Below are 144,179 nucleotides of genomic sequence, written 5' to 3' on the forward strand. Positions count from 1 at the left end.
ACGACGATATCCTCGAGTTTTCAAGTAAATTTCGCAGAGTGACGAGGCATTTGGCTACCTTAAGAGAGTCATAGTTACTCCTGCCGGCTGCTCCCATTTCTTTAGGCCTTTAACATTCTTGCTATGGCCAGTCCTACAGAATCGATATGCCACTGTATGTCCACCTTAACGACGTCACAGTTACTCACAGTACTTCGCCGGATGACGAGGCATTTGGCTACCTTAAGAGAGTCATAGTTCCTGCTTCCAGCTGCTCCCTTTTCTTTGAATCTATCCTCTCTTTATTTCGTACTGCGGCCTGTCCATGCAGAAGCGAAATGCTGCAACAAGTCCACCTTCACGTTGCCTGAGTTACTCCAACGACGATATCCTCGAGTTTTCAAGTAAATTTCGCTGAGTGACGAGGCATTTGGCTACCTTAAGAGACTCATAGTTACTCCTGCCGGCTGCTCCCATTTCTTTAGGCCTTTAAAATTCTTGCTATGGCTAGTCCTACAGAACCGATATGCCACTGTATGTCCACCTTAACGACGTCACAGTTACTCACACTACGAGTCTCTCGAGTTTGCAAATGTACTTCGCCGGATGACGAGGCATTTGGCTACCTTAAGAGAGTCATAGGTAATGCTGCCTGCTGCTCCCTTTTCTTTGAATCTATCCTCTCTTTATTTCGTACTGCGGCCTGTCCATGCAGAAGCGAAATCCTGCAACAAGTCCACCTTCACGTTGCCTGAGTTACTCCAACGACGATATCCTCGAGTTTTCAAGTAAATTTCGCTGACTGACGAGGCATTTGGCTACCTTAAGAGACTCATAGTTACTCCTGCCGGCTGCTCCCATTTCTTTAGGCCTTTAAAATTCTTGCTATGGCCAGTCCTACAGAACCGATATGCCACTGTATGTCCACCTTAACGACGTCACAGTTACTCACACTACGACTCTCTCGAGTTTGCAAATGTACTTCGCCGGATGACGAGGCATTTGGCTACCTTAAGGGAGTCATAGTTCCTGCTGCCAGCTACTCCCTTTTCTTTGAATCTATCCTCTCTTTATTTCGTACTGCGGCCTGTCCATGCAGAAGCAAAATCCTGCAACAAGTCCACCTTCACGTTGCCTGAGTTACTCCAACGACGATATCCTCGAGTTTTCAAGTAAATTTCGCAGAGTGACGAGGCATTTGGCTACCTTAAGAGAGTCATAGTTACTCCTGCCGGCTGCTCCCATTTCTTTAGGCCTTTAACATTCTTGCTATGGCCAGTCCTACAGAACCGATATGCCACTGTATGTCCACCTTAACGTCGTCACAGTTACTCACACTACGAGTCTCTCGAGTTTGCAAATGTACTTCGCCGGATGACGAGGCATTTGGCTACCTTAAGGGAGTCATAGTTCCTGCTGCCAGCTACTCCCTTTTCTTTGAATCTATCCTCTCTTTATTTCGTACTGCGGCCTGTCCATGCAGAAGCGAAATCCTGCAACAAGTCCACCTTCACGTTGCCTGAGTTACTCCAACGACGATATCCTCGAGTTTTCAAGTAAATTTCGCTGAGTGACGAGGCATTTGGCTACCTTAAGAGAGTCATAGTTACTCCTGCCGGCTGCTCCCATTTCTTTACGCCTTTAACATTCTTGCTATGGCCAGTCCTACAGAATCGATATGCCACTGTATGTCCACCTTAACGACGTCACAGTTACTCACAGTACTTCGCCGGATGACGAGGCATTTGGCTACCTTAAGAGAGTCATAGTTCCTGCTTCCAGCTGCTCCCTTTTCTTTGAATCTATCCTCTCTTTATTTCGTACTGCGGCCTGTCCATGCAGAAGCGAAATGCTGCAACAAGTCCACCTTCACGTTGCCTGAGTTACACCAACGACGATATCCTCGAGTTTTCAAGTAAATTTCGCTGAGTGACGAGGCATTTGGCTACCTTAAGAGACTCATAGTTACTCCTGCCGGCAGCTCCCATTTCTTTAGGCCTTTAAAATTCTTGCTATGGCTAGTCCTACAGAACCGATATGCCACTGTATGTCCACCTTAACGACGTCACAGTTACTCACACTACGACTCTCTCGAGTTTGCAAATGTACTTCGCCGGATGACGAGGCATTTGGCTACCTTAAGGGAGTAATAGTTCCTGCTGCCAGCTACTCCCTTTTCTTTGAATCTATCCTCTCTTTATTTCGTACTGCGGCCTGTCCATGCAGAAGCAAAATCCTGCAACAAGTCCACCTTCACGTTGCCTGAGTTACTCCAACGACGATATCCTCGAGTTTTCAAGTAAATTTCGCTGAGTGACGAGGCATTTGGCTACCTTAAGAGAGTCATAGTTACTCCTGCCGGCTGCTCCCATTTCTTTACGCCTTTAACATTCTTGCTATGGCCAGTCCTACAGAATCGATATGCCACTGTATGTCCACCTTAACGACGTCACAGTTACTCACAGTACTTCGCCGGATGACGAGGCATTTGGCTACCTTAAGAGAGTCATAGTTCCTGCTTCCAGCTGCTCCCTTTTCTTTGAATCTATCCTCTCTTTATTTCGTACTGCGGCCTGTCCATGCAGAAGCGAAATGCTGCAACAAGTCCACCTTCACGTTGCCTGAGTTACTCCAACGACGATATCCTCGAGTTTTCAAGTAAATTTCGCTGAGTGACGAGGCATTTGGCTACCTTAAGAGACTCATAGTTACTCCTGCCGGCTGCTCCCATTTCTTTAGGCCTTTAAAATTCTTGCTATGGCTAGTCCTACAGAACCGATATGCCACTGTATGTCCACCTTAACGACGTCACAGTTACTCACACTACGAGTCTCTCGAGTTTGCAAATGTACTTCGCCGGATGACGAGGCATTTGGCTACCTTAAGAGAGTCATAGGTAATGCTGCCTGCTGCTCCCTTTTCTTTGAATCTATCCTCTCTTTATTTCGTACTGCGGCCTGTCCATGCAGAAGCGAAATCCTGCAACAAGTCCACCTTCACGTTGCCTGAGTTACTCCAACGACGATATCCTCGAGTTTTCAAGTAAATTTCGCTGAGTGACGAGGCATTTGGCTACCTTAAGAGACTCATAGTTACTCCTGCCGGCTGCTCCCATTTCTTTAGGCCTTTAAAATTCTTGCTATGGCCAGTCCTACAGAACCGATATGCCACTGTATGTCCACCTTAACGACGTCACAGTTACTCACACTACGACTCTCTCGAGTTTGCAAATGTACTTCGCCGGATGACGAGGCATTTGGCTACCTTAAGGGAGTCATAGTTCCTGCTGCCAGCTACTCCCTTTTCTTTGAATCTATCCTCTCTTTATTTCGTACTGCGGCCTGTCCATGCAGAAGCAAAATCCTGCAACAAGTCCACCTTCACGTTGCCTGAGTTACTCCAACGACGATATCCTCGAGTTTTCAAGTAAATTTCGCAGAGTGACGAGGCATTTGGCTACCTTAAGAGAGTCATAGTTACTCCTGCCGGCTGCTCCCATTTCTTTAGGCCTTAAACATTCTTGCTATGGCCAGTCCTACAGAACCGATATGCCACTGTATGTCCACCTTAACGTCGTCACAGTTACTCACACTACGAGTCTCTCGAGTTTGCAAATGTACTTCGCCGGATGACGAGGCATTTGGCTACCTTAAGGGAGTCATAGTTCCTGCTGCCAGCTACTCCCTTTTCTTTGAATCTATCCTCTCTTTATTTCGTACTGCGGCCTGTCCATGCAGAAGCGAAATCCTGCAACAAGTCCACCTTCACGTTGCCTGAGTTACTCCAACGACGATATCCTCGAGTTTTCAAGTAAATTTCGCTGAGTGACGAGGCATTTGGCTACCTTAAGAGAGTCATAGTTACTCCTGCCGGCTGCTCCCATTTCTTTAGGCCTTTAACATTCTTGCTATGGCCAGTCCTACAGAACCGATATGCCACTGTATGTCCACCTTAACGTCGTCACAGTTACTCACACTACGAGTCTCTCGAGTTTGCAAATGTACTTCGCCGGATGACGAGGCATTTGGCTACCTTAAGAGAGTCATAGTTCCTGCTGCCTGCTGCTCCCTTTTCTTTGAATCTATCCTCTCTTTATTTCGTACTGCGGCCTGTCCATGCAGAAGCGAAATCCTGCAACAAGTCCACCTTCACGTTGCCTGAGTTACTCCAACGACGATATCCTCGAGTTTTCAAGTAAATTTCGCTGACTGACGAGGCATTTGGCTACCTTAAGAGACTCATAGTTACTCCTGCCGGCTGCTCCCATTTCTTTAGGCCTTTAAAATTCTTGCTATGGCCAGTCCTACAGAACCGATATGCCACTGTATGTCCACCTTAACGACGTCACAGTTACTCACACTACGACTCTCTCGAGTTTGCAAATGTACTTCGCCGGATGACGAGGCATTTGGCTACCTTAAGGGAGTCATAGTTCCTGCTGCCAGCTACTCCCTTTTCTTTGAATCTATCCTCTCTTTATTTCGTACTGCGGCCTGTCCATGCAGAAGCAAAATCCTGCAACAAGTCCACCTTCACGTTGCCTGAGTTACTCCAACGACGATATCCTCGAGTTTTCAAGTAAATTTCGCAGAGTGACGAGGCATTTGGCTACCTTAAGAGAGTCATAGTTACTCCTGCCGGCTGCTCCCATTTCTTTAGGCCTTTAACATTCTTGCTATGGCCAGTCCTACAGAACCGATATGCCACTGTATGTCCACCTTAACGTCGTCACAGTTACTCACACTACGAGTCTCTCGAGTTTGCAAATGTACTTCGCCGGATGACGAGGCATTTGGCTACCTTAAGGGAGTCATAGTTCCTGCTGCCAGCTACTCCCTTTTCTTTGAATCTATCCTCTCTTTATTTCGTACTGCGGCCTGTCCATGCAGAAGCGAAATCCTGCAACAAGTCCACCTTCACGTTGCCTGAGTTACTCCAACGACGATATCCTCGAGTTTTCAAGTAAATTTCGCTGAGTGACGAGGCATTTGGCTACCTTAAGAGAGTCATAGTTACTCCTGCCGGCTGCTCCCATTTCTTTACGCCTTTAACATTCTTGCTATGGCCAGTCCTACAGAATCGATATGCCACTGTATGTCCACCTTAACGACGTCACAGTTACTCACAGTACTTCGCCGGATGACGAGGCATTTGGCTACCTTAAGAGAGTCATAGTTCCTGCTTCCAGCTGCTCCCTTTTCTTTGAATCTATCCTCTCTTTATTTCGTACTGCGGCCTGTCCATGCAGAAGCGAAATGCTGCAACAAGTCCACCTTCACGTTGCCTGAGTTACACCAACGACGATATCCTCGAGTTTTCAAGTAAATTTCGCTGAGTGACGAGGCATTTGGCTACCTTAAGAGACTCATAGTTACTCCTGCCGGCAGCTCCCATTTCTTTAGGCCTTTAAAATTCTTGCTATGGCTAGTCCTACAGAACCGATATGCCACTGTATGTCCACCTTAACGACGTCACAGTTACTCACACTACGACTCTCTCGAGTTTGCAAATGTACTTCGCCGGATGACGAGGCATTTGGCTACCTTAAGGGAGTAATAGTTCCTGCTGCCAGCTACTCCCTTTTCTTTGAATCTATCCTCTCTTTATTTCGTACTGCGGCCTGTCCATGCAGAAGCAAAATCCTGCAACAAGTCCACCTTCACGTTGCCTGAGTTACTCCAACGACGATATCCTCGAGTTTTCAAGTAAATTTCGCAGAGTGACGAGGCATTTGGCTACCTTAAGAGAGTCATAGTTACTCCTGCCGGCTGCTCCCATTTCTTTAGGCCTTTAACATTCTTGCTATGGCCAGTCCTACAGAATCGATATGCCACTGTATGTCCACCTTAACGACGTCACAGTTACTCACAGTACTTCGCCGGATGACGAGGCATTTGGCTACCTTAAGAGAGTCATAGTTCCTGCTTCCAGCTGCTCCCTTTTCTTTGAATCTATCCTCTCTTTATTTCGTACTGCGGCCTGTCCATGCAGAAGCGAAATGCTGCAACAAGTCCACCTTCACGTTGCCTGAGTTACTCCAACGACGATATCCTCGAGTTTTCTAGTAAATTTCGCTGAGTGACGAGGCATTTGGCTACCTTAAGAGACTCATAGTTACTCCTGCCGGCTGCTCCCATTTCTTTAGGCCTTTAAAATTCTTGCTATGGCTAGTCCTACAGAACCGATATGCCACTGTATGTCCACCTTAACGACGTCACAGTTACTCACACTACGACTCTCTCGAGTTTGCAAATGTACTTCGCCGGATGACGAGGCATTTGGCTACCTTAAGGGAGTCATAGTTCCTGCTGCCAGCTACTCCCTTTTCTTTGAATCTATCCTCTCTTTATTTCGTACTGCGGCCTGTCCATGCAGAAGCAAAATCCTGCAACAAGTCCACCTTCACGTTGCCTGAGTTACTCCAACGACGATATCCTCGAGTTTTCAAGTAAATTTCGCAGAGTGACGAGGCATTTGGCTACCTTAAGAGAGTCATAGTTACTCCTGCCGGCTGCTCCCATTTCTTTAGGCCTTTAACATTCTTGCTATGGCCAGTCCTACAGAATCGATATGCCACTGTATGTCCACCTTAACGACGTCACAGTTACTCACAGTACTTCGCCGGATGACGAGGCATTTGGCTACCTTAAGAGAGTCATAGTTCCTGCTTCCAGCTGCTCCCTTTTCTTTGAATCTATCCTCTCTTTATTTCGTACTGCGGCCTGTCCATGCAGAAGCGAAATGCTGCAACAAGTCCACCTTCACGTTGCCTGAGTTACTCCAACGACGATATCCTCGAGTTTTCAAGTAAATTTCGCTGAGTGACGAGGCATTTGGCTACCTTAAGAGACTCATAGTTACTCCTGCCGGCTGCTCCCATTTCTTTAGGCCTTTAAAATTCTTGCTATGGCTAGTCCTACAGAACCGATATGCCACTGTATGTCCACCTTAACGACGTCACAGTTACTCACACTACGACTCTCTCGAGTTTGCAAATGTACTTCGCCGGATGACGAGGCATTTGGCTACCTTAAGGGAGTCATAGTTCCTGCTGCCAGCTACTCCCTTTTCTTTGAATCTATCCTCTCTTTATTTCGTACTGCGGCCTGTCCATGCAGAAGCGAAATCCTGCAACAAGTCCACCTTCACGTTGCCTGAGTTACTCCAACGACGATATCCTCGAGTTTTCAAGTAAATTTCGCTGAGTGACGAGGCATTTGGCTACCTTAAGAGAGTCATAGTTACTCCTGCCGGCTGCTCCCATTTCTTTAGGCCTTTAACATTCTTGCTATGGCCAGTCCTACAGAACCGATATGCCACTGTATGTCCACCTTAACGTCGTCACAGTTACTCACACTACGAGTCTCTCGAGTTTGCAAATGTACTTCGCCGGATGACGAGGCATTTGGCTACCTTAAGAGAGTCATAGTTCCTGCTGCCTGCTGCTCCCTTTTCTTTGAATCTATCCTCTCTTTATTTCGTACTGCGGCCTGTCCATGCAGAAGCGAAATCCTGCAACAAGTCCACCTTCACGTTGCCTGAGTTACTCCAACGACGATATCCTCGAGTTTTCAAGTAAATTTCGCTGACTGACGAGGCATTTGGCTACCTTAAGAGACTCATAGTTACTCCTGCCGGCTGCTCCCATTTCTTTAGGCCTTTAAAATTCTTGCTATGGCCAGTCCTACAGAACCGATATGCCACTGTATGTCCACCTTAACGACGTCACAGTTACTCACACTACGACTCTCTCGAGTTTGCAAATGTACTTCGCCGGATGACGAGGCATTTGGCTACCTTAAGGGAGTCATAGTTCCTGCTGCCAGCTACTCCCTTTTCTTTGAATCTATCCTCTCTTTATTTCGTACTGCGGCCTGTCCATGCAGAAGCAAAATCCTGCAACAAGTCCACCTTCACGTTGCCTGAGTTACTCCAACGACGATATCCTCGAGTTTTCAAGTAAATTTCGCAGAGTGACGAGGCATTTGGCTACCTTAAGAGAGTCATAGTTACTCCTGCCGGCTGCTCCCATTTCTTTAGGCCTTTAACATTCTTGCTATGGCCAGTCCTACAGAACCGATATGCCACTGTATGTCCACCTTAACGTCGTCACAGTTACTCACACTACGAGTCTCTCGAGTTTGCAAATGTACTTCGCCGGATGACGAGGCATTTGACTACCTTAAGGGAGTCATAGTTCCTGCTGCCAGCTACTCCCTTTTCTTTGAATCTATCCTCTCTTTATTTCGTACTGCGGCCTGTCCATGCAGAAGCGAAATCCTGCAACAAGTCCACCTTCACGTTGCCTGAGTTACTCCAACGACGATATCCTCGAGTTTTCAAGTAAATTTCGCTGAGTGACGAGGCATTTGGCTACCTTAAGAGAGTCATAGTTACTCCTGCCGGCTGCTCCCATTTCTTTACGCCTTTAACATTCTTGCTATGGCCAGTCCTACAGAATCGATATGCCACTGTATGTCCACCTTAACGACGTCACAGTTACTCACAGTACTTCGCCGGATGACGAGGCATTTGGCTACCTTAAGAGAGTCATAGTTCCTGCTTCCAGCTGCTCCCTTTTCTTTGAATCTATCCTCTCTTTATTTCGTACTGCGGCCTGTCCATGCAGAAGCGAAATGCTGCAACAAGTCCACCTTCACGTTGCCTGAGTTACACCAACGACGATATCCTCGAGTTTTCAAGTAAATTTCGCTGAGTGACGAGGCATTTGGCTACCTTAAGTGACTCATAGTTACTCCTGCCGGCAGCTCCCATTTCTTTAGGCCTTTAAAATTCTTGCTATGGCTAGTCCTACAGAACCGATATGCCACTGTATGTCCACCTTAACGACGTCACAGTTACTCACACTACGACTCTCTCGAGTTTGCAAATGTACTTCGCCAGATGACGAGGCATTTGGCTACCTTAAGGGAGTCATAGTTCCTGCTGCCAGCTACTCCCTTTTCTTTGAATCTATCCTCTCTTTATTTCGTACTGCAGCCTGTCCATGCAGAAGCAAAATCCTGCAACAAGTCCACCTTCACGTTGCCTGAGTTACTCCAACGACGATATCCTCGAGTTTTCAAGTAAATTTCGCTGAGTGACGAGGCATTTGGCTACCTTAAGAGACTCATAGTTACTCCTGCCGGCTGCTCCCATTTCTTTAGGCCTTTAAAATTCTTGCTATGGCTAGTCCTACAGAACCGATATGCCACTGTATGTCCACCTTAACGTCGTCACAGTTACTCACACTACGAGTCTCTCGAGTTTGCAAATGTACTTCGCCGGATGACGAGGCATTTGGCTACCTTAAGGGAGTCATAGTTCCTGCTGCCAGCTACTCCCTTTTCTTTGAATCTATCCTCTCTTTATTTCGTACTGCGGCCTGTCCATGCAGAAGCGAAATCCTGCAACAAGTCCACCTTCACGTTGCCTGAGTTACTCCAACGACGATATCCTCGAGTTTTCAAGTAAATTTCGCTGAGTGACGAGGCATTTGGCTACCTTAAGAGAGTCATAGTTACTCCTGCCGGCTGCTCCCATTTCTTTACGCCTTTAACATTCTTGCTATGGCCAGTCCTACAGAATCGATATGCCACTGTATGTCCACCTTAACGACGTCACAGTTACTCACAGTACTTCGCCGGATGACGAGGCATTTGGCTACCTTAAGAGAGTCATAGTTCCTGCTTCCAGCTGCTCCCTTTTCTTTGAATCTATCCTCTCTTTATTTCGTACTGCGGCCTGTCCATGCAGAAGCGAAATGCTGCAACAAGTCCACCTTCACGTTGCCTGAGTTACTCCAACGACGATATCCTCGAGTTTTCAAGTAAATTTCGCAGAGTGACGAGGCATTTGGCTACCTTAAGAGAGTCATAGTTACTCCTGCCGGCTGCTCCCATTTCTTTAGGCCTTTAACATTCTTGCTATGGCCAGTCCTACAGAACCGATATGCCACTGTATGTCCACCTTAACGTCGTCACAGTTACTCACACTACGAGTCTCTCGAGTTTGCAAATGTACTTCGCCGGATGACGAGGCATTTAGCTACGTTAAGAGAGTCGTAGTTCCTGCTGCCAGCTGCTCCCTTTTCTTTGAATCTATCCTCTCTTTAGTTCGTACTGCGGCCTGTCCATGCAGAAGCGAAATGCTGCAACAAGTCCACCTTCACGTTGCCTGAGTTACTCCAACGACGATATCCTCGAGTTTTCAAGTAAATTTCGCTGAGTGACGAGGCATTTGGCTACCTTAAGAGACTCTTAGTTACTCCTGCCGGCTGCTCCCATTTCTTTAGGCCTTTAACATTCTTGCTATGGCCAGTCCTGCAGAACCGATATGCCACTGTATGTCCACCTTAACGTCGTCACAGTTACTCACACTACGAGTCTCTCGAGTTTGCAAATGTACTTCGCCGGATGACGAGGCATTTGGCTACCTTAAGAGAGTCATAGGTAATGCTGCCTGCTGCTCCCTTTTCTTTGAATCTATCCTCTCTTTATTTCGTACTGCGGCCTGTCCATGCAGAAGCGAAATCCTGCAACAAGTCCACCTTCACGTTGCCTGAGTTACTCCAACGACGATATCCTCGAGTTTTCAAGTAAATTTCGCTGAGTGACGAGGCATTTGGCTACCTTAAGAGACTCATAGTTACTCCTGCCGGCTGCTCCCATTTCTTTAGGCCTTTAAAATTCTTGCTATGGCCAGTCCTACAGAACCGACATGCCACTGTATGTCCACCTTAACGACGTCACAGTTACTCACACTACGACTCTCTCGAGTTTGCAAATGTACTTCGCCGGATGACGAGGCATTTGGCTACCTTAAGGGAGTCATAGTTCCTGCTGCCAGCTACTCCCTTTTCTTTGAATCTATCCTCTCTTTATTTCGTACTGCGGCCTGTCCATGCAGAAGCAAAATCCTGCAACAAGTCCACCTTCACGTTGCCTGAGTTACTCCAACGACGATATCCTCGAGTTTTCAAGTAAATTTCGCAGAGTGACGAGGCATTTGGCTACCTTAAGAGAGTCATAGTTACTCCTGCCGGCTGCTCCCATTTCTTTAGGCCTTTAACATTCTTGCTATGGCAAGTCCTACAGAACCGATATGCCACTGTATGTCCACCTTAACGTCGTCACAGTTACTCACACTACGAGTCTCTCGAGTTTGCAAATGTACTTCGCCGGATGACGAGGCATTTGGCTACCTTAAGGGAGTCATAGTTCCTGCTGCCAGCTACTCCCTTTTCTTTGAATCTATCCTCTCTTTATTTCGTACTGCGGCCTGTCCATGCAGAAGCGAAATCCTGCAACAAGTCCACCTTCACGTTGCCTGAGTTACTCCAACGACGATATCCTCGAGTTTTCAAGTAAATTTCGCTGAGTGACGAGGCATTTGGCTACCTTCAGAGAGTCATAGTTACTCCTGCCGGCTGCTCCCATTTCTTTAGGCCTTTAACATTCTTGCTATGGCCAGTCCTACAGAACCGATATGCCACTGTATGTCCACCTTAACGTCGTCACAGTTACTCACACTACGAGTCTCTCGAGTTTGCAAATGTACTTCGCCGGATGACGAGGCATTTGGCTACCTTAAGAGAGTCATAGTTCCTGCTGCCTGCTGCTCCCTTTTCTTTGAATCTATCCTCTCTTTATTTCGTACTGCGGCCTGTCCATGCAGAAGCGAAATCCTGCAACAAGTCCACCTTCACGTTGCCTGAGTTACTCCAACGACGATATCCTCGAGTTTTCAAGTAAATTTCGCTGAGTGACGAGGCATTTGGCTACCTTAAGAGACTCATAGTTACTCCTGCCGGCTGCTCCCATTTCTTTAGGCCTTTAAAATTCTTGCTATGGCCAGTCCTACAGAACCGATATGCCACTGTATGTCCACCTTAACGACGTCACAGTTACTCACACTACGACTCTCTCGAGTTTGCAAATGTACTTCGCCGGATGACGAGGCATTTGGCTACCTTAAGGGAGTCATAGTTCCTGCTGCCAGCTACTCCCTTTTCTTTGAATCTATCCTCTCTTTATTTCGTACTGCGGCCTGTCCATGCAGAAGCAAAATCCTGCAACAAGTCCACCTTCACGTTGCCTGAGTTACTCCAACGACGATATCCTCGAGTTTTCAAGTAAATTTCGCAGAGTGACGAGGCATTTGGCTACCTTAAGAGAGTCATAGTTACTCCTGCCGGCTGCTCCCATTTCTTTAGGCCTTTAACATTCTTGCTATGGCCAGTCCTGCAGAACCGATATGCCACTGTATGTCCACCTTAACGTCGTCACAGTTACTCACACTACGAGTCTCTCGAGTTTGCAAATGTACTTCGCCGGATGACGAGGCATTTGGCTACCTTAAGGGAGTCATAGTTCCTGCTGCCAGCTACTCCCTTTTCTTTGAATCTATCCTCTCTTTATTTCGTACTGCGGCCTGTCCATGCAGAAGCGAAATCCTGCAACAAGTCCACCTTCACGTTGCCTGAGTTACTCCAACGACGATATCCTCGAGTTTTCAAGTAAATTTCGCTGAGTGACGAGGCATTTGGCTACCTTAAGAGAGTCATAGTTACTCCTGCCGGCTGCTCCCATTTCTTTACGCCTTTAACATTCTTGCTATGGCCAGTCCTACAGAATCGATATGCCACTGTATGTCCACCTTAACGACGTCACAGTTACTCACAGTACTTCGCCGGATGACGAGGCATTTGGCTACCTTAAGAGAGTCATAGTTCCTGCTTCCAGCTGCTCCCTTTTCTTTGAATCTATCCTCTCTTTATTTCGTACTGCGGCCTGTCCATGCAGAAGCGAAATGCTGCAACAAGTCCACCTTCACGTTGCCTGAGTTACTCCAACGACGATATCCTCGAGTTTTCAAGTAAATTTCGCAGAGTGACGAGGCATTTGGCTACCTTAAGAGAGTCATAGTTACTCCTGCCGGCTGCTCCCATTTCTTTAGGCCTTTAACATTCTTGCTATGGCCAGTCCTACAGAACCGATATGCCACTGTATGTCCACCTTAACGTCGTCACAGTTACTCACACTACGAGTCTCTCGAGTTTGCAAATGTACTTCGCCGGATGACGAGGCATTTAGCTACGTTAAGAGAGTCGTAGTTCCTGCTGCCAGCTGCTCCCTTTTCTTTGAATCTATCCTCTCTTTAGTTCGTACTGCGGCCTGTCCATGCAGAAGCGAAATGCTGCAACAAGTCCACCTTCACGTTGCCTGAGTTACTCCAACGACGATATCCTCGAGTTTTCAAGTAAATTTCGCTGAGTGACGAGGCATTTGGCTACCTTAAGAGACTCTTAGTTACTCCTGCCGGCTGCTCCCATTTCTTTAGGCCTTTAACATTCTTGCTATGGCCAGTCCTGCAGAACCGATATGCCACTGTATGTCCACCTTAACGTCGTCACAGTTACTCACACTACGAGTCTCTCGAGTTTGCAAATGTACTTCGCCGGATGACGAGGCATTTGGCTACCTTAAGAGAGTCATAGGTAATGCTGCCTGCTGCTCCCTTTTCTTTGAATCTATCCTCTCTTTATTTCGTACTGCGGCCTGTCCATGCAGAAGCGAAATCCTGCAACAAGTCCACCTTCACGTTGCCTGAGTTACTCCAACGACGATATCCTCGAGTTTTCAAGTAAATTTCGCTGAGTGACGAGGCATTTGGCTACCTTAAGAGACTCATAGTTACTCCTGCCGGCTGCTCCCATTTCTTTAGGCCTTTAAAATTCTTGCTATGGCCAGTCCTACAGAACCGACATGCCACTGTATGTCCACCTTAACGACGTCACAGTTACTCACACTACGACTCTCTCGAGTTTGCAAATGTACTTCGCCGGATGACGAGGCATTTGGCTACCTTAAGGGAGTCATAGTTCCTGCTGCCAGCTACTCCCTTTTCTTTGAATCTATCCTCTCTTTATTTCGTACTGCGGCCTGTCCATGCAGAAGTAAAATCCTGCAACAAGTCCACCTTCACGTTGCCTGAGTTACTCCAACGACGATATCCTCGAGTTTTCAAGTAAATTTCGCAGAGTGACGAGGCATTTGGCTACCTTAAGAGAGTCATAGTTACTCCTGCCGGCTGCTCCCATTTCTTTAGGCCTTTAACATTCTTGCTATGGCAAGTCCTACAGAACCGATATGCCACTGTATGTCCACCTTAACGTCGTCACAGTTACTCACACTACGAGTCTCTCGAGTTTGCAAATGTACTTCGCCGGATGACGAGGCATTTGGCTACCTTAAGGGAGTCATAGTTCCTGCTGCCAGCTACTCCCTTTTCTTTGAATCTATCCTCTCTTTATTTCGTACTGCGGCCTGTCCATGCAGAAGCGAAATCCTGCAACAAGTCCACCTTCACGTTGCCTGAGTTACTCCAACGACGATATCCTCGAGTTTTCAAGTAAATTTCGCTGAGTGACGAGGCATTTGGCTACCTTCAGAGAGTCATAGTTACTCCTGCCGGCTGCTCCCATTTCTTTAGGCCTTTAACATTCTTGCTATGGCCAGTCCTACAGAACCGATATGCCACTGTATGTCCACCTTAACGTCGTCACAGTTACTCACACTACGAGTCTCTCGAGTTTGCAAATGTACTTCGCCGGATGACGAGGCATTTGGCTACCTTAAGAGAGTCATAGTTCCTGCTGCCTGCTGCTCCCTTTTCTTTGAATCTATCCTCTCTTTATTTCGTACTGCGGCCTGTCCATGCAGAAGCGAAATCCTGCAACAAGTCCACCTTCACGTTGCCTGAGTTACTCCAACGACGATATCCTCGAGTTTTCAAGTAAATTTCGCTGAGTGACGAGGCATTTGGCTACCTTAAGAGAGTCATAGTTACTCCTGCCGGCTGCTCCCATTTCTTTACGCCTTTAACATTCTTGCTATGGCCAGTCCTACAGAATCGATATGCCACTGTATGTCCACCTTAACGACGTCACAGTTACTCACAGTACTTCGCCGGATGACGAGGCATTTGGCTACCTTAAGAGAGTCATAGTTCCTGCTTCCAGCTGCTCCCTTTTCTTTGAATCTATCCTCTCTTTATTTCGTACTGCGGCCTGTCCATGCAGAAGCGAAATGCTGCAACAAGTCCACCTTCACGTTGCCTGAGTTACTCCAACGACGATATCCTCGAGTTTTCAAGTAAATTTCGCAGAGTGACGAGGCATTTGGCTACCTTAAGAGAGTCATAGTTACTCCTGCCGGCTGCTCCCATTTCTTTAGGCCTTTAACATTCTTGCTATGGCCAGTCCTACAGAACCGATATGCCACTGTATGTCCACCTTAACGTCGTCACAGTTACTCACACTACGAGTCTCTCGAGTTTGCAAATGTACTTCGCCGGATGACGAGGCATTTAGCTACGTTAAGAGAGTCGTAGTTCCTGCTGCCAGCTGCTCCCTTTTCTTTGAATCTATCCTCTCTTTAGTTCGTACTGCGGCCTGTCCATGCAGAAGCGAAATGCTGCAACAAGTCCACCTTCACGTTGCCTGAGTTACTCCAACGACGATATCCTCGAGTTTTCAAGTAAATTTCGCTGAGTGACGAGGCATTTGGCTACCTTAAGAGACTCTTAGTTACTCCTGCCGGCTGCTCCCATTTCTTTAGGCCTTTAACATTCTTGCTATGGCCAGTCCTGCAGAACCGATATGCCACTGTATGTCCACCTTAACGTCGTCACAGTTACTCACACTACGAGTCTCTCGAGTTTGCAAATGTACTTCGCCGGATGACGAGGCATTTGGCTACCTTAAGAGAGTCATAGGTAATGCTGCCTGCTGCTCCCTTTTCTTTGAATCTATCCTCTCTTTATTTCGTACTGCGGCCTGTCCATGCAGAAGCGAAATCCTGCAACAAGTCCACCTTCACGTTGCCTGAGTTACTCCAACGACGATATCCTCGAGTTTTCAAGTAAATTTCGCTGAGTGACGAGGCATTTGGCTACCTTAAGAGACTCATAGTTACTCCTGCCGGCTGCTCCCATTTCTTTAGGCCTTTAAAATTCTTGCTATGGCCAGTCCTACAGAACCGACATGCCACTGTATGTCCACCTTAACGACGTCACAGTTACTCACACTACGACTCTCTCGAGTTTGCAAATGTACTTCGCCGGATGACGAGGCATTTGGCTACCTTAAGGGAGTCATAGTTCCTGCTGCCAGCTACTCCCTTTTCTTTGAATCTATCCTCTCTTTATTTCGTACTGCGGCCTGTCCATGCAGAAGTAAAATCCTGCAACAAGTCCACCTTCACGTTGCCTGAGTTACTCCAACGACGATATCCTCGAGTTTTCAAGTAAATTTCGCAGAGTGACGAGGCATTTGGCTACCTTAAGAGAGTCATAGTTACTCCTGCCGGCTGCTCCCATTTCTTTAGGCCTTTAACATTCTTGCTATGGCAAGTCCTACAGAACCGATATGCCACTGTATGTCCACCTTAACGTCGTCACAGTTACTCACACTACGAGTCTCTCGAGTTTGCAAATGTACTTCGCCGGATGACGAGGCATTTGGCTACCTTAAGGGAGTCATAGTTCCTGCTGCCAGCTACTCCCTTTTCTTTGAATCTATCCTCTCTTTATTTCGTACTGCGGCCTGTCCATGCAGAAGCGAAATCCTGCAACAAGTCCACCTTCACGTTGCCTGAGTTACTCCAACGACGATATCCTCGAGTTTTCAAGTAAATTTCGCTGAGTGACGAGGCATTTGGCTACCTTCAGAGAGTCATAGTTACTCCTGCCGGCTGCTCCCATTTCTTTAGGCCTTTAACATTCTTGCTATGGCCAGTCCTACAGAACCGATATGCCACTGTATGTCCACCTTAACGTCGTCACAGTTACTCACACTACGAGTCTCTCGAGTTTGCAAATGTACTTCGCCGGATGACGAGGCATTTGGCTACCTTAAGAGAGTCATAGTTCCTGCTGCCTGCTGCTCCCTTTTCTTTGAATCTATCCTCTCTTTATTTCGTACTGCGGCCTGTCCATGCAGAAGCGAAATCCTGCAACAAGTCCACCTTCACGTTGCCTGAGTTACTCCAACGACGATATCCTCGAGTTTTCAAGTAAATTTCGCTGAGTGACGAGGCATTTGGCTACCTTAAGAGACTCATAGTTACTCCTGCCGGCTGCTCCCATTTCTTTAGGCCTTTAAAATTCTTGCTATGGCCAGTCCTACAGAACCGATATGCCACTGTATGTCCACCTTAACGACGTCACAGTTACTCACACTACGACTCTCTCGAGTTTGCAAATGTACTTCGCCGGATGACGAGGCATTTGGCTACCTTAAGAGAGTCATAGTTCCTGCTGCCAGCTACTCCCTTTTCTTTGAATCTATCCTCTCTTTATTTCGTACTGCGGCCTGTCCATGCAGAAGCAAAATCCTGCAACAAGTCCACCTTCACGTTGCCTGAGTTACTCCAACGACGATATCCTCGAGTTTTCAAGTAAATTTCGCAGAGTGACGAGGCATTTGGCTACCTTAAGAGAGTCATAGTTACTCCTGCCGGCTGCTCCCATTTCTTTAGGCCTTTAACATTCTTGCTATGGCCAGTCCTGCAGAACCGATATGCCACTGTATGTCCACCTTAACGTCGTCACAGTTACTCACACTACGAGTCTCTCGAGTTTGCAAATGTACTTCGCCGGATGACGAGGCATTTGGCTACCTTAAGGGAGTCATAGTTCCTGCTGCCAGCTACTCCCTTTTCTTTGAATCTATCCTCTCTTTATTTCGTACTGCGGCCTGTCCATGCAGAAGCGAAATCCTGCAACAAGTCCACCTTCACGTTGCCTGAGTTACTCCAACGACGATATCCTCGAGTTTTCAAGTAAATTTCGCTGAGTGACGAGGCATTTGGCTACCTTAAGAGAGTCATAGTTACTCCTGCCGGCTGCTCCCATTTCTTTACGCCTTTAACATTCTTGCTATGGCCAGTCCTACAGAATCGATATGCCACTGTATGTCCACCTTAACGACGTCACAGTTACTCACAGTACTTCGCCGGATGACGAGGCATTTGGCTACCTTAAGAGAGTCATAGTTCCTGCTTCCAGCTGCTCCCTTTTCTTTGAATCTATCCTCTCTTTATTTCGTACTGCGGCCTGTCCATGCAGAAGCGAAATGCTGCAACAAGTCCACCTTCACGTTGCCTGAGTTACACCAACGACGATATCCTCGAGTTTTCAAGTAAATTTCGCTGAGTGACGAGGCATTTGGCTACCTTAAGAGACTCATAGTTACTCCTGCCGGCAGCTCCCATTTCTTTAGGCCTTTAAAATTCTTGCTATGGCTAGTCCTACAGAACCGATATGCCACTGTATGTCCACCTTAACGACGTCACAGTTACTCACACTACGACTCTCTCGAGTTTGCAAATGTACTTCGCAGGATGACGAGGCATTTGGCTACCTTAAGGGAGTCATAGTTCCTGCTGCCAGCTACTCCCTTTTCTTTGAATCTATCCTCTCTTTATTTCGTACTGCGGCCTGTCCATGCAGAAGCAAAATCCTGCAACAAGTCCACCTTCACGTTGCCTGAGTTACTCCAACGACGATATCCTCGAGTTTTCAAGTAAATTTCGCAGAGTGACGAGGCATTTGGCTACCTTAAGAGAGTCATAGTTACTCCTGCCGGCTGCTCCCATTTCTTTAGGCCTTTAACATTCTTGCTATGGCCAGTCCTACAGAATCGATATGCCACTGTATGTCCACCTTAACGACGTCACAGTTACTCACAGTACTTCGCCGGATGACGAGGCATTTGGCTACCTTAAGAGAGTCATAGTTCCTGCTTCCAGCTGCTCCCTTTTCTTTGAATCTATCCTCTCTTTATTTCGTACTGCGGCCTGTCCATGCAGAAGCGAAATGCTGCAACAAGTCCACCTTCACGTTGCCTGAGTTACTCCAACGACGATATCCTCGAGTTTTCAAGTAAATTTCGCTGAGTGACGAGGCATTTGGCTACCTTAAGAGACTCATAGTTACTCCTGCCGGCTGCTCCCATTTCTTTAGGCCTTTAAAATTCTTGCTATGGCTAGTCCTACAGAACCGATATGCCACTGTATGTCCACCTTAACGACGTCACAGTTACTCACACTACGACTCTCTCGAGTTTGCAAATGTACTTCGCCGGATGACGAGGCATTTGGCTACCTTAAGGGAGTCATAGTTCCTGCTGCCAGCTACTCCCTTTTCTTTGAATCTATCCTCTCTTTATTTCGTACTGCGGCCTGTCCATGCAGAAGCGAAATCCTGCAACAAGTCCACCTTCACGTTGCCTGAGTTACTCCAACGACGATATCCTCGAGTTTTCAAGTAAATTTCGCTGAGTGACGAGGCATTTGGCTACCTTAAGAGAGTCATAGTTACTCCTGCCGGCTGCTCCCATTTCTTTAGGCCTTTAACATTCTTGCTATGGCCAGTCCTACAGAACCGATATGCCACTGTATGTCCACCTTAACGTCGTCACAGTTACTCACACTACGAGTCTCTCGAGTTTGCAAATGTACTTCGCCGGATGACGAGGCATTTGGCTACCTTAAGAGAGTCATAGTTCCTGCTGCCTGCTGCTCCCTTTTCTTTGAATCTATCCTCTCTTTATTTCGTACTGCGGCCTGTCCATGCAGAAGCGAAATCCTGCAACAAGTCCACCTTCACGTTGCCTGAGTTACTCCAACGACGATATCCTCGAGTTTTCAAGTAAATTTCGCTGAGTGACGAGGCATTTGGCTACCTTAAGAGACTCATAGTTACTCCTGCCGGCTGCTCCCATTTCTTTAGGCCTTTAAAATTCTTGCTATGGCCAGTCCTACAGAACCGATATGCCACTGTATGTCCACCTTAACGACGTCACAGTTACTCACACTACGACTCTCTCGAGTTTGCAAATGTACTTCGCCGGATGACGAGGCATTTGGCTACCTTAAGGGAGTCATAGTTCCTGCTGCCAGCTACTCCCTTTTCTTTGAATCTATCCTCTCTTTATTTCGTACTGCGGCCTGTCCATGCAGAAGCAAAATCCTGCAACAAGTCCACCTTCACGTTGCCTGAGTTACTCCAACGACGATATCCTCGAGTTTTCAAGTAAATTTCGCAGAGTGACGAGGCATTTGGCTACCTTAAGAGAGTCATAGTTACTCCTGCCGGCTGCTCCCATTTCTTTAGGCCTTTAACATTCTTGCTATGGCCAGTCCTACAGAACCGATATGCCACTGTATGTCCACCTTAACGTCGTCACAGTTACTCACACTACGAGTCTCTCGAGTTTGCAAATGTACTTCGCCGGATGACGAGGCATTTGGCTACCTTAAGGGAGTCATAGTTCCTGCTGCCAGCTACTCCCTTTTCTATCCTCTCTTTATTTCGTACTGCGGCCTGTCCATGCAGAAGCGAAATCCTGCAACAAGTCCACCTTCACGTTGCCTGAGTTACTCCAACGACGATATCCTCGAGTTTTCAAGTAAATTTCGCTGAGTGACGAGGCATTTGGCTACCTTAAGAGAGTCATAGTTACTCCTGCCGGCTGCTCCCATTTCTTTACGCCTTTAACATTCTTGCTATGGCCAGTCCTACAGAATCGATATGCCACTGTATGTCCACCTTAACGACGTCACAGTTACTCACAGTACTTCGCCGGATGACGAGGCATTTGGCTACCTTAAGAGAGTCATAGTTCCTGCTTCCAGCTGCTCCCTTTTCTTTGAATCTATCCTCTCTTTATTTCGTACTGCGGCCTGTCCATGCAGAAGCGAAATGCTGCAACAAGTCCACCTTCACGTTGCCTGAGTTACTCCAACGACGATATCCTCGAGTTTTCAAGTAAATTTCGCTGAGTGACGAGGCATTTGGCTACCTTAAGAGACTCATAGTTACTCCTGCCGGCTGCTCCCATTTCTTTAGGCCTTTAAAATTCTTGCTATGGCTAGTCCTACAGAACCGATATGCCACTGTATGTCCACCTTAACGTCGTCACAGTTAGTCACACTACGAGTCTCTCGAGTTTGTAAATGTACTTCGCCGGATGACGAGGCATTTGGCTACCTTAAGGGAGTCATAGTTCCTGCTGCCAGCTACTCCCTTTTCTTTGAATCTATCCTCTCTTTATTTCGTACTGCGGCCTGTCCATGCAGAAGCGAAATCCTGCAACAAGTCCACCTTCACGTTGCCTGAGTTACTCCAACGACGATATCCTCGAGTTTTCAAGTAAATTTCGCTGAGTGACGAGGCATTTGGCTACCTTAAGAGAGTCATAGTTACTCCTGCCGGCTGCTCCCATTTCTTTACGCCTTTAACATTCTTGCTATGGCCAGTCCTACAGAATCGATATGCCACTGTATGTCCACCTTAACGACGTCACAGTTACTCACAGTACTTCGCCGGATGACGAGGCATTTGGCTACCTTAAGAGAGTCATAGTTCCTGCTTCCAGCTGCTCCCTTTTCTTTGAATCTATCCTCTCTTTATTTCGTACTGCGGCCTGTCCATGCAGAAGCGAAATGCTGCAACAAGTCCACCTTCACGTTGCCTGAGTTACTCCAACGACGATATCCTCGAGTTTTCAAGTAAATTTCGCAGAGTGACGAGGCATTTGGCTACCTTAAGAGAGTCATAGTTACTCCTGCCGGCTGCTCCCATTTCTTTAGGCCTTTAACATTCTTGCTATGGCCAGTCCTACAGAACCGATATGCCACTGTATGTCCACCTTAACGTCGTCACAGTTACTCACACTACGAGTCTCTCGAGTTTGCAAATGTACTTCGCCGGATGACGAGGCATTTAGCTACGTTAAGAGAGTCGTAGTTCCTGCTGCCAGCTGCTCCCTTTTCTTTGAATCTATCCTCTCTTTAGTTCGTACTGCGGCCTGTCCATGCAGAAGCGAAATGCTGCAACAAGTCCACCTTCACGTTGCCTGAGTTACTCCAACGACGATATCCTCGAGTTTTCAAGTAAATTTCGCTGAGTGACGAGGCATTTGGCTACCTTAAGAGACTCTTAGTTACTCCTGCCGGCTGCTCCCATTTCTTTAGGCCTTTAACATTCTTGCTATGGCCAGTCCTGCAGAACCGATATGCCACTGTATGTCCACCTTAACGTCGTCACAGTTACTCACACTACGAGTCTCTCGAGTTTGCAAATGTACTTCGCCGGATGACGAGGCATTTGGCTACCTTAAGAGAGTCATAGGTAATGCTGCCTGCTGCTCCCTTTTCTTTGAATCTATCCTCTCTTTATTTCGTACTGCGGCCTGTCCATGCAGAAGCGAAATCCTGCAACAAGTCCACCTTCACGTTGCCTGAGTTACTCCAACGACGATATCCTCGAGTTTTCAAGTAAATTTCGCTGAGTGACGAGGCATTTGGCTACCTTAAGAGACTCATAGTTACTCCTGCCGGCTGCTCCCATTTCTTTAGGCCTTTAAAATTCTTGCTATGGCCAGTCCTACAGAACCGACATGCCACTGTATGTCCACCTTAACGACGTCACAGTTACTCACACTACGACTCTCTCGAGTTTGCAAATGTACTTCGCCGGATGACGAGGCATTTGGCTACCTTAAGGGAGTCATAGTTCCTGCTGCCAGCTACTCCCTTTTCTTTGAATCTATCCTCTCTTTATTTCGTACTGCGGCCTGTCCATGCAGAAGCAAAATCCTGCAACAAGTCCACCTTCACGTTGCCTGAGTTACTCCAACGACGATATCCTCGAGTTTTCAAGTAAATTTCGCAGAGTGACGAGGCATTTGGCTACCTTAAGAGAGTCATAGTTACTCCTGCCGGCTGCTCCCATTTCTTTAGGCCTTTAACATTCTTGCTATGGCAAGTCCTACAGAACCGATATGCCACTGTATGTCCACCTTAACGTCGTCACAGTTACTCACACTACGAGTCTCTCGAGTTTGCAAATGTACTTCGCCGGATGACGAGGCATTTGGCTACCTTAAGGGAGTCATAGTTCCTGCTGCCAGCTACTCCCTTTTCTTTGAATCTATCCTCTCTTTATTTCGTACTGCGGCCTGTCCATGCAGAAGCGAAATCCTGCAACAAGTCCACCTTCACGTTGCCTGAGTTACTCCAACGACGATATCCTCGAGTTTTCAAGTAAATTTCGCTGAGTGACGAGGCATTTGGCTACCTTAAGAGAGTCATAGTTACTCCTGCCGGCTGCTCCCATTTCTTTAGGCCTTTAACATTCTTGCTATGGCCAGTCCTACAGAACCGATATGCCACTGTATGTCCACCTTAACGTCGTCACAGTTACTCACACTACGAGTCTCTCGAGTTTGCAAATGTACTTCGCCGGATGACGAGGCATTTGGCTACCTTAAGAGAGTCATAGTTCCCGCTGCCTGCTGCTCCCTTTTCTTTGAATCTATCCTCTCTTTATTTCGTACTGCGGCCTGTCCATGCAGAAGCGAAATCCTGCAACAAGTCCACCTTCACGTTGCCTGAGTTACTCCAACGACGATATCCTCGAGTTTTCAAGTAAATTTCGCTGAGTGACGAGGCATTTGGCTACCTTAAGAGACTCATAGTTACTCCTGCCGGCTGCTCCCATTTCTTTAGGCCTTTAAAATTCTTGCTATGGCCAGTCCTACAGAACCGATATGCCACTGTATGTCCACCTTAACGACGTCACAGTTACTCACACTACGACTCTCTCGAGTTTGCAAATGTACTTCGCCGGATGACGAGGCATTTGGCTACCTTAAGGGAGTCATAGTTCCTGCTGCCAGCTACTCCCTTTTCTTTGAATCTATCCTCTCTTTATTTCGTACTGCGGCCTGTCCATGCAGAAGCAAAATCCTGCAACAAGTCCACCTTCACGTTGCCTGAGTTACTCCAACGACGATATCCTCGAGTTTTCAAGTAAATTTCGCTGAGTGACGAGGCATTTGGCTACCTTAAGAGAGTCATAGTTACTCCTGCCGGCTGCTCCCATTTCTTTAGGCCTTTAACATTCTTGCTATGGCCAGTCCTACAGAACCGATATGCCACTGTATGTCCACCTTAACGTCGTCACAGTTACTCACACTACGAGTCTCTCGAGTTTGCAAATGTACTTCGCCGGATGACGAGGCATTTGGCTACCTTAAGAGAGTCATAGTTCCTGCTGCCTGCTGCTCCCTTTTCTTTGAATCTATCCTCTCTTTATTTCGTACTGCGGCCTGTCCATGCAGAAGCGAAATCCTGCAACAAGTCCACCTTCACGTTGCCTGAGTTACTCCAACGACGATATCCTCGAGTTTTCAAGTAAATTTCGCTGAGTGACGAGGCATTTGGCTACCTTAAGAGACTCATAGTTACTCCTGCCGGCTGCTCCCATTTCTTTAGGCCTTTAAAATTCTTGCTATGGCCAGTCCTACAGAACCGATATGCCACTGTATGTCCACCTTAACGACGTCACAGTTACTCACACTACGACTCTCTCGAGTTTGCAAATGTACTTCGCCGGATGACGAGGCATTTGGCTACCTTAAGGGAGTCATAGTTCCTGCTGCCAGCTACTCCCTTTTCTTTGAATCTATCCTCTCTTTATTTCGTACTGCGGCCTGTCCATGCAGAAGCGAAATCCTGCAACAAGTCCACCTTCACGTTGCCTGAGTTACTCCAACGACGATATCCTCGAGTTTTCAAGTAAATTTCGCAGAGTGACGAGGCATTTGGCTACCTTAAGAGAGTCATAGTTACTCCTGCCGGCTGCTCCCATTTCTTTAGGCCTTTAACATTCTTGCTATGGCCAGTCCTACAGAACCGATATGCCACTGTATGTCCACCTTAACGTCGTCACAGTTACTCACACTACGAGTCTCTCGAGTTTGCAAATGTACTTCGCCGGATGACGAGGCATTTGGCTACCTTAAGGGAGTCATAGTTCCTGCTGCCAGCTACTCCCTTTTCTTTGAATCTATCCTCTCTTTATTTCGTACTGCGGCCTGTCCATGCAGAAGCGAAATCCTGCAACAAGTCCACCTTCACGTTGCCTGAGTTACTCCAACGACGATATCCTCGAGTTTTCAAGTAAATTTCGCTGAGTGACGAGGCATTTGGCTACCTTAAGAGAGTCATAGTTACTCCTGCCGGCTGCTCCCATTTCTTTACGCCTTTAACATTCTTGCTATGGCCAGTCCTACAGAATCGATATGCCACTGTATGTCCACCTTAACGACGTCACAGTTACTCACAGTACTTCGCCGGATGACGAGGCATTTGGCTACCTTAAGAGAGTCATAGTTCCTGCTTCCAGCTGCTCCCTTTTCTTTGAATCTATCCTCTCTTTATTTCGTACTGCGGCCTGTCCATGCAGAAGCGAAATGCTGCAACAAGTCCACCTTCACGTTGCCTGAGTTACTCCAACGACGATATCCTCGAGTTTTCAAGTAAATTTCGCTGAGTGACGAGGCATTTGGCTACCTTAAGAGACTCATAGTTACTCCTGCCGGCTGCTCCCATTTCTTTAGGCCTTTAAAATTCTTGCTATGGCTAGTCCTACAGAACCGATATGCCACTGTATGTCCACCTTAACGTCGTCACAGTTACTCACACTACGAGTCTCTCGAGTTTGCAAATGTACTTCGCCGGATGACGAGGCATTTGGCTACCTTAAGGGAGTCATAGTTCCTGCTGCCAGCTACTCCCTTTTCTTTGAATCTATCCTCTCTTTATTTCGTACTGCGGCCTGTCCATGCAGAAGCGAAATCCTGCAACAAGTCCACCTTCACGTTGCCTGAGTTACTCCAACGACGATATCCTCGAGTTTTCAAGTAAATTTCGCTGAGTGACGAGGCATTTGGCTACCTTAAGAGAGTCATAGTTACTCCTGCCGGCTGCTCCCATTTCTTTACGCCTTTAACATTCTTGCTATGGCCAGTCCTACAGAATCGATATGCCACTGTATGTCCACCTTAACGACGTCACAGTTACTCACAGTACTTCGCCGGATGACGAGGCATTTGGCTACCTTAAGAGAGTCATAGTTCCTGCTTCCAGCTGCTCCCTTTTCTTTGAATCTATCCTCTCTTTATTTCGTACTGCGGCCTGTCCATGCAGAAGCGAAATGCTGCAACAAGTCCACCTTCACGTTGCCTGAGTTACTCCAACGACGATATCCTCGAGTTTTCAAGTAAATTTCGCAGAGTGACGAGGCATTTGGCTACCTTAAGAGAGTCATAGTTACTCCTGCCGGCTGCTCCCATTTCTTTAGGCCTTTAACATTCTTGCTATGGCCAGTCCTACAGAACCGATATGCCACTGTATGTCCACCTTAACGTCGTCACAGTTACTCACACTACGAGTCTCTCGAGTTTGCAAATGTACTTCGCCGGATGACGAGGCATTTAGCTACGTTAAGAGAGTCGTAGTTCCTGCTGCCAGCTGCTCCCTTTTCTTTGAATCTATCCTCTCTTTAGTTCGTACTGCGGCCTGTCCATGCAGAAGCGAAATGCTGCAACAAGTCCACCTTCACGTTGCCTGAGTTACTCCAACGACGATATCCTCGAGTTTTCAAGTAAATTTCGCTGAGTGACGAGGCATTTGGCTACCTTAAGAGACTCTTAGTTACTCCTGCCGGCTGCTCCCATTTCTTTAGGCCTTTAACATTCTTGCTATGGCCAGTCCTGCAGAACCGATATGCCACTGTATGTCCACCTTAACGTCGTCACAGTTACTCACACTACGAGTCTCTCGAGTTTGCAAATGTACTTCGCCGGATGACGAGGCATTTGGCTACCTTAAGAGAGTCATAGTTCCCGCTGCCTGCTGCTCCCTTTTCTTTGAATCTATCCTCTCTTTATTTCGTACTGCGGCCTGTCCATGCAGAAGCGAAATCCTGCAACAAGTCCACCTTCACGTTGCCTGAGTTACTCCAACGACGATATCCTCGAGTTTTCAAGTAAATTTCGCTGAGTGACGAGGCATTTGGCTACCTTAAGAGACTCATAGTTACTCCTGCCGGCTGCTCCCATTTCTTTAGGCCTTTAAAATTCTTGCTATGGCCAGTCCTACAGAACCGATATGCCACTGTATGTCCACCTTAACGACGTCACAGTTACTCACACTACGACTCTCTCGAGTTTGCAAATGTACTTCGCCGGATGACGAGGCATTTGGCTACCTTAAGGGAGTCATAGTTCCTGCTGCCAGCTACTCCCTTTTCTTTGAATCTATCCTCTCTTTATTTCGTACTGCGGCCTGTCCATGCAGAAGCAAAATCCTGCAACAAGTCCACCTTCACGTTGCCTGAGTTACTCCAACGACGATATCCTCGAGTTTTCAAGTAAATTTCGCTGAGTGACGAGGCATTTGGCTACCTTAAGAGAGTCATAGTTACTCCTGCCGGCTGCTCCCATTTCTTTAGGCCTTTAACATTCTTGCTATGGCCAGTCCTACAGAACCGATATGCCACTGTATGTCCACCTTAACGTCGTCACAGTTACTCACACTACGAGTCTCTCGAGTTTGCAAATGTACTTCGCCGGATGACGAGGCATTTGGCTACCTTAAGAGAGTCATAGTTCCTGCTGCCTGCTGCTCCCTTTTCTTTGAATCTATCCTCTCTTTATTTCGTACTGCGGCCTGTCCATGCAGAAGCGAAATCCTGCAACAAGTCCACCTTCACGTTGCCTGAGTTACTCCAACGACGATATCCTCGAGTTTTCAAGTAAATTTCGCTGAGTGACGAGGCATTTGGCTACCTTAAGAGACTCATAGTTACTCCTGCCGGCTGCTCCCATTTCTTTAGGCCTTTAAAATTCTTGCTATGGCCAGTCCTACAGAACCGATATGCCACTGTATGTCCACCTTAACGACGTCACAGTTACTCACACTACGACTCTCTCGAGTTTGCAAATGTACTTCGCCGGATGACGAGGCATTTGGCTACCTTAAGGGAGTCATAGTTCCTGCTGCCAGCTACTCCCTTTTCTTTGAATCTATCCTCTCTTTATTTCGTACTGCGGCCTGTCCATGCAGAAGCGAAATCCTGCAACAAGTCCACCTTCACGTTGCCTGAGTTACTCCAACGACGATATCCTCGAGTTTTCAAGTAAATTTCGCAGAGTGACGAGGCATTTGGCTACCTTAAGAGAGTCATAGTTACTCCTGCCGGCTGCTCCCATTTCTTTAGGCCTTTAACATTCTTGCTATGGCCAGTCCTACAGAACCGATATGCCACTGTATGTCCACCTTAACGTCGTCACAGTTACTCACACTACGAGTCTCTCGAGTTTGCAAATGTACTTCGCCGGATGACGAGGCATTTGGCTACCTTAAGGGAGTCATAGTTCCTGCTGCCAGCTACTCCCTTTTCTTTGAATCTATCCTCTCTTTATTTCGTACTGCGGCCTGTCCATGCAGAAGCGAAATCCTGCAACAAGTCCACCTTCACGTTGCCTGAGTTACTCCAACGACGATATCCTCGAGTTTTCAAGTAAATTTCGCTGAGTGACGAGGCATTTGGCTACCTTAAGAGAGTCATAGTTACTCCTGCCGGCTGCTCCCATTTCTTTACGCCTTTAACATTCTTGCTATGGCCAGTCCTACAGAATCGATATGCCACTGTATGTCCACCTTAACGACGTCACAGTTACTCACAGTACTTCGCCGGATGACGAGGCATTTGGCTACCTTAAGAGAGTCATAGTTCCTGCTTCCAGCTGCTCCCTTTTCTTTGAATCTATCCTCTCTTTATTTCGTACTGCGGCCTGTCCATGCAGAAGCGAAATGCTGCAACAAGTCCACCTTCACGTTGCCTGAGTTACTCCAACGACGATATCCTCGAGTTTTCAAGTAAATTTCGCTGAGTGACGAGGCATTTGGCTACCTTAAGAGACTCATAGTTACTCCTGCCGGCTGCTCCCATTTCTTTAGGCCTTTAAAATTCTTGCTATGGCTAGTCCTACAGAACCGATATGCCACTGTATGTCCACCTTAACGTCGTCACAGTTACTCACACTACGAGTCTCTCGAGTTTGCAAATGTACTTCGCCGGATGACGAGGCATTTGGCTACCTTAAGGGAGTCATAGTTCCTGCTGCCAGCTACTCCCTTTTCTTTGAATCTATCCTCTCTTTATTTCGTACTGCGGCCTGTCCATGCAGAAGCGAAATCCTGCAACAAGTCCACCTTCACGTTGCCTGAGTTACTCCAACGACGATATCCTCGAGTTTTCAAGTAAATTTCGCTGAGTGACGAGGCATTTGGCTACCTTAAGAGAGTCATAGTTACTCCTGCCGGCTGCTCCCATTTCTTTACGCCTTTAACATTCTTGCTATGGCCAGTCCTACAGAATCGATATGCCACTGTATGTCCACCTTAACGACGTCACAGTTACTCACAGTACTTCGCCGGATGACGAGGCATTTGGCTACCTTAAGAGAGTCATAGTTCCTGCTTCCAGCTGCTCCCTTTTCTTTGAATCTATCCTCTCTTTATTTCGTACTGCGGCCTGTCCATGCAGAAGCGAAATGCTGCAACAAGTCCACCTTCACGTTGCCTGAGTTACTCCAACGACGATATCCTCGAGTTTTCAAGTAAATTTCGCAGAGTGACGAGGCATTTGGCTACCTTAAGAGAGTCATAGTTACTCCTGCCGGCTGCTCCCATTTCTTTAGGCCTTTAACATTCTTGCTATGGCCAGTCCTACAGAACCGATATGCCACTGTATGTCCACCTTAACGTCGTCACAGTTACTCACACTACGAGTCTCTCGAGTTTGCAAATGTACTTCGCCGGATGACGAGGCATTTAGCTACGTTAAGAGAGTCGTAGTTCCTGCTGCCAGCTGCTCCCTTTTCTTTGAATCTATCCTCTCTTTAGTTCGTACTGCGGCCTGTCCATGCAGAAGCGAAATGCTGCAACAAGTCCACCTTCACGTTGCCTGAGTTACTCCAACGACGATATCCTCGAGTTTTCAAGTAAATTTCGCTGAGTGACGAGGCATTTGGCTACCTTAAGAGACTCTTAGTTACTCCTGCCGGCTGCTCCCATTTCTTTAGGCCTTTAACATTCTTGCTATGGCCAGTCCTGCAGAACCGATATGCCACTGTATGTCCACCTTAACGTCGTCACAGTTACTCACACTACGAGTCTCTCGAGTTTGCAAATGTACTTCGCCGGATGACGAGGCATTTGGCTACCTTAAGAGAGTCATAGGTAATGCTGCCTGCTGCTCCCTTTTCTTTGAATCTATCCTCTCTTTATTTCGTACTGCGGCCTGTCCATGCAGAAGCGAAATCCTGCAACAAGTCCACCTTCACGTTGCCTGAGTTACTCCAACGACGATATCCTCGAGTTTTCAAGTAAATTTCGCTGAGTGACGAGGCATTTGGCTACCTTAAGAGACTCATAGTTACTCCTGCCGGCTGCTCCCATTTCTTTAGGCCTTTAAAATTCTTGCTATGGCCAGTCCTACAGAACCGACATGCCACTGTATGTCCACCTTAACGACGTCACAGTTACTCACACTACGACTCTCTCGAGTTTGCAAATGTACTTCGCCGGATGACGAGGCATTTGGCTACCTTAAGGGAGTCATAGTTCCTGCTGCCAGCTACTCCCTTTTCTTTGAATCTATCCTCTCTTTATTTCGTACTGCGGCCTGTCCATGCAGAAGCAAAATCCTGCAACAAGTCCACCTTCACGTTGCCTGAGTTACTCCAACGACGATATCCTCGAGTTTTCAAGTAAATTTCGCAGAGTGACGAGGCATTTGGCTACCTTAAGAGAGTCATAGTTACTCCTGCCGGCTGCTCCCATTTCTTTAGGCCTTTAACATTCTTGCTATGGCAAGTCCTACAGAACCGATATGCCACTGTATGTCCACCTTAACGTCGTCACAGTTACTCACACTACGAGTCTCTCGAGTTTGCAAATGTACTTCGCCGGATGACGAGGCATTTGGCTACCTTAAGGGAGTCATAGTTCCTGCTGCCAGCTACTCCCTTTTCTTTGAATCTATCCTCTCTTTATTTCGTACTGCGGCCTGTCCATGCAGAAGCGAAATCCTGCAACAAGTCCACCTTCACGTTGCCTGAGTTACTCCAACGACGATATCCTCGAGTTTTCAAGTAAATTTCGCTGAGTGACGAGGCATTTGGCTACCTTCAGAGAGTCATAGTTACTCCTGCCGGCTGCTCCCATTTCTTTAGGCCTTTAACATTCTTGCTATGGCCAGTCCTACAGAACCGATATGCCACTGTATGTCCACCTTAACGTCGTCACAGTTACTCACACTACGAGTCTCTCGAGTTTGCAAATGTACTTCGCCGGATGACGAGGCATTTGGCTACCTTAAGAGAGTCATAGTTCCTGCTGCCTGCTGCTCCCTTTTCTTTGAATCTATCCTCTCTTTATTTCGTACTGCGGCCTGTCCATGCAGAAGCGAAATCCTGCAACAAGTCCACCTTCACGTTGCCTGAGTTACTCCAACGACGATATCCTCGAGTTTTCAAGTAAATTTCGCTGAGTGACGAGGCATTTGGCTACCTTAAGAGACTCATAGTTACTCCTGCCGGCTGCTCCCATTTCTTTAGGCCTTTAAAATTCTTGCTATGGCCAGTCCTACAGAACCGATATGCCACTGTATGTCCACCTTAACGTCGTCACAGTTACTCACACTACGAGTCTCTCGAGTTTGCAAATGTACTTCGCCGGATGACGAGGCATTTAGCTACGTTAAGAGAGTCGTAGTTCCTGCTGCCAGCTGCTCCCTTTTCTTTGAATCTATCCTCTCTTTAGTTCGTACTGCGGCCTGTCCATGCAGAAGCGAAATGCTGCAACAAGTCCACCTTCACGTTGCCTGAGTTACTCCAACGACGATATCCTCGAGTTTTCAAGTAAATTTCGCTGAGTGACGAGGCATTTGGCTACCTTAAGAGACTCTTAGTTACTCCTGCCGGCTGCTCCCATTTCTTTAGGCCTTTAACATTCTTGCTATGGCCAGTCCTGCAGAACCGATATGCCACTGTATGTCCACCTTAACGTCGTCACAGTTACTCACACTACGAGTCTCTCGAGTTTGCAAATGTACTTCGCCGGATGACGAGGCATTTGGCTACCTTAAGAGAGTCATAGGTAATGCTGCCTGCTGCTCCCTTTTCTTTGAATCTATCCTCTCTTTATTTCGTACTGCGGCCTGTCCATGCAGAAGCGAAATCCTGCAACAAGTCCACCTTCACGTTGCCTGAGTTACTCCAACGACGATATCCTCGAGTTTTCAAGTAAATTTCGCTGAGTGACGAGGCATTTGGCTACCTTAAGAGAGTCATAGTTACTCCTGCCGGCTGCTCCCATTTCTTTAGGCCTTTAAAATTCTTGCTATGGCCAGTCCTACAGAACCGACATGCCACTGTATGTCCACCTTAACGACGTCACAGTTACTCACACTACGACTCTCTCGAGTTTGCAAATGTACTTCGCCGGATGACGAGGCATTTGGCTACCTTAAGGGAGTCATAGTTCCTGCTGCCAGCTACTCCCTTTTCTTTGAATCTATCCTCTCTTTATTTCGTACTGCGGCCTGTCCATGCAGAAGCAAAATCCTGCAACAAGTCCACCTTCACGTTGCCTGAGTTACTCCAACGACGATATCCTCGAGTTTTCAAGTAAATTTCGCAGAGTGACGAGGCATTTGGCTACCTTAAGAGAGTCATAGTTACTCCTGCCGGCTGCTCCCATTTCTTTAGGCCTTTAACATTCTTGCTATGGCAAGTCCTACAGAACCGATATGCCACTGTATGTCCACCTTAACGTCGTCACAGTTACTCACACTACGAGTCTCTCGAGTTTGCAAATGTACTTCGCCGGATGACGAGGCATTTGGCTACCTTAAGGGAGTCATAGTTCCTGCTGCCAGCTACTCCCTTTTCTTTGAATCTATCCTCTCTTTATTTCGTACTGCGGCCTGTCCATGCAGAAGCGAAATCCTGCAACAAGTCCACCTTCACGTTGCCTGAGTTACTCCAACGACGATATCCTCGAGTTTTCAAGTAAATTTCGCTGAGTGACGAGGCATTTGGCTACCTTCAGAGAGTCATAGTTACTCCTGCCGGCTGCTCCCATTTCTTTAGGCCTTTAACATTCTTGCTATGGCCAGTCCTACAGAACCGATATGCCACTGTATGTCCACCTTAACGTCGTCACAGTTACTCACACTACGAGTCTCTCGAGTTTGCAAATGTACTTCGCCGGATGACGAGGCATTTGGCTACCTTAAGAGAGTCATAGTTCCTGCTGCCTGCTGCTCCCTTTTCTTTGAATCTATCCTCTCTTTATTTCGTACTGCGGCCTGTCCATGCAGAAGCGAAATCCTGCAACAAGTCCACCTTCACGTTGCCTGAGTTACTCCAACGACGATATCCTCGAGTTTTCAAGTAAATTTCGCTGAGTGACGAGGCATTTGGCTACCTTAAGAGACTCATAGTTACTCCTGCCGGCTGCTCCCATTTCTTTAGGCCTTTAAAATTCTTGCTATGGCCAGTCCTACAGAACCGATATGCCACTGTATGTCCTCCTTAACGACGTCACAGTTACTCACACTACGACTCTCTCGAGTTTGCAAATGTACTTCGCCGGATGACGAGGCATTTGGCTACCTTAAGGGAGTCATAGTTCCTGCTGCCAGCTACTCCCTTTTCTTTGAATCTATCCTCTCTTTATTTCGTACTGCGGCCTGTCCATGCAGAAGCAAAATCCTGCAACAAGTCCACCTTCACGTTGCCTGAGTTACTCCAACGACGATATCCTCGAGTTTTCAAGTAAATTTCGCAGAGTGACGAGGCATTTGGCTACCTTAAGAGAGTCATAGTTACTCCTGCCGGCTGCTCCCATTTCTTTAGGCCTTTAACATTCTTGCTATGGCCAGTCCTGCAGAACCGATATGCCACTGTATGTCCACCTTAACGTCGTCACAGTTACTCACACTACGAGTCTCTCGAGTTTGCAAATGTACTTCGCCGGATGACGAGGCATTTGGCTACCTTAAGGGAGTCATAGTTCCTGCTGCCAGCTACTCCCTTTTCTTTGAATCTATCCTCTCTTTATTTCGTACTGCGGCCTGTCCATGCAGAAGCGAAATCCTGCAACAAGTCCACCTTCACGTTGCCTGAGTTACTCCAACGACGATATCCTCGAGTTTTCAAGTAAATTTCGCTGAGTGACGAGGCATTTGGCTACCTTAAGAGAGTCATAGTTACTCCTGCCGGCTGCTCCCATTTCTTTACGCCTTTAACATTCTTGCTATGGCCAGTCCTACAGAATCGATATGCCACTGTATGTCCACCTTAACGACGTCTCAGTTACTCACAGTACTTCGCCGGATGACGAGGCATTTGGCTACCTTAAGAGAGTCATAGTTCCTGCTGCCTGCTGCTCCCTTTTCTTTGAATCTATCCTCTCTTTATTTCGTACTGCGGCCTGTCCATGCAGAAGCGAAATCCTGCAACAAGTCCACCTTCACGTTGCCTGAGTTACTCCAACGACGATATCCTCGAGTTTTCAAGTAAATTTCGCTGAGTGACGAGGCATTTGGCTACCTTAAGAGACTCATAGTTACTCCTGCCGGCTGCTCCCATTTCTTTAGGCCTTTAAAATTCTTGCTATGGCCAGTCCTACAGAACCGATATGCCACTGTATGTCCACCTTAACGTCGTCACAGTTACTCACACTACGAGTCTCTCGAGTTTGCAAATGTACTTCGCCGGATGACGAGGCATTTAGCTACGTTAAGAGAGTCGTAGTTCCTGCTGCCAGCTGCTCCCTTTTCTTTGAATCTATCCTCTCTTTAGTTCGTACTGCGGCCTGTCCATGCAGAAGCGAAATGCTGCAACAAGTCCACCTTCACGTTGCCTGAGTTACTCCAACGACGATATCCTCGAGTTTTCAAGTAAATTTCGCTGAGTGACGAGGCATTTGGCTACCTTAAGAGACTCTTAGTTACTCCTGCCGGCTGCTCCCATTTCTTTAGGCCTTTAACATTCTTGCTATGGCCAGTCCTGCAGAACCGATATGCCACTGTATGTCCACCTTAACGTCGTCACAGTTACTCACACTACGAGTCTCTCGAGTTTGCAAATGTACTTCGCCGGATGACGAGGCATTTGGCTACCTTAAGAGAGTCATAGGTAATGCTGCCTGCTGCTCCCTTTTCTTTGAATCTATCCTCTCTTTATTTCGTACTGCGGCCTGTCCATGCAGAAGCGAAATCCTGCAACAAGTCCACCTTCACGTTGCCTGAGTTACTCCAACGACGATATCCTCGAGTTTTCAAGTAAATTTCGCTGAGTGACGAGGCATTTGGCTACCTTAAGAGAGTCATAGTTACTCCTGCCGGCTGCTCCCATTTCTTTAGGCCTTTAAAATTCTTGCTATGGCCAGTCCTACAGAACCGACATGCCACTGTATGTCCACCTTAACGACGTCACAGTTACTCACACTACGACTCTCTCGAGTTTGCAAATGTACTTCGCCGGATGACGAGGCATTTGGCTACCTTAAGGGAGTCATAGTTCCTGCTGCCAGCTACTCCCTTTTCTTTGAATCTATCCTCTCTTTATTTCGTACTGCGGCCTGTCCATGCAGAAGCGAAATCCTGCAACAAGTCCACCTTCACGTTGCCTGAGTTACTCCAACGACGATATCCTCGAGTTTTCAAGTAAATTTCGCTGAGTGACGAGGCATTTGGCTACCTTCAGAGAGTCATAGTTACTCCTGCCGGCTGCTCCCATTTCTTTAGGCCTTTAACATTCTTGCTATGGCCAGTCCTACAGAACCGATATGCCACTGTATGTCCACCTTAACGTCGTCACAGTTACTCACACTACGAGTCTCTCGAGTTTGCAAATGTACTTCGCCGGATGACGAGGCATTTGGCTACCTTAAGAGAGTCATAGTTCCTGCTGCCTGCTGCTCCCTTTTCTTTGAATCTATCCTCTCTTTATTTCGTACTGCGGCCTGTCCATGCAGAAGCGAAATCCTGCAACAAGTCCACCTTCACGTTGCCTGAGTTACTCCAACGACGATATCCTCGAGTTTTCAAGTAAATTTCGCTGAGTGACGAGGCATTTGGCTACCTTAAGAGACTCATAGTTACTCCTGCCGGCTGCTCCCATTTCTTTAGGCCTTTAAAATTCTTGCTATGGCCAGTCCTACAGAACCGATATGCCACTGTATGTCCTCCTTAACGACGTCACAGTTACTCACACTACGACTCTCTCGAGTTTGCAAATGTACTTCGCCGGATGACGAGGCATTTGGCTACCTTAAGGGAGTCATAGTTCCTGCTGCCAGCTACTCCCTTTTCTTTGAATCTATCCTCTCTTTATTTCGTACTGCGGCCTGTCCATGCAGAAGCAAAATCCTGCAACAAGTCCACCTTCACGTTGCCTGAGTTACTCCAACGACGATATCCTCGAGTTTTCAAGTAAATTTCGCAGAGTGACGAGGCATTTGGCTACCTTAAGAGAGTCATAGTTACTCCTGCCGGCTGCTCCCATTTCTTTAGGCCTTTAACATTCTTGCTATGGCCAGTCCTGCAGAACCGATATGCCACTGTATGTCCACCTTAACGTCGTCACAGTTACTCACACTACGAGTCTCTCGAGTTTGCAAATGTACTTCGCCGGATGACGAGGCATTTGGCTACCTTAAGGGAGTCATAGTTCCTGCTGCCAGCTACTCCCTTTTCTTTGAATCTATCCTCTCTTTATTTCGTACTGCGGCCTGTCCATGCAGAAGCGAAATCCTGCAACAAGTCCACCTTCACGTTGCCTGAGTTACTCCAACGACGATATCCTCGAGTTTTCAAGTAAATTTCGCTGAGTGACGAGGCATTTGGCTACCTTAAGAGAGTCATAGTTACTCCTGCCGGCTGCTCCCATTTCTTTACGCCTTTAACATTCTTGCTATGGCCAGTCCTACAGAATCGATATGCCACTGTATGTCCACCTTAACGACGTCTCAGTTACTCACAGTACTTCGCCGGATGACGAGGCATTTGGCTACCTTAAGAGAGTCATAGTTCCTGCTTCCAGCTGCTCCCTTTTCTTTGAATCTATCCTCTCTTTATTTCGTACTGCGGCCTGTCCATGCAGAAGCGAAATGCTGCAACAAGTCCACCTTCACGTTGCCTGAGTTACTCCAACGACGATATCCTCGAGTTTTCAAGTAAATTTCGCAGAGTGACGAGGCATTTGGCTACCTTAAGAGAGTCATAGTTACTCCTGCCGGCTGCTCCCATTTCTTTAGGCCTTTAACATTCTTGCTATGGCCAGTCCTACAGAACCGATATGCCACTGTATGTCCACCTTAACGTCGTCACAGTTACTCACACTACGAGTCTCTCGAGTTTGCAAATGTACTTCGCCGGATGACGAGGCATTTAGCTACGTTAAGAGAGTCGTAGTTCCTGCTGCCAGCTGCTCCCTTTTCTTTGAATCTATCCTCTCTTTAGTTCGTACTGCGGCCTGTCCATGCAGAAGCGAAATGCTGCAACAAGTCCACCTTCACGTTGCCTGAGTTACTCCAACGACGATATCCTCGAGTTTTCAAGTAAATTTCGCTGAGTGACGAGGCATTTGGCTACCTTAAGAGACTCTTAGTTACTCCTGCCGGCTGCTCCCATTTCTTTAGGCCTTTAACATTCTTGCTATGGCCAGTCCTGCAGAACCGATATGCCACTGTATGTCCACTTTAACGTCGTCACAGTTACTCACACTACGAGTCTCTCGAGTTTGCAAATGTACACTGCCGGATGACGAGGCATTTGGCTACCTTAAGAGAGTCATAGGTAATGCTGCCTGCTGCTCCCTTTTCTTTGAATCTATCCTCTCTTTATTTCGTACTGCGGCCTGTCCATGCAGAAGCGAAATCCTGCAACAAGTCCACCTTCACGTTGCCTGAGTTACTCCAACGACGATATCCTCGAGTTTTCAAGTAAATTTCGCTGAGTGACGAGGCATTTGGCTACCTTAAGAGACTCATAGTTACTCCTGCCGGCTGCTCCCATTTCTTTAGGCCTTTAAAATTCTTGCTATGGCCAGTCCTACAGAACCGATATGCCACTGTATGTCCACCTTAACGACGTCACAGTTACTCACACTACGACTCTCTCGAGTTTGCAAATGTACTTCGCCGGATGACGAGGCATTTGGCTACCTTAAGGGAGTCATAGTTCCTGCTGCCAGCTACTCCCTTTTCTTTGAATCTATCCTCTCTTTATTTCGTACTGCGGCCTGTCCATGCAGAAGCAAAATCCTGCAACAAGTCCACCTTCACGTTGCCTGAGTTACTCCAACGACGATATCCTCGAGTTTTCAAGTAAATTTCGCAGAGTGACGAGGCATTTGGCTACCTTAAGAGAGTCATAGTTACTCCTGACGGCTGCTCCCATTTCTTTAGGCCTTTAACATTCTTGCTATGGCCAGTCCTACAGAACCGATATGCCACTGTATGTCCACCTTAACGTCGTCACAGTTACTCACACTACGAGTCTCTCGAGTTTGCAAATGTACTTCGCCGGATGACGAGGCATTTGGCTACCTTAAGGGAGTCATAGTTCCTGCTGCCAGCTACTCCCTTTTCTTTGAATCTATCCTCTCTTTATTTCGTACTGCGGCCTGTCCATGCAGAAGCGAAATCCTGCAACAAGTCCACCTTCACGTTGCCTGAGTTACTCCAACGACGATATCCTCGAGTTTTCAAGTAAATTTCGCTGAGTGACGAGGCATTTGGCTACCTTCAGAGAGTCATAGTTACTCCTGCCGGCTGCTCCCATTTCTTTAGGCCTTTAACATTCTTGCTATGGCCAGTCCTACAGAACCGATATGCCACTGTATGTCCACCTTAACGTCGTCACAGTTACTCACACTACGAGTCTCTCGAGTTTGCAAATGTACTTCGCCGGATGACGAGGCATTTGGCTACCTTAAGAGAGTCATAGTTCCTGCTGCCTGCTGCTCCCTTTTCTTTGAATCTATCCTCTCTTTATTTCGTACTGCGGCCTGTCCATGCAGAAGCGAAATCCTGCAACAAGTCCACCTTCACGTTGCCTGAGTTACTCCAACGACGATATCCTCGAGTTTTCAAGTAAATTTCGCTGAGTGACGAGGCATTTGGCTACCTTAAGAGACTCATAGTTACTCCTGCCGGCTGCTCCCATTTCTTTAGGCCTTTAAAATTCTTGCTATGGCCAGTCCTACAGAACCGATATGCCACTGTATGTCCACCTTAACGACGTCACAGTTACTCACACTACGACTCTCTCGAGTTTGCAAATGTACTTCGCCGGATGACGAGGCATTTGGCTACCTTAAGGGAGTCATAGTTCCTGCTGCCAGCTACTCCCTTTTCTTTGAATCTATCCTCTCTTTATTTCGTACTGCGGCCTGTCCATGCAGAAGCGAAATCCTGCAACAAGTCCACCTTCACGTTGCCTGAGTTACTCCAACGACGATATCCTCGAGTTTTCAAGTAAATTTCGCTGAGTGACGAGGCATTTGGCTACCTTCAGAGAGTCATAGTTACTCCTGCCGGCTGCTCCCATTTCTTTAGGCCTTTAACATTCTTGCTATGGCCAGTCCTACAGAACCGATATGCCACTGTATGTCCACCTTAACGTCGTCACAGTTACTCACACTACGAGTCTCTCGAGTTTGCAAATGTACTTCGCCGGATGACGAGGCATTTGGCTACCTTAAGAGAGTCATAGTTCCTGCTGCCTGCTGCTCCCTTTTCTTTGAATCTATCCTCTCTTTATTTCGTACTGCGGCCTGTCCATGCAGAAGCGAAATCCTGCAACAAGTCCACCTTCACGTTGCCTGAGTTACTCCAACGACGATATCCTCGAGTTTTCAAGTAAATTTCGCTGAGTGACGAGGCATTTGGCTACCTTAAGAGAGTCATAGTTACTCCTGCCGGCTGCTCCCATTTCTTTACGCCTTTAACATTCTTGCTATGGCCAGTCCTACAGAATCGATATGCCACTGTATGTCCACCTTAACGACGTCTCAGTTACTCACAGTACTTCGCCGGATGACGAGGCATTTGGCTACCTTAAGAGAGTCATAGTTCCTGCTTCCAGCTGCTCCCTTTTCTTTGAATCTATCCTCTCTTTATTTCGTACTGCGGCCTGTCCATGCAGAAGCGAAATGCTGCAACAAGTCCACCTTCACGTTGCCTGAGTTACTCCAACGACGATATCCTCGAGTTTTCAAGTAAATTTCGCTGAGTGACGAGGCATTTGGCTACCTTCAGAGAGTCATAGTTACTCCTGCCGGCTGCTCCCATTTCTTTAGGCCTTTAACATTCTTGCTATGGCCAGTCCTACAGAACCGATATGCCACTGTATGTCCACCTTAACGTCGTCACAGTTACTCACACTACGAGTCTCTCGAGTTTGCAAATGTACTTCGCCGGATGACGAGGCATTTGGCTACCTTAAGAGAGTCATAGTTCCTGCTGCCTGCTGCTCCCTTTTCTTTGAATCTATCCTCTCTTTATTTCGTACTGCGGCCTGTCCATGCAGAAGCGAAATCCTGCAACAAGTCCACCTTCACGTTGCCTGAGTTACTCCAACGACGATATCCTCGAGTTTTCAAGTAAATTTCGCTGAGTGACGAGGCATTTGGCTACCTTAAGAGACTCATAGTTACTCCTGCCGGCTGCTCCCATTTCTTTAGGCCTTTAAAATTCTTGCTATGGCCAGTCCTACAGAACCGATATGCCACTGTATGTCCACCTTAACGACGTCACAGTTACTCACACTACGACTCTCTCGAGTTTGCAAATGTACTTCGCCGGATGACGAGGCATTTGGCTACCTTAAGGGAGTCATAGTTCCTGCTGCCAGCTACTCCCTTTTCTTTGAATCTATCCTCTCTTTATTTCGTACTGCGGCCTGTCCATGCAGAAGCAAAATCCTGCAACAAGTCCACCTTCACGTTGCCTGAGTTACTCCAACGACGATATCCTCGAGTTTTCAAGTAAATTTCGCAGAGTGACGAGGCATTTGGCTACCTTAAGAGAGTCATAGTTACTCCTGCCGGCTGCTCCCATTTCTTTAGGCCTTTAACATTCTTGCTATGGCCAGTCCTACAGAACCGATATGCCACTGTATGTCCACCTTAACGTCGTCACAGTTACTCACACTACGAGTCTCTCGAGTTTGCAAATGTACTTCGCCGGATGACGAGGCATTTGGCTACCTTAAGGGAGTCACAGTTCCTGCTGCCAGCTACTCCCTTTTCTTTGAATCTATCCTCTCTTTATTTCGTACTGCGGCCTGTCCATGCAGAAGCGAAATCCTGCAACAAGTCCACCTTCACGTTGCCTGAGTTACTCCAACGACGATATCCTCGAGTTTTCAAGTAAATTTCGCTGAGTGACGAGGCATTTGGCTACCTTAAGAGACTCATAGTTACTCCTGCCGGCTGCTCCCATTTCTTTAGGCCTTTAAAATTCTTGCTATGGCCAGTCCTACAGAACCGACATGCCACTGTATGTCCACCTTAACGACGTCACAGTTACTCACACTACGACTCTCTCGAGTTTGCAAATGTACTTCGCCGGATGACGAGGCATTTGGCTACCTTAAGGGAGTCATAGTTCCTGCTGCCAGCTACTCCCTTTTCTTTGAATCTATCCTCTCTTTATTTCGTACTGCGGCCTGTCCATGCAGAAGCAAAATCCTGCAACAAGTCCACCTTCACGTTGCCTGAGTTACTCCAACGACGATATCCTCGAGTTTTCAAGTAAATTTCGCAGAGTGACGAGGCATTTGGCTACCTTAAGAGAGTCATAGTTACTCCTGCCGGCTGCTCCCATTTCTTTAGGCCTTTAACATTCTTGCTATGGCAAGTCCTACAGAACCGATATGCCACTGTATGTCCACCTTAACGTCGTCACAGTTACTCACACTACGAGTCTCTCGAGTTTGCAAATGTACTTCGCCGGATGACGAGGCATTTGGCTACCTTAAGGGAGTCATAGTTCCTGCTGCCAGCTACTCCCTTTTCTTTGAATCTATCCTCTCTTTATTTCGTACTGCGGCCTGTCCATGCAGAAGCGAAATCCTGCAACAAGTCCACCTTCACGTTGCCTGAGTTACTCCAACGACGATATCCTCGAGTTTTCAAGTAAATTTCGCTGAGTGACGAGGCATTTGGCTACCTTCAGAGAGTCATAGTTACTCCTGCCGGCTGCTCCCATTTCTTTAGGCCTTTAACATTCTTGCTATGGCCAGTCCTACAGAACCGATATGCCACTGTATGTCCACCTTAACGTCGTCACAGTTACTCACACTACGAGTCTCTCGAGTTTGCAAATGTACTTCGCCGGATGACGAGGCATTTGGCTACCTTAAGAGAGTCATAGTTCCTGCTGCCTGCTGCTCCCTTTTCTTTGAATCTATCCTCTCTTTATTTCGTACTGCGGCCTGTCCATGCAGAAGCGAAATCCTGCAACAAGTCCACCTTCACGTTGCCTGAGTTACTCCAACGACGATATCCTCGAGTTTTCAAGTAAATTTCGCTGAGTGACGAGGCATTTGGCTACCTTAAGAGACTCATAGTTACTCCTGCCGGCTGCTCCCATTTCTTTAGGCCTTTAAAATTCTTGCTATGGCCAGTCCTACAGAACCGATATGCCACTGTATGTCCACCTTAACGACGTCACAGTTACTCACACTACGACTCTCTCGAGTTTGCAAATGTACTTCGCCGGATGACGAGGCATTTGGCTACCTTAAGGGAGTCATAGTTCCTGCTGCCAGCTACTCCCTTTTCTTTGAATCTATCCTCTCTTTATTTCGTACTGCGGCCTGTCCATGCAGAAGCAAAATCCTGCAACAAGTCCACCTTCACGTTGCCTGAGTTACTCCAACGACGATATCCTCGAGTTTTCAAGTAAATTTCGCAGAGTGACGAGGCATTTGGCTACCTTAAGAGAGTCATAGTTACTCCTGCCGGCTGCTCCCATTTCTTTAGGCCTTTAACATTCTTGCTATGGTCAGTCCTGCAGAACCGATATGCCACTGTATGTCCACCTTAACGTCGTCACAGTTACTCACACTACGAGTCTCTCGAGTTTGCAAATGTACTTCGCCGGATGACGAGGCATTTGGCTACCTTAAGGGAGTCATAGTTCCTGCTGCCAGCTACTCCCTTTTCTTTGAATCTATCCTCTCTTTATTTCGTACTGCGGCCTGTCCATGCAGAAGCGAAATCCTGCAACAAGTCCACCTTCACGTTGCCTGAGTTACTCCAACGACGATATCCTCGAGTTTTCAAGTAAATTTCGCTGAGTGACGAGGCATTTGGCTACCTTAAGAGAGTCATAGTTACTCCTGCCGGCTGCTCCCATTTCTTTACGCCTTTAACATTCTTGCTATGGCCAGTCCTACAGAATCGATATGCCACTGTATGTCCACCTTAACGACGTCTCAGTTACTCACAGTACTTCGCCGGATGACGAGGCATTTGGCTACCTTAAGAGAGTCATAGTTCCTGCTTCCAGCTGCTCCCTTTTCTTTGAATCTATCCTCTCTTTATTTCGTACTGCGGCCTGTCCATGCAGAAGCGAAATGCTGCAACAAGTCCACCTTCACGTTGCCTGAGTTACTCCAACGACGATATCCTCGAGTTTTCAAGTAAATTTCGCAGAGTGACGAGGCATTTGGCTACCTTAAGAGAGTCATAGTTACTCCTGCCGGCTGCTCCCATTTCTTTAGGCCTTTAACATTCTTGCTATGGCCAGTCCTACAGAACCGATATGCCACTGTATGTCCACCTTAACGTCGTCACAGTTACTCACACTACGAGTCTCTCGAGTTTGCAAATGTACTTCGCCGGATGACGAGGCATTTAGCTACGTTAAGAGAGTCGTAGTTCCTGCTGCCAGCTGCTCCCTTTTCTTTGAATCTATCCTCTCTTTAGTTCGTACTGCGGCCTGTCCATGCAGAAGCGAAATGCTGCAACAAGTCCACCTTCACGTTGCCTGAGTTACTCCAACGACGATATCCTCGAGTTTTCAAGTAAATTTCGCTGAGTGACGAGGCATTTGGCTACCTTAAGAGACTCTTAGTTACTCCTGCCGGCTGCTCCCATTTCTTTAGGCCTTTAACATTCTTGCTATGGCCAGTCCTGCAGAACCGATATGCCACTGTATGTCCACTTTAACGTCGTCACAGTTACTCACACTACGAGTCTCTCGAGTTTGCAAATGTACACTGCCGGATGACGAGGCATTTGGCTACCTTAAGAGAGTCATAGGTAATGCTGCCTGCTGCTCCCTTTTCTTTGAATCTATCCTCTCTTTATTTCGTACTGCGGCCTGTCCATGCAGAAGCGAAATCCTGCAACAAGTCCACCTTCACGTTGCCTGAGTTACTCCAACGACGATATCCTCGAGTTTTCAAGTAAATTTCGCTGAGTGACGAGGCATTTGGCTACCTTAAGAGACTCATAGTTACTCCTGCCGGCTGCTCCCATTTCTTTAGGCCTTTAAAATTCTTGCTATGGCCAGTCCTACAGAACCGATATGCCACTGTATGTCCACCTTAACGACGTCACAGTTACTCACACTACGACTCTCTCGAGTTTGCAAATGTACTTCGCCGGATGACGAGGCATTTGGCTACCTTAAGGGAGTCATAGTTCCTGCTGCCAGCTACTCCCTTTTCTTTGAATCTATCCTCTCTTTATTTCGTACTGCGGCCTGTCCATGCAGAAGCAAAATCCTGCAACAAGTCCACCTTCACGTTGCCTGAGTTACTCCAACGACGATATCCTCGAGTTTTCAAGTAAATTTCGCAGAGTGACGAGGCATTTGGCTACCTTAAGAGAGTCATAGTTACTCCTGCCGGCTGCTCCCATTTCTTTAGGCCTTTAACATTCTTGCTATGGCCAGTCCTACAGAACCGATATGCCACTGTATGTCCACCTTAACGTCGTCACAGTTACTCACACTACGAGTCTCTCGAGTTTGCAAATGTACTTCGCCGGATGACGAGGCATTTGGCTACCTTAAGGGAGTCATAGTTCCTGCTGCCAGCTACTCCCTTTTCTTTGAATCTATCCTCTCTTTATTTCGTACTGCGGCCTGTCCATGCAGAAGCGAAATCCTGCAACAAGTCCACCTTCACGTTGCCTGAGTTACTCCAACGACGATATCCTCGAGTTTTCAAGTAAATTTCGCTGAGTGACGAGGCATTTGGCTACCTTAAGAGAGTCATAGTTACTCCTGCCGGCTGCTCCCATTTCTTTAGGCCTTTAACATTCTTGCTATGGCCAGTCCTACAGAACCGATATGCCACTGTATGTCCACCTTAACGTCGTCACAGTTACTCACACTACGAGTCTCTCGAGTTTGCAAATGTACTTCGCCGGATGACGAGGCATTTGGCTACCTTAAGAGAGTCATAGTTCCTGCTGCCTGCTGCTCCCTTTTCTTTGAATCTATCCTCTCTTTATTTCGTACTGCGGCCTGTCCATGCAGAAGCGAAATCCTGCAACAAGTCCACCTTCACGTTGCCTGAGTTACTCCAACGACGATATCCTCGAGTTTTCAAGTAAATTTCGCTGAGTGACGAGGCATTTGGCTACCTTAAGAGACTCATAGTTACTCCTGCCGGCTGCTCCCATTTCTTTAGGCCTTTAAAATTCTTGCTATGGCCAGTCCTACAGAACCGATATGCCACTGTATGTCCACCTTAACGACGTCACAGTTACTCACACTACGACTCTCTCGAGTTTGCAAATGTACTTCGCCGGATGACGAGGCATTTGGCTACCTTAAGGGAGTCATAGTTCCTGCTGCCAGCTACTCCCTTTTCTTTGAATCTATCCTCTCTTTATTTCGTACTGCGGCCTGTCCATGCAGAAGCAAAATCCTGCAACAAGTCCACCTTCACGTTGCCTGAGTTACTCCAACGACGATATCCTCGAGTTTTCAAGTAAATTTCGCTGAGTGACGAGATATTTGGCTACCTTAAGAGACTCATAGTTACTCCTGCCGGCTGCTCCCATTTCTTTAGGCCTTTAAAATTCTTGCTATGGCCAGTCCTACAGAACCGATATGCCACTGTATGTCCACCTTAACGACGTCACAGTTACTCACACTACGACTCTCTCGAGTTTGCAAATGTACTTCGCCGGATGACGAGGCATTTGGCTACCTTAAGGGAGTCATAGTTCCTGCTGCCAGCTACTCCCTTTTCTTTGAATCTATCCTCTCTTTATTTCGTACTGCGGCCTGTCCATGCAGAAGCAAAATCCTGCAACAAGTCCACCTTCACGTTGCCTGAGTTACTCCAACGACGATATCCTCGAGTTTTCAAGTAAATTTCGCAGAGTGACGAGGCATTTGGCTACCTTAAGAGAGTCATAGTTACTCCTGCCGGCTGCTCCCATTTCTTTAGGCCTTTAACATTCTTGCTATGGTCAGTCCTGCAGAACCGATATGCCACTGTATGTCCACCTTAACGTCGTCACAGTTACTCACACTACGAGTCTCTCGAGTTTGCAAATGTACTTCGCCGGATGACGAGGCATTTGGCTACCTTAAGGGAGTCATAGTTCCTGCTGCCAGCTACTCCCTTTTCTTTGAATCTATCCTCTCTTTATTTCGTACTGCGGCCTGTCCATGCAGAAGCGAAATCCTGCAACAAGTCCACCTTCACGTTGCCTGAGTTACTCCAACGACGATATCCTCGAGTTTTCAAGTAAATTTCGCTGAGTGACGAGGCATTTGGCTACCTTAAGAGAGTCATAGTTACTCCTGCCGGCTGCTCCCATTTCTTTACGCCTTTAACATTCTTGCTATGGCCAGTCCTACAGAATCGATATGCCACTGTATGTCCACCTTAACGACGTCTCAGTTACTCACAGTACTTCGCCGGATGACGAGGCATTTGGCTACCTTAAGAGAGTCATAGTTCCTGCTTCCAGCTGCTCCCTTTTCTTTGAATCTATCCTCTCTTTATTTCGTACTGCGGCCTGTCCATGCAGAAGCGAAATGCTGCAACAAGTCCACCTTCACGTTGCCTGAGTTACTCCAACGACGATATCCTCGAGTTTTCAAGTAAATTTCGCAGAGTGACGAGGCATTTGGCTACCTTAAGAGAGTCATAGTTACTCCTGCCGGCTGCTCCCATTTCTTTAGGCCTTTAACATTCTTGCTATGGCCAGTCCTACAGAACCGATATGCCACTGTATGTCCACCTTAACGTCGTCACAGTTACTCACACTACGAGTCTCTCGAGTTTGCAAATGTACTTCGCCGGATGACGAGGCATTTAGCTACGTTAAGAGAGTCGTAGTTCCTGCTGCCAGCTGCTCCCTTTTCTTTGAATCTATCCTCTCTTTAGTTCGTACTGCGGCCTGTCCATGCAGAAGCGAAATGCTGCAACAAGTCCACCTTCACGTTGCCTGAGTTACTCCAACGACGATATCCTCGAGTTTTCAAGTAAATTTCGCTGAGTGACGAGGCATTTGGCTACCTTAAGAGACTCTTAGTTACTCCTGCCGGCTGCTCCCATTTCTTTAGGCCTTTAACATTCTTGCTATGGCCAGTCCTGCAGAACCGATATGCCACTGTATGTCCACTTTAACGTCGTCACAGTTACTCACACTACGAGTCTCTCGAGTTTGCAAATGTACACTGCCGGATGACGAGGCATTTGGCTACCTTAAGAGAGTCATAGGTAATGCTGCCTGCTGCTCCCTTTTCTTTGAATCTATCCTCTCTTTATTTCGTACTGCGGCCTGTCCATGCAGAAGCGAAATCCTGCAACAAGTCCACCTTCACGTTGCCTGAGTTACTCCAACGACGATATCCTCGAGTTTTCAAGTAAATTTCGCTGAGTGACGAGGCATTTGGCTACCTTAAGAGACTCATAGTTACTCCTGCCGGCTGCTCCCATTTCTTTAGGCCTTTAAAATTCTTGCTATGGCCAGTCCTACAGAACCGATATGCCACTGTATGTCCACCTTAACGACGTCACAGTTACTCACACTACGACTCTCTCGAGTTTGGAAATGTACTTCGCCGGATGACGAGGCATTTGGCTACCTTAAGGGAGTCATAGTTCCTGCTGCCAGCTACTCCCTTTTCTTTGAATCTATCCTCTCTTTATTTCGTACTGCGGCCTGTCCATGCAGAAGCAAAATCCTGCAACAAGTCCACCTTCACGTTGCCTGAGTTACTCCAACGACGATATCCTCGAGTTTTCAAGTAAATTTCGCAGAGTGACGAGGCATTTGGCTACCTTAAGAGAGTCATAGTTACTCCTGCCGGCTGCTCCCATTTCTTTAGGCCTTTAACATTCTTGCTATGGCCAGTCCTACAGAACCGATATGCCACTGTATGTCCACCTTAACGTCGTCACAGTTACTCACACTACGAGTCTCTCGAGTTTGCAAATGTACTTCGCCGGATGACGAGGCATTTGGCTACCTTAAGGGAGTCATAGTTCCTGCTGCCAGCTACTCCCTTTTCTTTGAATCTATCCTCTCTTTATTTCGTACTGCGGCCTGTCCATGCAGAAGCGAAATCCTGCAACAAGTCCACCTTCACGTTGCCTGAGTTACTCCAACGACGATATCCTCGAGTTTTCAAGTAAATTTCGCTGAGTGACGAGGCATTTGGCTACCTTAAGAGAGTCATAGTTACTCCTGCCGGCTGCTCCCATTTCTTTACGCCTTTAACATTCTTGCTATGGCCAGTCCTACAGAATCGATATGCCACTGTATGTCCACCTTAACGACGTCTCAGTTACTCACAGTACTTCGCCGGATGACGAGGCATTTGGCTACCTTAAGAGAGTCATAGTTCCTGCTTCCAGCTGCTCCCTTTTCTTTGAATCTATCCTCTCTTTATTTCGTACTGCGGCCTGTCCATGCAGAAGCGAAATGCTGCAACAAGTCCACCTTCACGTTGCCTGAGTTACTCCAACGACGATATCCTCGAGTTTTCAAGTAAATTTCGCAGAGTGACGAGGCATTTGGCTACCTTAAGAGAGTCATAGTTACTCCTGCCGGCTGCTCCCATTTCTTTAGGCCTTTAACATTCTTGCTATGGCCAGTCCTACAGAACCGATATGCCACTGTATGTCCACCTTAACGTCGTCACAGTTACTCACACTACGAGTCTCTCGAGTTTGCAAATGTACTTCGCCGGATGACGAGGCATTTAGCTACGTTAAGAGAGTCGTAGTTCCTGCTGCCAGCTGCTCCCTTTTCTTTGAATCTATCCTCTCTTTAGTTCGTACTGCGGCCTGTCCATGCAGAAGCGAAATGCTGCAACAAGTCCACCTTCACGTTGCCTGAGTTACTCCAACGACGATATCCTCGAGTTTTCAAGTAAATTTCGCTGAGTGACGAGGCATTTGGCTACCTTAAGAGACTCTTAGTTACTCCTGCCGGCTGCTCCCATTTCTTTAGGCCTTTAACATTCTTGCTATGGCCAGTCCTGCAGAACCGATATGCCACTGTATGTCCACTTTAACGTCGTCACAGTTACTCACACTACGAGTCTCTCGAGTTTGCAAATGTACACTGCCGGATGACGAGGCATTTGGCTACCTTAAGAGAGTCATAGGTAATGCTGCCTGCTGCTCCCTTTTCTTTGAATCTATCCTCTCTTTATTTCGTACTGCGGCCTGTCCATGCAGAAGCGAAATCCTGCAACAAGTCCACCTTCACGTTGCCTGAGTTACTCCAACGACGATATCCTCGAGTTTTCAAGTAAATTTCGCTGAGTGACGAGGCATTTGGCTACCTTAAGAGACTCATAGTTACTCCTGCCGGCTGCTCCCATTTCTTTAGGCCTTTAAAATTCTTGCTATGGCCAGTCCTACAGAACCGATATGCCACTGTATGTCCACCTTAACGACGTCACAGTTACTCACACTACGACTCTCTCGAGTTTGGAAATGTACTTCGCCGGATGACGAGGCATTTGGCTACCTTAAGGGAGTCATAGTTCCTGCTGCCAGCTACTCCCTTTTCTTTGAATCTATCCTCTCTTTATTTCGTACTGCGGCCTGTCCATGCAGAAGCAAAATCCTGCAACAAGTCCACCTTCACGTTGCCTGAGTTACTCCAACGACGATATCCTCGAGTTTTCAAGTAAATTTCGCAGAGTGACGAGGCATTTGGCTACCTTAAGAGAGTCATAGTTACTCCTGCCGGCTGCTCCCATTTCTTTAGGCCTTTAACATTCTTGCTATGGCCAGTCCTACAGAACCGATATGCCACTGTATGTCCACCTTAACGTCGTCACAGTTACTCACACTACGAGTCTCTCGAGTTTGCAAATGTACTTCGCCGGATGACGAGGCATTTGGCTACCTTAAGGGAGTCATAGTTCCTGCTGCCAGCTACTCCCTTTTCTTTGAATCTATCCTCTCTTTATTTCGTACTGCGGCCTGTCCATGCAGAAGCGAAATCCTGCAACAAGTCCACCTTCACGTTGCCTGAGTTACTCCAACGACGATATCCTCGAGTTTTCAAGTAAATTTCGCTGAGTGACGAGGCATTTGGCTACCTTAAGAGAGTCATAGTTACTCCTGCCGGCTGCTCCCATTTCTTTAGGCCTTTAACATTCTTGCTATGGCCAGTCCTACAGAACCGATATGCCACTGTATGTCCACCTTAACGTCGTCACAGTTACTCACACTACGAGTCTCTCGAGTTTGCAAATGTACTTCGCCGGATGACGAGGCATTTGGCTACCTTAAGAGAGTCATAGTTCCTGCTGCCTGCTGCTCCCTTTTCTTTGAATCTATCCTCTCTTTATTTCGTACTGCGGCCTGTCCATGCAGAAGCGAAATCCTGCAACAAGTCCACCTTCACGTTGCCTGAGTTACTCCAACGACGATATCCTCGAGTTTTCAAGTAAATTTCGCTGAGTGACGAGGCATTTGGCTACCTTAAGAGACTCATAGTTACTCCTGCCGGCTGCTCCCATTTCTTTAGGCCTTTAAAATTCTTGCTATGGCCAGTCCTACAGAACCGATATGCCACTGTATGTCCACCTTAACGACGTCACAGTTACTCACACTACGACTCTCTCGAGTTTGCAAATGTACTTCGCCGGATGACGAGGCATTTGGCTACCTTAAGGGAGTCATAGTTCCTGCTGCCAGCTACTCCCTTTTCTTTGAATCTATCCTCTCTTTATTTCGTACTGCGGCCTGTCCATGCAGAAGCAAAATCCTGCAACAAGTCCACCTTCACGTTGCCTGAGTTACTCCAACGACGATATCCTCGAGTTTTCAAGTAAATTTCGCAGAGTGACGAGGCATTTGGCTACCTTAAGAGAGTCATAGTTACTCCTGCCGGCTGCTCCCATTTCTTTAGGCCTTTAACATTCTTGCTATGGCCAGTCCTACAGAACCGATATGCCACTGTATGTCCACCTTAACGTCGTCACAGTTACTCACACTACGAGTCTCTCGAGTTTGCAAATGTACTTCGCCGGATGACGAGGCATTTGGCTACCTTAAGGGAGTCATAGTTCCTGCTGCCAGCTACTCCCTTTTCTTTGAATCTATCCTCTCTTTATTTCGTACTGCGGCCTGTCCATGCAGAAGCGAAATCCTGCAACAAGTCCACCTTCACGTTGCCTGAGTTACTCCAACGACGATATCCTCGAGTTTTCAAGTAAATTTCGCTGAGTGACGAGGCATTTGGCTACCTTAAGAGAGTCATAGTTACTCCTGCCGGCTGCTCCCATTTCTTTACGCCTTTAACATTCTTGCTATGGCCAGTCCTACAGAATCGATATGCCACTGTATGTCCACCTTAACGACGTCACAGTTACTCACAGTACTTCGCCGGATGACGAGGCATTTGGCTACCTTAAGAGAGTCATAGTTCCTGCTTCCAGCTGCTCCCTTTTCTTTGTATCTATCCTCTCTTTATTTCGTACTGCGGCCTGTCCATGCAGAAGCGAAATGCTGCAACAAGTCCACCTTCACGTTGCCTGAGTTACACCAACGACGATATCCTCGAGTTTTCAAGTAAATTTCGCTGAGTGACGAGGCATTTGGCTACCTTAAGAGACTCATAGTTACTCCTGCCGGCAGCTCCCATTTCTTTAGGCCTTTAAAATTCTTGCTATGGCTAGTCCTACAGAACCGATATGCCACTGTATGTCCACCTTAACGACGTCACAGTTACTCACACTACGACTCTCTCGAGTTTGCAAATGTACTTCGCCGGATGACGAGGCATTTGGCTACCTTAAGGGAGTCATAGTTCCTGCTGCCAGCTACTCCCTTTTCTTTGAATCTATCCTCTCTTTATTTCGTACTGCGGCCTGTCCATGCAGAAGCAAAATCCTGCAACAAGTCCACCTTCACGTTGCCTGAGTTACTCCAACGACGATATCCTCGAGTTTTCAAGTAAATTTCGCAGAGTGACGAGGCATTTGGCTACCTTAAGAGAGTCATAGTTACTCCTGCCGGCTGCTCCCATTTCTTTAGGCCTTTAACATTCTTGCTATGGCCAGTCCTACAGAATCGATATGCCACTGTATGTCCACCTTAACGACGTCACAGTTACTCACAGTACTTCGCCGGATGACGAGGCATTTGGCTACCTTAAGAGAGTCATAGTTCCTGCTTCCAGCTGCTCCCTTATCTTTGAATCTATCCTCTCTTTATTTCGTACTGCGGCCTGTCCATGCAGAAGCGAAATGCTGCAACAAGTCCACCTTCACGTTGCCTGAGTTACTCCAACGACGATATCCTCGAGTTTTCAAGTAAATTTCGCTGAGTGACGAGGCATTTGGCTACCTTAAGAGACTCATAGTTACTCCTGCCGGCTGCTCCCATTTCTTTAGGCCTTTAAAATTCTTGCTATGGCTAGTCCTACAGAACCGATATGCCACTGTATGTCCACCTTAACGACGTCACAGTTACTCACACTACGACTCTCTCGAGTTTGCAAATGTACTTCGCCGGATGACGAGGCATTTGGCTACCTTAAGGGAGTCATAGTTCCTGCTGCCAGCTACTCCCTTTTCTTTGAATCTATCCTCTCTTTATTTCGTACTGCGGCCTGTCCATGCAGAAGCGAAATCCTGCAACAAGTCCACCTTCACGTTGCCTGAGTTACTCCAACGACGATATCCTCGAGTTTTCAAGTAAATTTCGCTGAGTGACGAGGCATTTGGCTACCTTAAGAGACTCATAGTTACTCCTGCCGGCTGCTCCCATTTCTTTAGGCCTTTAAAATTCTTGCTATGGCCAGTCCTACAGAACCGATATGCCACTGTATGTCCACCTTAACGACGTCACAGTTACTCACACTACGACTCTCTCGAGTTTGCAAATGTACTTCGCCGGATGACGAGGCATTTGGCTACCTTAAGGGAGTCATAGTTCCTGCTGCCAGCTACTCCCTTTTCTTTGAATCTATCCTCTCTTTATTTCGTACTGCGGCCTGTCCATGCAGAAGCAAAATCCTGCAACAAGTCCACCTTCACGTTGCCTGAGTTACTCCAACGACGATATCCTCGAGTTTTCAAGTAAATTTCGCAGAGTGACGAGGCATTTGGCTACCTTAAGAGAGTCATAGTTACTCCTGCCGGCTGCTCCCATTTCTTTAGGCCTTTAACATTCTTGCTATGGTCAGTCCTGCAGAACCGATATGCCACTGTATGTCCACCTTAACGTCGTCACAGTTACTCACACTACGAGTCTCTCGAGTTTGCAAATGTACTTCGCCGGATGACGAGGCATTTGGCTACCTTAAGGGAGTCATAGTTCCTGCTGCCAGCTACTCCCTTTTCTTTGAATCTATCCTCTCTTTATTTCGTACTGCGGCCTGTCCATGCAGAAGCGAAATCCTGCAACAAGTCCACCTTCACGTTGCCTGAGTTACTCCAACGACGATATCCTCGAGTTTTCAAGTAAATTTCGCTGAGTGACGAGGCATTTGGCTACCTTAAGAGAGTCATAGTTACTCCTGCCGGCTGCTCCCATTTCTTTACGCCTTTAACATTCTTGCTATGGCCAGTCCTACAGAATCGATATGCCACTGTATGTCCACCTTAACGACGTCTCAGTTACTCACAGTACTTCGCCGGATGACGAGGCATTTGGCTACCTTAAGAGAGTCATAGTTCCTGCTTCCAGCTGCTCCCTTTTCTTTGAATCTATCCTCTCTTTATTTCGTACTGCGGCCTGTCCATGCAGAAGCGAAATGCTGCAACAAGTCCACCTTCACGTTGCCTGAGTTACTCCAACGACGATATCCTCGAGTTTTCAAGTAAATTTCGCAGAGTGACGAGGCATTTGGCTACCTTAAGAGAGTCATAGTTACTCCTGCCGGCTGCTCCCATTTCTTTAGGCCTTTAACATTCTTGCTATGGCCAGTCCTACAGAACCGATATGCCACTGTATGTCCACCTTAACGTCGTCACAGTTACTCACACTACGAGTCTCTCGAGTTTGCAAATGTACTTCGCCGGATGACGAGGCATTTAGCTACGTTAAGAGAGTCGTAGTTCCTGCTGCCAGCTGCTCCCTTTTCTTTGAATCTATCCTCTCTTTAGTTCGTACTGCGGCCTGTCCATGCAGAAGCGAAATGCTGCAACAAGTCCACCTTCACGTTGCCTGAGTTACTCCAACGACGATATCCTCGAGTTTTCAAGTAAATTTCGCTGAGTGACGAGGCATTTGGCTACCTTAAGAGACTCTTAGTTACTCCTGCCGGCTGCTCCCATTTCTTTAGGCCTTTAACATTCTTGCTATGGCCAGTCCTGCAGAACCGATATGCCACTGTATGTCCACTTTAACGTCGTCACAGTTACTCACACTACGAGTCTCTCGAGTTTGCAAATGTACACTGCCGGATGACGAGGCATTTGGCTACCTTAAGAGAGTCATAGGTAATGCTGCCTGCTGCTCCCTTTTCTTTGAATCTATCCTCTCTTTATTTCGTACTGCGGCCTGTCCATGCAGAAGCGAAATCCTGCAACAAGTCCACCTTCACGTTGCCTGAGTTACTCCAACGACGATATCCTCGAGTTTTCAAGTAAATTTCGCTGAGTGACGAGGCATTTGGCTACCTTAAGAGACTCATAGTTACTCCTGCCGGCTGCTCCCATTTCTTTAGGCCTTTAAAATTCTTGCTATGGCCAGTCCTACAGAACCGATATGCCACTGTATGTCCACCTTAACGACGTCACAGTTACTCACACTACGACTCTCTCGAGTTTGGAAATGTACTTCGCCGGATGACGAGGCATTTGGCTACCTTAAGGGAGTCATAGTTCCTGCTGCCAGCTACTCCCTTTTCTTTGAATCTATCCTCTCTTTATTTCGTACTGCGGCCTGTCCATGCAGAAGCAAAATCCTGCAACAAGTCCACCTTCACGTTGCCTGAGTTACTCCAACGACGATATCCTCGAGTTTTCAAGTAAATTTCGCAGAGTGACGAGGCATTTGGCTACCTTAAGAGAGTCATAGTTACTCCTGCCGGCTGCTCCCATTTCTTTAGGCCTTTAACATTCTTGCTATGGCCAGTCCTACAGAACCGATATGCCACTGTATGTCCACCTTAACGTCGTCACAGTTACTCACACTACGAGTCTCTCGAGTTTGCAAATGTACTTCGCCGGATGACGAGGCATTTGGCTACCTTAAGGGAGTCATAGTTCCTGCTGCCAGCTACTCCCTTTTCTTTGAATCTATCCTCTCTTTATTTCGTACTGCGGCCTGTCCATGCAGAAGCGAAATCCTGCAACAAGTCCACCTTCACGTTGCCTGAGTTACTCCAACGACGATATCCTCGAGTTTTCAAGTAAATTTCGCTGAGTGACGAGGCATTTGGCTACCTTAAGAGAGTCATAGTTACTCCTGCCGGCTGCTCCCATTTCTTTAGGCCTTTAACATTCTTGCTATGGCCAGTCCTACAGAACCGATATGCCACTGTATGTCCACCTTAACGTCGTCACAGTTACTCACACTACGAGTCTCTCGAGTTTGCAAATGTACTTCGCCGGATGACGAGGCATTTGGCTACCTTAAGAGAGTCATAGTTCCTGCTGCCTGCTGCTCCCTTTTCTTTGAATCTATCCTCTCTTTATTTCGTACTGCGGCCTGTCCATGCAGAAGCGAAATCCTGCAACAAGTCCACCTTCACGTTGCCTGAGTTACTCCAACGACGATATCCTCGAGTTTTCAAGTAAATTTCGCTGAGTGACGAGGCATTTGGCTACCTTAAGAGACTCATAGTTACTCCTGCCGGCTGCTCCCATTTCTTTAGGCCTTTAAAATTCTTGCTATGGCCAGTCCTACAGAACCGATATGCCACTGTATGTCCACCTTAACGACGTCACAGTTACTCACACTACGACTCTCTCGAGTTTGCAAATGTACTTCGCCGGATGACGAGGCATTTGGCTACCTTAAGGGAGTCATAGTTCCTGCTGCCAGCTACTCCCTTTTCTTTGAATCTATCCTCTCTTTATTTCGTACTGCGGCCTGTCCATGCAGAAGCAAAATCCTGCAACAAGTCCACCTTCACGTTGCCTGAGTTACTCCAACGACGATATCCTCGAGTTTTCAAGTAAATTTCGCAGAGTGACGAGGCATTTGGCTACCTTAAGAGAGTCATAGTTACTCCTGCCGGCTGCTCCCATTTCTTTAGGCCTTTAACATTCTTGCTATGGCCAGTCCTACAGAACCGATATGCCACTGTATGTCCACCTTAACGTCGTCACAGTTACTCACACTACGAGTCTCTCGAGTTTGCAAATGTACTTCGCCGGATGACGAGGCATTTGGCTACCTTAAGGGAGTCATAGTTCCTGCTGCCAGCTACTCCCTTTTCTTTGAATCTATCCTCTCTTTATTTCGTACTGCGGCCTGTCCATGCAGAAGCGAAATCCTGCAACAAGTCCACCTTCACGTTGCCTGAGTTACTCCAACGACGATATCCTCGAGTTTTCAAGTAAATTTCGCTGAGTGACGAGGCATTTGGCTACCTTAAGAGAGTCATAGTTACTCCTGCCGGCTGCTCCCATTTCTTTACGCCTTTAACATTCTTGCTATGGCCAGTCCTACAGAATCGATATGCCACTGTATGTCCACCTTAACGACGTCACAGTTACTCACAGTACTTCGCCGGATGACGAGGCATTTGGCTACCTTAAGAGAGTCATAGTTCCTGCTTCCAGCTGCTCCCTTTTCTTTGAATCTATCCTCTCTTTATTTCGTACTGCGGCCTGTCCATGCAGAAGCGAAATGCTGCAACAAGTCCACCTTCACGTTGCCTGAGTTACACCAACGACGATATCCTCGAGTTTTCAAGTAAATTTCGCTGAGTGACGAGGCATTTGGCTACCTTAAGAGACTCATAGTTACTCCTGCCGGCAGCTCCCATTTCTTTAGGCCTTTAAAATTCTTGCTATGGCTAGTCCTACAGAACCGATATGCCACTGTATGTCCACCTTAACGACGTCACAGTTACTCACACTACGACTCTCTCGAGTTTGCAAATGTACTTCGCCGGATGACGAGGCATTTGGCTACCTTAAGGGAGTCATAGTTCCTGCTGCCAGCTACTCCCTTTTCTTTGAATCTATCCTCTCTTTATTTCGTACTGCGGCCTGTCCATGCAGAAGCAAAATCCTGCAACAAGTCCACCTTCACGTTGCCTGAGTTACTCCAACGACGATATCCTCGAGTTTTCAAGTAAATTTCGCAGAGTGACGAGGCATTTGGCTACCTTAAGAGAGTCATAGTTACTCCTGCCGGCTGCTCCCATTTCTTTAGGCCTTTAACATTCTTGCTATGGCCAGTCCTACAGAATCGATATGCCACTGTATGTCCACCTTAACGACGTCACAGTTACTCACAGTACTTCGCCGGATGACGAGGCATTTGGCTACCTTAAGAGAGTCATAGTTCCTGCTTCCAGCTGCTCCCTTATCTTTGAATCTATCCTCTCTTTATTTCGTACTGCGGCCTGTCCATGCAGAAGCGAAATGCTGCAACAAGTCCACCTTCACGTTGCCTGAGTTACTCCAACGACGATATCCTCGAGTTTTCAAGTAAATTTCGCTGAGTGACGAGGCATTTGGCTACCTTAAGAGACTCATAGTTACTCCTGCCGGCTGCTCCCATTTCTTTAGGCCTTTAAAATTCTTGCTATGGCTAGTCCTACAGAACCGATATGCCACTGTATGTCCACCTTAACGACGTCACAGTTACTCACACTACGACTCTCTCGAGTTTGCAAATGTACTTCGCCGGATGACGAGGCATTTGGCTACCTTAAGGGAGTCATAGTTCCTGCTGCCAGCTACTCCCTTTTCTTTGAATCTATCCTCTCTTTATTTCGTACTGCGGCCTGTCCATGCAGAAGCGAAATCCTGCAACAAGTCCACCTTCACGTTGCCTGAGTTACTCCAACGACGATATCCTCGAGTTTTCAAGTAAATTTCGCTGAGTGACGAGGCATTTGGCTACCTTAAGAGAGTCATAGTTACTCCTGCCGGCTGCTCCCATTTCTTTAGGCCTTTAACATTCTTGCTATGGCCAGTCCTACAGAACCGATATGCCACTGTATGTCCACCTTAACGTCGTCACAGTTACTCACACTACGAGTCTCTCGAGTTTGCAAATGTACTTCGCCGGATGACGAGGCATTTGGCTACCTTAAGAGAGTCATAGTTCCTGCTGCCTGCTGCTCCCTTTTCTTTGAATCTATCCTCTCTTTATTTCGTACTGCGGCCTGTCCATGCAGAAGCGAAATCCTGCAACAAGTCCACCTTCACGTTGCCTGAGTTACTCCAACGACGATATCCTCGAGTTTTCAAGTAAATTTCGCTGAGTGACGAGGCATTTGGCTACCTTAAGAGACTCATAGTTACTCCTGCCGGCTGCTCCCATTTCTTTAGGCCTTTAAAATTCTTGCTATGGCCAGTCCTACAGAACCGATATGCCACTGTATGTCCACCTTAACGACGTCACAGTTACTCACACTACGACTCTCTCGAGTTTGCAAATGTACTTCGCCGGATGACGAGGCATTTGGCTACCTTAAGGGAGTCATAGTTCCTGCTGCCAGCTACTCCCTTTTCTTTGAATCTATCCTCTCTTTATTTCGTACTGCGGCCTGTCCATGCAGAAGCAAAATCCTGCAACAAGTCCACCTTCACGTTGCCTGAGTTACTCCAACGACGATATCCTCGAGTTTTCAAGTAAATTTCGCAGAGTGACGAGGCATTTGGCTACCTTAAGAGAGTCATAGTTACTCCTGCCGGCTGCTCCCATTTCTTTAGGCCTTTAACATTCTTGCTATGGCCAGTCCTACAGAACCGATATGCCACTGTATGTCCACCTTAACGTCGTCACAGTTACTCACACTACGAGTCTCTCGAGTTTGCAAATGTACTTCGCCGGATGACGAGGCATTTGGCTACCTTAAGGGAGTCATAGTTCCTGCTGCCAGCTACTCCCTTTTCTTTGAATCTATCCTCTCTTTATTTCGTACTGCGGCCTGTCCATGCAGAAGCGAAATCCTGCAACAAGTCCACCTTCACGTTGCCTGAGTTACTCCAACGACGATATCCTCGAGTTTTCAAGTAAATTTCGCTGAGTGACGAGGCATTTGGCTACCTTAAGAGAGTCATAGTTACTCCTGCCGGCTGTTCCCATTTCTTTACGCCTTTAACATTCTTGCTATGGCCAGTCCTACAGAATCGATATGCCACTGTATGTCCACCTTAACGACGTCACAGTTACTCACAGTACTTCGCCGGATGACGAGGCATTTGGCTACCTTAAGAGAGTCATAGTTCCTGCTTCCAGCTGCTCCCTTTTCTTTGAATCTATCCTCTCTTTATTTCGTACTGCGGCCTGTCCATGCAGAAGCGAAATGCTGCAACAAGTCCACCTTCACGTTGCCTGAGTTACACCAACGACGATATCCTCGAGTTTTCAAGTAAATTTCGCTGAGTGACGAGGCATTTGGCTACCTTAAGAGACTCATAGTTACTCCTGCCGGCAGCTCCCATTTCTTTAGGCCTTTAAAATTCTTGCTATGGCTAGTCCTACAGAACCGATATGCCACTGTATGTCCACCTTAACGACGTCACAGTTACTCACACTACGACTCTCTCGAGTTTGCAAATGTACTTCGCCGGATGACGAGGCATTTGGCTACCTTAAGGGAGTCATAGTTCCTGCTGCCAGCTACTCCCTTTTCTTTGAATCTATCCTCTCTTTATTTCGTACTGCGGCCTGTCCATGCAGAAGCAAAATCCTGCAACAAGTCCACCTTCACGTTGCCTGAGTTACTCCAACGACGATATCCTCGAGTTTTCAAGTAAATTTCGCAGAGTGACGAGGCATTTGGCTACCTTAAGAGAGTCATAGTTACTCCTGCCGGCTGCTCCCATTTCTTTAGGCCTTTAACATTCTTGCTATGGCCAGTCCTACAGAATCGATATGCCACTGTATGTCCACCTTAACGACGTCACAGTTACTCACAGTACTTCGCCGGATGACGAGGCATTTGGCTACCTTAAGAGAGTCATAGTTCCTGCTTCCAGCTGCTCCCTTTTCTTTGAATCTATCCTCTCTTTATTTCGTACTGCGGCCTGTCCATGCAGAAGCGAAATCCTGCAACAAGTCCACCTTCACGTTGCCTGAGTTACTCCAACGACGATATCCTCGAGTTTTCAAGTAAATTTCGCTGAGTGACGAGGCATTTGGCTACCTTAAGAGACTCATAGTTACTCCTGCCGGCTGCTCCCATTTCTTTAGGCCTTTAAAATTCTTGCTATGGCCAGTCCTACAGAACCGATATGCCACTGTATGTCCACCTTAACGACGTCACAGTTACTCACACTACGACTCTCTCGAGTTTGCAAATGTACTTCGCCGGATGACGAGGCATTTGGCTACCTTAAGGGAGTCATAGTTCCTGCTGCCAGCTACTCCCTTTTCTTTGAATCTATCCTCTCTTTATTTCGTACTGCGGCCTGTCCATGCAGAAGCAAAATCCTGCAACAAGTCCACCTTCACGTTGCCTGAGTTACTCCAACGACGATATCCTCGAGTTTTCAAGTAAATTTCGCAGAGTGACGAGGCATTTGGCTACCTTAAGAGAGTCATAGTTACTCCTGCCGGCTGCTCCCATTTCTTTAGGCCTTTAAAATTCTTGCTATGGCCAGTCCTACAGAACCGATATGCCACTGTATGTCCACCTTAACGACGTCACAGTTACTCACACTACGACTCTCTCGAGTTTGCAAATGTACTTCGCCGGATGACGAGGCATTTGGCTACCTTAAGGGAGTCATAGTTCCTGCTGCCAGCTACTCCCTTTTCTTTGAATCTATCCTCTCTTTATTTCGTACTGCGGCCTGTCCATGCAGAAGCAAAATCCTGCAACAAGTCCACCTTCACGTTGCCTGAGTTACTCCAACGACGATATCCTCGAGTTTTCAAGTAAATTTCGCAGAGTGACGAGGCATTTGGCTACCTTAAGAGAGTCATAGTTACTCCTGCCGGCTGCTCCCATTTCTTTAGGCCTTTAACATTCTTGCTATGGCCAGTCCTACAGAACCGATATGCCACTGTATGTCCACCTTAACGTCGTCACAGTTACTCACACTACGAGTCTCTCGAGTTTGCAAATGTACTTCGCCGGATGACGAGGCATTTGGCTACCTTAAGGGAGTCATAGTTCCTGCTGCCAGCTACTCCCTTTTCTTTGAATCTATCCTCTCTTTATTTCGTACTGCGGCCTGTCCATGCAGAAGCGAAATCCTGCAACAAGTCCACCTTCACGTTGCCTGAGTTACTCCAACGACGATATCCTCGAGTTTTCAAGTAAATTTCGCTGAGTGACGAGGCATTTGGCTACCTTAAGAGAGTCATAGTTACTCCTGCCGGCTGTTCCCATTTCTTTACGCCTTTAACATTCTTGCTATGGCCAGTCCTACAGAATCGATATGCCACTGTATGTCCACCTTAACGACGTCACAGTTACTCACAGTACTTCGCCGGATGACGAGGCATTTGGCTACCTTAAGAGAGTCATAGTTCCTGCTTCCAGCTGCTCCCTTTTCTTTGAATCTATCCTCTCTTTATTTCGTACTGCGGCCTGTCCATGCAGAAGCGAAATGCTGCAACAAGTCCACCTTCACGTTGCCTGAGTTACACCAACGACGATATCCTCGAGTTTTCAAGTAAATTTCGCTGAGTGACGAGGCATTTGGCTACCTTAAGAGACTCATAGTTACTCCTGCCGGCAGCTCCCATTTCTTTAGGCCTTTAAAATTCTTGCTATGGCTAGTCCTACAGAACCGATATGCCACTGTATGTCCACCTTAACGACGTCACAGTTACTCACACTACGACTCTCTCGAGTTTGCAAATGTACTTCGCCGGATGACGAGGCATTTGGCTACCTTAAGGGAGTCATAGTTCCTGCTGCCAGCTACTCCCTTTTCTTTGAATCTATCCTCTCTTTATTTCGTACTGCGGCCTGTCCATGCAGAAGCAAAATCCTGCAACAAGTCCACCTTCACGTTGCCTGAGTTACTCCAACGACGATATCCTCGAGTTTTCAAGTAAATTTCGCAGAGTGACGAGGCATTTGGCTACCTTAAGAGAGTCATAGTTACTCCTGCCGGCTGCTCCCATTTCTTTAGGCCTTTAACATTCTTGCTATGGCCAGTCCTACAGAATCGATATGCCACTGTATGTCCACCTTAACGACGTCACAGTTACTCACAGTACTTCGCCGGATGACGAGGCATTTGGCTACCTTAAGAGAGTCATAGTTCCTGCTTCCAGCTGCTCCCTTTTCTTTGAATCTATCCTCTCTTTATTTCGTACTGCGGCCTGTCCATGCAGAAGCGAAATCCTGCAACAAGTCCACCTTCACGTTGCCTGAGTTACTCCAACGACGATATCCTCGAGTTTTCAAGTAAATTTCGCTGAGTGACGAGGCATTTGGCTACCTTAAGAGACTCATAGTTACTCCTGCCGGCTGCTCCCATTTCTTTAGGCCTTTAAAATTCTTGCTATGGCCAGTCCTACAGAACCGATATGCCACTGTATGTCCACCTTAACGACGTCACAGTTACTCACACTACGACTCTCTCGAGTTTGCAAATGTACTTCGCCGGATGACGAGGCATTTGGCTACCTTAAGGGAGTCATAGTTCCTGCTGCCAGCTACTCCCTTTTCTTTGAATCTATCCTCTCTTTATTTCGTACTGCGGCCTGTCCATGCAGAAGCAAAATCCTGCAACAAGTCCACCTTCACGTTGCCTGAGTTACTCCAACGACGATATCCTCGAGTTTTCAAGTAAATTTCGCAGAGTGACGAGGCATTTGGCTACCTTAAGAGAGTCATAGTTACTCCTGCCGGCTGCTCCCATTTCTTTAGGCCTTTAACATTCTTGCTATGGCCAGTCCTACAGAACCGATATGCCACTGTATGTCCACCTTAACGTCGTCACAGTTACTCACACTACGAGTCTCTCGAGTTTGCAAATGTACTTCGCCGGATGACGAGGCATTTGGCTACCTTAAGGGAGTCATAGTTCCTGCTGCCAGCTACTCCCTTTTCTTTGAATCTATCCTCTCTTTATTTCGTACTGCGGCCTGTCCATGCAGAAGCGAAATCCTGCAACAAGTCCACCTTCACGTTGCCTGAGTTACTCCAACGACGATATCCTCGAGTTTTCAAGTAAATTTCGCTGAGTGACGAGGCATTTGGCTACCTTCAGAGAGTCATAGTTACTCCTGCCGGCTGCTCCCATTTCTTTAGGCCTTTAACATTCTTGCTATGGCCAGTCCTACAGAACCGATATGCCACTGTATGTCCACCTTAACGTCGTCACAGTTACTCACACTACGAGTCTCTCGAGTTTGCAAATGTACTTCGCCGGATGACGAGGCATTTGGCTACCTTAAGAGAGTCATAGTTCCTGCTGCCTGCTGCTCCCTTTTCTTTGAATCTATCCTCTCTTTATTTCGTACTGCGGCCTGTCCATGCAGAAGCGAAATCCTGCAACAAGTCCACCTTCACGTTGCCTGAGTTACTCCAACGACGATATCCTCGAGTTTTCAAGTAAATTTCGCTGTGTGACGAGGCATTTGGCTACCTTAAGAGACTCATAGTTACTCCTGCCGGCTGCTCCCATTTCTTTAGGCCTTTAAAATTCTTGCTATGGCCAGTCCTACAGAACCGATATGCCACTGTATGTCCACCTTAACGACGTCACAGTTACTCACACTACGACTCACTCGAGTTTGCAAATGTACTTCGCCGGATGACGAGGCATTTGGCTACCTTAAGGGAGTCATAGTTCCTGCTGCCAGCTACTCCCTTTTCTTTGAATCTATCCTCTCTTTATTTCGTACTGCGGCCTGTCCATGCAGAAGCAAAATCCTGCAACAAGTCCACCTTCACGTTGCCTGAGTTACTCCAACGACGATATCCTCGAGTTTTCAAGTAAATTTCGCAGAGTGACGAGGCATTTGGCTACCTTAAGAGAGTCATAGTTACTCCTGCCGGCTGCTCCCATTTCTTTAGGCCTTTAACATTCTTGCTATGGCCAGTCCTACAGAACCGATATGCCACTGTATGTCCACCTTAACGTCGTCACAGTTACTCACACTACGAGTCTCTCGAGTTTGCAAATGTACTTCGCCGGATGACGAGGCATTTGGCTACCTTAAGGGAGTCATAGTTCCTGCTGCCAGCTACTCCCTTTTCTTTGAATCTATCCTCTCTTTATTTCGTACTGCGGCCTGTCCATGCAGAAGCGAAATCCTGCAACAAGTCCACCTTCACGTTGCCTGAGTTACTCCAACGACGATATCCTCGAGTTTTCAAGTAAATTTCGCTGAGTGACGAGGCATTTGGCTACCTTAAGAGAGTCATAGTTACTCCTGCCGGCTGCTCCCATTTCTTTACGCCTTTAACATTCTTGCTATGGCCAGTCCTACAGAATCGATATGCCACTGTATGTCCACCTTAACGACGTCACAGTTACTCACAGTACTTCGCCGGATGACGAGGCATTTGGCTACCTTAAGAGAGTCATAGTTCCTGCTTCCAGCTGCTCCCTTTTCTTTGAATCTATCCTCTCTTTATTTCGTACTGCGGCCTGTCCATGCAGAAGCGAAATGCTGCAACAAGTCCACCTTCACGTTGCCTGAGTTACACCAACGACGATATCCTCGAGTTTTCAAGTAAATTTCGCTGAGTGACGAGGCATTTGGCTACCTTAAGAGACTCATAGTTACTCCTGCCGGCAGCTCCCATTTCTTTAGGCCTTTAAAATTCTTGCTATGGCTAGTCCTACAGAACCGATATGCCACTGTATGTCCACCTTAACGACGTCACAGTTACTCACACTACGACTCTCTCGAGTTTGCAAATGTACTTCGCCGGATGACGAGGCATTTGGCTACCTTAAGGGAGTCATAGTTCCTGCTGCCAGCTACTCCCTTTTCTTTGAATCTATCCTCTCTTTATTTCGTACTGCGGCCTGTCCATGCAGAAGCAAAATCCTGCAACAAGTCCACCTTCACGTTGCCTGAGTTACTCCAACGACGATATCCTCGAGTTTTCAAGTAAATTTCGCAGAGTGACGAGGCATTTGGCTACCTTAAGAGAGTCATAGTTACTCCTGCCGGCTGCTCCCATTTCTTTAGGCCTTTAACATTCTTGCTATGGCCAGTCCTACAGAATCGATATGCCACTGTATGTCCACCTTAACGACGTCACAGTTACTCACAGTACTTCGCCGGATGACGAGGCATTTGGCTACCTTAAGAGAGTCATAGTTCCTGCTTCCAGCTGCACCCTTTTCTTTGAATCTATCCTCTCTTTATTTCGTACTGCGGCCTGTCCATGCAGAAGCGAAATGCTGCAACAAGTCCACCTTCACGTTGCCTGAGTTACTCCAACGACGATATCCTCGAGTTTTCAAGTAAATTTCCCTGAGTGACGAGGCATTTGGCTACCTTAAGAGACTCATAGTTACTCCTGCCGGCTGCTCCCATTTCTTTAGGCCTTTAAAATTCTTGCTATGGCTAGTCCTACAGAACCGATATGCCACTGTATGTCCACCTTAACGACGTCACAGTTACTCACACTACGACTCTCTCGAGTTTGCAAATGTACTTCGCCGGATGACGAGGCATTTGGCTACCTTAAGGGAGTCATAGTTCCTGCTGCCAGCTACTCCCTTTTCTTAGAATCTATCCTCTCTTTATTTCGTACTGCGGCCTGTCCATGCAGAAGCGAAATCCTGCAACAAGTCCACCTTCACGTTGCCTGAGTTACTCCAACGACGATATCCTCGAGTTTTCAAGTAAATTTCGCTGAGTGACGAGGCATTTGCCTACCTTAAGAGAGTCATAGTTACTCCTGCCGGCTGCTCCCATTTCTTTAGGCCTTTAACATTCTTGCTATGGCCAGTCCTACAGAACCGATATGCCACTGTATGTCCACCTTAACGTCGTCACAGTTACTCACACTACGAGTCTCTCGAGTTTGCAAATGTACTTCGCCGGATGACGAGGCATTTGGCTACCTTAAGAGAGTCATAGTTCCTGCTGCCTGCTGCTCCCTTTTCTTTGAATCTATCCTCTCTTTATTTCGTACTGCGGCCTGTCCATGCAGAAGCGAAATCCTGCAACAAGTCCACCTTCACGTTGCCTGAGTTACTCCAACGACGATATCCTCGAGTTTTCAAGTAAATTTCGCTGAGTGACGAGGCATTTGGCTACCTTAAGAGACTCATAGTTACTCCTGCCGGCTGCTCCCATTTCTTTAGGCCTTTAAAATTCTTGCTATGGCCAGTCCTACAGAACCGATATGCCACTGTATGTCCACCTTAACGACGTCACAGTTACTCACACTACGACTCTCTCGAGTTTGCAAATGTACTTCGCCGGATGACGAGGCATTTGGCTACCTTAAGGGAGTCATAGTTCCTGCTGCCAGCTACTCCCTTTTCTTTGAATCTATCCTCTCTTTATTTCGTACTGCGGCCTGTCCATGCAGAAGCAAAATCCTGCAACAAGTCCACCTTCACGTTGCCTGAGTTACTCCAACGACGATATCCTCGAGTTTTCAAGTAAATTTCGCAGAGTGACGAGGCATTTGGCTACCTTAAGAGAGTCATAGTTACTCCTGCCGGCTGCTCCCATTTCTTTAGGCCTTTAACATTCTTGCTATGGCCAGTCCTACAGAACCGATATGCCACTGTATGTCCACCTTAACGTCGTCACAGTTACTCACACTACGAGTCTCTCGAGTTTGCAAATGTACTTCGCCGGATGACGAGGCATTTGGCTACCTTAAGGGAGTCATAGTTCCTGCTGCCAGCTACTCCCTTTTCTTTGAATCTATCCTCTCTTTATTTCGTACTGCGGCCTGTCCATGCAGAAGCGAAATCCTGCAACAAGTCCACCTTCACGTTGCCTGAGTTACTCCAACGACGATATCCTCGAGTTTTCAAGTAAATTTCGCTGAGTGACGAGGCATTTGGCTACCTTAAGAGAGTCATAGTTACTCCTGCCGGCTGTTCCCATTTCTTTACGCCTTTAACATTCTTGCTATGGCCAGTCCTACAGAATCGATATGCCACTGTATGTCCACCTTAACGACGTCACAGTTACTCACACTACGACTCTCTCGAGTTTGCAAATGTACTTCGCCGGATGACGAGGCATTTGGCTACCTTAAGGGAGTCATAGTTCCTGCTGCCAGCTACTCCCTTTTCTTTGAATCTATCCTCTCTTTATTTCGTACTGCGGCCTGTCCATGCAGAAGCGAAATCCTGCAACAAGTCCACCTTCACGTTGCCTGAGTTACTCCAACGACGATATCCTCGAGTTTTCAAGTAAATTTCGCTGAGTGACGAGGCATTTGGCTACCTTCAGAGAGTCATAGTTACTCCTGCCGGCTGCTCCCATTTCTTTAGGCCTTTAACATTCTTGCTATGGCCAGTCCTACAGAACCGATATGCCACTGTATGTCCACCTTAACGTCGTCACAGTTACTCACACTACGAGTCTCTCGAGTTTGCAAATGTACTTCGCCGGATGACGAGGCATTTGGCTACCTTAAGAGAGTCATAGTTCCTGCTGCCTGCTGCTCCCTTTTCTTTGAATCTATCCTCTCTTTATTTCGTACTGCGGCCTGTCCATGCAGAAGCGAAATCCTGCAACAAGTCCACCTTCACGTTGCCTGAGTTACTCCAACGACGATATCCTCGAGTTTTCAAGTAAATTTCGCTGTGTGACGAGGCATTTGGCTACCTTAAGAGACTCATAGTTACTCCTGCCGGCTGCTCCCATTTCTTTAGGCCTTTAAAATTCTTGCTATGGCCAGTCCTACAGAACCGATATGCCACTGTATGTCCACCTTAACGACGTCACAGTTACTCACACTACGACTCACTCGAGTTTGCAAATGTACTTCGCCGGATGACGAGGCATTTGGCTACCTTAAGGGAGTCATAGTTCCTGCTGCCAGCTACTCCCTTTTCTTTGAATCTATCCTCTCTTTATTTCGTACTGCGGCCTGTCCATGCAGAAGCAAAATCCTGCAACAAGTCCACCTTCACGTTGCCTGAGTTACTCCAACGACGATATCCTCGAGTTTTCAAGTAAATTTCGCAGAGTGACGAGGCATTTGGCTACCTTAAGAGAGTCATAGTTACTCCTGCCGGCTGCTCCCATTTCTTTAGGCCTTTAACATTCTTGCTATGGCCAGTCCTACAGAACCGATATGCCACTGTATGTCCACCTTAACGTCGTCACAGTTACTCACACTACGAGTCTCTCGAGTTTGCAAATGTACTTCGCCGGATGACGAGGCATTTGGCTACCTTAAGGGAGTCATAGTTCCTGCTGCCAGCTACTCCCTTTTCTTTGAATCTATCCTCTCTTTATTTCGTACTGCGGCCTGTCCATGCAGAAGCGAAATCCTGCAACAAGTCCACCTTCACGTTGCCTGAGTTACTCCAACGACGATATCCTCGAGTTTTCAAGTAAATTTCGCTGAGTGACGAGGCATTTGGCTACCTTAAGAGAGTCATAGTTACTCCTGCCGGCTGCTCCCATTTCTTTACGCCTTTAACATTCTTGCTATGGCCAGTCCTACAGAATCGATATGCCACTGTATGTCCACCTTAACGACGTCACAGTTACTCACAGTACTTCGCCGGATGACGAGGCATTTGGCTACCTTAAGAGAGTCATAGTTCCTGCTTCCAGCTGCTCCCTTTTCTTTGAATCTATCCTCTCTTTATTTCGTACTGCGGCCTGTCCATGCAGAAGCGAAATGCTGCAACAAGTCCACCTTCACGTTGCCTGAGTTACACCAACGACGATATCCTCGAGTTTTCAAGTAAATTTCGCTGAGTGACGAGGCATTTGGCTACCTTAAGAGACTCATAGTTACTCCTGCCGGCAGCTCCCATTTCTTTAGGCCTTTAAAATTCTTGCTATGGCTAGTCCTACAGAACCGATATGCCACTGTATGTCCACCTTAACGACGTCACAGTTACTCACACTACGACTCTCTCGAGTTTGCAAATGTACTTCGCCGGATGACGAGGCATTTGGCTACCTTAAGGGAGTCATAGTTCCTGCTGCCAGCTACTCCCTTTTCTTTGAATCTATCCTCTCTTTATTTCGTACTGCGGCCTGTCCATGCAGAAGCAAAATCCTGCAACAAGTCCACCTTCACGTTGCCTGAGTTACTCCAACGACGATATCCTCGAGTTTTCAAGTAAATTTCGCAGAGTGACGAGGCATTTGGCTACCTTAAGAGAGTCATAGTTACTCCTGCCGGCTGCTCCCATTTCTTTAGGCCTTTAACATTCTTGCTATGGCCAGTCCTACAGAATCGATATGCCACTGTATGTCCACCTTAACGACGTCACAGTTACTCACAGTACTTCGCCGGATGACGAGGCATTTGGCTACCTTAAGAGAGTCATAGTTCCTGCTTCCAGCTGCACCCTTTTCTTTGAATCTATCCTCTCTTTATTTCGTACTGCGGCCTGTCCATGCAGAAGCGAAATGCTGCAACAAGTCCACCTTCACGTTGCCTGAGTTACTCCAACGACGATATCCTCGAGTTTTCAAGTAAATTTCCCTGAGTGACGAGGCATTTGGCTACCTTAAGAGACTCATAGTTACTCCTGCCGGCTGCTCCCATTTCTTTAGGCCTTTAAAATTCTTGCTATGGCTAGTCCTACAGAACCGATATGCCACTGTATGTCCACCTTAACGACGTCACAGTTACTCACACTACGACTCTCTCGAGTTTGCAAATGTACTTCGCCGGATGACGAGGCATTTGGCTACCTTAAGGGAGTCATAGTTCCTGCTGCCAGCTACTCCCTTTTCTTTGAATCTATCCTCTCTTTATTTCGTACTGCGGCCTGTCCATGCAGAAGCGAAATCCTGCAACAAGTCCACCTTCACGTTGCCTGAGTTACTCCAACGACGATATCCTCGAGTTTTCAAGTAAATTTCGCTGAGTGACGAGGCATTTGGCTACCTTAAGAGAGTCATAGTTACTCCTGCCGGCTGCTCCCATTTCTTTAGGCCTTTAACATTCTTGCTATGGCCAGTCCTACAGAACCGATATGCCACTGTATGTCCACCTTAACGTCGTCACAGTTACTCACACTACGAGTCTCTCGAGTTTGCAAATGTACTTCGCCGGATGACGAGGCATTTGGCTACCTTAAGAGAGTCATAGTTCCTGCTGCCTGCTGCTCCCTTTTCTTTGAATCTATCCTCTCTTTATTTCGTACTGCGGCCTGTCCATGCAGAAGCGAAATCCTGCAACAAGTCCACCTTCACGTTGCCTGAGTTACTCCAACGACGATATCCTCGAGTTTTCAAGTAAATTTCGCTGAGTGACGAGGCATTTGGCTACCTTAAGAGACTCATAGTTACTCCTGCCGGCTGCTCCCATTTCTTTAGGCCTTTAAAATTCTTGCTATGGCCAGTCCTACAGAACCGATATGCCACTGTATGTCCACCTTAACGACGTCACAGTTACTCACACTACGACTCTCTCGAGTTTGCAAATGTACTTCGCCGGATGACGAGGCATTTGGCTACCTTAAGGGAGTCATAGTTCCTGCTGCCAGCTACTCCCTTTTCTTTGAATCTATCCTCTCTTTATTTCGTACTGCGGCCTGTCCATGCAGAAGCAAAATCCTGCAACAAGTCCACCTTCACGTTGCCTGAGTTACTCCAACGACGATATCCTCGAGTTTTCAAGTAAATTTCGCAGAGTGACGAGGCATTTGGCTACCTTAAGAGAGTCATAGTTACTCCTGCCGGCTGCTCCCATTTCTTTAGGCCTTTAACATTCTTGCTATGGCCAGTCCTACAGAACCGATATGCCACTGTATGTCCACCTTAACGTCGTCACAGTTACTCACACTACGAGTCTCTCGAGTTTGCAAATGTACTTCGCCGGATGACGAGGCATTTGGCTACCTTAAGGGAGTCATAGTTCCTGCTGCCAGCTACTCCCTTTTCTTTGAATCTATCCTCTCTTTATTTCGTACTGCGGCCTGTCCATGCAGAAGCGAAATCCTGCAACAAGTCCACCTTCACGTTGCCTGAGTTACTCCAACGACGATATCCTCGAGTTTTCAAGTAAATTTCGCTGAGTGACGAGGCATTTGGCTACCTTAAGAGAGTCATAGTTACTCCTGCCGGCTGTTCCCATTTCTTTACGCCTTTAACATTCTTGCTATGGCCAGTCCTACAGAATCGATATGCCACTGTATGTCCACCTTAACGACGTCACAGTTACTCACACTACGACTCTCTCGAGTTTGCAAATGTACTTCGCCGGATGACGAGGCATTTGGCTACCTTAAGGGAGTCATAGTTCCTGCTGCCAGCTACTCCCTTTTCTTTGAATCTATCCTCTCTTTATTTCGTACTGCGGCCTGTCCATGCAGAAGCAAAATCCTGCAACAAGTCCACCTTCACGTTGCCTGAGTTACTCCAACGACGATATCCTCGAGTTTTCAAGTAAATTTCGCAGAGTGACGAGGCATTTGGCTACCTTAAGAGAGTCATAGTTACTCCTGCCGGCTGCTCCCATTTCTTTAGGCCTTTAACATTCTTGCTATGGCCAGTCCTACAGAATCGATATGCCACTGTATGTCCACCTTAACGACGTCACAGTTACTCACAGTACTTCGCCGGATGACGAGGCATTTGGCTACCTTAAGAGAGTCATAGTTCCTGCTTCCAGCTGCTCCCTTTTCTTTGAATCTATCCTCTCTTTATTTCGTACTGCGGCCTGTCCATGCAGAAGCGAAATGCTGCAACAAGTCCACCTTCACGTTGCCTGAGTTACTCCAACGACGATATCCTCGAGTTTTCAAGTAAATTTCGCTGAGTGACGAGGCATTTGGCTACCTTAAGAGACTCATAGTTACTCCTGCCGGCTGCTCCCATTTCTTTAGGCCTTTAAAATTCTTGCTATGGCTTGTCCTACAGAACCGATATGCCACTGTATGCCCACCTTAACGACGTCACAGTTACTCACACTACGACTCTCTCGAGTTTGCAAATGTACTTCGCCGGATGACGAGGCATTTGGCTACCTTAAGAGAGTCATAGTTCCTGCTGCCTGCTGCTCCCTTTTCTTTGAATCTATCCTCTCTTTATTTCGTACTGCGGCCTGTCCATGCAGAAGCGAAATCCTGCAACAAGTCCACCTTCACGTTGCCTGAGTTACTCCAACGACGATATCCTCGAGTTTTCAAGTAAATTTCGCCGAGTGACGAGGCATTTGGCTACCTTAAGAGACTCATAGTTACTCCTGCCGGCTGCTCCCATTTCTTTAGGCCTTTAAAATTCTTGCTATGGCCAGTCCTACAGAGCCGATATGCCACTGTATGTCCACCTTAACGACGTCACAGTTACTCACACTACGACTCTCTCGAGTTTGCAAATGTACTTCGCCGGATGACGAGGCATTTGGCTACCTTAAGGGAGTCATAGTTCCTGCTGCCAGCTGCTCCCTTTTCTTTGAATCTATCCTCTCTTTAGTTCGTACTGCGGCCTGTCCATGCAGAAGCGAAATGCTGCAACAAGTCCACCTTCACGTTGCCTGAGTTACTCCAACGACGATATCCTCGAGTTTTCAAGTAAATTTCGCTGAGTGACGAGGCATTTGGCTACCTTAAGAGACTCATAGTTACTCCTGCCGGCTGCTCCCATTTCTTTAGGCCTTTAACATTCTTGCTATGGCCAGTCCTACAGAACCGATATGCCACTGTATGTCCACCTTAACGTCGTCACAGTTACTCACACTACGAGTCTCTCGAGTTTGCAAATGTACTTCGCCGGATGACGAGGCATTTGGCTACCTTAAGAGAGTCATAGGTAATGCTGCCTGCTGCTCCCTTTTCTTTGAATCTATCCTCTCTTTATTTCGTACTGCGGCCTGTCCATGCAGAAGCGAAATCCTGCAACAAGTCCACCTTCACGTTGCCTGAGTTACTCCAACGACGATATCCTCGAGTTTTCAAGTAAATTTCGCCGAGTGACGAGGCATTTGGCTACCTTAAGAGACTCATAGTTACTCCTGCCGGCTGCTCCCATTTCTTTAGGCCTTTAAAATTCTTGCTATGGCCAGTCCTACAGAGCCGATATGCCACTGTATGTCCACCTTAACGACGTCACAGTTACTCACACTACGACTCTCTCGAGTTTGCAAATGTACTTCGCCGGATGACGAGGCATTTGGCTACCTTAAGGGAGTCATAGTTCCTGCTGCCAGCTGCTCCCTTTTCTTTGAATCTATCCTCTCTTTAGTTCGTACTGCGGCCTGTCCATGCAGAAGCGAAATGCTGCAACAAGTCCACCTTCACGTTGCCTGAGTTACTCCAACGACGATATCCTCGAGTTTTCAAGTAAATTTCGCTGAGTGACGAGGCATTTGGCTACCTTAAGAGACTCTTAGTTACTCCTGCCGGCTGCTCCCATTTCTTTAGGCCTTTAACATTCTTGCTATGGCCAGTCCTACAGAACCGATATGCCACTGTATGTCCACCTTAACGTCGTCACAGTTACTCACACTACGAGTCTCTCGAGTTTGCAAATGTACTTCGCCGGATGACGAGGCATTTGGCTACCTTAAGAGAGTCATAGGTAATGCTGCCTGCTGCTCCCTTTTCTTTGAATCTATCCTCTCTTTATTTCGTACTGCGGCCTGTCCATGCAGAAGCGAAATCCTGCAACAAGTCCACCTTCACGTTGCCTGAGTTACTCCAACGACGATATCCTCGAGTTTTCAAGTAAATTTCGCTGAGTGACGAGGCATTTGGCTACCTTAAGAGACTCATAGTTACTCCTGCCGGCTGCTCCCATTTCTTTAGGCCTTTAAAATTCTTGCTATGGCCAGTCCTACAGAACCGATATGCCACTGTATGTCCACCTTAACGTCGTCACAGTTACTCACACTACGAGTCTCTCGAGTTTGCAAATGTACTTCGCCGGATGACGAGGCATTTAGCTACGTTAAGAGAGTCGTAGTTCCTGCTGCCAGCTGCTCCCTTTTCTTTGAATCTATCCTCTCTTTAGTTCGTACTGCGGCCTGTCCATGCAGAAGCGAAATGCTGCAACAAGTCCACCTTCACGTTGCCTGAGTTACTCCAACGACGATATCCTCGAGTTTTCAAGTAAATTTCGCTGAGTGACGAGGCATTTGGCTACCTTAAGAGACTCTTAGTTACTCCTGCCGGCTGCTCCCATTTCTTTAGGCCTTTAACATTCTTGCTATGGCCAGTCCTACAGAACCGATATGCCACTGTATGTCCACCTTAACGTCGTCACAGTTACTCACACTACGAGTCTCTCGAGTTTGCAAATGTACTTCGCCGGATGACGAGGCATTTGGCTACCTTAAGAGAGTCATAGGTAATGCTGCCTGCTGCTCCCTTTTCTTTGAATCTATCCTCTCTTTATTTCGTACTGCGGCCTGTCCATGCAGAAGCGAAATCCTGCAACAAGTCCACCTTCACGTTGCCTGAGTTACTCCAACGACGATATCCTCGAGTTTTCAAGTAAATTTCGCTGAGTGACGAGGCATTTGGCTACCTTAAGAGACTCATAGTTACTCCTGCCGGCTGCTCCCATTTCTTTAGGCCTTTAAAATTCTTGCTATGGCCAGTCCTACAGAACCGATATGCCACTGTACGTCCACCTTAACGACGTCACAGTTACTCACACTACGACTCTCTCGAGTTTGCAAATGTACTTCGCCGGATGACGAGGCATTTGGCTACCTTAAGGGAGTCATAGTTCCTGCTGCCAGCTACTCCCTTTTCTTTGAATCTATCCTCTCTTTATTTCGTACTGCGGCCTGTCCATGCAGAAGCAAAATCCTGCAACAAGTCCACCTTCACGTTGCCTGAGTTACTCCAACGACGATATCCTCGAGTTTTCAAGTAAATTTCGCAGAGTGACGAGGCATTTGGCTACCTTAAGAGAGTCATAGTTACTCCTGCCGGCTGCTCCCATTTCTTTAGGCCTTTAACATTCTTGCTATGGCCAGTCCTACAGAACCGATATGCCACTGTATGTCCACCTTAACGTCGTCACAGTTACTCACACTACGAGTCTCTCGAGTTTGCAAATGTACTTCGCCGGATGACGAGGCATTTGGCTACCTTAAGGGAGTCATAGTTCCTGCTGCCAGCTACTCCCTTTTCTTTGAATCTATCCTCTCTTTATTTCGTACTGCGGCCTGTCCATGCAGAAGCGAAATCCTGCAACAAGTCCACCTTCACGTTGCCTGAGTTACTCCAACGACGATATTCTCGAGTTTTCAAGTAAATTTCGCTGAGTGACGAGGCATTTGGCTACCTTAAGAGAGTCATAGTTACTCCTGCCGGCTGCTCCCATTTCTTTAGGCCTTTAAAATTCTTGCTATGGCCAGTCCTACAGAACCGATATGCCACTGTATGTCCACCTTAACGACGTCACAGTTACTCACACTACGACTCTCTCGAGTTTGCAAATGTACTTCGCCGGATGACGAGGCATTTGGCTACCTTAAGGGAGTCATAGTTCCTGCTGCCAGCTACTCCCTTTTCTTTGAATCTATCCTCTCTTTATTTCGTACTGCGGCCTGTCCATGCAGAAGCAAAATCCTGCAACAAGTCCACCTTCACGTTGCCTGAGTTACTCCAACGACGATATCCTCGAGTTTTCAAGTAAATTTCGCAGAGTGACGAGGCATTTGGCTACCTTAAGAGAGTCATAGTTACTCCTGCCGGCTGCTCCCATTTCTTTAGGCCTTTAACATTCTTGCTATGGCCAGTCCTACAGAACCGATATGCCACTGTATGTCCACCTTAACGTCGTCACAGTTACTCACACTACGAGTCTCTCGAGTTTGCAAATGTACTTCGCCGGATGACGAGGCATTTGGCTACCTTAAGGGAGTCATAGTTCCTGCTGCCAGCTACTCCCTTTTCTTTGAATCTATCCTCTCTTTATTTCGTACTGCGGCCTGTCCATGCAGAAGCGAAATCCTGCAACAAGTCCACCTTCACGTTGCCTGAGTTACTCCAACGACGATATCCTCGAGTTTTCAAGTAAATTTCGCTGAGTGACGAGGCATTTGGCTACCTTAAGAGAGTCATAGTTACTCCTGCCGGCTGCTCCCATTTCTTTACGCCTTTAACATTCTTGCTATGGCCAGTCCTACAGAATCGATATGCCACTGTATGTCCACCTTAACGACGTCACAGTTACTCACAGTACTTCGCCGGATGACGAGGCATTTGGCTACCTTAAGAGAGTCATAGTTCCTGCTTCCAGCTGCTCCCTTTTCTTTGAATCTATCCTCTCTTTATTTCGTACTGCGGCCTGTCCATGCAGAAGCGAAATGCTGCAACAAGTCCACCTTCACGTTGCCTGAGTTACTCCAACGACGATATCCTCGAGTTTTCAAGTAAATTTCGCTGAGTGACGAGGCATTTGGCTACCTTAAGAGACTCATAGTTACTCCTGCCGGCTGCTCCCATTTCTTTAGGCCTTTAAAATTCTTGCTATGGCTAGTCCTACAGAACCGAAATGCCACTGTATGTCCACCTTAACGACGTCACAGTTACTCACACTACGACTCTCTCGAGTTTGCAAATGTACTTCGCCGCATGGCGAGGCATTTGGCTACCTTAAGGGAGTCATAGTTCCTGCTGCCAGCTACTCCCTTTTCTTTGAATCTATCCTCTCTTTATTTCGTACTGCGGCCTGTCCATGCAGAAGCGAAATCCTGCAACAAGTCCACCTTCACGTTGCCTGAGTTACTCCAACGACGATATCCTCGAGTTTTCAAGTAAATTTCGCTGAGTGACGAGGCATTTGGCTACCTTAAGAGAGTCATAGTTACTCCTGCCGGCTGCTCCCATTTCTTTAGGCCTTTAACATTCTTGCTATGGCCAGTCCTACAGAACCGATATGCCACTGTATGTCCACCTTAACGTCGTCACAGTTACTCACACTACGAGTCTCTCGAGTTTGCAAATGTACTTCGCCGGATGACGAGGCATTTGGCTACCTTAAGAGAGTCATAGTTCCTGCTGCCTGCTGCTCCCTTTTCTTTGAATCTATCCTCTCTTTATTTCGTACTGCGGCCTGTCCATGCAGAAGCGAAATCCTGCAACAAGTCCACCTTCACGTTGCCTGAGTTACTCCAACGACGATATCCTCGAGTTTTCAAGTAAATTTCGCTGAGTGACGAGGCATTTGGCTACCTTAAGAGACTCATAGTTACTCCTGCCGGCTGCTCCCATTTCTTTAGGCCTTTAAAATTCTTGCTATGGCCAGTCCTACAGAACCGATATGCCACTGTATGTCCACCTTAACGACGTCACAGTTACTCACACTACGACTCTCTCGAGTTTGCAAATGTACTTCGCCGGATGACGAGGCATTTGGCTACCTTAAGGGAGTCATAGTTCCTGCTGCCAGCTACTCCCTTTTCTTTGAATCTATCCTCTCTTTATTTCGTACTGCGGCCTGTCCATGCAGAAGCGAAATCCTGCAACAAGTCCACCTTCACGTTGCCTGAGTTACTCCAACGACGATATCCTCGAGTTTTCAAGTAAATTTCGCTGAGTGACGAGGCATTTGGCTACCTTAAGAGACTCATAGTTACTCCTGCCGGCTGCTCCCATTTCTTTAGGCCTTTAAAATTCTTGTTATGGCCAGTCCTACAGAACCGATATGCCACTGTATGTCCACCTTAACGTCGTCACAGTTACTCACACTACGAGTCTCTCGAGTTTGCAAATGTACTTCGCCGGATGACGAGGCATTTAGCTACGTTAAGAGAGTCGTAGTTCCTGCTGCCAGCTGCTCCCTTTTCTTTGAATCTATCCTCTCTTTAGTTCGTACTGCGGCCTGTCCATGCAGAAGCGAAATGCTGCAACAAGTCCACCTTCACGTTGCCTGAGTTACTCCAACGACGATATCCTCGAGTTTTCAAGTAAATTTCGCTGAGTGACGAGGCATTTGGCTACCTTAAGAGACTCTTAGTTACTCCTGCCGGCTGCTCCCATTTCTTTAGGCCTTTAACATTCTTGCTATGGCCAGTCCTACAGAACCGATATGCCAATGTATGTCCACCTTAACGTCGTCACAGTTACTCACACTACGAGTCTCTCGAGTTTGCAAATGTACTTCGCCGGATGACGAGGCATTTGGCTACCTTAAGAGAGTCATAGTTCCTGCTGCCTGCTGCTCCCTTTTCTTTGAATCTATCCTCTCTTTATTTCGTACTGCGGCCTGTCCATGCAGAAGCGAAATCCTGCAACAAGTCCACCTTCACGTTGCCTGAGTTACTCCAACGACGATATCCTCGAGTTTTCAAGTAAATTTCGCTGAGTGACGAGGCATTTGGCTACCTTAAGAGACTCATAGTTACTCCTGCCGGCTGCTCCCATTTCTTTAGGCCTTTAAAATTCTTGCTATGGCCAGTCCTACAGAACCGATATGCCACTGTATGTCCACCTTAACGACGTCACAGTTACTTACACTACGACTCTCTCGAGTTTGCAAATGTACTTCGCCGGATGACGAGGCATTTGGCTACCTTAAGGGAGTCATAGTTCCTGCTGCCAGCTACTCCCTTTTCTTTGAATCTATCCTCTCTTTATTTCGTACTGCGGCCTGTCCATGCAGAAGCAAAATCCTGCAACAAGTCCACCTTCACGTTGCCTGAGTTACTCCAACGACGATATCCTCGAGTTTTCAAGTAAATTTCGCAGAGTGACGAGGCATTTGGCTACCTTAAGAGAGTCATAGTTACTCCTGCCGGCTGCTCCCATTTCTTTAGGCCTTTAACATTCTTGCTATGGCCAGTCCTACAGAACCGATATGCCACTGTATGTCCACCTTAACGTCGTCACAGTTACTCACACTACGAGTCTCTCGAGTTTGCAAATGTACTTCGCCGGATGACGAGGCATTTGGCTACCTTAAGGGAGTCATAGTTCCTGCTGCCAGCTACTCCCTTTTCTTTGAATCTATCCTCTCTTTATTTCGTACTGCGGCCTGTCCATGCAGAAGCGAAATCCTGCAACAAGTCCACCTTCACGTTGCCTGAGTTACTCCAACGACGATATCCTCGAGTTTTCAAGTAAATTTCGCTGAGTGACGAGGCATTTGGCTACCTTAAGAGAGTCATAGTTACTCCTGCCGGCTGCTCCCATTTCTTTACGCCTTTAACATTCTTGCTATGGCCAGTCCTACAGAATCGATATGCCACTGTATGTCCACCTTAACGACGTCACAGTTACTCACAGTACTTCGCCGGATGACGAGGCATTTGGCTACCTTAAGAGAGTCATAGTTCCTGCTTCCAGCTGCTCCCTTTTCTTTGAATCTATCCTCTCTTTATTTCGTACTGCGGCCTGTCCATGCAGAAGCGAAATGCTGCAACAAGTCCACCTTCACGTTGCCTGAGTTACTCCAACGACGATATCCTCGAGTTTTCAAGTAAATTTCGCTGAGTGACGAGGCATTTGGCTACCTTAAGAGACTCATAGTTACTCCTGCCGGCTGCTCCCATTTCTTTAGGCCTTTAAAATTCTTGCTATGGCTAGTCCTACAGAACCGATATGCCACTGTATGTCCACCTTAACGACGTCACAGTTACTCACACTACGACTCTCTCGAGTTTGCAAATGTACTTCGCCGCATGGCGAGGCATTTGGCTACCTTAAGGGAGTCATAGTTCCTGCTGCCAGCTACTCCCTTTTCTTTGAATCTATCCTCTCTTTATTTCGTACTGCGGCCTGTCCATGCAGAAGCGAAATCCTGCAACAAGTCCACCTTCACGTTGCCTGAGTTACTCCAACGACGATATCCTCGAGTTTTCAAGTAAATTTCGCTGAGTGACGAGGCATTTGGCTACCTTAAGAGACTCATAGTTACTCCTGCCGGCTGCTCCCATTTCTTTAGGCCTTTAAAATTCTTGTTATGGCCAGTCCTACAGAACCGATATGCCACTGTATGTCCACCTTAACGTCGTCACAGTTACTCACACTACGAGTCTCTCGAGTTTGCAAATGTACTTCGCCGGATGACGAGGCATTTAGCTACGTTAAGAGAGTCGTAGTTCCTGCTGCCAGCTGCTCCCTTTTCTTTGAATCTATCCTCTCTTTAGTTCGTACTGCGGCCTGTCCATGCAGAAGCGAAATGCTGCAACAAGTCCACCTTCACGTTGCCTGAGTTACTCCAACGACGATATCCTCGAGTTTTCAAGTAAATTTCGCTGAGTGACGAGGCATTTGGCTACCTTAAGAGACTCTTAGTTACTCCTGCCGGCTGCTCCCATTTCTTTAGGCCTTTAACATTCTTGCTATGGCCAGTCCTACAGAACCGATATGCCAATGTATGTCCACCTTAACGTCGTCACAGTTACTCACACTACGAGTCTCTCGAGTTTGCAAATGTACTTCGCCGGATGACGAGGCATTTGGCTACCTTAAGAGAGTCATAGTTCCTGCTGCCTGCTGCTCCCTTTTCTTTGAATCTATCCTCTCTTTATTTCGTACTGCGGCCTGTCCATGCAGAAGCGAAATCCTGCAACAAGTCCACCTTCACGTTGCCTGAGTTACTCCAACGACGATATCCTCGAGTTTTCAAGTAAATTTCGCTGAGTGACGAGGCATTTGGCTACCTTAAGAGACTCATAGTTACTCCTGCCGGCTGCTCCCATTTCTTTAGGCCTTTAAAATTCTTGCTATGGCCAGTCCTACAGAACCGATATGCCACTGTATGTCCACCTTAACGACGTCACAGTTACTTACACTACGACTCTCTCGAGTTTGCAAATGTACTTCGCCGGATGACGAGGCATTTGGCTACCTTAAGGGAGTCATAGTTCCTGCTGCCAGCTACTCCCTTTTCTTTGAATCTATCCTCTCTTTATTTCGTACTGCGGCCTGTCCATGCAGAAGCAAAATCCTGCAACAAGTCCACCTTCACGTTGCCTGAGTTACTCCAACGACGATATCCTCGAGTTTTCAAGTAAATTTCGCAGAGTGACGAGGCATTTGGCTACCTTAAGAGAGTCATAGTTACTCCTGCCGGCTGCTCCCATTTCTTTAGGCCTTTAACATTCTTGCTATGGCCAGTCCTACAGAACCGATATGCCACTGTATGTCCACCTTAACGTCGTCACAGTTACTCACACTACGAGTCTCTCGAGTTTGCAAATGTACTTCGCCGGATGACGAGGCATTTGGCTACCTTAAGGGAGTCATAGTTCCTGCTGCCAGCTACTCCCTTTTCTTTGAATCTATCCTCTCTTTATTTCGTACTGCGGCCTGTCCATGCAGAAGCGAAATCCTGCAACAAGTCCACCTTCACGTTGCCTGAGTTACTCCAACGACGATATCCTCGAGTTTTCAAGTAAATTTCGCTGAGTGACGAGGCATTTGGCTACCTTAAGAGAGTCATAGTTACTCCTGCCGGCTGCTCCCATTTCTTTAGGCCTTTAAAATTCTTGCTATGGCCAGTCCTACAGAACCGATATGCCACTGTATGTCCACCTTAACGACGTCACAGTTACTCACACTACGACTCTCTCGAGTTTGCAAATGTACTTCGCCGGATGACGAGGCATTTGGCTACCTTAAGGGAGTCATAGTTCCTGCTGCCAGCTACTCCCTTTTCTTTGAATCTATCCTCTCTTTATTTCGTACTGCGGCCTGTCCATGCAGAAGCAAAATCCTGCAACAAGTCCACCTTCACGTTGCCTGAGTTACTCCAACGACGATATCCTCGAGTTTTCAAGTAAATTTCGCAGAGTGACGAGGCATTTGGCTACCTTAAGAGAGTCATAGTTACTCCTGCCGGCTGCTCCCATTTCTTTAGGCCTTTAACATTCTTGCTATGGCCAGTCCTACAGAACCGATATGCCACTGTATGTCCACCTTAACGTCGTCACAGTTACTCACACTACGAGTCTCTCGAGTTTGCAAATGTACTTCGCCGGATGACGAGGCATTTGGCTACCTTAAGGGAGTCATAGTTCCTGCTGCCAGCTACTCCCTTTTCTTTGAATCTATCCTCTCTTTATTTCGTACTGCGGCCTGTCCATGCAGAAGCGAAATCCTGCAACAAGTCCACCTTCACGTTGCCTGAGTTACTCCAACGACGATATCCTCGAGTTTTCAAGTAAATTTCGCTGAGTGACGAGGCATTTGGCTACCTTAAGAGAGTCATAGTTACTCCTGCCGGCTGCTCCCATTTCTTTACGCCTTTAACATTCTTGCTATGGCCAGTCCTACAGAATCGATATGCCACTGTATGTCCACCTTAACGACGTCACAGTTACTCACAGTACTTCGCCGGATGACGAGGCATTTGGCTACCTTAAGAGAGTCATAGTTCCTGCTTCCAGCTGCTCCCTTTTCTTTGAATCTATCCTCTCTTTATTTCGTACTGCGGCCTGTCCATGCAGAAGCGAAATGCTGCAACAAGTCCACCTTCACGTTGCCTGAGTTACACCAACGACGATATCCTCGAGTTTTCAAGTAAATTTCGCTGAGTGACGAGGCATTTGGCTACCTTAAGAGACTCATAGTTACTCCTGCCGGCAGCTCCCATTTCTTTAGGCCTTTAAAATTCTTGCTATGGCTAGTCCTACAGAACCGATATGCCACTGTATGTCCACCTTAACGACGTCACAGTTACTCACACTACGACTCTCTCGAGTTTGCAAATGTACTTCGCCGGATGACGAGGCATTTGGCTACCTTAAGGGAGTCATAGTTCCTGCTGCCAGCTACTCCCTTTTCTTTGAATCTATCCTCTCTTTATTTCGTACTGCGGCCTGTCCATGCAGAAGCAAAATCCTGCAACAAGTCCACCTTCACGTTGCCTGAGTTACTCCAACGACGATATCCTCGAGTTTTCAAGTAAATTTCGCAGAGTGACGAGGCATTTGGCTACCTTAAGAGAGTCATAGTTACTCCTGCCGGCTGCTCCCATTTCTTTAGGCCTTTAACATTCTTGCTATGGCCAGTCCTACAGAATCGATATGCCACTGTATGTCCACCTTAACGACGTCACAGTTACTCACAGTACTTCGCCGGATGACGAGGCATTTGGCTACCTTAAGAGAGTCATAGTTCCTGCTTCCAGCTGCTCCCTTTTCTTTGAATCTATCCTCTCTTTATTTCGTACTGCGGCCTGTCCATGCAGAAGCGAAATGCTGCAACAAGTCCACCTTCACGTTGCCTGAGTTACTCCAACGACGATATCCTCGAGTTTTCAAGTAAATTTCGCTGAGTGACGAGGCATTTGGCTACCTTAAGAGACTCGTAGTTACTCCTGCCGGCTGCTCCCATTTCTTTAGGCCTTTAAAATTCTTGCTATGGCTAGTCCTACAGAACCGATATGCCACTGTATGTCCACCTTAACGACGTCACAGTTACTCACACTACGACTCTCTCGAGTTTGCAAATGTACTTCGCCGCATGACGAGGCATTTGGCTACCTTAAGGGAGTCATAGTTCCTGCTGCCAGCTACTCCCTTTTCTTTGAATCTATCCTCTCTTTATTTCGTACTGCGGCCTGTCCATGCAGAAGCGAAATCCTGCAACAAGTCCACCTTCACGTTGCCTGAGTTACTCCAACGACGATATCCTCGAGTTTTCAAGTAAATTTCGCTGAGTGACGAGGCATTTGGCTACCTTAAGAGAGTCATAGTTACTCCTGCCGGCTGCTCCCATTTCTTTAGGCCTTTAACATTCTTGCTATGGCCAGTCCTACAGAACCGATATGCCACTGTATGTCCACCTTAACGTCGTCACAGTTACTCACACTACGAGTCTCTCGAGTTTGCAAATGTACTTCGCCGGATGACGAGGCATTTGGCTACCTTAAGAGAGTCATAGTTCCTGCTGCCTGCTGCTCCCTTTTCTTTGAATCTATCCTCTCTTTATTTCGTACTGCGGCCTGTCCATGCAGAAGCGAAATCCTGCAACAAGTCCACCTTCACGTTGCCTGAGTTACTCCAACGACGATATCCTCGAGTTTTCAAGTAAATTTCGCTGAGTGACGAGGCATTTGGCTACCTTAAGAGACTCATAGTTACTCCTGCCGGCTGCTCCCATTTCTTTAGGCCTTTAAAATTCTTGCTATGGCCAGTCCTACAGAACCGATATGCCACTGTATGTCCACCTTAACGACGTCACAGTTACTCACACTACGACTCTCTCGAGTTTGCAAATGTACTTCGCCGGATGACGAGGCATTTGGCTACCTTAAGGGAGTCATAGTTCCTGCTGCCAGCTACTCCCTTTTCTTTGAATCTATCCTCTCTTTATTTCGTACTGCGGCCTGTCCATGCAGAAGCGAAATCCTGCAACAAGTCCACCTTCACGTTGCCTGAGTTACTCCAACGACGATATCCTCGAGTTTTCAAGTAAATTTCGCTGAGTGACGAGGCATTTGGCTACCTTAAGAGAGTCATAGTTACTCCTGCCGGCTGCTCCCATTTCTTTAGGCCTTTAACATTCTTGCTATGGCCAGTCCTACAGAACCGATATGCCACTGTATGTCCACCTTAACGTCGTCACAGTTACTCACACTACGAGTCTCTCGAGTTTGCAAATGTACTTCGCCGGATGACGAGGCATTTGGCTACCTTAAGAGAGTCATAGTTCCTGCTGCCTGCTGCTCCCTTTTCTTTGAATCTATCCTCTCTTTATTTCGTACTGCGGCCTGTCCATGCAGAAGCGAAATCCTGCAACAAGTCCACCTTCACGTTGCCTGAGTTACTCCAACGACGATATCCTCGAGTTTTCAAGTAAATTTCGCTGAGTGACGAGGCATTTGGCTACCTTAAGAGACTCATAGTTACTCCTGCCGGCTGCTCCCATTTCTTTAGGCCTTTAAAATTCTTGCTATGGCCAGTCCTACAGAACCGATATGCCACTGTATGTCCACCTTAACGACGTCACAGTTACTCACACTACGACTCTCTCGAGTTTGCAAATGTACTTCGCCGGATGACGAGGCATTTGGCTACCTTAAGGGAGTCATAGTTCCTGCTGCCAGCTACTCCCTTTTCTTTGAATCTATCCTCTCTTTATTTCGTACTGCGGCCTGTCCATGCAGAAGCAAAATCCTGCAACAAGTCCACCTTCACGTTGCCTGAGTTACTCCAACGACGATATCCTCGAGTTTTCAAGTAAATTTCGCAGAGTGACGAGGCATTTGGCTACCTTAAGAGAGTCATAGTTACTCCTGCCGGCTGCTCCCATTTCTTTAGGCCTTTAACATTCTTGCTATGGCCAGTCCTACAGAACCGATATGCCACTGTATGTCCACCTTAACGTCGTCACAGTTACTCACACTACGAGTCTCTCGAGTTTGCAAATGTACTTCGCCGGATGACGAGGCATTTGGCTACCTTAAGGGAGTCATAGTTCCTGCTGCCAGCTACTCCCTTTTCTTTGAATCTATCCTCTCTTTATTTCGTACTGCGGCCTGTCCATGCAGAAGCGAAATCCTGCAACAAGTCCACCTTCACGTTGCCTGAGTTACTCCAACGACGATATCCTCGAGTTTTCAAGTAAATTTCGCTGAGTGACGAGGCATTTGGCTACCTTAAGAGAGTCATAGTTACTCCTGCCGGCTGCTCCCATTTCTTTACGCCTTTAACATTCTTGCTATGGCCAGTCCTACAGAATCGATATGCCACTGTATGTCCACCTTAACGACGTCACAGTTACTCACAGTACTTCGCCGGATGACGAGGCATTTGGCTACCTTAAGAGAGTCATAGTTCCTGCTTCCAGCTGCTCCCTTTTCTTTGAATCTATCCTCTCTTTATTTCGTACTGCGGCCTGTCCATGCAGAAGCGAAATGCTGCAACAAGTCCACCTTCACGTTGCCTGAGTTACACCAACGACGATATCCTCGAGTTTTCAAGTAAATTTCGCTGAGTGACGAGGCATTTGGCTTCCTTAAGAGACTCATAGTTACTCCTGCCGGCAGCTCCCATTTCTTTAGGCCTTTAAAATTCTTGCTATGGCTAGTCCTGCAGAACCGATATGCCACTGTATGTCCACCTTAACGACGTCACAGTTACTCACACTACGACTCTCTCGAGTTTGCAAATGTACTTCGCCGGATGACGAGGCATTTGGCTACCTTAAGGGAGTCATAGTTCCTGCTGCCAGCTACTCCCTTTTCTTTGAATCTATCCTCTCTTTATTTCGTACTGCGGCCTGTCCATGCAGAAGCAAAATCCTGCAACAAGTCCACCTTCACGTTGCCTGAGTTACTCCAACGACGATATCCTCGAGTTTTCAAGTAAATTTCGCAGAGTGACGAGGCATTTGGCTACCTTAAGAGAGTCATAGTTACTCCTGCCGGCTGCTCCCATTTCTTTAGGCCTTTAAAATTCTTGCTATGGCCAGTCCTACAGAACCGATATGCCACTGTATGTCCACCTTAACGACGTCACAGTTACTCACACTACGACTCTCTCGAGTTTGCAAATGTACTTCGCCGGATGACGAGGCATTTGGCTACCTTAAGGGAGTCATAGTTCCTGCTGCCAGCTGCTCCCTTTTCTTTGAATCTATCCTCTCTTTAGTTCGTACTGCGGCCTGTCCATGCAGAAGCGAAATGCTGCAACAAGTCCACCTTCACGTTGCCTGAGTTACTCCAACGACGATATCCTCGAGTTTTCAAGTAAATTTCGCTGAGTGACGAGGCATTTCGCTACCTTAAGAGACTCTTAGTTACTCCTGCCGGCTGCTCCCATTTCTTTAGGCCTTTAACATTCTTGCTATGGCCAGTCCTACAGAACCGATATGCCACTGTATGTCCACCTTAACGTCGTCACAGTTACTCACACTACGAGTCTCTCGAGTTTGCAAATGTATTTCGCCGGATGACGAGGCATTTGGCTACCTTAAGAGAGTCATAGGTAATGCTGCCTGCTGCTCCCTTTTCTTTGAATCTATCCTCTCTTTATTTCGTACTGCGGCCTGTCCATGCAGAAGCGAAATCCTGCAACAAGTCCACCTTCACGTTGCCTGAGTTACTCCAACGACGATATCCTCGAGTTTTCAAGTAAATTTCGCTGAGTGACGAGGCATTTGGCTACCTTAAGAGACTCATAGTTACTCCTGCCGGCTGCTCCCATTTCTTTAGGCCTTTAAAATTCTTGCTATGGCCAGTCCTACAGAACCGATATGCCACTGTATGTCCACCTTAACGACGTCACAGTTACTCACACTACGACTCTCTCGAGTTTGCAAATGTACTTCGCCGGATGACGAGGCATTTGGCTACCTTAAGGGAGTCATAGTTCCTGCTGCCAGCTACTCCCTTTTCTTTGAATCTATCCTCTCTTTATTTCGTACTGCGGCCTGTCCATGCAGAAGCGAAATCCTGCAACAAGTCCACCTTCACGTTGCCTGAGTTACTCCAACGACGATATCCTCGAGTTTTCAAGTAAATTTCGCTGAGTGACGAGGCATTTGGCTACCTTAAGAGAGTCATAGTTACTCCTGCCGGCTGCTCCCATTTCTTTACGCCTTTAACATTCTTGCTATGGCCAGTCCTACAGAATCGATATGCCACTGTATGTCCACCTTAACGACGTCACAGTTACTCACAGTACTTCGCCGGATGACGAGGCATTTGGCTACCTTAAGAGAGTCATAGTTCCTGCTTCCAGCTGCTCCCTTTTCTTTGAATCTATCCTCTCTTTATTTCGTACTGCGGCCTGTCCATGCAGAAGCGAAATGCTGCAACAAGTCCACCTTCACGTTGCCTGAGTTACACCAACGACGATATCCTCGAGTTTTCAAGTAAATTTCGCTGAGTGACGAGGCATTTGGCTACCTTAAGAGACTCATAGTTACTCCTGCCGGCAGCTCCCATTTCTTTAGGCCTTTAAAATTCTTGCTATGGCTAGTCCTACAGAACCGATATGCCACTGTATGTCCACCTTAACGACGTCACAGTTACTCACACTACGACTCTCTCGAGTTTGCAAATGTACTTCGCCGGATGACGAGGCATTTGGCTACCTTAAGGGAGTCATAGTTCCTGCTGCCAGCTACTCCCTTTTCTTTGAATCTATCCTCTCTTTATTTCGTACTGCGGCCTGTCCATGCAGAAGCAAAATCCTGCAACAAGTCCACCTTCACGTTGCCTGAGTTACTCCAACGACGATATCCTCGAGTTTTCAAGTAAATTTCGCAGAGTGACGAGGCATTTGGCTACCTTAAGAGAGTCATAGTTACTCCTGCCGGCTGCTCCCATTTCTTTAGGCCTTTAACATTCTTGCTATGGCCAGTCCTACAGAATCGATATGCCACTGTATGTCCACCTTAACGACGTCACAGTTACTCACAGTACTTCGCCGGATGACGAGGCATTTGGCTACCTTAAGAGAGTCATAGTTCCTGCTTCCAGCTGCTCCCTTTTCTTTGAATCTATCCTCTCTTTATTTCGTACTGCGGCCTGTCCATGCAGAAGCGAAATGCTGCAACAAGTCCACCTTCACGTTGCCTGAGTTACTCCAACGACGATATCCTCGAGTTTTCAAGTAAATTTCGCTGAGTGACGAGGCATTTGGCTACCTTAAGAGACTCGTAGTTACTCCTGCCGGCTGCTCCCATTTCTTTAGGCCTTTAAAATTCTTGCTATGGCTAGTCCTACAGAACCGATATGCCACTGTATGTCCACCTTAACGACGTCACAGTTACTCACACTACGACTCTCTCGAGTTTGCAAATGTACTTCGCCGCATGACGAGGCATTTGGCTACCTTAAGGGAGTCATAGTTCCTGCTGCCAGCTACTCCCTTTTCTTTGAATCTATCCTCTCTTTATTTCGTACTGCGGCCTGTCCATGCAGAAGCGAAATCCTGCAACAAGTCCACCTTCACGTTGCCTGAGTTACTCCAACGACGATATCCTCGAGTTTTCAAGTAAATTTCGCTGAGTGACGAGGCATTTGGCTACCTTAAGAGAGTCATAGTTACTCCTGCCGGCTGCTCCCATTTCTTTAGGCCTTTAACATTCTTGCTATGGCCAGTCCTACAGAACCGATATGCCACTGTATGTCCACCTTAACGTCGTCACAGTTACTCACACTACGAGTCTCTCGAGTTTGCAAATGTACTTCGCCGGATGACGAGGCATTTGGCTACCTTAAGAGAGTCATAGTTCCTGCTGCCTGCTGCTCCCTTTTCTTTGAATCTATCCTCTCTTTATTTCGTACTGCGGCCTGTCCATGCAGAAGCGAAATCCTGCAACAAGTCCACCTTCACGTTGCCTGAGTTACTCCAACGACGATATCCTCGAGTTTTCAAGTAAATTTCGCTGAGTGACGAGGCATTTGGCTACCTTAAGAGACTCATAGTTACTCCTGCCGGCTGCTCCCATTTCTTTAGGCCCTTAAAATTCTTGCTATGGCCAGTCCTACAGAACCGATATGCCACTGTATGTCCACCTTAACGACGTCACAGTTACTCACACTACGACTCTCTCGAGTTTGCAAATGTACTTCGCCGGATGACGAGGCATTTGGCTACCTTAAGGGAGTCATAGTTCCTGCTGCCAGCTACTCCCTTTTCTTTGAATCTATCCTCTCTTTATTTCGTACTGCGGCCTGTCCATGCAGAAGCGAAATCCTGCAACAAGTCCACCTTCACGTTGCCTGAGTTACTCCAACGACGATATCCTCGAGTTTTCAAGTAAATTTCGCTGAGTGACGAGGCATTTGGCTACCTTAAGAGAGTCATAGTTACTCCTGCCGGCTGCTCCCATTTCTTTAGGCCTTTAACATTCTTGCTATGGCCAGTCCTACAGAACCGATATGCCACTGTATGTCCACCTTAACGTCGTCACAGTTACTCACACTACGAGTCTCTCGAGTTTGCAAATGTACTTCGCCGGATGACGAGGCATTTGGCTACCTTAAGAGAGTCATAGTTCCTGCTGCCTGCTGCTCCCTTTTCTTTGAATCTATCCTCTCTTTATTTCGTACTGCGGCCTGTCCATGCAGAAGCGAAATCCTGCAACAAGTCCACCTTCACGTTGCCTGAGTTACTCCAACGACGATATCCTCGAGTTTTCAAGTAAATTTCGCTGAGTGACGAGGCATTTGGCTACCTTAAGAGACTCATAGTTACTCCTGCCGGCTGCTCCCATTTCTTTAGGCCTTTAAAATTCTTGCTATGGCCAGTCCTACAGAACCGATATGCCACTGTATGTCCACCTTAACGACGTCACAGTTACTCACACTACGACTCTCTCGAGTTTGCAAATGTACTTCGCCGGATGACGAGGCATTTGGCTACCTTAAGGGAGTCATAGTTCCTGCTGCCAGCTACTCCCTTTTCTTTGAATCTATCCTCTCTTTATTTCGTACTGCGGCCTGTCCATGCAGAAGCAAAATCCTGCAACAAGTCCACCTTCACGTTGCCTGAGTTACTCCAACGACGATATCCTCGAGTTTTCAAGTAAATTTCGCAGAGTGACGAGGCATTTGGCTACCTTAAGAGAGTCATAGTTACTCCTGCCGGCTGCTCCCATTTCTTTAGGCCTTTAACATTCTTGCTATGGCCAGTCCTACAGAACCGATATGCCACTGTATGTCCACCTTAACGTCGTCACAGTTACTCACACTACGAGTCTCTCGAGTTTGCAAATGTACTTCGCCGGATGACGAGGCATTTGGCTACCTTAAGGGAGTCATAGTTCCTGCTGCCAGCTACTCCCTTTTCTTTGAATCTATCCTCTCTTTATTTCCTACTGCGGCCTGTCCATGCAGAAGCGAAATCCTGCAACAAGTCCACCTTCACGTTGCCTGAGTTACTCCAACGACGATATCCTCGAGTTTTCAAGTAAATTTCGCTGAGTGACGAGGCATTTGGCTACCTTAAGAGAGTCATAGTTACTCCTGCCGGCTGCTCCCATTTCTTTACGCCTTTAACATTCTTGCTATGGCCAGTCCTACAGAATCGATATGCCACTGTATGTCCACCTTAACGACGTCACAGTTACTCACAGTACTTCGCCGGATGACGAGGCATTTGGCTACCTTAAGAGAGTCATAGTTCCTGCTTCCAGCTGCTCCCTTTTCTTTGAATCTATCCTCTCTTTATTTCGTACTGCGGCCTGTCCATGCAGAAGCGAAATGCTGCAACAAGTCCACCTTCACGTTGCCTGAGTTACACCAACGACGATATCCTCGAGTTTTCAAGTAAATTTCGCTGAGTGACGAGGCATTTGGCTTCCTTAAGAGACTCATAGTTACTCCTGCCGGCAGCTCCCATTTCTTTAGGCCTTTAAAATTCTTGCTATGGCTAGTCCTGCAGAACCGATATGCCACTGTATGTCCACCTTAACGACGTCACAGTTACTCACACTACGACTCTCTCGAGTTTGCAAATGTACTTCGCCGGATGACGAGGCATTTGGCTACCTTAAGGGAGTCATAGTTCCTGCTGCCAGCTACTCCCTTTTCTTTGAATCTATCCTCTCTTTATTTCGTACTGCGGCCTGTCCATGCAGAAGCAAAATCCTGCAACAAGTCCACCTTCACGTTGCCTGAGTTACTCCAACGACGATATCCTCGAGTTTTCAAGTAAATTTCGCAGAGTGACGAGGCATTTGGCTACCTTAAGAGAGTCATAGTTACTCCTGCCGGCTGCTCCCATTTCTTTAGGCCTTTAACATTCTTGCTATGGCCAGTCCTACAGAACCGATATGCCACTGTATGTCCACCTTAACGTCGTCACAGTTACTCACACTACGAGTCTCTCGAGTTTGCAAATGTACTTCGCCGGATGACGAGGCATTTGGCTACCTTAAGAGAGTCATAGTTCCTGCTGCCTGCTGCTCCCTTTTCTTTGAATCTATCCTCTCTTTATTTCGTACTGCGGCCTGTCCATGCAGAAGCGAAATCCTGCAACAAGTCCACCTTCACGTTGCCTGAGTTACTCCAACGACGATATCCTCGAGTTTTCAAGTAAATTTCGCTGAGTGACGAGGCATTTGGCTACCTTAAGAGACTCATAGTTACTCCTGCCGGCTGCTCCCATTTCTTTAGGCCTTTAAAATTCTTGCTATGGCCAGTCCTACAGAACCGATATGCCACTGTATGTCCACCTTAACGACGTCACAGTTACTCACACTACGACTCTCTCGAGTTTGCAAATGTACTTCGCCGGATGACGAGGCATTTGGCTACCTTAAGGGAGTCATAGTTCCTGCTGCCAGCTACTCCCTTTTCTTTGAATCTATCCTCTCTTTATTTCGTACTGCGGCCTGTCCATGCAGAAGCAAAATCCTGCAACAAGTCCACCTTCACGTTGCCTGAGTTACTCCAACGACGATATCCTCGAGTTTTCAAGTAAATTTCGCAGAGTGACGAGGCATTTGGCTACCTTAAGAGAGTCATAGTTACTCCTGCCGGCTGCTCCCATTTCTTTAGGCCTTTAACATTCTTGCTATGGCCAGTCCTACAGAACCGATATGCCACTGTATGTCCACCTTAACGTCGTCACAGTTACTCACACTACGAGTCTCTCGAGTTTGCAAATGTACTTCGCCGGATGACGAGGCATTTGGCTACCTTAAGGGAGTCATAGTTCCTGCTGCCAGCTACTCCCTTTTCTTTGAATCTATCCTCTCTTTATTTCCTACTGCGGCCTGTCCATGCAGAAGCGAAATCCTGCAACAAGTCCACCTTCACGTTGCCTGAGTTACTCCAACGACGATATCCTCGAGTTTTCAAGTAAATTTCGCTGAGTGACGAGGCATTTGGCTACCTTAAGAGAGTCATAGTTACTCCTGCCGGCTGCTCCCATTTCTTTACGCCTTTAACATTCTTGCTATGGCCAGTCCTACAGAATCGATATGCCACTGTATGTCCACCTTAACGACGTCACAGTTACTCACAGTACTTCGCCGGATGACGAGCATTTGGCTACCTTAAGAGAGTCATAGTTCCTGCTTCCAGCTGCTCCCTTTTCTTTGAATCTATCCTCTCTTTATTTCGTACTGCGGCCTGTCCATGCAGAAGCGAAATGCTGCAACAAGTCCACCTTCACGTTGCCTGAGTTACACCAACGACGATATCCTCGAGTTTTCAAGTAAATTTCGCTGAGTGACGAGGCATTTGGCTTCCTTAAGAGACTCATAGTTACTCCTGCCGGCAGCTCCCATTTCTTTAGGCCTTTAAAATTCTTGCTATGGCTAGTCCTGCAGAACCGATATGCCACTGTATGTCCACCTTAACGACGTCACAGTTACTCACACTACGACTCTCTCGAGTTTGCAAATGTACTTCGCCGGATGACGAGGCATTTGGCTACCTTAAGGGAGTCATAGTTCCTGCTGCCAGCTACTCCCTTTTCTTTGAATCTATCCTCTCTTTATTTCGTACTGCGGCCTGTCCATGCAGAAGCAAAATCCTGCAACAAGTCCACCTTCACGTTGCCTGAGTTACTCCAACGACGATATCCTCGAGTTTTCAAGTAAATTTCGCAGAGTGACGAGGCATTTGGCTACCTTCAGAGAGTCATAGTTACTCCTGCCGGCTGCTCCCATTTCTTTAGGCCTTTAACATTCTTGCTATGGCCAGTCCTACAGAACCGATATGCCACTGTATGTCCACCTTAACGTCGTCACAGTTACTCACACTACGAGTCTCTCGAGTTTGCAAATGTACTTCGCCGGATGACGAGGCATTTGGCTACCTTAAGAGAGTCATAGTTCCTGCTGCCTGCTGCTCCCTTTTCTTTGAATCTATCCTCTCTTTATTTCGTACTGCGGCCTGTCCATGCAGAAGCGAAATCCTGCAACAAGTCCACCTTCACGTTGCCTGAGTTACTCCAACGACGATATCCTCGAGTTTTCAAGTAAATTTCGCTGAGTGACGAGGCATTTGGCTACCTTAAGAGACTCATAGTTACTCCTGCCGGCTGCTCCCATTTCTTTAGGCCTTTAAAATTCTTGCTATGGCCAGTCCTACAGAACCGATATGCCACTGTATGTCCACCTTAACGACGTCACAGTTACTCACACTACGACTCTCTCGAGTTTGCAAATGTACTTCGCCGGATGACGAGGCATTTGGCTACCTTAAGGGAGTCATAGTTCCTGCTGCCAGCTACTCCCTTTTCTTTGAATCTATCCTCTCTTTATTTCGTACTGCGGCCTGTCCATGCAGAAGCGAAATCCTGCAACAAGTCCACCTTCACGTTGCCTGAGTTACTCCAACGACGATATCCTCGAGTTTTCAAGTAAATTTCGCTGAGTGACGAGGCATTTGGCTACCTTAAGAGAGTCATAGTTACTCCTGCCGGCTGCTCCCATTTCTTTAGGCCTTTAACATTCTTGCTATGGCCAGTCCTACAGAACCGATATGCCACTGTATGTCCACCTTAACGTCGTCACAGTTACTCACACTACGAGTCTCTCGAGTTTGCAAATGTACTTCGCCGGATGACGAGGCATTTGGCTACCTTAAGAGAGTCATAGTTCCTGCTGCCTGCTGCTCCCTTTTCTTTGAATCTATCCTCTCTTTATTTCGTACTGCGGCCTGTCCATGCAGAAGCGAAATCCTGCAACAAGTCCACCTTCACGTTGCCTGAGTTACTCCAACGACGATATCCTCGAGTTTTCAAGTAAATTTCGCTGAGTGACGAGGCATTTGGCTACCTTAAGAGACTCATAGTTACTCCTGCCGGCTGCTCCCATTTCTTTAGGCCTTTAAAATTCTTGCTATGGCCAGTCCTACAGAACCGATATGCCACTGTATGTCCACCTTAACGACGTCACAGTTACTCACACTACGACTCTCTCGAGTTTGCAAATGTACTTCGCCGGATGACGAGGCATTTGGCTACCTTAAGGGAGTCATAGTTCCTGCTGCCAGCTACTCCCTTTTCTTTGAATCTATCCTCTCTTTATTTCGTACTGCGGCCTGTCCATGCAGAAGCAAAATCCTGCAACAAGTCCACCTTCACGTTGCCTGAGTTACTCCAACGACGATATCCTCGAGTTTTCAAGTAAATTTCGCAGAGTGACGAGGCATTTGGCTACCTTAAGAGAGTCATAGTTACTCCTGCCGGCTGCTCCCATTTCTTTAGGCCTTTAACATTCTTGCTATGGCCAGTCCTACAGAACCGATATGCCACTGTATGTCCACCTTAACGTCGTCACAGTTACTCACACTACGAGTCTCTCGAGTTTGCAAATGTACTTCGCCGGATGACGAGGCATTTGGCTACCTTAAGGGAGTCATAGTTCCTGCTGCCAGCTACTCCCTTTTCTTTGAATCTATCCTCTCTTTATTTCGTACTGCGGCCTGTCCATGCAGAAGCGAAATCCTGCAACAAGTCCACCTTCACGTTGCCTGAGTTACTCCAACGACGATATCCTCGAGTTTTCAAGTAAATTTCGCTGAGTGACGAGGCATTTGGCTACCTTAAGAGAGTCATAGTTACTCCTGCCGGCTGCTCCCATTTCTTTACGCCTTTAACATTCTTGCTATGGCCAGTCCTACAGAATCGATATGCCACTGTATGTCCACCTTAACGACGTCACAGTTCCTCACAGTACTTCGCCGGATGACGAGGCATTTGGCTACCTTAAGAGAGTCATAGTTCCTGCTTCCAGCTGCTCCCTTTTCTTTGAATCTATCCTCTCTTTATTTCGTACTGCGGCCTGTCCATGCAGAAGCGAAATGCTGCAACAAGTCCACCTTCACGTTGCCTGAGTTACACCAACGACGATATCCTCGAGTTTTCAAGTAAATTTCGCTGAGTGACGAGGCATTTGGCTTCCTTAAGAGACTCATAGTTACTCCTGCCGGCAGCTCCCATTTCTTTAGGCCTTTAAAATTCTTGCTATGGCTAGTCCTGCAGAACCGATATGCCACTGTATGTCCACCTTAACGACGTCACAGTTACTCACACTACGACTCTCTCGAGTTTGCAAATGTACTTCGCCGGATGACGAGGCATTTGGCTACCTTAAGGGAGTCATAGTTCCTGCTGCCAGCTACTCCCTTTTCTTTGAATCTATCCTCTCTTTATTTCGTACTGCGGCCTGTCCATGCAGAAGCAAAATCCTGCAACAAGTCCACCTTCACGTTGCCTGAGTTACTCCAACGACGATATCCTCGAGTTTTCAAGTAAATTTCGCAGAGTGACGAGGCATTTGGCTACCTTAAGAGAGTCATAGTTACTCCTGCCGGCTGCTCCCATTTCTTTAGGCCTTTAAAATTCTTGCTATGGCCAGTCCTACAGAACCGATATGCCACTGTATGTCCACCTTAACGACGTCACAGTTACTCACACTACGACTCTCTCGAGTTTGCAAATGTACTTCGCCGGATGACGAGGCATTTGGCTACCTTAAGGGAGTCATAGTTCCTGCTGCCAGCTACTCCCTTTTCTTTGAATCTATCCTCTCTTTATTTCGTACTGCGGCCTGTCCATGCAGAAGCAAAATCCTGCAACAAGTCCACCTTCACGTTGCCTGAGTTACTCCAACGACGATATCCTCGAGTTTTCAAGTAAATTTCGCAGAGTGACGAGGCATTTGGCTACCTTAAGAGAGTCATAGTTACTCCTGCCGGCTGCTCCCATTTCTTTAGGCCTTTAACATTCTTGCTATGGCCAGTCCTACAGAACCGATATGCCACTGTATGTCCACCTTAACGTCGTCACAGTTACTCACACTACGAGTCTCTCGAGTTTGCAAATGTACTTCGCCGGATGACGAGGCATTTGGCTACCTTAAGGGAGTCATAGTTCCTGCTGCCAGCTACTCCCTTTTCTTTGAATCTATCCTCTCTTTATTTCCTACTGCGGCCTGTCCATGCAGAAGCGAAATCCTGCAACAAGTCCACCTTCACGTTGCCTGAGTTACTCCAACGACGATATCCTCGAGTTTTCAAGTAAATTTCGCTGAGTGACGAGGCATTTGGCTACCTTAAGAGAGTCATAGTTACTCCTGCCGGCTGCTCCCATTTCTTTACGCCTTTAACATTCTTGCTATGGCCAGTCCTACAGAATCGATATGCCACTGTATGTCCACCTTAACGACGTCACAGTTACTCACAGTACTTCGCCGGATGACGAGGCATTTGGCTACCTTAAGAGAGTCATAGTTCCTGCTTCCAGCTGCTCCCTTTTCTTTGAATCTATCCTCTCTTTATTTCGTACTGCGGCCTGTCCATGTAGAAGCGAAATGCTGCAACAAGTCCACCTTCACGTTGCCTGAGTTACACCAACGACGATATCCTCGAGTTTTCAAGTAAATTTCGCTGAGTGACGAGGCATTTGGCTTCCTTAAGAGACTCATAGTTACTCCTGCCGGCAGCTCCCATTTCTTTAGGCCTTTAAAATTCTTGCTATGGCTAGTCCTGCAGAACCGATATGCCACTGTATGTCCACCTTAACGACGTCACAGTTACTCACACTACGACTCTCTCGAGTTTGCAAATGTACTTCGCCGGATGACGAGGCATTTGGCTACCTTAAGGGAGTCATAGTTCCTGCTGCCAGCTACTCCCTTTTCTTTGAATCTATCCTCTCTTTATTTCGTACTGCGGCCTGTCCATGCAGAAGCAAAATCCTGCAACAAGTCCACCTTCACGTTGCCTGAGTTACTCCAACGACGATATCCTCGAGTTTTCAAGTAAATTTCGCAGAGTGACGAGGCATTTGGCTACCTTCAGAGAGTCATAGTTACTCCTGCCGGCTGCTCCCATTTCTTTAGGCCTTTAACATTCTTGCTATGGCCAGTCCTACAGAACCGATATGCCACTGTATGTCCACCTTAACGTCGTCACAGTTACTCACACTACGAGTCTCTCGAGTTTGCAAATGTACTTCGCCGGATGACGAGGCATTTGGCTACCTTAAGAGAGTCATAGTTCCTGCTGCCTGCTGCTCCCTTTTCTTTGAATCTATCCTCTCTTTATTTCGTACTGCGGCCTGTCCATGCAGAAGCGAAATCCTGCAACAAGTCCACCTTCACGTTGCCTGAGTTACTCCAACGACGATATCCTCGAGTTTTCAAGTAAATTTCGCTGAGTGACGAGGCATTTGGCTACCTTAAGAGACTCATAGTTACTCCTGCCGGCTGCTCCCATTTCTTTAGGCCTTTAAAATTCTTGCTATGGCCAGTCCTACAGAACCGATATGCCACTGTATGTCCACCTTAACGACGTCACAGTTACTCACACTACGACTCTCTCGAGTTTGCAAATGTACTTCGCCGGATGACGAGGCATTTGGCTACCTTAAGGGAGTCATAGTTCCTGCTGCCAGCTACTCCCTTTTCTTTGAATCTATCCTCTCTTTATTTCGTACTGCGGCCTGTCCATGCAGAAGCGAAATCCTGCAACAAGTCCACCTTCACGTTGCCTGAGTTACTCCAACGACGATATCCTCGAGTTTTCAAGTAAATTTCGCTGAGTGACGAGGCATTTGGCTACCTTAAGAGAGTCATAGTTACTCCTGCCGGCTGCTCCCATTTCTTTAGGCCTTTAACATTCTTGCTATGGCCAGTCCTACAGAACCGATATGCCACTGTATGTCCACCTTAACGTCGTCACAGTTACTCACACTACGAGTCTCTCGAGTTTGCAAATGTACTTCGCCGGATGACGAGGCATTTGGCTACCTTAAGAGAGTCATAGTTCCTGCTGCCTGCTGCTCCCTTTTCTTTGAATCTATCCTCTCTTTATTTCGTACTGCGGCCTGTCCATGCAGAAGCGAAATCCTGCAACAAGTCCACCTTCACGTTGCCTGAGTTACTCCAACGACGATATCCTCGAGTTTTCAAGTAAATTTCGCTGAGTGACGAGGCATTTGGCTACCTTAAGAGACTCATAGTTACTCCTGCCGGCTGCTCCCATTTCTTTAGGCCTTTAAAATTCTTGCTATGGCCAGTCCTACAGAACCGATATGCCACTGTATGTCCACCTTAACGACGTCACAGTTACTCACACTACGACTCTCTCGAGTTTGCAAATGTACTTCGCCGGATGACGAGGCATTTGGCTACCTTAAGGGAGTCATAGTTCCTGCTGCCAGCTACTCCCTTTTCTTTGAATCTATCCTCTCTTTATTTCGTACTGCGGCCTGTCCATGCAGAAGCAAAATCCTGCAACAAGTCCACCTTCACGTTCCCTGAGTTACTCCAACGACGATATCCTCGAGTTTTCAAGTAAATTTCGCAGAGTGACGAGGCATTTGGCTACCTTAAGAGAGTCATAGTTACTCCTGCCGGCTGCTCCCATTTCTTTAGGCCTTTAACATTCTTGCTATGGCCAGTCCTACAGAACCGATATGCCACTGTATGTCCACCTTAACGTCGTCACAGTTACTCACACTACGAGTCTCTCGAGTTTGCAAATGTACTTCGCCGGATGACGAGGCATTTGGCTACCTTAAGGGAGTCATAGTTCCTGCTGCCAGCTACTCCCTTTTCTTTGAATCTATCCTCTCTTTATTTCGTACTGCGGCCTGTCCATGCAGAAGCGAAATCCTGCAACAAGTCCACCTTCACGTTGCCTGAGTTACTCCAACGACGATATCCTCGAGTTTTCAAGTAAATTTCGCTGAGTGACGAGGCATTTGGCTACCTTAAGAGAGTCATAGTTACTCCTGCCGGCTGCTCCCATTTCTTTACGCCTTTAACATTCTTGCTATGGCCAGTCCTACAGAATCGATATGCCACTGTATGTCCACCTTAACGACGTCACAGTTACTCACAGTACTTCGCCGGATGACGAGGCATTTGGCTACCTTAAGAGAGTCATAGTTCCTGCTTCCAGCTGCTCCCTTTTCTTTGAATCTATCCTCTCTTTATTTCGTACTGCGGCCTGTCCATGCAGAAGCGAAATGCTGCAACAAGTCCACCTTCACGTTGCCTGAGTTACACCAACGACGATATCCTCGAGTTTTCAAGTAAATTTCGCTGAGTGACGAGGCATTTGGCTTCCTTAAGAGACTCATAGTTACTCCTGCCGGCAGCTCCCATATCTTTAGGCCTTTAAAATTCTTGCTATGGCTAGTCCTGCAGAACCGATATGCCACTGTATGTCCACCTTAACGACGTCACAGTTACTCACACTACGACTCTCTCGAGTTTGCAAATGTACTTCGCCGGATGACGAGGCATTTGGCTACCTTAAGGGAGTCATAGTTCCTGCTGCCAGCTACTCCCTTTTCTTTGAATCTATCCTCTCTTTATTTCGTACTGCGGCCTGTCCATGCAGAAGCAAAATCCTGCAACAAGTCCACCTTCACGTTGCCTGAGTTACTCCAACGACGATATCCTCGAGTTTTCAAGTAAATTTCGCAGAGTGACGAGGCATTTGGCTACCTTAAGAGAGTCATAGTTACTCCTGCCGGCTGCTCCCATTTCTTTAGGCCTTTAAAATTCTTGCTATGGCCAGTCCTACAGAACCGATATGCCACTGTATGTCCACCTTAACGACGTCACAGTTACTCACACTACGACTCTCTCGAGTTTGCAAATGTACTTCGCCGGATGACGAGGCATTTGGCTACCTTAAGGGAGTCATAGTTCCTGCTGCCAGCTGCTCCCTTTTCTTTGAATCTATCCTCTCTTTAGTTCGTACTGCGGCCTGTCCATGCAGAAGCGAAATGCTGCAACAAGTCCACCTTCACGTTGCCTGAGTTACTCCAACGACGATATCCTCGAGTTTTCAAGTAAATTTCGCTGAGTGACGAGGCATTTCGCTACCTTAAGAGACTCTTAGTTACTCCTGCCGGCTGCTCCCATTTCTTTAGGCCTTTAACATTCTTGCTATGGCCAGTCCTACAGAACCGATATGCCACTGTATGTCCACCTTAACGTCGTCACAGTTACTCACACTACGAGTCTCTCGAGTTTGCAAATGTATTTCGCCGGATGACGAGGCATTTGGCTACCTTAAGAGAGTCATAGGTAATGCTGCCTGCTGCTCCCTTTTCTTTGAATCTATCCTCTCTTTATTTCGTACTGCGGCCTGTCCATGCAGAAGCGAAATCCTGCAACAAGTCCACCTTCACGTTGCCTGAGTTACTCCAACGACGATATCCTCGAGTTTTCAAGTAAATTTCGCTGAGTGACGAGGCATTTGGCTACCTTAAGAGACTCATAGTTACTCCTGCCGGCTGCTCCCATTTCTTTAGGCCTTTAAAATTCTTGCTATGGCCAGTCCTACAGAACCGATATGCCACTGTATGTCCACCTTAACGTCGTCACAGTTACTCACACTACGACTCTCTCGAGTTTGCAAATGTACTTCGCCGGATGACGAGGCATTTGGCTACCTTAAGGGAGTCATAGTTCCTGCTGCCAGCTACTCCCTTTTCTTTGAATCTATCCTCTCTTTATTTCGTACTGCGGCCTGTCCATGCAGAAGCGAAATCCTGCAACAAGTCCACCTTCACGTTGCCTGAGTTACTCCAACGACGATATCCTCGAGTTTTCAAGTAAATTTCGCTGAGTGACGAGGCATTTGGCTACCTTAAGAGAGTCATAGTTACTCCTGCCGGCTGCTCCCATTTCTTTACGCCTTTAACATTCTTGCTATGGCCAGTCCTACAGAATCGATATGCCACTGTATGTCCACCTTAACGACGTCACAGTTACTCACAGTACTTCGCCGGATGACGAGGCATTTGGCTACCTTAAGAGAGTCATAGTTCCTGCTTCCAGCTGCTCCCTTTTCTTTGAATCTATCCTCTCTTTATTTCGTACTGCGGCCTGTCCATGCAGAAGCGAAATGCTGCAACAAGTCCACCTTCACGTTGCCTGAGTTACACCAACGACGATATCCTCGAGTTTTCAAGTAAATTTCGCTGAGTGACGAGGCATTTGGCTTCCTTAAGAGACTCATAGTTACTCCTGCCGGCAGCTCCCATTTCTTTAGGCCTTTAAAATTCTTGCTATGGCTAGTCCTACAGAACCGATATGCCACTGTATGTCCACCTTAACGACGTCACAGTTACTCACACTACGACTCTCTCGAGTTTGCAAATGTACTTCGCCGGATGACGAGGCATTTGGCTACCTTAAGGGAGTCATAGTTCCTGCTGCCAGCTACTCCCTTTTCTTTGAATCTATCCTCTCTTTATTTCGTACTGCGGCCTGTCCATGCAGAAGCAAAATCCTGCAACAAGTCCACCTTCACGTTGCCTGAGTTACTCCAACGACGATATCCTCGAGTTTTCAAGTAAATTTCGCAGAGTGACGAGGCATTTGGCTACCTTAAGAGAGTCATAGTTACTCCTGCCGGCTGCTCCCATTTCTTTAGGCCTTTAAAATTCTTGCTATGGCCAGTCCTACAGAACCGATATGCCACTGTATGTCCACCTTAACGACGTCACAGTTACTCACACTACGACTCTCTCGAGTTTGCAAATGTACTTCGCCGGATGACGAGGCATTTGGCTACCTTAAGGGAGTCATAGTTCCTGCTGCCAGCTGCTCCCTTTTCTTTGAATCTATCCTCTCTTTAGTTCGTACTGCGGCCTGTCCATGCAGAAGCGAAATGCTGCAACAAGTCCACCTTCACGTTGCCTGAGTTACTCCAACGACGATATCCTCGAGTTTTCAAGTAAATTTCGCTGAGTGACGAGGCATTTCGCTACCTTAAGAGACTCTTAGTTACTCCTGCCGGCTGCTCCCATTTCTTTAGGCCTTTAACATTCTTGCTATGGCCAGTCCTACAGAACCGATATGCCACTGTATGTCCACCTTAACGTCGTCACAGTTACTCACACTACGAGTCTCTCGAGTTTGCAAATGTATTTCGCCGGATGACGAGGCATTTGGCTACCTTAAGAGAGTCATAGGTAATGCTGCCTGCTGCTCCCTTTTCTTTGAATCTATCCTCTCTTTATTTCGTACTGCGGCCTGTCCATGCAGAAGCGAAATCCTGCAACAAGTCCACCTTCACGTTGCCTGAGTTACTCCAACGACGATATCCTCGAGTTTTCAAGTAAATTTCGCTGAGTGACGAGGCATTTGGCTACCTTAAGAGACTCATAGTTACTCCTGCCGGCTGCTCCCATTTCTTTAGGCCTTTAAAATTCTTGCTATGGCCAGTCCTACAGAACCGATATGCCACTGTATGTCCACCTTAACGACGTCACAGTTACTCACACTACGACTCTCTCGAGTTTGCAAATGTACTTCGCCGGATGACGAGGCATTTGGCTACCTTAAGGGAGTCATAGTTCCTGCTGCCAGCTACTCCCTTTTCTTTGAATCTATCCTCTCTTTATTTCGTACTGCGGCCTGTCCATGCAGAAGCAAAATCCTGCAACAAGTCCACCTTCACGTTGCCTGAGTTACTCCAACGACGATATCCTCGAGTTTTCAAGTAAATTTCGCAGAGTGACGAGGCATTTGGCTACCTTAAGAGAGTCATAGTTACTCCTGGGGGCTGCTCCCATTTCTTTAGGCCTTTAACATTCTTGCTATGGCCAGTCCTACAGAACCGATATGCCACTGTATGTCCACCTTAGCGTCGTCACAGTTACTCACACTACGAGTCTCTCGAGTTTGCAAATGTACTTCGCCGGATGACGAGGCATTTGGCTACCTTAAGGGAGTCATAGTTCCTGCTGCCAGCTACTCCCTTTTCTTTGAATCTATCCTCTCTTTATTTCGTACTGCGGCCTGTCCATGCAGAAGCGAAATCCTGCAACAAGTCCACCTTCACGTTGCCTGAGTTACTCCAACGACGATATCCTCGAGTTTTCAAGTAAATTTCGCTGAGTGACGAGGCATTTGGCTACCTTAAGAGAGTCATAGTTACTCCTGCCGGCTGCTCCCATTTCTTTAGGCCTTTAACATTCTTGCTATGGCCAGTCCTACAGAACCGATATGCCACTGTATGTCCACCTTAGCGTCGTCACAGTTACTCACACTACGAGTCTCTCGAGTTTGCAAATGTACTTCGCCGGATGACGAGGCATTTGGCTACCTTAAGGGAGTCATAGTTCCTGCTGCCAGCTACTCCCTTTTCATTGAATCTATCCTCTCTTTATTTCGTACTGCGGCCTGTCCATGCAGAAGCGAAATCCTGCAACAAGTCCACCTTCACGTTGCCTGAGTTACTCCAACGACGATATCCTCGAGTTTTCAAGTAAATTTCGCTGAGTGACGAGGCATTTGGCTACCTTAAGAGAGTCATAGTTACTCCTGCCGGCTGCTCCCATTTCTTTAGGCCTTTAACATTCTTGCTATGGCCAGTCCTACAGAACCGATATGCCACTGTATGTCCACCTTAACGTCGTCACAGTTACTCACACTACGAGTCTCTCGAGTTTGCAAATGTACTTCGCAGGATGACGAGGCATTTGGCTACCTTAAGAGAGTCATAGTTCCTGCTGCCTGCTGCTCCCTTTTCTTTGAATCTATCCTCTCTTTATTTCGTACTGCGGCCTGTCCATGCAGAAGCGAAATCCTGCAACAAGTCCACCTTCACGTTGCCTGAGTTACTCCAACGACGATATCCTCGAGTTTTCAAGTAAATTTCGCTGAGTGACGAGGCATTTGGCTACCTTAAGAGACTCATAGTTACTCCTGCCGGCTGCTCCCATTTCTTTAGGCCTTTAAAATTCTTGCTATGGCCAGTCCTACAGAACCGATATGCCACTGTATGTCCACCTTAACGACGTCACAGTTACTCACACTACGACTCTCTCGAGTTTGCAAATGTACTTCGCCGGATGACGAGGCATTTGGCTACCTTAAGGGAGTCATAGTTCCTGCTGCCAGCTGCTCCCTTTTCTTTGAATCTATCCTCTCTTTAGTTCGTACTGCGGCCTGTCCATGCAGAAGCGAAATGCTGCAACAAGTCCACCTTCACGTTGCCTGAGTTACTCCAACGACGATATCCTCGAGTTTTCAAGTAAATTTCGCTGAGTGACGAGGCATTTGGCTACCTTAAGAGACTCATAGTTACTCCTGCCGGCTGCTCCCATTTCTTTAGGCCTTTAAAATTCTTGCTATGGCCAGTCCTACAGAACCGATATGCCACTGTATGTCCACCTTAACGACGTCACAGTTACTCACACTACGACTCTCTCGAGTTTGCAAATGTACTTCGCCGGATGACGAGGCATTTGGCTACCTTAAGGGAGTCATAGTTCCTGCTGCCAGCTACTCCCTTTTCTTTGAATCTATCCTCTCTTTATTTCGTACTGCGGCCTGTCCATGCAGAAGCAAAATCCTGCAACAAGTCCACCTTCACGTTGCCTGAGTTACTCCAACGACGATATCCTCGAGTTTTCAAGTAAATTTCGCAGAGTGACGAGGCATTTGGCTACCTTAAGAGAGTCATAGTTACTCCTGCCGGCTGCTCCCATTTCTTTAGGCCTTTAACATTCTTGCTATGGCCAGTCCTACAGAACCGATATGCCACTGTATGTCCACCTTAACGTCGTCACAGTTACTCACACTACGAGTCTCTCGAGTTTGCAAATGTACTTCGCCGGATGACGAGGCATTTGGCTACCTTAAGGGAGTCATAGTTCCTGCTGCCAGCTACTCCCTTTTCTTTGAATCTATCCTCTCTTTATTTCGTACTGCGGCCTGTCCATGCAGAAGCGAAATCCTGCAACAAGTCCACCTTCACGTTGCCTGAGTTACTCCAACGACGATATCCTCGAGTTTTCAAGTAAATTTCGCTGAGTGACGAGGCATTTGGCTACCTTAAGAGAGTCATAGTAACTCCTGCCGGCTGCTCCCATTTCTTTACGCCTTTAACATTCTTGCTATGGCCAGTCCTACAGAATCGATATGCCACTGTATGTCCACCTTAACGACGTCACAGTTACTCACAGTACTTCGCCGGATGACGAGGCATTTGGCTACCTTAAGAGAGTCATAGTTCCTGCTTCCAGCTGCTCCCTTTTCTTTGAATCTATCCTCTCTTTATTTCGTACTGCGGCCTGTCCATGCAGAAGCGAAATGCTGCAACAAGTCCACCTTCACGTTGCCTGAGTTACACCAACGACGATATCCTCGAGTTTTCAAGTAAATTTCGCTGAGTGACGAGGCATTTGGCTTCCTTAAGAGACTCATAGTTACTCCTGCCGGCAGCTCCCATTTCTTTAGGCCTTTAAAATTCTTGCTATGGCTAGTCCTACAGAACCGATATGCCACTGTATGTCCACCTTAACGACGTCACAGTTACTCACACTACGACTCTCTCGAGTTTGCAAATGTACTTCGCCGGATGACGAGGCATTTGGCTACCTTAAGGGAGTCATAGTTCCTGCTGCCAGCTGCTCCCTTTTCTTTGAATCTATCCTCTCTTTAGTTCGTACTGCGGCCTGTCCATGCAGAAGCGAAATGCTGCAACAAGTCCACCTTCACGTTGCCTGAGTTACTCCAACGACGATATCCTCGAGTTTTCAAGTAAATTTCGCTGAGTGACGAGGCATTTCGCTACCTTAAGAGACTCTTAGTTACTCCTGCCGGCTGCTCCCATTTCTTTAGGCCTTTAACATTCTTGCTATGGCCAGTCCTACAGAACCGATATGCCACTGTATGTCCACCTTAACGTCGTCACAGTTACTCACACTACGAGTCTCTCGAGTTTGCAAATGTATTTCGCCGGATGACGAGGCATTTGGCTACCTTAAGAGAGTCATAGGTAATGCTGCCTGCTGCTCCCTTTTCTTTGAATCTATCCTCTCTTTATTTCGTACTGCGGCCTGTCCATGCAGAAGCGAAATCCTGCAACAAGTCCACCTTCACGTTGCCTGAGTTACTCCAACGACGATATCCTCGAGTTTTCAAGTAAATTTCGCTGAGTGACGAGGCATTTGGCTACCTTAAGAGACTCATAGTTACTCCTGCCGGCTGCTCCCATTTCTTTAGGCCTTTAAAATTCTTGCTATGGCCAGTCCTACAGAACCGATATGCCACTGTATGTCCACCTTAACGACGTCACAGTTACTCACACTACGACTCTCTCGAGTTTGCAAATGTACTTCGCCGGATGACGAGGCATTTGGCTACCTTAAGGGAGTCATAGTTCCTGCTGCCAGCTACTCCCTTTTCTTTGAATCTATCCTCTCTTTATTTCGTACTGCGGCCTGTCCATGCAGAAGCAAAATCCTGCAACAAGTCCACCTTCACGTTGCCTGAGTTACTCCAACGACGATATCCTCGAGTTTTCAAGTAAATTTCGCAGAGTGACGAGGCATTTGGCTACCTTAAGAGACTCATAGTTACTCCTGCCGGCTGCTCCCATTTCTTTAGGCCTTTAACATTCTTGCTATGGCCAGTCCTACAGAACCGATATGCCACTGTATGTCCACCTTAGCGTCGTCACAGTTACTCACACTACGAGTCTCTCGAGTTTGCAAATGTACTTCGCCGGATGACGAGGCATTTGGCTACCTTAAGGGAGTCATAGTTCCTGCTGCCAGCTACTCCCTTTTCTTTGAATCTATCCTCTCTTTATTTCGTACTGCGGCCTGTCCATGCAGAAGCGAAATCCTGCAACAAGTCCACCTTCACGTTGCCTGAGTTACTCCAACGACGATATCCTCGAGTTTTCAAGTAAATTTCGCTGAGTGACGAGGCATTTGGCTACCTTAAGAGAGTCATAGTTACTCCTGCCGGCTGCTCCCATTTCTTTAGGCCTTTAACATTCTTGCTATGGCCAGTCCTACAGAACCGATATGCCACTGTATGTCCACCTTAGCGTCGTCACAGTTACTCACACTACGAGTCTCTCGAGTTTGCAAATGTACTTCGCCGGATGACGAGGCATTTGGCTACCTTAAGGGAGTCATAGTTCCTGCTGCCAGCTACTCCCTTTTCATTGAATCTATCCTCTCTTTATTTCGTACTGCGGCCTGTCCATGCAGAAGCGAAATCCTGCAACAAGTCCACCTTCACGTTGCCTGAGTTACTCCAACGACGATATCCTCGAGTTTTCAAGTAAATTTCGCTGAGTGACGAGGCATTTGGCTACCTTAAGAGAGTCATAGTTACTCCTGCCGGCTGCTCCCATTTCTTTAGGCCTTTAACATTCTTGCTATGGCCAGTCCTACAGAACCGATATGCCACTGTATGTCCACCTTAACGTCGTCACAGTTACTCACACTACGAGTCTCTCGAGTTTGCAAATGTACTTCGCAGGATGACGAGGCATTTGGCTACCTTAAGAGAGTCATAGTTCCTGCTGCCTGCTGCTCCCTTTTCTTTGAATCTATCCTCTCTTTATTTCGTACTGCGGCCTGTCCATGCAGAAGCGAAATCCTGCAACAAGTCCACCTTCACGTTGCCTGAGTTACTCCAACGACGATATCCTCGAGTTTTCAAGTAAATTTCGCTGAGTGACGAGGCATTTGGCTACCTTAAGAGACTCATAGTTACTCCTGCCGGCTGCTCCCATTTCTTTAGGCCTTTAAAATTCTTGCTATGGCCAGTCCTACAGAACCGATATGCCACTGTATGTCCACCTTAACGACGTCACAGTTACTCACACTACGACTCTCTCGAGTTTGCAAATGTACTTCGCCGGATGACGAGGCATTTGGCTACCTTAAGGGAGTCATAGTTCCTGCTGCCAGCTGCTCCCTTTTCTTTGAATCTATCCTCTCTTTAGTTCGTACTGCGGCCTGTCCATGCAGAAGCGAAATGCTGCAACAAGTCCACCTTCACGTTGCCTGAGTTACTCCAACGACGATATCCTCGAGTTTTCAAGTAAATTTCGCTGAGTGACGAGGCATTTGGCTACCTTAAGAGACTCATAGTTACTCCTGCCGGCTGCTCCCATTTCTTTAGGCCTTTAAAATTCTTGCTATGGCCAGTCCTACAGAACCGATATGCCACTGTATGTCCACCTTAACGACGTCACAGTTACTCACACTACGACTCTCTCGAGTTTGCAAATGTACTTCGCCGGATGACGAGGCATTTGGCTACCTTAAGGGAGTCATAGTTCCTGCTGCCAGCTACTCCCTTTTCTTTGAATCTATCCTCTCTTTATTTCGTACTGCGGCCTGTCCATGCAGAAGCAAAATCCTGCAACAAGTCCACCTTCACGTTGCCTGAGTTACTCCAACGACGATATCCTCGAGTTTTCAAGTAAATTTCGCAGAGTGACGAGGCATTTGGCTACCTTAAGAGAGTCATAGTTACTCCTGCCGGCTGCTCCCATTTCTTTAGGCCTTTAACATTCTTGCTATGGCCAGTCCTACAGAACCGATATGCCACTGTATGTCCACCTTAACGTCGTCACAGTTACTCACACTACGAGTCTCTCGAGTTTGCAAATGTACTTCGCCGGATGACGAGGCATTTGGCTACCTTAAGGGAGTCATAGTTCCTGCTGCCAGCTACTCCCTTTTCTTTGAATCTATCCTCTCTTTATTTCGTACTGCGGCCTGTCCATGCAGAAGCGAAATCCTGCAACAAGTCCACCTTCACGTTGCCTGAGTTACTCCAACGACGATATCCTCGAGTTTTCAAGTAAATTTCGCTGAGTGACGAGGCATTTGGCTACCTTAAGAGAGTCATAGTAACTCCTGCCGGCTGCTCCCATTTCTTTACGCCTTTAACATTCTTGCTATGGCCAGTCCTACAGAATCGATATGCCACTGTATGTCCACCTTAACGACGTCACAGTTACTCACAGTACTTCGCCGGATGACGAGGCATTTGGCTACCTTAAGAGAGTCATAGTTCCTGCTTCCAGCTGCTCCCTTTTCTTTGAATCTATCCTCTCTTTATTTCGTACTGCGGCCTGTCCATGCAGAAGCGAAATGCTGCAACAAGTCCACCTTCACGTTGCCTGAGTTACACCAACGACGATATCCTCGAGTTTTCAAGTAAATTTCGCTGAGTGACGAGGCATTTGGCTTCCTTAAGAGACTCATAGTTACTCCTGCCGGCAGCTCCCATTTCTTTAGGCCTTTAAAATTCTTGCTATGGCTAGTCCTACAGAACCGATATGCCACTGTATGTCCACCTTAACGACGTCACAGTTACTCACACTACGACTCTCTCGAGTTTGCAAATGTACTTCGCCGGATGACGAGGCATTTGGCTACCTTAAGGGAGTCATAGTTCCTGCTGCCAGCTACTCCCTTTTCTTTGAATCTATCCTCTCTTTATTTCGTACTGCGGCCTGTCCATGCAGAAGCAAAATCCTGCAACAAGTCCACCTTCACGTTGCCTGAGTTACTCCAACGACGATATCCTCGAGTTTTCAAGTAAATTTCGCAGAGTGACGAGGCATTTGGCTACCTTAAGAGAGTCATAGTTACTCCTGCCGGCTGCTCCCATTTCTTTAGGCCTTTAAAATTCTTGCTATGGCCAGTCCTACAGAACCGATATGCCACTGTATGTCCACCTTAACGACGTCACAGTTACTCACACTACGACTCTCTCGAGTTTGCAAATGTACTTCGCCGGATGACGAGGCATTTGGCTACCTTAAGGGAGTCATAGTTCCTGCTGCCAGCTGCTCCCTTTTCTTTGAATCTATCCTCTCTTTAGTTCGTACTGCGGCCTGTCCATGCAGAAGCGAAATGCTGCAACAAGTCCACCTTCACGTTGCCTGAGTTACTCCAACGACGATATCCTCGAGTTTTCAAGTAAATTTCGCTGAGTGACGAGGCATTTCGCTACCTTAAGAGACTCTTAGTTACTCCTGCCGGCTGCTCCCATTTCTTTAAGCCTTTAACATTCTTGCTATGGCCAGTCCTACAGAACCGATATGCCACTGTATGTCCACCTTAACGTCGTCACAGTTACTCACACTACGAGTCTCTCGAGTTTGCAAATGTATTTCGCCGGATGACGAGGCATTTGGCTACCTTAAGAGAGTCATAGGTAATGCTGCCTGCTGCTCCCTTTTCTTTGAATCTATCCTCTCTTTATTTCGTACTGCGGCCTGTCCATGCAGAAGCGAAATCCTGCAACAAGTCCACCTTCACGTTGCCTGAGTTACTCCAACGACGATATCCTCGAGTTTTCAAGTAAATTTCGCTGAGTGACGAGGCATTTGGCTACCTTAAGAGACTCATAGTTACTCCTGCCGGCTGCTCCCATTTCTTTAGGCCTTTAAAATTCTTGCTATGGCCAGTCCTACAGAACCGATATGCCACTGTATGTCCACCTTAACGACGTCACAGTTACTCACACTACGACTCTCTCGAGTTTGCAAATGTACTTCGCCGGATGACGAGGCATTTGGCTACCTTAAGGGAGTCATAGTTCCTGCTGCCAGCTACTCCCTTTTCTTTGAATCTATCCTCTCTTTATTTCGTACTGCGGCCTGTCCATGCAGAAGCAAAATCCTGCAACAAGTCCACCTTCACGTTGCCTGAGTTACTCCAACGACGATATCCTCGAGTTTTCAAGTAAATTTCGCAGAGTGACGAGGCATTTGGCTACCTTAAGAGAGTCATAGTTACTCCTGGGGGCTGCTCCCATTTCTTTAGGCCTTTAACATTCTTGCTATGGCCAGTCCTACAGAACCGATATGCCACTGTATGTCCACCTTAGCGTCGTCACAGTTACTCACACTACGAGTCTCTCGAGTTTGCAAATGTACTTCGCCGGATGACGAGGCATTTGGCTACCTTAAGGGAGTCATAGTTCCTGCTGCCAGCTACTCCCTTTTCTTTGAATCTATCCTCTCTTTATTTCGTACTGCGGCCTGTCCATGCAGAAGCGAAATCCTGCAACAAGTCCACCTTCACGTTGCCTGAGTTACTCCAACGACGATATCCTCGAGTTTTCAAGTAAATTTCGCTGAGTGACGAGGCATTTGGCTACCTTAAGAGAGTCATAGTTACTCCTGCCGGCTGCTCCCATTTCTTTAGGCCTTTAACATTCTTGCTATGGCCAGTCCTACAGAACCGATATGCCACTGTATGTCCACCTTAACGTCGTCACAGTTACTCACACTACGAGTCTCTCGAGTTTGCAAATGTACTTCGCAGGATGACGAGGCATTTGGCTACCTTAAGAGAGTCATAGTTCCTGCTGCCTGCTGCTCCCTTTTCTTTGAATCTATCCTCTCTTTATTTCGTACTGCGGCCTGTCCATGCAGAAGCGAAATCCTGCAACAAGTCCACCTTCACGTTGCCTGAGTTACTCCAACGACGATATCCTCGAGTTTTCAAGTAATTTCGCTGAGTGACGAGGCATTTGGCTACCTTAAGAGACTCATAGTTACTCCTGCCGGCTGCTCCCATTTCTTTAGGCCTTTAAAATTCTTGCTATGGCCAGTCCTACAGAACCGATATGCCACTGTATGTCCACCTTAACGACGTCACAGTTACTCACACTACGACTCTCTCGAGTTTGCAAATGTACTTCGCCGGATGACGAGGCATTTGGCTACCTTAAGGGAGTCATAGTTCCTGCTGCCAGCTGCTCCCTTTTCTTTGAATCTATCCTCTCTTTAGTTCGTACTGCGGCCTGTCCATGCAGAAGCGAAATGCTGCAACAAGTCCACCTTCACGTTGCCTGAGTTACTCCAACGACGATATCCTCGAGTTTTCAAGTAAATTTCGCTGAGTGACGAGGCATTTGGCTACCTTAAGAGACTCATAGTTACTCCTGCCGGCTGCTCCCATTTCTTTAGGCCTTTAAAATTCTTGCTATGGCCAGTCCTACAGAACCGATATGCCACTGTATGTCCACCTTAACGACGTCACAGTTACTCACACTACGACTCTCTCGAGTTTGCAAATGTACTTCGCCGGATGACGAGGCATTTGGCTACCTTAAGGGAGTCATAGTTCCTGCTGCCAGCTACTCCCTTTTCTTTGAATCTATCCTCTCTTTATTTCGTACTGCGGCCTGTCCATGCAGAAGCAAAATCCTGCAACAAGTCCACCTTCACGTTGCCTGAGTTACTCCAACGACGATATCCTCGAGTTTTCAAGTAAATTTCGCAGAGTGACGAGGCATTTGGCTACCTTAAGAGAGTCATAGTTACTCCTGCCGGCTGCTCCCATTTCTTTAGGCCTTTAACATTCTTGCTATGGCCAGTCCTACAGAACCGATATGCCACTGTATGTCCACCTTAACGTCGTCACAGTTACTCACACTACGAGTCTCTCGAGTTTGCAAATGTACTTCGCCGGATGACGAGGCATTTGGCTACCTTAAGGGAGTCATAGTTCCTGCTGCCAGCTACTCCCTTTTCTTTGAATCTATCCTCTCTTTATTTCGTACTGCGGCCTGTCCATGCAGAAGCGAAATCCTGCAACAAGTCCACCTTCACGTTGCCTGAGTTACTCCAACGACGATATCCTCGAGTTTTCAAGTAAATTTCGCTGAGTGACGAGGCATTTGGCTACCTTAAGAGAGTCATAGTAACTCCTGCCGGCTGCTCCCATTTCTTTACGCCTTTAACATTCTTGCTATGGCCAGTCCTACAGAATCGATATGCCACTGTATGTCCACCTTAACGACGTCACAGTTACTCACAGTACTTCGCCGGATGACGAGGCATTTGGCTACCTTAAGAGAGTCATAGTTCCTGCTTCCAGCTGCTCCCTTTTCTTTGAATCTATCCTCTCTTTATTTCGTACTGCGGCCTGTCCATGCAGAAGCGAAATGCTGCAACAAGTCCACCTTCACGTTGCCTGAGTTACACCAACGACGATATCCTCGAGTTTTCAAGTAAATTTCGCTGAGTGACGAGGCATTTGGCTTCCTTAAGAGACTCATAGTTACTCCTGCCGGCAGCTCCCATTTCTTTAGGCCTTTAAAATTCTTGCTATGGCTAGTCCTACAGAACCGATATGCCACTGTATGTCCACCTTAACGACGTCACAGTTACTCACACTACGACTCTCTCGAGTTTGCAAATGTACTTCGCCGGATGACGAGGCATTTGGCTACCTTAAGGGAGTCATAGTTCCTGCTGCCAGCTACTCCCTTTTCTTTGAATCTATCCTCTCTTTATTTCGTACTGCGGCCTGTCCATGCAGAAGCAAAATCCTGCAACAAGTCCACCTTCACGTTGCCTGAGTTACTCCAACGACGATATCCTCGAGTTTTCAAGTAAATTTCGCAGAGTGACGAGGCATTTGGCTACCTTAAGAGAGTCATAGTTACTCCTGCCGGCTGCTCCCATTTCTTTAGGCCTTTAAAATTCTTGCTATGGCCAGTCCTACAGAACCGATATGCCACTGTATGTCCACCTTAACGACGTCACAGTTACTCACACTACGACTCTCTCGAGTTTGCAAATGTACTTCGCCGGATGACGAGGCATTTGGCTACCTTAAGGGAGTCATAGTTCCTGCTGCCAGCTGCTCCCTTTTCTTTGAATCTATCCTCTCTTTAGTTCGTACTGCGGCCTGTCCATGCAGAAGCGAAATGCTGCAACAAGTCCACCTTCACGTTGCCTGAGTTACTCCAACGACGATATCCTCGAGTTTTCAAGTAAATTTCGCTGAGTGACGAGGCATTTCGCTACCTTAAGAGACTCTTAGTTACTCCTGCCGGCTGCTCCCATTTCTTTAGGCCTTTAACATTCTTGCTATGGCCAGTCCTACAGAACCGATATGCCACTGTATGTCCACCTTAACGTCGTCACAGTTACTCACACTACGAGTCTCTCGAGTTTGCAAATGTATTTCGCCGGATGACGAGGCATTTGGCTACCTTAAGAGAGTCATAGGTAATGCTGCCTGCTGCTCCCTTTTCTTTGAATCTATCCTCTCTTTATTTCGTACTGCGGCCTGTCCATGCAGAAGCGAAATCCTGCAACAAGTCCACCTTCACGTTGCCTGAGTTACTCCAACGACGATATCCTCGAGTTTTCAAGTAAATTTCGCTGAGTAACGAGGCATTTGGCTACCTTAAGAGACTCATAGTTACTCCTGCCGGCTGCTCCCATTTCTTTAGGCCTTTAAAATTCTTGCTATGGCCAGTCCTACAGAACCGATATGCCACTGTATGTCCACCTTAACGACGTCACAGTTACTCACACTACGACTCTCTCGAGTTTGCAAATGTACTTCGCCGGATGACGAGGCATTTGGCTACCTTAAGGGAGTCATAGTTCCTGCTGCCAGCTACTCCCTTTTCTTTGAATCTATCCTCTCTTTATTTCGTACTGCGGCCTGTCCATGCAGAAGCAAAATCCTGCAACAAGTCCACCTTCACGTTGCCTGAGTTACTCCAACGACGATATCCTCGAGTTTTCAAGTAAATTTCGCAGAGTGACGAGGCATTTGGCTACCTTAAGAGAGTCATAGTTACTCCTGCGGGCTGCTCCCATTTCTTTAGGCCTTTAACATTCTTGCTATGGCCAGTCCTACAGAACCGATATGCCACTGTATGTCCACCTTAGCGTCGTCACAGTTACTCACACTACGAGTCTCTCGAGTTTGCAAATGTACTTCGCCGGATGACGAGGCATTTGGCTACCTTAAGGGAGTCATAGTTCCTGCTGCCAGCTACTCCCTTTTCTTTGAATCTATCCTCTCTTTATTTCGTACTGCGGCCTGTCCATGCAGAAGCGAAATCCTGCAACAAGTCCACCTTCACGTTGCCTGAGTTACTCCAACGACGATATCCTCGAGTTTTCAAGTAAATTTCGCTGAGTGACGAGGCATTTGGCTACCTTAAGAGAGTCATAGTTACTCCTGCCGGCTGCTCCCATTTCTTTAGGCCTTTAACATTCTTGCTATGGCCAGTCCTACAGAACCGATATGCCACTGTATGTCCACCTTAACGACGTCACAGTTACTCACACTACGACTCTCTCGAGTTTGCAAATGTACTTCGCCGGATGACGAGGCATTTGGCTACCTTAAGGGAGTCATAGTTCCTGCTGCCAGCTACTCCCTTTTCTTTGAATCTATCCTCTCTTTATTTCGTACTGCGGCCTGTCCATGCAGAAGCAAAATCCTGCAACAAGTCCACCTTCACGTTGCCTGAGTTACTCCAACGACGATATCCTCGAGTTTTCAAGTAAATTTCGCAGAGTGACGAGGCATTTGGCTACCTTAAGAGAGTCATAGTTACTCCTGCCGGCTGCTCCCATTTCTTTAGGCCTTTAACATTCTTGCTATGGCCAGTCCTACAGAACCGATATGCCACTGTATGTCCACCTTAACGTCGTCACAGTTACTCACACTACGAGTCTCTCGAGTTTGCAAATGTACTTCGCCGGATGACGAGGCATTTGGCTACCTTAAGGGAGTCATAGTTCCTGCTGCCAGCTACTCCCTTTTCTTTGAATCTATCCTCTCTTTATTTCGTACTGCGGCCTGTCCATGCAGAAGCGAAATCCTGCAACAAGTCCACCTTCACGTTGCCTGAGTTACTCCAACGACGATATCCTCGAGTTTTCAAGTAAATTTCGCTGAGTGACGAGGCATTTGGCTACCTTAAGAGTGTCATAGTAACTCCTGCCGGCTGCTCCCATTTCTTTACGCCTTTAACATTCTTGCTATGGCCAGTCCTACAGAATCGATATGCCACTGTATGTCCACCTTAACGACGTCACAGTTACTCACAGTACTTCGCCGGATGACGAGGCATTTGGCTACCTTAAGAGAGTCATAGTTCCTGCTTCCAGCTGCTCCCTTTTCTTTGAATCTATCCTCTCTTTATTTCGTACTGCGGCCTGTCCATGCAGAAGCGAAATGCTGCAACAAGTCCACCTTCACGTTGCCTGAGTTACACCAACGACGATATCCTCGAGTTTTCAAGTAAATTTCGCTGAGTGACGAGGCATTTGGCTTCCTTAAGAGACTCATAGTTACTCCTGCCGGCTGCTCCCATTTCTTTAGGCCTTTAAAATTCTTGCTATGGCTAGTCCTACAGAACCGATATGCCACTGTATGTCCACCTTAACGACGTCACAGTTACTCACACTACGACTCTCTCGAGTTTGCAAATGTACTTCGCCGGATGACGAGGCATTTGGCTACCTTAAGGGAGTCATAGTTCCTGCTGCCAGCTACTCCCTTTTCTTTGAATCTATCCTCTCTTTATTTCGTACTGCGGCCTGTCCATGCAGAAGCAAAATCCTGCAACAAGTCCACCTTCACGTTGCCTGAGTTACTCCAACGACGATATCCTCGAGTTTTCAAGTAAATTTCGCAGAGTGACGAGGCATTTGGCTACCTTAAGAGAGTCATAGTTACTCCTGCCGGCTGCTCCCATTTCTTTAGGCCTTTAAAATTCTTGCTATGGCCAGTCCTACAGAACCGATATGCCACTGTATGTCCACCTTAACGACGTCACAGTTACTCACACTACGACTCTCTCGAGTTTGCAAATGTACTTCGCCGGATGACGAGGCATTTGGCTACCTTAAGGGAGTCATAGTTCCTGCTGCCAGCTGCTCCCTTTTCTTTGAATCTATCCTCTCTTTAGTTCGTACTGCGGCCTGTCCATGCAGAAGCGAAATGCTGCAACAAGTCCACCTTCACGTTGCCTGAGTTACTCCAACGACGATATCCTCGAGTTTTCAAGTAAATTTCGCTGAGTGACGAGGCATTTCGCTACCTTAAGAGACTCTTAGTTACTCCTGCCGGCTGCTCCCATTTCTTTAGGCCTTTAACATTCTTGCTATGGCCAGTCCTACAGAACCGATATGCCACTGTATGTCCACCTTAACGTCGTCACAGTTACTCACACTACGAGTCTCTCGAGTTTGCAAATGTATTTCGCCGGATGACGAGGCATTTGGCTACCTTAAGAGAGTCATAGGTAATGCTGCCTGCTGCTCCCTTTTCTTTGAATCTATCCTCTCTTTATTTCGTACTGCGGCCTGTCCATGCAGAAGCGAAATCCTGCAACAAGTCCACCTTCACGTTGCCTGAGTTACTCCAACGACGATATCCTCGAGTTTTCAAGTAAATTTCGCTGAGTAACGAGGCATTTGGCTACCTTAAGAGACTCATAGTTACTCCTGCCGGCTGCTCCCATTTCTTTAGGCCTTTAAAATTCTTGCTATGGCCAGTCCTACAGAACCGATATGCCACTGTATGTCCACCTTAACGACGTCACAGTTACTCACACTACGACTCTCTCGAGTTTGCAAATGTACTTCGCCGGATGACGAGGCATTTGGCTACCTTAAGGGAGTCATAGTTCCTGCTGCCAGCTACTCCCTTTTCTTTGAATCTATCCTCTCTTTATTTCGTACTGCGGCCTGTCCATGCAGAAGCAAAATCCTGCAACAAGTCCACCTTCACGTTGCCTGAGTTACTCCAACGACGATATCCTCGAGTTTTCAAGTAAATTTCGCAGAGTGACGAGGCATTTGGCTACCTTAAGAGAGTCATAGTTACTCCTGCGGGCTGCTCCCATTTCTTTAGGCCTTTAACATTCTTGCTATGGCCAGTCCTACAGAACCGATATGCCACTGTATGTCCACCTTAGCGTCGTCACAGTTACTCACACTACGAGTCTCTCGAGTTTGCAAATGTACTTCGCCGGATGACGAGGCATTTGGCTACCTTAAGGGAGTCATAGTTCCTGCTGCCAGCTACTCCCTTTTCTTTGAATCTATCCTCTCTTTATTTCGTACTGCGGCCTGTCCATGCAGAAGCGAAATCCTGCAACAAGTCCACCTTCACGTTGCCTGAGTTACTCCAACGACGATATCCTCGAGTTTTCAAGTAAATTTCGCTGAGTGACGAGGCATTTGGCTACCTTAAGAGAGTCATAGTTACTCCTGCCGGCTGCTCCCATTTCTTTAGGCCTTTAACATTCTTGCTATGGCCAGTCCTACAGAACCGATATGCCACTGTATGTCCACCTTAGCGTCGTCACAGTTACTCACACTACGAGTCTCTCGAGTTTGCAAATGTACTTCGCCGGATGACGAGGCATTTGGCTACCTTAAGGGAGTCATAGTTCCTGCTGCCAGCTACTCCCTTTTCTTTGAATCTATCCTCTCTTTATTTCGTACTGCGGCCTGTCCATGCAGAAGCGAAATCCTGCAACAAGTCCACCTTCACGTTGCCTGAGTTACTCCAACGACGATATCCTCGAGTTTTCAAGTAAATTTCGCTGAGTGACGAGGCATTTGGCTACCTTAAGAGAGTCATAGTAACTCCTGCCGGCTGCTCCCATTTCTTTACGCCTTTAACATTCTTGCTATGGCCAGTCCTACAGAATCGATATGCCACTGTATGTCCACCTTAACGACGTCACAGTTACTCACAGTACTTCGCCGGATGACGAGGCATTTGGCTACCTTAAGAGAGTCATAGTTCCTGCTTCCAGCTGCTCCCTTTTCTTTGAATCTATCCTCTCTTTATTTCGTACTGCGGCCTGTCCATGCAGAAGCGAAATGCTGCAACAAGTCCACCTTCACGTTGCCTGAGTTACACCAACGACGATATCCTCGAGTTTTCAAGTAAATTTCGCTGAGTGACGAGGCATTTGGCTTCCTTAAGAGACTCATAGTTACTCCTGCCGGCAGCTCCCATTTCTTTAGGCCTTTAAAATTCTTGCTATGGCTAGTCCTACAGAACCGATATGCCACTGTATGTCCACCTTAACGACGTCACAGTTACTCACACTACGACTCTCTCGAGTTTGCAAATGTACTTCGCCGGATGACGAGGCATTTGGCTACCTTAAGGGAGTCATAGTTCCTGCTGCCAGCTACTCCCTTTTCTTTGAATCTATCCTCTCTTTATTTCGTACTGCGGCCTGTCCATGCAGAAGCAAAATCCTGCAACAAGTCCACTTTCACGTTGCCTGAGTTACTCCAACGACGATATCCTCGAGTTTTCAAGTAAATTTCGCAGAGTGACGAGGCATTTGGCTACCTTAAGAGAGTCATAGTTACTCCTGCCGGCTGCTCCCATTTCTTTAGGCCTTTAAAATTCTTGCTATGGCCAGTCCTACAGAACCGATATGCCACTGTATGTCCACCTTAACGACGTCACAGTTACTCACACTACGACTCTCTCGAGTTTGCAAATGTACTTCGCCGGATGACGAGGCATTTGGCTACCTTAAGGGAGTCATAGTTCCTGCTGCCAGCTACTCCCTTTTCTTTGAATCTATCCTCTCTTTATTTCGTACTGCGGCCTGTCCATGCAGAAGCAAAATCCTGCAACAAGTCCACCTTCACGTTGCCTGAGTTACTCCAACGACGATATCCTCGAGTTTTCAAGTAAATTTCGCAGAGTGACGAGGCATTTGGCTACCTTAAGAGAGTCATAGTTACTCCTGCCGGCTGCTCCCATTTCTTTAGGCCTTTAACATTCTTGCTATGGCCAGTCCTACAGAACCGATATGCCACTGTATGTCCACCTTAACGTCGTCACAGTTACTCACACTACGAGTCTCTCGAGTTTGCAAATGTACTTCGCCGGATGACGAGGCATTTGGCTACCTTAAGGGAGTCATAGTTCCTGCTGCCAGCTACTCCCTTTTCTTTGAATCTATCCTCTCTTTATTTCGTACTGCGGCCTGTCCATGCAGAAGCGAAATCCTGCAACAAGTCCACCTTCACGTTGCCTGAGTTACTCCAACGACGATATCCTCGAGTTTTCAAGTAAATTTCGCTGAGTGACGAGGCATTTGGCTACCTTAAGAGAGTCATAGTAACTCCTGCCGGCTGCTCCCATTTCTTTACGCCTTTAACATTCTTGCTATGGCCAGTCCTACAGAATCGATATGCCACTGTATGTCCACCTTAACGACGTCACAGTTACTCACAGTACTTCGCCGGATGACGAGGCATTTGGCTACCTTAAGAGAGTCATAGTTCCTGCTTCCAGCTGCTCCCTTTTCTTTGAATCTATCCTCTCTTTATTTCGTACTGCGGCCTGTCCATGCAGAAGCGAAATGCTGCAACAAGTCCACCTTCACGTTGCCTGAGTTACACCAACGACGATATCCTCGAGTTTTCAAGTAAATTTCGCTGAGTGACGAGGCATTTGGCTTCCTTAAGAGACTCATAGTTACTCCTGCCGGCAGCTCCCATTTCTTTAGGCCTTTAAAATTCTTGCTATGGCTAGTCCTACAGAACCGATATGCCACTGTATGTCCACCTTAACGACGTCACAGTTACTCACACTACGACTCTCTCGAGTTTGCAAATGTACTTCGCCGGATGACGAGGCATTTGGCTACCTTAAGGGAGTCATAGTTCCTGCTGCCAGCTACTCCCTTTTCTTTGAATCTATCCTCTCTTTATTTCGTACTGCGGCCTGTCCATGCAGAAGCAAAATCCTGCAACAAGTCCACCTTCACGTTGCCTGAGTTACTCCAACGACGATATCCTCGAGTTTTCAAGTAAATTTCGCAGAGTGACGAGGCATTTGGCTACCTTAAGAGAGTCATAGTTACTCCTGCCGGCTGCTCCCATTTCTTTAGGCCTTTAAAATTCTTGCTATGGCCAGTCCTACAGAACCGATATGCCACTGTATGTCCACCTTAACGACGTCACAGTTACTCACACTACGACTCTCTCGAGTTTGCAAATGTACTTCGCCGGATGACGAGGCATTTGGCTACCTTAAGGGAGTCATAGTTCCTGCTGCCAGCTGCTCCCTTTTCTTTGAATCTATCCTCTCTTTAGTTCGTACTGCGGCCTGTCCATGCAGAAGCGAAATGCTGCAACAAGTCCACCTTCACGTTGCCTGAGTTACTCCAACGACGATATCCTCGAGTTTTCAAGTAAATTTCGCTGAGTGACGAGGCATTTCGCTACCTTAAGAGACTCTTAGTTACTCCTGCCGGCTGCTCCCATTTCTTTAGGCCTTTAACATTCTTGCTATGGCCAGTCCTACAGAACCGATATGCCACTGTATGTCCACCTTAACGTCGTCACAGTTACTCACACTACGAGTCTCTCGAGTTTGCAAATGTATTTCGCCGGATGACGAGGCATTTGGCTACCTTAAGAGAGTCATAGGTAATGCTGCCTGCTGCTCCCTTTTCTTTGAATCTATCCTCTCTTTATTTCGTACTGCGGCCTGTCCATGCAGAAGCGAAATCCTGCAACAAGTCCACCTTCACGTTGCCTGAGTTACTCCAACGACGATATCCTCGAGTTTTCAAGTAAATTTCGCTGAGTAACGAGGCATTTGGCTACCTTAAGAGACTCATAGTTACTCCTGCCGGCTGCTCCCATTTCTTTAGGCCTTTAAAATTCTTGCTATGGCCAGTCCTACAGAACCGATATGCCACTGTATGTCCACCTTAACGACGTCACAGTTACTCACACTACGACTCTCTCGAGTTTGCAAATGTACTTCGCCGGATGACGAGGCATTTGGCTACCTTAAGGGAGTCATAGTTCCTGCTGCCAGCTACTCCCTTTTCTTTGAATCTATCCTCTCTTTATTTCGTACTGCGGCCTGTCCATGCAGAAGCAAAATCCTGCAACAAGTCCACCTTCACGTTGCCTGAGTTACTCCAACGACGATATCCTCGAGTTTTCAAGTAAATTTCGCAGAGTGACGAGGCATTTGGCTACCTTAAGAGAGTCATAGTTACTCCTGCGGGCTGCTCCCATTTCTTTAGGCCTTTAACATTCTTGCTATGGCCAGTCCTACAGAACCGATATGCCACTGTATGTCCACCTTAGCGTCGTCACAGTTACTCACACTACGAGTCTCTCGAGTTTGCAAATGTACTTCGCCGGATGACGAGGCATTTGGCTACCTTAAGGGAGTCATAGTTCCTGCTGCCAGCTACTCCCTTTTCTTTGAATCTATCCTCTCTTTATTTCGTACTGCGGCCTGTCCATGCAGAAGCGAAATCCTGCAACAAGTCCACCTTCACGTTGCCTGAGTTACTCCAACGACGATATCCTCGAGTTTTCAAGTAAATTTCGCTGAGTGACGAGGCATTTGGTTACCTTAAGAGAGTCATAGTTACTCCTGCCGGCTGCTCCCATTTCTTTAGGCCTTTAACATTCTTGCTATGGCCAGTCCTACAGAACCGATATGCCACTGTATGTCCACCTTAGCGTCGTCACAGTTACTCACACTACGAGTCTCTCGAGTTTGCAAATGTACTTCGCCGGATGACGAGGCATTTGGCTACCTTAAGGGAGTCATAGTTCCTGCTGCCAGCTACTCCCTTTTCTTTGAATCTATCCTCTCTTTATTTCGTACTGCGGCCTGTCCATGCAGAAGCGAAATCCTGCAACAAGTCCACCTTCACGTTGCCTGAGTTACTCCAACGACGATATCCTCGAGTTTTCAAGTAAATTTCGCTGAGTGACGAGGCATTTGGCTACCTTAAGAGAGTCATAGTAACTCCTGCCGGCTGCTCCCATTTCTTTACGCCTTTAACATTCTTGCTATGGCCAGTCCTACAGAATCGATATGCCACTGTATGTCCACCTTAACGACGTCACAGTTACTCACAGTACTTCGCCGGATGACGAGGCATTTGGCTACCTTAAGAGAGTCATAGTTCCTGCTTCCAGCTGCTCCCTTTTCTTTGAATCTATCCTCTCTTTATTTCGTACTGCGGCCTGTCCATGCAGAAGCGAAATGCTGCAACAAGTCCACCTTCACGTTGCCTGAGTTACACCAACGACGATATCCTCGAGTTTTCAAGTAAATTTCGCTGAGTGACGAGGCATTTGGCTTCCTTAAGAGACTCATAGTTACTCCTGCCGGCAGCTCCCATTTCTTTAGGCCTTTAAAATTCTTGCTATGGCTAGTCCTACAGAACCGATATGCCACTGTATGTCCACCTTAACGTCGTCACAGTTACTCACACTACGAGTCTCTCGAGTTTGCAAATGTATTTCGCCGGATGACGAGGCATTTGGCTACCTTAAGAGAGTCATAGGTAATGCTGCCTGCTGCTCCCTTTTCTTTGAATCTATCCTCTCTTTATTTCGTACTGCGGCCTGTCCATGCAGAAGCGAAATCCTGCAACAAGTCCACCTTCACGTTGCCTGAGTTACTCCAACGACGATATCCTCGAGTTTTCAAGTAAATTTCGCTGAGTAACGAGGCATTTGGCTACCTTAAGAGACTCATAGTTACTCCTGCCGGCTGCTCCCATTTCTTTAGGCCTTTAAAATTCTTGCTATGGCCAGTCCTACAGAACCGATATGCCACTGTATGTCCACCTTAACGACGTCACAGTTACTCACACTACGACTCTCTCGAGTTTGCAAATGTACTTCGCCGGATGACGAGGCATTTGGCTACCTTAAGGGAGTCATAGTTCCTGCTGCCAGCTACTCCCTTTTCTTTGAATCTATCCTCTCTTTATTTCGTACTGCGGCCTGTCCATGCAGAAGCAAAATCCTGCAACAAGTCCACCTTCACGTTGCCTGAGTTACTCCAACGACGATATCCTCGAGTTTTCAAGTAAATTTCGCAGAGTGACGAGGCATTTGGCTACCTTAAGAGAGTCATAGTTACTCCTGCGGGCTGCTCCCATTTCTTTAGGCCTTTAACATTCTTGCTATGGCCAGTCCTACAGAACCGATATGCCACTGTATGTCCACCTTAGCGTCGTCACAGTTACTCACACTACGAGTCTCTCGAGTTTGCAAATGTACTTCGCCGGATGACGAGGCATTTGGCTACCTTAAGGGAGTCATAGTTCCTGCTGCCAGCTACTCCCTTTTCTTTGAATCTATCCTCTCTTTATTTCGTACTGCGGCCTGTCCATGCAGAAGCGAAATCCTGCAACAAGTCCACCTTCACGTTGCCTGAGTTACTCCAACGACGATATCCTCGAGTTTTCAAGTAAATTTCGCTGAGTGACGAGGCATTTGGCTACCTTAAGAGAGTCATAGTTACTCCTGCCGGCTGCTCCCATTTCTTTAGGCCTTTAACATTCTTGCTATGGCCAGTCCTACAGAACCGATATGCCACTGTATGTCCACCTTAGCGTCGTCACAGTTACTCACACTACGAGTCTCTCGAGTTTGCAAATGTACTTCGCCGGATGACGAGGCATTTGGCTACCTTAAGGGAGTCATAGTTCCTGCTGCCAGCTACTCCCTTTTCTTTGAATCTATCCTCTCTTTATTTCGTACTGCGGCCTGTCCATGCAGAAGCGAAATCCTGCAACAAGTCCACCTTCACGTTGCCTGAGTTACTCCAACGACGATATCCTCGAGTTTTCAAGTAAATTTCGCTGAGTGACGAGGCATTTGGCTACCTTAAGAGAGTCATAGTAACTCCTGCCGGCTGCTCCCATTTCTTTACGCCTTTAACATTCTTGCTATGGCCAGTCCTACAGAATCGATATGCCACTGTATGTCCACCTTAACGACGTCACAGTTACTCACAGTACTTCGCCGGATGACGAGGCATTTGGCTACCTTAAGAGAGTCATAGTTCCTGCTTCCAGCTGCTCCCTTTTCTTTGAATCTATCCTCTCTTTATTTCGTACTGCGGCCTGTCCATGCAGAAGCGAAATGCTGCAACAAGTCCACCTTCACGTTGCCTGAGTTACACCAACGACGATATCCTCGAGTTTTCAAGTAAATTTCGCTGAGTGACGAGGCATTTGGCTTCCTTAAGAGACTCATAGTTACTCCTGCCGGCAGCTCCCATTTCTTTAGGCCTTTAAAATTCTTGCTATGGCTAGTCCTACAGAACCGATATGCCACTGTATGTCCACCTTAACGACGTCACAGTTACTCACACTACGACTCTCTCGAGTTTGCAAATGTACTTCGCCGGATGACGAGGCATTTGGCTACCTTAAGGGAGTCATAGTTCCTGCTGCCAGCTGCTCCCTTTTCTTTGAATCTATCCTCTCTTTAGTTCGTACTGCGGCCTGTCCATGCAGAAGCGAAATGCTGCAACAAGTCCACCTTCACGTTGCCTGAGTTACTCCAACGACGATATCCTCGAGTTTTCAAGTAAATTTCGCTGAGTGACGAGGCATTTCGCTACCTTAAGAGACTCTTAGTTACTCCTGCCGGCTGCTCCCATTTCTTTAGGCCTTTAACATTCTTGCTATGGCCAGTCCTACAGAACCGATATGCCACTGTATGTCCACCTTAACGTCGTCACAGTTACTCACACTACGAGTCTCTCGAGTTTGCAAATGTATTTCGCCGGATGACGAGGCATTTGGCTACCTTAAGAGAGTCATAGGTAATGCTGCCTGCTGCTCCCTTTTCTTTGAATCTATCCTCTCTTTATTTCGTACTGCGGCCTGTCCATGCAGAAGCGAAATCCTGCAACAAGTCCACCTTCACGTTGCCTGAGTTACTCCAACGACGATATCCTCGAGTTTTCAAGTAAATTTCGCTGAGTAACGAGGCATTTGGCTACCTTAAGAGACTCATAGTTACTCCTGCCGGCTGCTCCCATTTCTTTAGGCCTTTAAAATTCTTGCTATGGCCAGTCCTACAGAACCGATATGCCACTGTATGTCCACCTTAACGACGTCACAGTTACTCACACTACGACTCTCTCGAGTTTGCAAATGTACTTCGCCGGATGACGAGGCATTTGGCTACCTTAAGGGAGTCATAGTTCCTGCTGCCAGCTACTCCCTTTTCTTTGAATCTATCCTCTCTTTATTTCGTACTGCGGCCTGTCCATGCAGAAGCAAAATCCTGCAACAAGTCCACCTTCACGTTGCCTGAGTTACTCCAACGACGATATCCTCGAGTTTTCAAGTAAATTTCGCAGAGTGACGAGGCATTTGGCTACCTTAAGAGAGTCATAGTTACTCCTGGGGGCTGCTCCCATTTCTTTAGGCCTTTAACATTCTTGCTATGGCCAGTCCTACAGAACCGATATGCCACTGTATGTCCACCTTAGCGTCGTCACAGTTACTCACACTACGAGTCTCTCGAGTTTGCAAATGTACTTCGCCGGATGACGAGGCATTTGGCTACCTTAAGGGAGTCATAGTTCCTGCTGCCAGCTACTCCCTTTTCTTTGAATCTATCCTCTCTTTATTTCGTACTGCGGCCTGTCCATGCAGAAGCGAAATCCTGCAACAAGTCCACCTTCACGTTGCCTGAGTTACTCCAACGACGATATCCTCGAGTTTTCAAGTAAATTTCGCTGAGTGACGAGGCATTTGGCTACCTTAAGAGAGTCATAGTTACTCCTGCCGGCTGCTCCCATTTCTTTAGGCCTTTAACATTCTTGCTATGGCCAGTCCTACAGAACCGATATGCCACTGTATGTCCACCTTAGCGTCGTCACAGTTACTCACACTACGAGTCTCTCGAGTTTGCAAATGTACTTCGCCGGATGACGAGGCATTTGGCTACCTTAAGGGAGTCATAGTTCCTGCTGCCAGCTACTCCCTTTTCATTGAATCTATCCTCTCTTTATTTCGTACTGCGGCCTGTCCATGCAGAAGCGAAATCCTGCAACAAGTCCACCTTCACGTTGCCTGAGTTACTCCAACGACGATATCCTCGAGTTTTCAAGTAAATTTCGCTGAGTGACGAGGCATTTGGCTACCTTAAGAGAGTCATAGTTACTCCTGCCGGCTGCTCCCATTTCTTTAGGCCTTTAACATTCTTGCTATGGCCAGTCCTACAGAACCGATATGCCACTGTATGTCCACCTTAACGTCGTCACAGTTACTCACACTACGAGTCTCTCGAGTTTGCAAATGTACTTCGCAGGATGACGAGGCATTTGGCTACCTTAAGAGAGTCATAGTTCCTGCTGCCTGCTGCTCCCTTTTCTTTGAATCTATCCTCTCTTTATTTCGTACTGCGGCCTGTCCATGCAGAAGCGAAATCCTGCAACAAGTCCACCTTCACGTTGCCTGAGTTACTCCAACGACGATATCCTCGAGTTTTCAAGTAAATTTCGCTGAGTGACGAGGCATTTGGCTACCTTAAGAGACTCATAGTTACTCCTGCCGGCTGCTCCCATTTCTTTAGGCCTTTAAAATTCTTGCTATGGCCAGTCCTACAGAACCGATATGCCACTGTATGTCCACCTTAACGACGTCACAGTTACTCACACTACGACTCTCTCGAGTTTGCAAATGTACTTCGCCGGATGACGAGGCATTTGGCTACCTTAAGGGAGTCATAGTTCCTGCTGCCAGCTGCTCCCTTTTCTTTGAATCTATCCTCTCTTTAGTTCGTACTGCGGCCTGTCCATGCAGAAGCGAAATGCTGCAACAAGTCCACCTTCACGTTGCCTGAGTTACTCCAACGACGATATCCTCGAGTTTTCAAGTAAATTTCGCTGAGTGACGCGGCATTTGGCTACCTTAAGAGACTCTTAGTTACTCCTGCCGGCTGCTCCCATTTCTTTAGGCCTTTAACATTCTTGCTATGGCCAGTCCTACAGAACCGATATGCCACTGTATGTCCACCTTAACGTCGTCACAGTTACTCACACTACGAGTCTCTCGAGTTTGCAAATGTACTTCGCCGGATGACGAGGCATTTAGCTACGTTAAGAGAGTCATAGTTCCTGCTGCCAGCTACTCCCTTTTCTTTGAATCTATCCTCTCTTTATTTCGTACTGCGGCCTGTCCATGCAGAAGCAAAATCCTGCAACAAGTCCACCTTCACGTTGCCTGAGTTACTCCAACGACGATATCCTCGAGTTTTCAAGTAAATTTCGCAGAGTGACGAGGCATTTGGCTACCTTAAGAGAGTCATAGTTACTCCTGCCGGCTGCTCCCATTTCTTTAGGCCTTTAACATTCTTGCTATGGCCAGTCCTACAGAACCGATATGCCACTGTATGTCCACCTTAACGTCGTCACAGTTACTCACACTACGAGTCTCTCGAGTTTGCAAATGTACTTCGCCGGATGACGAGGCATTTGGCTACCTTAAGGGAGTCATAGTTCCTGCTGCCAGCTACTCCCTTTTCTTTGAATCTATCCTCTCTTTATTTCGTACTGCGGCCTGTCCATGCAGAAGCGAAATCCTGCAACAAGTCCACCTTCACGTTGCCTGAGTTACTCCAACGACGATATCCTCGAGTTTTCAAGTAAATTTCGCTGAGTGACGAGGCATTTGGCTACCTTAAGAGAGTCATAGTTACTCCTGCCGGCTGCTCCCATTTCTTTACGCCTTTAACATTCTTGCTATGGCCAGTCCTACAGAATCGATATGCCACTGTATGTCCACCTTAACGACGTCACAGTTACTCACAGTACTTCGCCGGATGACGAGGCATTTGGCTACCTTAAGAGAGTCATAGTTCCTGCTTCCAGCTGCTCCCTTTTCTTTGAATCTATCCTCTCTTTATTTCGTACTGCGGCCTGTCCATGCAGAAGCGAAATGCTGCAACAAGTCCACCTTCACGTTGCCTGAGTTACTCCAACGACGATATCCTCGAGTTTTCAAGTAAATTTCGCAGAGTGACGAGGCATTTGGCTACCTTAAGAGAGTCATAGTTACTCCTGCCGGCTGCTCCCATTTCTTTAGGCCTTTAACATTCTTGCTATGGCCAGTCCTACAGAACCGATATGCCACTGTATGTCCACCTTAACGTCGTCACAGTTACTCACACTACGAGTCTCTCGAGTTTGCAAATGTACTTCGCCGGATGACGAGGCATTTAGCTACGTTAAGAGAGTCATAGTTCCTGCTGCCAGCTACTCCCTTTTCTTTGAATCTATCCTCTCTTTATTTCGTACTGCGGCCTGTCCATGCAGAAGCAAAATCCTGCAACAAGTCCACCTTCACGTTGCCTGAGTTACTCCAACGACGATATCCTCGAGTTTTCAAGTAAATTTCGCAGAGTGACGAGGCATTTGGCTACCTTAAGAGAGTCATAGTTACTCCTGCCGGCTGCTCCCATTTCTTTAGGCCTTTAACATTCTTGCTATGGCCAGTCCTACAGAACCGATATGCCACTGTATGTCCACCTTAACGTCGTCACAGTTACTCACACTACGAGTCTCTCGAGTTTGCAAATGTACTTCGCCGGATGACGAGGCATTTGGCTACCTTAAGGGAGTCATAGTTCCTGCTGCCAGCTACTCCCTTTTCTTTGAATCTATCCTCTCTTTATTTCGTACTGCGGCCTGTCCATGCAGAAGCGAAATCCTGCAACAAGTCCACCTTCACGTTGCCTGAGTTACTCCAACGACGATATCCTCGAGTTTTCAAGTAAATTTCGCTGAGTGACGAGGCATTTGGCTACCTTAAGAGAGTCATAGTTACTCCTGCCGGCTGCTCCCATTTCTTTACGCCTTTAACATTCTTGCTATGGCCAGTCCTACAGAATCGATATGCCACTGTATGTCCACCTTAACGACGTCACAGTTACTCACAGTACTTCGCCGGATGACGAGGCATTTGGCTACCTTAAGAGAGTCATAGTTCCTGCTTCCAGCTGCTCCCTTTTCTTTGAATCTATCCTCTCTTTATTTCGTACTGCGGCCTGTCCATGCAGAAGCGAAATGCTGCAACAAGTCCACCTTCACGTTGCCTGAGTTACTCCAACGACGATATCCTCGAGTTTTCAAGTAAATTTCGCAGAGTGACGAGGCATTTGGCTACCTTAAGAGAGTCATAGTTACTCCTGCCGGCTGCTCCCATTTCTTTAGGCCTTTAACATTCTTGCTATGGCCAGTCCTACAGAACCGATATGCCACTGTATGTCCACCTTAACGTCGTCACAGTTACTCACACTACGAGTCTCTCGAGTTTGCAAATGTACTTCGCAGGATGACGAGGCATTTGGCTACCTTAAGAGAGTCATAGTTCCTGCTGCCTGCTGCTCCCTTTTCTTTGAATCTATCCTCTCTTTATTTCGTACTGCGGCCTGTCCATGCAGAAGCGAAATCCTGCAACAAGTCCACCTTCACGTTGCCTGAGTTACTCCAACGACGATATCCTCGAGTTTTCAAGTAAATTTCGCTGAGTGACGAGGCATTTGGCTACCTTAAGAGACTCATAGTTACTCCTGCCGGCTGCTCCCATTTCTTTAGGCCTTTAAAATTCTTGCTATGGCCAGTCCTACAGAACCGATATGCCACTGTATGTCCACCTTAACGACGTCACAGTTACTCACACTACGACTCTCTCGAGTTTGCAAATGTACTTCGCCGGATGACGAGGCATTTGGCTACCTTAAGGGAGTCATAGTTCCTGCTGCCAGCTGCTCCCTTTTCTTTGAATCTATCCTCTCTTTAGTTCGTACTGCGGCCTGTCCATGCAGAAGCGAAATGCTGCAACAAGTCCACCTTCACGTTGCCTGAGTTACTCCAACGACGATATCCTCGAGTTTTCAAGTAAATTTCGCTGAGTGACGAGGCATTTGGCTACCTTAAGAGACTCTTAGTTACTCCTGCCGGCTGCTCCCATTTCTTTAGGCCTTTAACATTCTTGCTATGGCCAGTTCTACAGAACCGATATGCCACTGTATGTCCACCTTAACGTCGTCACAGTTACTCACACTACGAGTCTCTCGAGTTTGCAAATGTACTTCGCCGGATGACGAGGCATTTAGCTACGTTAAGAGAGTCATAGTTCCTGCTGCCAGCTACTCCCTTTTCTTTGAATCTATCCTCTCTTTATTTCGTACTGCGGCCTGTCCATGCAGAAGCAAAATCCTGCAACAAGTCCACCTTCACGTTGCCTGAGTTACTCCAACGACGATATCCTCGAGTTTTCAAGTAAATTTCGCAGAGTGACGAGGCATTTGGCTACCTTAAGAGAGTCATAGTTACTCCTGCCGGCTGCTCCCATTTCTTTAGGCCTTTAACATTCTTGCTATGGCCAGTCCTACAGAACCGATATGCCACTGTATGTCCACCTTAACGTCGTCACAGTTACTCACACTACGAGTCTCTCGAGTTTGCAAATGTACTTCGCCGGATGACGAGGCATTTGGCTACCTTAAGGGAGTCATAGTTCCTGCTGCCAGCTACTCCCTTTTCTTTGAATCTATCCTCTCTTTATTTCGTACTGCGGCCTGTCCATGCAGAAGCGAAATCCTGCAACAAGTCCACCTTCACGTTGCCTGAGTTACTCCAACGACGATATCCTCGAGTTTTCAAGTAAATTTCGCTGAGTGACGAGGCATTTGGCTACCTTAAGAGAGTCATAGTTACTCCTGCCGGCTGCTCCCATTTCTTTACGCCTTTAACATTCTTGCTATGGCCAGTCCTACAGAATCAATATGCCACTGTATGTCCACCTTAACGACGTCACAGTTACTCACAGTACTTCGCCGGATGACGAGGCATTTGGCTACCTTAAGAGAGTCATAGTTCCTGCTTCCAGCTGCTCCCTTTTCTTTGAATCTATCCTCTCTTTATTTCGTACTGCGGCCTGTCCATGCAGAAGCGAAATGCTGCAACAAGTCCACCTTCACGTTGCCTGAGTTACTCCAACGACGATATCCTCGAGTTTTCAAGTAAATTTCGCAGAGTGACGAGGCATTTGGCTACCTTAAGAGAGTCATAGTTACTCCTGCCGGCTGCTCCCATTTCTTTAGGCCTTTAACATTCTTGCTATGGCCAGTCCTACAGAACCGATATGCCACTGTATGTCCACCTTAACGTCGTCACAGTTACTCACACTACGAGTCTCTCGAGTTTGCAAATGTACTTCGCCGGATGACGAGGCATTTAGCTACGTTAAGAGAGTCATAGTTCCTGCTGCCAGCTGCTCCCTTTTCTTTGAATCTATCCTCTCTTTAGTTCGTACTGCGGCCTGTCCATGCAGAAGCGAAATGCGGCAACAAGTCCACCTTCACGTTGCCTGAGTTACTCCAACGACGATATCCTCGAGTTTTCAAGTAAATTTCGCTGAGTGACGAGGCATTTGGCTACCTTAAGAGACTCTTAGTTACTCCTGCCGGCTGCTCCCATTTCTTTAGGCCTTTAACATTCTTGCTATGGCCAGTCCTACAGAACCGATATGCCACTGTATGTCCACCTTAACGTCGTCACAGTTACTCACACTACGAGTCTCTCGAGTTTGCAAATGTACTTCGCCGGATGACGAGGCATTTGGCTACCTTAAGAGAGTCATAGTTCCTGCTGCCTGCTGCTCCCTTTTCTTTGAATCTATCCTCTCTTTATTTCGTACTGCGGCCTGTCCATGCAGAAGCGAAATCCTGCAACAAGTTCACCTTCACGTTGCCTGAGTTACTCCAACGACGATATCCTCGAGTTTTCAAGTAAATTTCGCTGAGTGACGAGGCATTTGGCTACCTTAAGAGACTCTTAGTTACTCCTGCCGGCTGCTCCCATTTCTTTAGGCCTTTAACATTCTTGCTATGGCCAGTCCTACAGAACCGATATGCCACTGTATGTCCACCTTAGCGTCGTCACAGTTACTCACACTACGAGTCTCTCGAGTTTGCAAATGTACTTCGCCGGATGACGAGGCATTTGGCTACCTTAAGGGAGTCATAGTTCCTGCTGCCAGCTACTCCCTTTTCATTGAATCTATCCTCTCTTTATTTCGTACTGCGGCCTGTCCATGCAGAAGCGAAATCCTGCAACAAGTCCACCTTCACGTTGCCTGAGTTACTCCAACGACGATATCCTCGAGTTTTCAAGTAAATTTCGCTGAGTGACGAGGCATTTGGCTACCTTAAGAGAGTCATAGTTACTCCTGCCGGCTGCTCCCATTTCTTTAGGCCTTTAACATTCTTGCTATGGCCAGTCCTACAGAACCGATATGCCACTGTATGTCCACCTTAACGTCGTCACAGTTACTCACACTACGAGTCTCTCGAGTTTGCAAATGTACTTCGCCGGATGACGAGGCATTTGGCTACCTTAAGGGAGTCATAGTTCCTGCTGCCAGCTACTCCCTTTTCTTTGAATCTATCCTCTCTTTATTTCGTACTGCGGCCTGTCCATGCAGAAGCGAAATCCTGCAACAAGTCCACCTTCACGTTGCCTGAGTTACTCCAACGACGATATCCTCGAGTTTTCAAGTAAATTTCGCTGAGTGACGAGGCATTTGGCTACCTTAAGAGAGTCATAGTTACTCCTGCCGGCTGCTCCCATTTCTTTACGCCTTTAACATTCTTGCTATGGCCAGTCCTACAGAATCGATATGCCACTGTATGTCCACCTTAACGACGTCACAGTTACTCACAGTACTTCGCCGGATGACGAGGCATTTGGCTACCTTAAGAGAGTCATAGTTCCTGCTTCCAGCTGCTCCCTTTTCTTTGAATCTATCCTCTCTTTATTTCGTACTGCGGCCTGTCCATGCAGAAGCGAAATGCTGCAACAAGTCCACCTTCACGTTGCCTGAGTTACTCCAACGACGATATCCTCGAGTTTTCAAGTAAATTTCGCAGAGTGACGAGGCATTTGGCTACCTTAAGAGAGTCATAGTTACTCCTGCCGGCTGCTCCCATTTCTTTAGGCCTTTAACATTCTTGCTATGGCCAGTCCTACAGAACCGATATGCCACTGTATGTCCACCTTAACGTCGTCACAGTTACTCACACTACGAGTCTCTCGAGTTTGCAAATGTACTTCGCCGGATGACGAGGCATTTGGCTACCTTAAGGGAGTCATAGTTCCTGCTGCCAGCTACTCCCTTTTCTTTGAATCTATCCTCTCTTTATTTCGTACTGCGGCCTGTCCATGCAGAAGCGAAATCCTGCAACAAGTCCACCTTCACGTTGCCTGAGTTACTCCAACGACGATATCCTCGAGTTTTCAAGTAAATTTCGCTGAGTGACGAGGCATTTGGCTACCTTAAGAGAGTCATAGTTACTCCTGCCGGCTGCTCCCATTTCTTTACGCCTTTAACATTCTTGCTATGGCCAGTCCTACAGAATCGATATGCCACTGTATGTCCACCTTAACGACGTCACAGTTACTCACAGTACTTCGCCGGATGACGAGGCATTTGGCTACCTTAAGAGAGTCATAGTTCCTGCTTCCAGCTGCTCCCTTTTCTTTGAATCTATCCTCTCTTTATTTCGTACTGCGGCCTGTCCATGCAGAAGCGAAATGCTGCAACAAGTCCACCTTCACGTTGCCTGAGTTACTCCAACGACGATATCCTCGAGTTTTCAAGTAAATTTCGCAGAGTGACGAGGCATTTGGCTACCTTAAGAGAGTCATAGTTACTCCTGCCGGCTGCTCCCATTTCTTTAGGCCTTTAACATTCTTGCTATGGCCAGTCCTACAGAACCGATATGCCACTGTATGTCCACCTTAACGTCGTCACAGTTACTCACACTACGAGTCTCTCGAGTTTGCAAATGTACTTCGCCGGATGACGAGGCATTTAGCTACGTTAAGAGAGTCATAGTTCCTGCTGCCAGCTGCTCCCTTTTCTTTGAATCTATCCTCTCTTTAGTTCGTACTGCGGCCTGTCCATGCAGAAGCGAAATGCGGCAACAAGTCCACCTTCACGTTGCCTGAGTTACTCCAACGACGATATCCTCGAGTTTTCAAGTAAATTTCGCTGAGTGACGAGGCATTTGGCTACCTTAAGAGACTCTTAGTTACTCCTGCCGGCTGCTCCCATTTCTTTAGGCCTTTAACATTCTTGCTATGGCCAGTCCTACAGAACCGATATGCCACTGTATGTCCACCTTAACGTCGTCACAGTTACTCACACTACGAGTCTCTCGAGTTTGCAAATGTACTTCGCCGGATGACGAGGCATTTGGCTACCTTAAGAGAGTCATAGTTCCTGCTGCCTGCTGCTCCCTTTTCTTTGAATCTATCCTCTCTTTATTTCGTACTGCGGCCTGTCCATGCAGAAGCGAAATCCTGCAACAAGTTCACCTTCACGTTGCCTGAGTTACTCCAACGACGATATCCTCGAGTTTTCAAGTAAATTTCGCTGAGTGACGAGGCATTTGGCTACCTTAAGAGACTCTTAGTTACTCCTGCCGGCTGCTCCCATTTCTTTAGGCCTTTAACATTCTTGCTATGGCCAGTCCTACAGAACCGATATGCCACTGTATGTCCACCTTAGCGTCGTCACAGTTACTCACACTACGAGTCTCTCGAGTTTGCAAATGTACTTCGCCGGATGACGAGGCATTTGGCTACCTTAAGGGAGTCATAGTTCCTGCTGCCAGCTACTCCCTTTTCATTGAATCTATCCTCTCTTTATTTCGTACTGCGGCCTGTCCATGCAGAAGCGAAATCCTGCAACAAGTCCACCTTCACGTTGCCTGAGTTACTCCAACGACGATATCCTCGAGTTTTCAAGTAAATTTCGCTGAGTGACGAGGCATTTGGCTACCTTAAGAGAGTCATAGTTACTCCTGCCGGCTGCTCCCATTTCTTTAGGCCTTTAACATTCTTGCTATGGCCAGTCCTACAGAACCGATATGCCACTGTATGTCCACCTTAACGTCGTCACAGTTACTCACACTACGAGTCTCTCGAGTTTGCAAATGTACTTCGCCGGATGACGAGGCATTTGGCTACCTTAAGGGAGTCATAGTTCCTGCTGCCAGCTACTCCCTTTTCTTTGAATCTATCCTCTCTTTATTTCGTACTGCGGCCTGTCCATGCAGAAGCGAAATCCTGCAACAAGTCCACCTTCACGTTGCCTGAGTTACTCCAACGACGATATCCTCGAGTTTTCAAGTAAATTTCGCTGAGTGACGAGGCATTTGGCTACCTTAAGAGAGTCATAGTTACTCCTGCCGGCTGCTCCCATTTCTTTACGCCTTTAACATTCTTGCTATGGCCAGTCCTACAGAATCGATATGCCACTGTATGTCCACCTTAACGACGTCACAGTTACTCACAGTACTTCGCCGGATGTCGAGGCATTTGGCTACCTTAAGAGAGTCATAGTTCCTGCTTCCAGCTGCTCCCTTTTCTTTGAATCTATCCTCTCTTTATTTCGTACTGCGGCCTGTCCATGCAGAAGCGAAATGCTGCAACAAGTCCACCTTCACGTTGCCTGAGTTACTCCAACGACGATATCCTCGAGTTTTCAAGTAAATTTCGCAGAGTGACGAGGCATTTGGCTACCTTAAGAGAGTCATAGTTACTCCTGCCGGCTGCTCCCATTTCTTTAGGCCTTTAACATTCTTGCTATGGCCAGTCCTACAGAACCGATATGCCACTGTATGTCCACCTTAACGTCGTCACAGTTACTCACACTACGAGTCTCTCGAGTTTGCAAATGTACTTCGCCGGATGACGAGGCATTTAGCTACGTTAAGAGAGTCATAGTTCCTGCTGCCAGCTACTCCCTTTTCTTTGAATCTATCCTCTCTTTATTTCGTACTGCGGCCTGTCCATGCAGAAGCAAAATCCTGCAACAAGTCCACCTTCACGTTGCCTGAGTTACTCCAACGACGATATCCTCGAGTTTTCAAGTAAATTTCGCTGAGTGACGAGGCATTTGGCTACCTTAAGAGAGTCATAGTTACTCCTGCCGGCTGCTCCCATTTCTTTACGCCTTTAACATTCTTGCTATGGCCAGTCCTACAGAATCGATATGCCACTGTATGTCCACCTTAACGACGTCACAGTTACTCACAGTACTTCGCCGGATGACGAGGCATTTGGCTACCTTAAGAGAGTCATAGTTCCTGCTTCCAGCTGCTCCCTTTTCTTTGAATCTATCCTCTCTTTATTTCGTACTGCGGCCTGTCCATGCAGAAGCGAAATGCTGCAACAAGTCCACCTTCACGTTGCCTGAGTTACTCCAACGACGATATCCTCGAGTTTTCAAGTAAATTTCGCAGAGTGACGAGGCATTTGGCTACCTTAAGAGAGTCATAGTTACTCCTGCCGGCTGCTCCCATTTCTTTAGGCCTTTAACATTCTTGCTATGGCCAGTCCTACAGAACCGATATGCCACTGTATGTCCACCTTAACGTCGTCACAGTTACTCACACTACGAGTCTCTCGAGTTTGCAAATGTACTTCGCAGGATGACGAGGCATTTGGCTACCTTAAGAGAGTCATAGTTCCTGCTGCCTGCTGCTCCCTTTTCTTTGAATCTATCCTCTCTTTATTTCGTACTGCGGCCTGTCCATGCAGAAGCGAAATCCTGCAACAAGTCCACCTTCACGTTGCCTGAGTTACTCCAACGACGATATCCTCGAGTTTTCAAGTAAATTTCGCTGAGTGACGAGGCATTTGGCTACCTTAAGAGACTCATAGTTACTCCTGCCGGCTGCTCCCATTTCTTTAGGCCTTTAAAATTCTTGCTATGGCCAGTCCTACAGAACCGATATGCCACTGTATGTCCACCTTAACGACGTCACAGTTACTCACACTACGACTCTCTCGAGTTTGCAAATGTACTTCGCCGGATGACGAGGCATTTGGCTACCTTAAGGGAGTCATAGTTCCTGCTGCCAGCTGCTCCCTTTTCTTTGAATCTATCCTCTCTTTAGTTCGTACTGCGGCCTGTCCATGCAGAAGCGAAATGCTGCAACAAGTCCACCTTCACGTTGCCTGAGTTACTCCAACGACGATATCCTCGAGTTTTCAAGTAAATTTCGCTGAGTGACGAGGCATTTGGCTACCTTAAGAGACTCTTAGTTACTCCTGCCGGCTGCTCCCATTTCTTTAGGCCTTTAACATTCTTGCTATGGCCAGTTCTACAGAACCGATATGCCACTGTATGTCCACCTTAACGTCGTCACAGTTACTCACACTACGAGTCTCTCGAGTTTGCAAATGTACTTCGCCGGATGACGAGGCATTTAGCTACGTTAAGAGAGTCATAGTTCCTGCTGCCAGCTACTCCCTTTTCTTTGAATCTATCCTCTCTTTATTTCGTACTGCGGCCTGTCCATGCAGAAGCAAAATCCTGCAACAAGTCCACCTTCACGTTGCCTGAGTTACTCCAACGACGATATCCTCGAGTTTTCAAGTAAATTTCGCAGAGTGACGAGGCATTTGGCTACCTTAAGAGAGTCATAGTTACTCCTGCCGGCTGCTCCCATTTCTTTAGGCCTTTAACATTCTTGCTATGGCCAGTCCTACAGAACCGATATGCCACTGTATGTCCACCTTAACGTCGTCACAGTTACTCACACTACGAGTCTCTCGAGTTTGCAAATGTACTTCGTCGGATGACGAGGCATTTGGCTACCTTAAGGGAGTCATAGTTCCTGCTGCCAGCTACTCCCTTTTCTTTGAATCTATCCTCTCTTTATTTCGTACTGCGGCCTGTCCATGCAGAAGCGAAATCCTGCAACAAGTCCACCTTCACGTTGCCTGAGTTACTCCAACGACGATATCCTCGAGTTTTCAAGTAAATTTCGCTGAGTGACGAGGCATTTGGCTACCTTAAGAGAGTCATAGTTACTCCTGCCGGCTGCTCCCATTTCTTTACGCCTTTAACATTCTTGCTATGGCCAGTCCTACAGAATCGATATGCCACTGTATGTCCACCTTAACGACGTCACAGTTACTCACAGTACTTCGCCGGATGACGAGGCATTTGGCTACCTTAAGAGAGTCATAGTTCCTGCTTCCAGCTGCTCCCTTTTCTTTGAATCTATCCTCTCTTTATTTCGTACTGCGGCCTGTCCATGCAGAAGCGAAATGCTGCAACAAGTCCACCTTCACGTTGCCTGAGTTACTCCAACGACGATATCCTCGAGTTTTCAAGTAAATTTCGCAGAGTGACGAGGCATTTGGCTACCTTAAGAGAGTCATAGTTACTACTGCCGGCTGCTCCCATTTCTTTAGGCCTTTAACATTCTTGCTATGGCCAGTCCTACAGAACCGATATGCCACTGTATGTCCACCTTAACGTCGTCACAGTTACTCACACTACGAGTCTCTCGAGTTTGCAAATGTACTTCGCCGGATGACGAGGCATTTAGCTACGTTAAGAGAGTCATAGTTCCTGCTGCCAGCTGCTCCCTTTTCTTTGAATCTATCCTCTCTTTAGTTCGTACTGCGGCCTGTCCATGCAGAAGCGAAATGCTGCAACAAGTCCACCTTCACGTTGCCTGAGTTACTCCAACGACGATATCCTCGAGTTTTCAAGTAAATTTCGCTGAGTGACGAGGCATTTGGCTACCTTAAGAGACTCTTAGTTACTCCTGCCGGCTGCTCCCATTTCTTTAGGCCTTTAACATTCTTGCTATGGCCAGTCCTACAGAACCGATATGCCACTGTATGTCCACCTTAACGTCGTCACAGTTACTCACACTACGAGTCTCTCGAGTTTGCAAATGTACTTCGCCGGATGACGAGGCATTTGGCTACCTTAAGAGAGTCATAGTTCCTGCTGCCTGCTGCTCCCTTTTCTTTGAATCTATCCTCTCTTTATTTCGTACTGCGGCCTGTCCATGCAGAAGCGAAATCCTGCAACAAGTTCACCTTCACGTTGCCTGAGTTACTCCAACGACGATATCCTCGAGTTTTCAAGTAAATTTCGCTGAGTGACGAGGCATTTGGCTACCTTAAGAGACTCTTAGTTACTCCTGCCGGCTGCTCCCATTTCTTTAGGCCTTTAACATTCTTGCTATGGCCAGTCCTACAGAACCGATATGCCACTGTATGTCCACCTTAGCGTCGTCACAGTTACTCACACTACGAGTCTCTCGAGTTTGCAAATGTACTTCGCCGGATGACGAGGCATTTGGCTACCTTAAGGGAGTCATAGTTCCTGCTGCCAGCTACTCCCTTTTCATTGAATCTATCCTCTCTTTATTTCGTACTGCGGCCTGTCCATGCAGAAGCGAAATCCTGCAACAAGTCCACCTTCACGTTGCCTGAGTTACTCCAACGACGATATCCTCGAGTTTTCAAGTAAATTTCGCTGAGTGACGAGGCATTTGGCTACCTTAAGAGAGTCATAGTTACTCCTGCCGGCTGCTCCCATTTCTTTAGGCCTTTAACATTCTTGCTATGGCCAGTCCTACAGAACCGATATGCCACTGTATGTCCACCTTAACGTCGTCACAGTTACTCACACTACGAGTCTCTCGAGTTTGCAAATGTACTTCGCAGGATGACGAGGCATTTGGCTACCTTAAGAGAGTCATAGTTCCTGCTGCCTGCTGCTCCCTTTTCTTTGAATCTATCCTCTCTTTATTTCGTACTGCGGCCTGTCCATGCAGAAGCGAAATCCTGCAACAAGTCCACCTTCACGTTGCCTGAGTTACTCCAACGACGATATCCTCGAGTTTTCAAGTAAATTTCGCTGAGTGACGAGGCATTTGGCTACCTTAAGAGACTCATAGTTACTCCTGCCGGCTGCTCCCATTTCTTTAGGCCTTTAAAATTCTTGCTATGGCCAGTCCTACAGAACCGATATGCCACTGTATGTCCACCTTAACGACGTCACAGTTACTCACACTACGACTCTCTCGAGTTTGCAAATGTACTTCGCCGGATGACGAGGCATTTGGCTACCTTAAGGGAGTCATAGTTCCTGCTGCCAGCTGCTCCCTTTTCTTTGAATCTATCCTCTCTTTAGTTCGTACTGCGGCCTGTCCATGCAGAAGCGAAATGCTGCAACAAGTCCACCTTCACGTTGCCTGAGTTACTCCAACGACGATATCCTCGAGTTTTCAAGTAAATTTCGCTGAGTGACGAGGCATTTGGCTACCTTAAGAGACTCTTAGTTACTCCTGCCGGCTGCTCCCATTTCTTTAGGCCTTTAACATTATTGCTATGGCCAGTCCTACAGAACCGATATGCCACTGTATGTCCACCTTAACGTCGTCACAGTTACTCACACTACGAGTCTCTCGAGTTTGCAAATGTACTTCGCCGGATGACGAGGCATTTAGCTACGTTAAGAGAGTCATAGTTCCTGCTGCCAGCTACTCCCTTGTCTTTGAATCTATCCTCTCTTTATTTCGTACTGCGGCCTGTCCATGCAGAAGCAAAATCCTGCAACAAGTCCACCTTCACGTTGCCTGAGTTACTCCAACGACGATATCCTCGAGTTTTCAAGTAAATTTCGCAGAGTGACGAGGCATTTGGCTACCTTAAGAGAGTCATAGTTACTCCTGCCGGCTGCTCCCATTTCTTTAGGCCTTTAACATTCTTGCTATGGCCAGTCCTACAGAACCGATATGCCACTGTATGTCCACCTTAACGTCGTCACAGTTACTCACACTACGAGTCTCTCGAGTTTGCAAATGTACTTCGCCGGATGACGAGGCATTTGGCTACCTTAAGGGAGTCATAGTTCCTGCTGCCAGCTACTCCCTTTTCTTTGAATCTATCCTCTCTTTATTTCGTACTGCGGCCTGTCCATGCAGAAGCGAAATCCTGCAACAAGTCCACCTTCACGTTGCCTGAGTTACTCCAACGACGATATCCTCGAGTTTTCAAGTAAATTTCGCTGAGTGACGACGCATTTGGCTACCTTAAGAGAGTCATAGTTACTCCTGCCGGCTGCTCCCATTTCTTTACGCCTTTAACATTCTTACTATGGCCAGTCCTACAGAATCGATATGCCACTGTATGTCCACCTTAACGACGTCACAGTTACTCACAGTACTTCGCCGGATGACGAGGCATTTGGCTACCTTAAGAGAGTCATAGTTCCTGCTTCCAGCTGCTCCCTTTTCTTTGAATCTATCCTCTCTTTATTTCGTACTGCGGCCTGTCCATGCAGAAGCGAAATGCTGCAACAAGTCCACCTTCACGTTGCCTGAGTTACTCCAACGACGATATCCTCGAGTTTTCAAGTAAATTTCGCAGAGTGACGAGGCATTTGGCTACCTTAAGAGAGTCATAGTTACTCCTGCCGGCTGCTCCCATTTCTTTAGGCCTTTAACATTCTTGCTATGGCCAGTCCTACAGAACCGATATGCCACTGTATGTCCACCTTAACGTCGTCACAGTTACTCACACTACGAGTCTCTCGAGTTTGCAAATGTACTTCGCCGGATGACGAGGCATTTAGCTACGTTAAGAGAGTCATAGTTCCTGCTGCCAGCTGCTCCCTTTTCTTTGAATCTATCCTCTCTTTAGTTCGTACTGCGGCCTGTCCATGCAGAAGCGAAATGCTGCAACAAGTCCACCTTCACGTTGCCTGAGTTACTCCAACGACGATATCCTCGACTTTTCAAGTAAATTTCGCTGAGTGACGAGGCATTTGGCTACCTTAAGAGACTCTTAGTTACTCCTGCCGGCTGCTCCCATTTCTTTAGGCCTTTAACATTCTTGCTATGGCCAGTCCTACAGAACCGATATGCCACTGTATGTCCACCTTAACGTCGTCACAGTTACTCACACTATGAGTCTCTCGAGTTTGCAAATGTACTTCGCCGGATGACGAGGCATTTGGCTACCTTAAGAGAGTCATAGTTCCTGCTGCCTGCTGCTCCCTTTTCTTTGAATCTATCCTCTCTTTATTTCGTACTGCGGCCTGTCCATGCAGAAGCGAAATCCTGCAACAAGTCCACCTTCACGTTGCCTGAGTTACTCCAACGACGATATCCTCGAGTTTTCAAGTAAATTTCGCTGAGTGACGAGGCATTTGGCTACCTTAAGAGACTCTTAGTTACTCCTGCCGGCTGCTCCCATTTCTTTAGGCCTTTAACATTCTTGCTATGGCCAGTCCTACAGAACCGATATGCCACTGTATGTCCACCTTAGCGTCGTCACAGTTACTCACACTACGAGTCTCTCGAGTTTGCAAATGTACTTCGCCGGATGACGACGCATTTGGCTACCTTAAGGGAGTCATAGTTCCTGCTGCCAGCTACTCCCTTTTCATTGAATCTATCCTCTCTTTATTTCGTACTGCGGCCTGTCCATGCAGAAGCGAAATCCTGCAACA

Source organism: Schistocerca piceifrons, chromosome 5 (assembly GCF_021461385.2).
Source record: "Schistocerca piceifrons isolate TAMUIC-IGC-003096 chromosome 5, iqSchPice1.1, whole genome shotgun sequence".
NCBI classification, from domain to species: domain Eukaryota; kingdom Metazoa; phylum Arthropoda; class Insecta; order Orthoptera; family Acrididae; genus Schistocerca; species Schistocerca piceifrons.